Below are 144,179 nucleotides of genomic sequence, written 5' to 3'. Positions count from 1 at the left end.
TCAAAAACTGAAAAATTGGGCGTGCAAAATTATTCAGCCCCCTTAAGTTAATACTTTGTAGCGCCACCTTTTGCTGCGATTACAGCTTTAAGTCGCTTGGGGTATGTCTCTATCAGTTTTGCACATCGAGAGAATTACATTTTTTCCCATTCCTCCTTGCAAAACAGCTCGAGCTCAGTGAGGTTGGATGGAGAGCATTTGTGAACAGCAGTTTTCAGTTCTTTCCACAGATTCTCGATTGGATTCAGGTCTGGACTTTGACTTGGCCATTCTAACACCTGGATATGTTTATTTTTGAACCATTCCATTGTAGATTTTGCTTTATGTTTTGGATAATTGTCTTGTTGGAAGACAAATCTCTGTCCCAGTCTCAGGTCTTTTGCAGACTCCATCAGGTTTTCTTCCAGAATGGTCCTGTATTTGGCTCCATCCATCTTCCCATCAATTTTAACCATCTTCCCTGTCCCTGCTGAAGAAAAGCAGGCCCAAACCATGATGCTGCCACCACCATGTTTGACAGTGGGGATGGTGTGTTCAGCTGTGTTGCTTTTACGCCAAACATAACGTTTTGCATTGTTGCCAAAAAGTTCAATTTTGGTTTCATCTGACCAGAGCACCTTCTTCCACATGTTTGGTGTGTTTCCCAGGTGGCTTGTGGAAAACTTTAAACAACACTTTTTATGGATATCTTTAAGAAATGGCTTTCTTCTTGCCACTCTTCCATAAAGGCCAGATTTGTGCAATATACGACTGATTGTTGTCCTATGGACAGAGTCTCCCACCTCAGCCCATCTCTGCAGTTCATCCAGAGTGATCATGGGCCTCTTGGCTGCATCTCTGATCAGTCTTCTCCTTGTATGAGCTGAAAGTTTAGAGGGACGGCCAGGTCTTGGTAGATTTGCAGTGGTCTGATACTCCTTCCATTTCAATATTATCGCTTGCACAGTGCTCCTTGGGATGTTTAAAGCTTGGGAAATCTTTTTGTATCCAAATCCGGCTTTAAACTTCTTCACAACAGTATCTCGGACCTGCCTGGTGTGTTCCTTGTTCTTCATGATGCTCTCTGCGCTTTTAACGGAACTCTGAGACTATCACAGTGCAGGTGCATTTATACGGAGACTTGATTACACACAGGTGGATTGTATTTATCATCATTAGTCATTTAGGTCAACATTGGATCATTCAGAGATCCTCACTGAACTTCTGGAGAGCGTTTGCTGCACTGAAAGTAAAGGGGCTGAATAATTTTGCACGCCCAATTTTTCAGTTTTTTATTTGTTAAAAAAGTTTGAAATATCCAATAAATGTCGTTCCACTTCATGATTGTGTCCCACTTGTTGTTGATTCTTCACAAAAAAATACAGTTTTATATCTTTATGTTTGAAGCCTGAAATGTGGCAAAAGGTCGCAAAGTTCAAGGGGGCCGAATACTTTCGCAAGGCACTGTATTTTACCTCTTGGGGATGTCATTCGAAAACAAAATGTTAACTTTCACTGCTATGCGGATGACACACAGCTGTACATTTCAATGAAACATGGTGAAGCCCCAAAATTGCCCTCGCTAGAAGCATGTGTTTCAGACATAAGGAAGTGGATGGCTGCAAACTTTCTACTTTTAAACTCGGACAAAACAGAGATGCTTGTTCTAGGTCCCAAGAAACAAAGAGATCTTCTGTTGAATCTGACAATTAATCTTAATGGTTATACAGTCGTCTCAAATAAAACTGTGAAGGACCTCGGCGTTACTCTGGACCCTGATCTCTCTTTTGAAGAACATATCAAGACCATTTCAAGGACAGCTTTTTTCCATCTACGTAACATTGCAAAAATCAGAAACTTTCTGTCAAAAAATGATGCAGAAAAATGTATCCATGCTTTTGTCACTTCTAGGTTAGACTACTGCAATGCTCTACTTTCCGGCTACCCGGATAAAGCACTAAATAAACTTCAGTTAGTGCTAAATACGGCTGCTAGAATCCTGACTAGAACCCAAAAAATTTATCATATTACTCCAGTGCTGGCCTCCCTACACTGGCTTCCTGTCAAGGCAAGGGCTGATTTCAAGGTTTTACTGCTACCCTACAAAGCATTACATGGGCTTGCTCCTACCTATCTCTCTGATTTGGTCCTGCCGTACATACCTACACGTACACAAGACGCAGGCCTCCTAATTGTCCCTAGAATTTCTAAGCAAACAGCTGGAGGCAGGGTTTTCTCCTATAGAGCTCAATTTTTATGGAATGGTCTGCCTACCCATGTAAGAGACGCAAACTCGGTCTCAACCTTTAAGTCTTTACTGAAGACTCATCTCTTCAGTGGGTCATATGATTGAGTGTAGTCTGGCCCAGGAGTGGGAAGGTGAACAGAAAGGCTCTGGAGCAACAAACCGCCCTTGCTGTCTCTGCCTGGCCGGTTCCCCTCTTTCCACTGTGATTATCTGCGTCTAACCCTATTACAGGGGCTGAGTCACTGGCTTACTGGGGCTCTTTCAGACCGTCCCTGGGAGGGGTGCGTCACTTGAGTGGGTTGAGTCACTGATGTGATCTTCCTGTCTGGGTTGGCGCCCCCCCCCCCCCCCCCCCCCCCCTTGGGTTGTGCCGTGGCGGAGATCTTTGTGGGCTATACTCGGCCTTGTCTCAGGATGGTAAGTTGGTGGTTGAAGATATCCCTCTAGTGGTGTGGGGGCTGTGCTTTCGAAAAGTGGGTGGGATTATACCCTTCCTGTTTGGCCCTGTCCGGGGGTGTCCTCGGATGGGGCCACAGTGTCTCCTGACCCCTCCTGTCGTCTCAGCCTCCAGTATTTATGCTGCAGTAGTTTATGTGTCGGGGGGCTAGGGTCAGTTTGTTATATCTGGAGTACTTCTCCTGTCCTATTCGGTGTGCTGTGTGAATTTAAGTGTGCTCTCTCTAATTCTCTCTTTCTCTCTCGGAGGACCTGAGCCCTAGGACCATGCCTCAGGACTACCTGACATGATGACTCCTTGCTGTCCCCAGTCCACCTGGCCGTGCTGCTGCTCCAGTTTCAACTGTTCTGCCTTATTATTATTGGACCATGCTGATCATTTATGAACATTTGAACATCTTGGCCATGTTCTGTTATAATCTCCACCCGGCACAGCCAGAAGAGGACTGGCCACCCCACATAGCCTGGTTCCTCTCTAGGTTTCTTCCTAGGTTTTGGCCTTTCTAGGGAGTTTTTCCTAGCCACCGTGCTTCTACACCTGCACTGCTTGCTGTTTGGGGTTTTAGGCTGGGTTTCTGTACAGCACTTTGAGATATCAGCTGATGTATGAAGGGCTATATAAATAAATTTGATTTGATTTGATACTGACCAGACCCTACTCCCTAGCCCCTATTCTCTAGCCCCTACTCTCTAGCCCCTACTCCCTAGCTCCCTAGGCTCTACTCCCTACTCCTTAGCCTCTACTCACTAACCCCTACTCCCTAGCCTCTACTCTCTAGCCCCTACTCCCTAGCCTCTAATCCCTAGCCCCTACTCCCTAGCCTCTAATCCCTAGCCCCTACTATCTAGCCTCTACTCTCTAGCCCCTACTCCCTAGCCTCTACTCCCTAGCCCCTACTCTCTAGCCCCTACTCCCCAGACCCTACTACCCAGACCCTACTCCCTAGCCCCTACTCTCTAGCCCCTACTCCCCAGACCCTACTACCCAGACCCTACTCCCTAGCCCCTACTCTCTAGCCCCTACTCCCCAGACCCTACTCCCTAGCCCCTACTCTCTAGCCCCTACACCCCAGACCCTACTCCCTAGCCCCTACTCTCTAGCCCCTACTCCCCAGACCCTACTCCCTAGCCCCTACTCTCTAGCCCCTACTCCCCAGACCCTACTCTCTAGCCCCTGATCCCTAGAATCTAGCCTCTACTCCCTAGGATCTACTCCCTAGCTCCCTAGGCTCTACTCCCTACTCCTTAGCCTCTACTCACTAACCCCTACTCCCTAGCCTCTAATCCCTAGCCTCTACTCTCTAGCCCCTACTCCCTAGCCTCTAATCCCTAGCCCCTACTCCCTAGCCTCTAATCCCTAGCCCCTACTATCTAGCCTCTACTCTCTAGCCCCTACTCCCTAGCCTCTACTCCCTAGCCCCTACTCCATAGCCCCTACTCTCTAGCCCCTACTCCCTATAGTGGTGACTGATAATAGGGGTTAGGGGTCAATCCTCTCAGATCTACAGTAGTGACTGATAGTAGGAGTTAGAGTTCAATCCTCTCAGATCTACAGTAGTATGGGTTAGAGGTCACTCCTCTCAGAATCACACAGTTGAGACCATGGGAATGGTTGGCTTTAATGGACATGACAATCTAGGGTCAGGGGTGGGAGGGGTGGTTTTGAAGAAAATGTACAGTGGTAGAGGTATAGACAAGTATTGACAAGATAAAATGATAATATATTCTCAGATCTATAGAACTATACAGTGGTAGAGGAAGTATAGCCAAGATAATCTACTCTCTCTGTTTCATCAGCTAGTCAATACTCTCAGATCTATAGAACTATACAGTGTTAGAGGAAGTATAGACAAGATAATCTACTCTCTCTGTTTCATCAGCTAGTCAATACTCTCAGATCTATAGAACTATACAGTGGTAGAGGAAGTATAGACAAGATAATCTACTCTCTCTGTTTCACCACCTAGTCAATATTCTCAGATCTATAGAACTATACAGTGGTAGAGGAAGTATAGCCAAGATAATCTACTCTCTCTGTTTCTTCAGCTAGTCAATACTCTCAGATCTATAGAACTATACAGTGGTAGAGGAAGTATAGACAAGATAATCTACTCTCTCTGTTTCATCAGCTAGTCAATACTCTCAGATCTATAGAACTATACAGTGGTAGAGGAAGTATAGACACGATAATCTACTCTCTCTGTTTCATCAGCTAGTCAATACTCTCAGATCTATAGAACTATACAGTGATAGAGGAAGTATAGACACGATAATCTACTCTCTCTGTTTAATCAGCTAGTCAATACTCTCAGATCTATAGAAATATACAGTGGTAGAGGAAGTATAGACAAGATAATCTACTCTCTCTTCCTCTGTTTCATCACGTCGTCAGCAGGGCCTTCTGTGTGTTCTTCACAACGGGAAGGAGGAGGTCTATAAGTCTTTTACTGTAGATCACAGAGTCTCACTCAGCATCAAAACATGAGAGAACTGACACCACTCTGCTGGCAGCTCTGTAAGTACTCTTTCTCTTGCTGTGTGTGTGTGCATGGTTTAATATGGTTTAATATCTGTATGGTTTAATATCTGTATAGTTTAATATCTATATGGTTTAAAATCTGTATGGTTTAATATATGTATGGTTTAATATCTATGTTGTACAGCATAAAAACATTAAGCATGACATCCAGACGTGTCCTCCAACATAGCACAGTCAAATAGTATCTAACAAGCTGGAGAACAGAACCAAATGGGATCATAAGCAGCAGTTCAGAACTAAATGGGATCACAAGCTGCAATACAGAACTAAATGGGTTCACAACCTACAATACAGAACTAAATGGGATCACAAGGTAGAGTACAGAACTAAATGGGATCACAAGCTTCAATACAGAACTAAATGGGATCACAAGCTTCAATACAGAACTAAATGGGATCACAAGCTAGAGTACAGAACTAAATGGGATCACAAGCTGCAATACAGAACTAAATGGGTTCACAACCTACAATACAGAACTAAATGGGATCACAAGGTAGAGTACAGAACTAAATGGGATCACAAGCTTCAATACAGAACTAAATGGGATCACAAGGTAGAGTACAGAACTAAATGGGATCACAAGCTTCAATACAGAACTAAATGGGATCACAAGCTTCAATACAGAACTAAATGGGATCACAAGCTGCAATACATAACTAAATGTGATCACAAGCTAGAGTACAGAACTAAATGGGATCACAAGCTAGAGTACAGAACTAAATGGGATCACAAGCTAGAGTACAGAACTAAATGGGATCACAAGCTGCAATACAGAACTAAATGGGATCACAAGCTGCAATACAGAACTAACTGGGATCACAAGCTACAATACAGAACTAAATGGGTTCACAAGCTACAATACAGAACTAACTGGGTTCACAAGCTACAATACAGAACTAAATGGGATCACAAGCTGCAATACAGAACTAAATGGGATCACAAGCTGCAATACAGAACTAAATGGGATCACAAGCTACAGTACAAAACGAAATGGGATCACAAGCTAGAGTACAGAACTAAATGGGATCACAAGCTACAGTACAGAACTAAATGGGTTCACACGCTACAGTACAGAACTAAATGGGATCACACGCTACAGTACAGAACTAAATGGGATCACAACCTACAGTCATCACCTCCCAGTCTTAGAAACAACATGACAAATACAAAGAGTTCAGCTTCTAGAATTGTTATTTCTACCAGTGATCCCAGCAAGCATTTGTTCATAAGATGCTACCTCAAACAGTGATTATTCCCACTGTTTCAGAGTAGGAGTGACCCTTCCAGATTCTAATGATTATCTGGCTGCTGTAACCATACCAACAGTGATTCTATCCACTGTTTCAGAGTAGGAGTGACCCTTCCAGATTCTAAGGATTACTACAGCTGCTGTAACCATACCAACAGTGATTCTATCCATTGTTTCAGAGTAGGAGTGGTCCTTCCAGATTCTAAGGATGACTCTAGCTACTGTAACCATACCAACAGTGATTCTATCCACTGTTTCAGAGTAGGAGTGTCATGTTGTCTTGTCTCTGTCCTTTCCCTTCACCCTGTCTCCCTCTGCTGGTCGTTGTTATGTTACCTTTTCTCCCCCTCTTTTTCCCCAGCTGTGCCTTGTCTCCTCCTAATTACCCATTCACCCCGTTCCCCACCTGTTCCCTTTTTCCCTCTGATTAGGTCCCTATATCTCTCTCTGTTTCTGCTCCTGTCCTTGTCGGATTCTTGTTTGTTTGTTTGTGTTTCATGCCTGAGCCAGACTATCGTCATGTTTGCTGTAACCTTGTCCTGTCCTGTCGGAATCTGCCGGTCTATCTGAGCCTACCTATGTTTTGTTATTAAAGAAGCTCTGTTTAAGTTAGTTCGCTTTTGGGTCCTCATTCACTCACCATAACAGAAGAATCCGACCAAGAATGGACCCAGCGACTTCGGATCCTCTCCACTCAGCCGTCGAGATCCAGGGAGCGATGCTAGGCAGACACAAGCAGGAATTGTCTGCTGCTCGACATGCCGTTGAGACCCTGGCCACCCAAGTCTCCAACCTCACAGAACAGGTTCACCATCTCCGCCTCGATCCACCGGCCACTTCCAGGGCTTTCGAATCTCCGGAGCCCAGAATCAATAACCCGCCGTGTTACTCTGGGGAGCCCACTGAATGCCGCTCGTTCCTCACCCAGTGTGATATTGTGTTTTCTCTCCAGCCCAACACTTACTCCAGGAGCACTGCTCGTGTCGCCTACGTCATATCTCTCCTTATTGGACGGGCTCGTGAGTGGGGCACGGCAATCTGGGAGGCAAGGGCTGAGTGTACTAACCAGTATCAAGACTTTAAGGAGGAGATGATACGGGTTTTTGATCGATCTGTTTTTGGGGAGGAGGCTTCCAGGGCCCTGTCTTCCCTATGTCAAGGCAATCGATCCATAACAGACTACTCTATTGAGTTTCGCACTCTTGCTGTCTCCAGTGGCTGGAACGAGCCGGCCTTGCTCGCTCGTCTTCTGGAGGGTTTCCGCGCAGAGGTAAAGGATGAGATTCTCTCCCGGGAGGTTCCTTCCAGCGTGGATTCCTTGATTGAACTCGCTATTCGCATTGAGCGACGGGTTGATCTTCGTCACCGAGCTCGTGGAAAGGAGCTCGCGCTCTCCGTCGCCTCCCTCTCCGCATCACTACCATCTTCCTCTGCCGGCTCGGGTGCTGAGCCCATGCAGCTGGGAGGTATCCGCATCTCGACTGAGGAGAGGGAACGGAGAATCACCAACCGCCTCTGTCTCTATTGCGGTTCCGCTGGTCATTTTGTCACTTCATGTCCAGTAAAAGGCCAGAGCTCGTCAGTAAGCGGAAGGCTACTGGTGAGCGCTACTACTCCTGTCTCTCCTTCAAGATCCTGCACTACCTTGTCGGTCCATCTACGCTGGACCGGTTCGTCAGCTTCCTGCAGTGCCTTAATAGACTCTGGGGCGGAGGGCTGTTTTATGGACGAGACCTGGGCTCGGGAACATGACATTCCTCTCAGACAGTTAAAGGAGCCCACGGCCTTGTTCGCCCTGGATGGTAGTCCTCTCCCCAGGATTCAGCGTGAGACGCTACCTTTAACCCTCACTGTTTCTGGTAATCATAGTGAAACCATTTCTTTTTAAATTTTTCGTTCACCTTTTACACCTGTTGTTTTGGGCCATCCCTGGCTAGTTTGTCATAATCCTTCCATTAATTGGTCTAGTAATTCTATCCTCTCCTGGAACGTCTCTTGTCATGTGAAATGTTTAATGTCTGCTATCCCTCCTGTTTCCTCTGTCTCTTCTTCACAGGAGGAGCCTGGTGATTTGACAGGGGTGCCGGAGGAATATCACGATCTGCGCACGGTGTTCAGTCGGTCCAGGGCCACCTCTCTTCCTCCACACCGGTCGTATGATTGTAGTATTGATCTCCTTCCGGGAACCACCCCCCCCCGGGGTAGACTATACTCTCTGTCGGCTCCCGAACGTAAGGCTCTCGAAGATTATTTGTCTGTAGCTCTTGACGCCGGTACCATAGTCCCCTCCTCCTCTCCCGCCGGAGCGGGGTTTTTTTTTGTCAAGAAGAAGGACGGGTCTCTGCGCCCCTGCATAGATTATCGAGGGCTGAATGACATAACAGTGAAGAATCGTTATCCGCTTCCTCTTATGTCTTCAGCCTTCGAGATCCTGCAGGGAGCCAGGTTTTTCACTAAGTTGGACCTTCGTAACGCTTACCATCTCGTGCGCATCAGGGAGGGGGACGAGTGGAAGACGGCGTTTAACACTCCGTTAGGGCACTTTGAATACCGGGTTCTTCCTTTCGGCCTCGCTAACGCTCCAGCTGTCTTTCAGGCATTAGTCAATGATGTCCTGAGAGACATGCTGAACATCTTTGTTTTCGTTTACCTTGACGATATCCTGATTTTTTCACCGTCACTCCAGATTCATGTTCAGCACGTTCGACGTGTCCTCCAGCGCCTTTTAGAGAATTGTCTTTTTGTGAAGGCTGAGAAGTGCACTTTTCATGCCTCCTCCGTCACATTTCTCGGTTCTGTTATTTCCGCTGAAGGCATTAAGATGGATCCCGCTAAGGTCCAAGCTGTCATTGATTGGCCCGTCCCTAAGTCACGCGTCGAGCTGCAGCGCTTTCTCGGCTTCGCGAACTTCTATCGTCGTTTCATCCGTAATTTCGGTCAGGTGGCAGCTCCTCTCACAGCCCTTACTTCTGTCAAGACGTGCTTTAAGTGGTCCGTTTCCGCCCAGGGAGCTTTTGATCTCCTCAAGAATCGTTTTACATCCGCTCCTATCCTTGTTACACCTGACGTCTCTAGACAGTTCGTTGTCGAGGTTGACGCGTCAGAGGTGGGAGTGGGAGCCATCCTTTCTCAGCGCTCCCTCTCTGACGACAAGGTCCACCCATGCGCGTATTTTTCTCATCGCCTGTCGCCGTCGGAACGTAACTATGATGTGGGTAACCGCGAACTGCTCGCCATCCGGTTAGCCCTAGGCGAATGGCGACAGTGGTTGGAGGGGGCGACCGTTCCTTTTGTCGTTTGGACTGACCATAGGAACCTTGAGTACATCCGTTCTGCCAAACGACTTAATGCGCGTCAGGCGCGTTGGGCGCTGTTTTTCGCTCGTTTCGAGTTCGTGATTTCTTATCGTCCGGGCTCTAAGAACACCAAGCCTGATGCTTTGTCTCGTCTCTTCAGTTCTTCAGTAGCCTCCACTGACCCCGAGGGGATTCTCCCTGAGGGGCGTGTTGTCGGGTTGACTGTCTGGGGAATTGAGAGGCAGGTAAAGCAAGCACTCACTCAAACTCCGTCGCCGCGCGCTTGTCCTAGGAACCTTCTTTTCGTTCCCGTTCCTACTCGTCTGGCCGTTCTTCAGTGGGCTCACTCTGCCAAGTTAGCCGGCCACCCTGGCGTTCGGGGTACGCTTGCTTCCATTCGCCAGCGTTTCTGGTGGCCCACCCGGGAGCATGACACGCGTCGTTTCGTGGCTGCTTGTTCGGTCTGCGCGCAGACTAAGTCCGGTAACTCTCCTCCTGCCGGCCGTCTCAGGCCGCTTCCTATTCCCTCTCGACCGTGGTCTCACATCGCCTTAGATTTTGTCACCGGACTGCCTTCGTCAGCGGGGAAGACTGTTATTCTTACGGTTGTCGATAGGTTCTCTAAGGCGGCTCATTTCATTCCCCTTGCTAAGCTTCCTTCTGCTAAAGAGACGGCACAAATCATCATCGAGAATGTTTTCAGAATTCATGGCCTTCCGTCAGACGTCGTTTCGGACAGAGGTCCGCAATTCACGTCTCAATTTTGGAGGGAGTTTTGCCGTTTGATTGGGGCTTCCGTCAGTCTCTCTTCCGGCTTTCACCCCCAGTCTAACGGTCAAGCAGAACGGGCCAATCAGACTATTGGTCGCATCTTACGCAGTCTTTCTTTTCGCAACCCTGCGTCTTGGTCAGAACAGCTCCCCTGGGCAGAATACGCCCACAACTCGCTTCCTCCGTCTGCGACCGGGCTATCTCCTTTTCAGAGTAGCCTCGGGTACCAGCCTCCGTTGTTCTCATCTCAGTTCGCCGAGTCCAGCGTCCCCTCCGCTCAGGCTTTTGTCCAACGTTGCGAGCGCACCTGGAAGAGGGTCAGGTCTGCACTTTGCCGTTATAGGGCGCAGACTGTGAGAGCTGCTAATAAGCGTAGAACTAAGAGCCCTAGGTATTGTCGCGGTCAGAGAGTTTGGCTCTCCACTCAGAACCTTCCCCTTAAGACGGCTTCTCGCAAGTTGACCCCGCGGTTCATTGGTCCATTCCGTATCTCTCAGGTCATTAATCCTGTCGCAGTGCGACTTCTTCTTCCGCGATATCTTCGTCGCGTCCACCCTGTCTTCCATGTCTCCTGTGTTAAGCCCGTTCTTCGCGCCCCCGCTCGTCTTCCCCCCCCCCCCCCCATCCTTGTCGAGGGCGCACCTATCTACAGGGTCCGTAAGATCTTGGACATGCGTCCTCGGGGCCGTGGTCATCAGTACCTAGTTGACTGGGAGGGGTACGGTCCTGAGGAGAGGAGTTGGGTTCCCTCTCGGGACGTGCTGGACCGTGCGCTGATTGATGATTTCCTCCGTGGCCGCCAGGTTTCCTCCTCGAGTGCGCCAGGAGGCGCTCGGTGAGTGGGGGGGTACTGTCATGTTGTCTTGTCTCTGTCCTCTCCCTTCACCCTGTCTCCCTCTGCTGGTCGTTGTTATGTTACCTTTTCTCCCCCTCTTTTTCCCCAGCTGTGCCTTGTCTCCTCCTAATTACCCATTCACCCCGTTCCCCACCTGTTCCCTTTTTCCCTCTGATTAGGTCCCTATATCTCTCTCTGTTTCTGCTCCTGTCCTTGTCGGATTCTTGTTTGTTTGTTTGTGTTTCATGCCTGAGCCAGACTATCGTCATGTTTGCTGTAACCTTGTCCTGTCCTGTCGGAATCTGCCGGTCTATCTGAGCCTACCTATGTTTTGTTATTAAAGAAGCTCTGTTTAAGTTAGTTCGCTTTTGGGTCCTCATTCACTCACCATAACAAGGAGTGGTCCTTCCATATTCTAATGATTATCTAGCTGCTGTAACCATACCAACAGTGATTATATCCACTGTTTCAGAGTAGGAGTGACCCTTCCAGAAGGATTATCTAGCTTCTGTAACCAATCAATCAGCTGTCACAAAGTGCTGTACAGAAACCCAGCCTAAAATCCCAAACAGCAAGCAATGCAGGTGTAGAAGCACGGTGGCTAGGAAAAACTCACTAGAAAGGCCAGAACCTAGGAAGAAACTTAGAGAGACACCAGGCTATGAGGGGTGGTCAGTACTCTTCTGGCTGTGCCGGGTAGAGATTATAACAGAACATGGCCAAGATGTTCAAATGTTCATAGATGACCAGCAGGGTCAAATAATAATAATCACAGTGATTGTCGAGGGTGCAACAGGTCAGCACCTCAGGAGTAAATGTCAGTTGGCTTTTCATAGAGTATCTCTATCGTTGTCTCTAGAGAGTTGAAAGCGGCAGGTCTGGGACAGGTAGCACGTCCGGTGAGCATGTCAGGGTTCCATAGCCGCAGGCAGAACAGTTGAAACTGGAGCAGCAGCACGGCCAGGTGGACTGGGGCAGCAAGGAGTCATCAGTCCAGGTAGTTCTGAGGCATGGTCCTAGGGCTCAGGTCCTCCGAGAGAGAGAGAGAAAGAAAGAGAGAGAGAAAGAGAAAACGAGAGAATTAGAGAAAGCATACTTAAATTCACACAGGACACCGGATAAGACAAGAGAAATACTCCAGATATAACGGACTGACCCTAGCCCCCCGACACAAACTACTGCAGCATAAATACTGGAGGCTGAGACAGGAGGGGTCAGGAGACACTGTGGCCCCTGTCAGGTTCACCTAGGGGTCATGATAAGGGTTGTACCAAAATGTTTGTTGTATTAGAATAATTGATTATGCTTATGTAGTATTAATAGAAGGGGAGGGGTTATAACACCCCCCTTACATTTATAGGGTCCTAGGCTACAGATTAACAATATATATATATATATATTCATTATAGAGGTTTAGAATTATTCCACAGTTCTCTCTCTGCCTTTTATAAAAGACCCCTCTTAGAAATGTATGACTGAGACAGAACTCTGAGACAGAACTCTGAGACAGAACTCTGAGACAGAACTCTGAGACAGAACTCTGAGACAGAACTCTGAGACAGAACTCTGCAGGGGAGTGTCAGAGATAAGAGACTAGTCAGACATTCCACAATAAATCAAGTGGACGTTTACTGCTGAAGCCTAAGAATACACGGGATCTGTTGTATCTCTTGCAAGTTAGTATAGCTGTGAATGCATGGGCTTGGTCTGATGAGTAGCAGGAAATGACGTATGCCGTGACATCACAGGGGGTTGACAACAAGCATGATAAAAGCAATGTGGACTTTTCCTTTGATGCAGAACTTACTCAGAAACATGTGTGCTATGTTCCGGATTATTAATGCAATTACAGACAGAAGTTGACAAAGGTTTTTGAACGATTTCATTAAAGATATTGTCATAATGCTAATTTCACCAATGAGCCAATACTTGACAAGGACGAAAGGAACGAACCCTAACACCCCGTCAGACTGTTGGTAACCATACCAACAGTAATTCTATCCTCTGTTTCAGAGTAGGAGATTAGCAGTGGGGGCGTACAAAATCGTATCATCCGCATATACACTACATGGCCAAAAGTATGTGGACACCCCTTCAAATTACTGGATTTGTCTATTTCAGCCACACCTGTTGCTGACAGGCAGGTGCTGAAGAGCTCAGTGACTTTCAACTTGGCACCATCTTAGAATGCTACCTTTCCAGGAAGTCAGTTCGTCACATTTGTGCCCTGCTAAAGCTGCCTTGGTCAACTGTAAGTGCTGTTATTGTGAAATGGAAGCTTCTAGAAGCAATAATGGCTCAGCCGCAATGTGGTAGGCCACACAAGCTCACAGAACAGGACTGTGGACTTCTGAAACGCATAGAGTGTAAAAATCATCTGTCCTCGGTTGCAACACTCCACAAAGCAAGTCCTCGGTTGCAGCACTTCACAAAATAAGTCCTGCAGGCTCTAGTGTTATCTTATCTTGATTATTGTCCAGTTATATGGTCCAGTGCTGCAAGGAAAGACCTAGTTAAGCTTCAGCTGGCCCAGAACAGAGCGGCACGTCTTGCTCTTCACTGTAATCAGAGGGCTAATATAAATACTATACATGCCAGTCTCTCTTGGCTAAGAGTTGAGGAGAGACTGACTGCATCACTTCTTATTTTTATGAGAAACATTCATGTGGAGGGCGGGACTGAGACAGATAATGTCGGACTGAATGTAGTTATGTAGAGCACCAAGAAACAAACGTAACATTCAATATCAGTAAATTAGACCAAATATTAGCACTACACAATCTGGTAATAACCTTCAATCTGGATAATAACACAAAACAAATCATGAGACTAGAGAAATGTATCTACAAATATTACGAAAACAAGCAACACCCAAACATGACGGAGAGTAAGAACCGATTTCAAAACAAAAATGTGACTCTTCAACAGACTGTAACGCTCGCCGTGGGTGGAAGAAGAGGAGGACCAATGCGCAGCGTGATAAGTGTTCATATTCTTTAACTTTTGGATAAATAGCGTGCCCAATTTCAACTTCCTGCTACTCATGCCAAGAATATAAGATATGCATATTATTAGTAGATGTGGATAGAAAACACTCTGAAGTTTCTAAAACTGTTTGAATCAAGTCTGTGAGTATAACAGAACCTACATAGCAGGCCAAACTCAGAGGACTAACTGTTCAGATGTTTTTTCTTTGGCCTCTGTCTGTTCCCTGAGTTGTCATTGCCTAGGGATATTTCTTAGCGCTTCCACTGGATGTCACCAGTCTTTGGAATTTGGTTGAGGTTATTCATTTGTGTAACGAAGAAGAAGCACATCTAGGAACTACGTATCACTGTTGAGAGTTGCGCAAGACGTGAAGAAGAGCTTGGTTTGTTTTCTTCCTGTATTGAATACAGATTGCCCCGTCTACAATTTGATCGATTAATAACGTTTAAAAATACCTAAAGTTGTATTACAAAAGTAGTTTGAAATATTTTGGCAAACGTTGTTTATAATCAATCCTCAATGTGTTTTTCAAATATATATTCGATAATATATCAACCGGGACTGGTGGCTTCTTAGTAGGATAGAGAGAAACAATGGCCGCATTTGTCATTTACACACAAAACACTCTGAGAGACTTCAGCTGACCACTGACGCAATGTTGTCGTTCATGCTCATTTTTCAAAATAAAAGCCTGAAACTATGTATTGTGACACAAGAACACATTAGGGAAGCGATAGAAAAAGGAATCTGGTTGATAGCCCATTCACTGCTCAATAGGGATGCACAAATGTTCACAAATCTGATTGACCTTTAGCCATGTCTTCAAGCATTTTGTGAAAGTGTGATATGTGGTGCAGTTATGTGTGTCTGATGGCAGTGTATTCCAGACATGGGAAGCTCTCACAGAGAATGCAGATTTACTAAAGGTGCTTTTCCTTAGGGGAACTATACAGTCACCTCTCATGGCAGACCTTGTGGATCTGCTGCCATATGTCTGGGTTTTCTGTTTAACAAAAATATTGAGTGGAGGGGGAGCCAGGCCATTAAGGATCTTGAATACAAGACATGCGTCGGTGTATTGCACAACATTTTCCCAACTCAAGAGCTCATGCTTTCTAAGGATGTGACAATGATGATGGCTATTGGGCTTCCTATCAAGCACTTTGAGAGCCTGTTTGTAGACAGACTGAATAGGTTTTAATGTTGTACAGCAAGCTTGGGCCCAACTAGTCAAGCAGTATGTTAAGTGGGGGAGTATCATAGATTTGAAGTACAGTTTTGCTACCTCTGTAGTCAAACAATTTCGTATAAATCGGAAATTAGCTAGGTTGAATTTGGTTATCTGAATGACCTTTTTCATATGCTTTTTAAAAGAGAGGTTGGAATCAAGTATGATGCCAAGGTACTTAAAATCGGATACCACCTGGAGCTTCTCCCCTGACACATAGACATCTGGCTCAGTAGCATCTGTTGCCCTCTTTGTGAAGAACATGCAAACAGTTTTTTTCACATTGAGATGCAAACACGAGTCACTGAGCCACTTTGTAACCCGGACCATTACAGTAGTGAGCTCTTGTGCAGCTTGTTGTTTGCTCTTTGCATGCACATATATCACTGTATCATCTGCATACATTTGAACTTCAGACCCAGTACAGACAGAAGGCAGATCATTAATGTACAGGCTGAACAGGAGGGTCCCCAGTATTGACCCTTGGGGCACGCCCACATCATAGCTACGAGTGGGAGACAGCTCATTGCTCACTCTGACACACTGAGTTCTGCCTTCAAGGTATGATTTCATCCATCTCAAGGCATCAGGGGAAAAGTTGAACTTGGACAATTTTGTGATGAGAATCTCATGGTTAACAGTATCAAAAGCCTTCCTTAGGTCCAGAAACACAGCCCCAACAGCACCCCCTTTGTCCATCTTGGATTTTCCAGAAGAAAGCAGTTGGCCGTTTCTGTGGAGTGTTTCGCTCTGAAGCCAAACTGCATGGAGTGTAATGTCATGGGTTCAGTATTACCCTATGCTGGAGTTATGGCATCAATGGTTGCCCTTAAATTACTATTAAAGTTATCAACTAAATCACCACAAGAGGAAGACAGAATAGGTGGTGGAGTGTTTAGACACTCAATAAAATCTGTATTAACTTCAGAGGTCAGATAGTGTTTCCGGCGCCGACAGAGATGGCCGCCTCGCCTTTAACGTGTTATTTCTTACATTGGTAATCTTAGGTTTCATTACATACTGTCGGGAGAAACTCCTGAATATAAGAGCAACGTCAACTCACCATCATTACGACCAGGAATACAACTTTCCCGAAGCGGATCCTGGGTTTTCCCCACCACCCAGGACAGTGAATCGGATCCCAGCCGGCGAACCTACATAATGTTGCCGTAAAAGGGGCAAAGGAAGCGGTCTTCTGGTCAGGCTCCGGAGACAGGCACATCGCTCACCACTCCCTAGCATACTACTCGCCAATGTCCAGTCTCCTGACAACTAGGTTGATGAAATCGGAGCAAGGGTAGCATTCCAGAGATACATCAGAGACTGTAATGTTCTTTGCTCACTCGAGACACGCTATTGGAGTCGGTACAGCCAGTTGGTTTCTTCACCCATCGTGCCGACAGAAACAAGCATCTTTCTGGTAAGAAGATGCTAACCAGGACAAGGTGATCGGAAACATGACCGAATACAAACAGTGTAGCTATTCCCTCGGCAAGGCAATCAAACAAGCTAAGCGCCAGTATAGAGACAAAGTAGAATCGCAATTCAACGGCTCAGTACCTCGTGAGTAAAATATTTAAACGTGTTAACCCTCGACCCTGGGTCTCGATCACGCCCTGTGCAACTGGGTACGGGACTTCCTGACAGGCCGACCCCAGGTGGTGAGGGTAAGTCAAATCAAATCAAATCAAATTTATTTATATAGCCCTTCGTACATCAGCTGATATCTCAAAGTGCTGTACAGAAACCCAGCCTAAAACCCCAAACAGCAAGTAATGCAGGTGTAGAAGTACGGTGGCTAGGAAAAACTCCCTAGAAAGGCCAAAACCTAGGAAGAAACCTAGAGAGGAACCAGGCTATGTGGGGTGGCCAGTCCTCTTCTGGCTGTGCCGGGTGGAGATTATAACAGAACATGGCCAAGATGTTCAAATGTTCATAAATGACCAGCATGGTCCAATAATAATAAGGCAGAACAGTTGAAACTGGAGCAGCAGCACGGCCAGGCGGACTGGGGACAGCAAGGAGTCATCATGTCAGGTAGTCCTGAGGAATGGTCCTAGGGCTCAGGTCCTCCGAGAGAGAGAAAGAAAGAGAGAAAGAGAGAATTAGAGAGAGCACACTTAAATTCACACAGGACACCGAATAGGACAGGAGAAGTACTCCAGATATAACAAACTGACCCTAGCCCCCCGACACATAAACTACTGCAGCATAAATACTGGAGGCTGAGACAGGAGGGTTCAGGAGACACTGTGGCCCCATCCGAGGACACCCTCGGACAGGGCCAAACAGAAAGGAACAAACAGAAAGGATATAATCCCACCCACTTTGCAAAGCACAGCCCCCACACCACTAGAGGGATATCTTTAACCACCAACTTACCATCCTGAGACAAGGCTGAGTATAGCCCACAAAGATCTCCGCCACGGCACAACCCAAGGTGGGGGCGCCAACCCAGACCACATCAGTGACTCAACCCACACAGGTGACGCACCCCCCCAGGGACGGTATGAGAGAGCCCCAGTAAGCCAGTGACTCAGCCCCTGTAATAGGGTTAGAGGCAGAGAATTCAAGTGGAAAGAGGGGAACAGGCCAGGCAGAGACAGCAAGGGCGGTTCATTGCTCCAGAGCCTTTCCGTTCACCTTCCCACTCCTGGGCCAGACTACACTCAATCATATGGCCCACTGAAGAGATGAGTCTTCAGTAAAGACTTAAAGGTTGAGACCGAGTTTGCGTCTCTGACATAGGTAGGCAGACCGTTCCATTAAAATGGAGCTCTATAGGAGAAAGCCCTGCCTCCAGCTGTTTGCTTAGAAATTCTAGGGACAATTAGGAGACCTGTGTCTTGTGACCGTAGCATACGTGTAAGTATGTACGGCAGGACCAAATCAGAGAGATAGGTAGAAGCAAGTCCATGTAATGCTTTTTAGGTTAGCAGTAAAACCTTGAAATCAGCCCTTGCCTTGACAGGAAGCCAGTGTAGGGAGGCTAGCACTGGAGTAATATGATCACATTTTTGGGTTCTAGTCAGGATTCTAGCAGCTGTATTTAGCACTAACTGAAGTTTATTTAGTGCTTTATCCGGGTTGCCGGAAAGTAGAGCATTGCAGTAGTCTAACCTGGAAGTGACAAAAGCATGGATACATTTTTCTGCATCATTTTTGGACTGAAAGTTTCTGATTTTTGCAATGTTACGGAGATGGAAAAAAGCTGTCCTTGAAATGGTCTTGATATGTTCTCCAAAAGAGAGATCAGAGTAACGCCGAGGTCCTTCACAGTTTAATTTGAGACGACTGTATAACCATTAAGATTAATTGTCAGATTCAACAGAAGATCTCTTTGTTTCTTGGGACCTAGAACAAGCATCTCTGTTTTGTCCGAGTTTAAAAGTAGAAAGTTTGCAGCCATCCACTTCCTTATGTCTGAAACACATGTTTAAACAGTATAACATGATGCTCTGGTCTGGTGGCTGATATTTAAACAGTGTAACATTATGCTCTGGTCTGCTGGCTGACATTTAAACAGTATAACATTATACTCTGGTCTGGTGGCTTACATTTAAACAGTATTTCATGATGCTCTGGTCTGGTGGCTGACATTTAAACAGTATAACATGATGCTCTGGTCCGGTGGTTGGCATTTAAACAGTATAGCATGATGCTCTGGTCTAGTGGCTGACATATAAACAGTATAGCATGATGCTCTGGTCTAGTGGCTGACATTTAAATAGTATAGCATGATGCTCTGGTCTGGTGGCTGACATTTAAACAGTATAACATGATGCTCTGGTGGCTGACATTTAAACAGTATAACATGATGCTCTGGTCTGGTGGCTGACATTTAAACAGAATAACATGATGCTCTGGTCAGGTGGCTGACATTTAAACAGTATAACATGATGCTCTGGTCTGGTGGCTGACATTTAAACAGTATAACATGATGCACTGGTGGCTGACATTTAAACAGTATAACATGATGCTCAAAATACCCAACGTCGCCAAATGCTATGTCCTTACAACTGAGAGCATTAGTAATAGCTTTATGTTAACAACATCACCCATAGTTAACACCAATGTCCCTTTGTCACACACATATGTGACCCGTTTCAGGAAAGTAGGCGTACAACTGAAAGCATTAGTAAAAATGTCATGTACTGTCATGTTGTGTCTTGTCTCTGTCCTTTCCCTTCACCCTGTCTCCCTCTGCTGGTCGTTGTTAGGTTACCTTGTCTCCCCCTCTTTCCCCCAGCTGTGCCTTGTCTCCTCCTAACCACCTCGTCACCCCTTTTCCCACCTGTTCCCTTTTTCCCTCTGATTAGGTCCCTATATCTCTCTCTGTTTCTGCTCCTGTCCTTGTCGGATTCTTGTTTGTTGTGTTTCATGCCTGAACCAGACTATCGTCATGTTTGCTGTAACCTTGTCCTGTCCTGTCGGAATCTGCCGGTCTATCTGAGCCTACCTATGTTTGGTTATTAAAGAATCTCTGTTTAAGTTAATTCGCTTTTGGGTCCTCATTCACTCACCGTAACAGAAGAATCCGACCAAGAATGGACCCAGCGACTTCGGATCCTCTCCACTCAGCCGTCGAGATCCAGGGAGCGATGCTAGGCAGACACGAGCAGGAATTGTCTGCTGCTCGACATGCCGTTGAGACCCTGGCCACCCAAGTCTCCAACCTCACAGAACAGGTTCACCATCTCCGCCTCGATCCACCGGCCACTTCCAGGGCTTTCGAATCTCCGGAGCCCAGAATCAATAACCCGCCGTGTTACTCTGGGGAGCCCACTGAATGCCGCTCGTTCCTCACCCAGTGTGATATTGTGTTTTCTCTCCAGCCCAACACTTACTCCAGGAGCACTGCTCGTGTCGCCTACGTCATATCTCTCCTTATTGGACGGGCTCGTGAGTGGGGCACGGCAATCTGGGAGGCAAGGGCTGAGTGTACTAACCAGTATCAGGACTTTAAGGAGGAGATGATACGGGTTTTTGATCGATCTGTTTTTGGGGAGGAGGCTTCCAGGGCCCTGTCTTCCCTATGTCAAGGCAATCGATCCATAACAGACTACTCTATTGAGTTTCGCACTCTTGCTGCCTCCAGTGGCTGGAACGAGCCGGCTTTGCTCGCTCGTCTTCTGGAGGGTCTCCGCGCAGAGGTAAAGGATGAGATTCTCTCCCGGGAGGTTCCTTCCAGCGTGGATTCCTTGATTGAACTCGCTATTCGCATTGAGCGACGGGTTGATCTTCGTCACCGAGCTCGTGGAAAGGAGCTCGCGTTCTCCGTTGCCCCCCTCTCCGCATCACTACCATCTTCCTCTGCCGGCTCGGGAGCTGAGCCTATGCAGCTGGGAGGTATCCGCATCTCGACTAAGGAGAGGGAACGGAGAATCACCAACCGCCTCTGTCTCTATTGCGGTTCTGCTGGTCATTTTGTCACTTCATGTCCAGTAAAAGCCAGAGCTCATCAGTAAGCGGAGGGCTACTGGTGAGCGCTACTACTCCTGTCTCTCCTTCAAGATCCTGCACTACCTTGTCGGTCCATCTACGCTGGACCGGTTCGTCAGCTTCCTGCAGTGCCTTAATAGACTCTGGGGCGGAGGGCTGTTTTATGGACGAGACCTGGGCTCGGGAACATGACATTCCTCTCAGACAGTTAAGGGAGTCCACGGCCTTGTTCGCCCTGGATGGTAGTCCTCTCCCCAGGATTCAGCGTGAGACGCTACCTTTAACCCTCACTGTTTCTGGTAATCATAGCGAAACCATTTCTTTTTTGATTTTTCGTTCACCTTTTACACCTGTTGTTTTGGGCCATCCCTGGCTAGTTTGTCATAATCCTTCCATTAATTGGTCTAGTAATTCTATCCTCTCCTGGAACGTCTCTTGTCATGTGAAATGTTTAATGTCTGCTATCCCTCCTGTTTCCTCTGTCTCTTCTTCACAGGAGGAGCCTGGTGATTTGACAGGGGTGCCGGAGGAATATCACGATCTGCGCACTGTGTTCAGTCGGTCCAGGGCCACCTCTCTTCCTCCACACCGGTCGTATGATTGTAGTATTGATCTCCTTCCGGGAACCACTCCCCCCCGGGGTAGACTATACTCTCTGTCGGCTCCCGAACGTAAGGCTCTCGAGGATTATTTGTCTGTAGCTCTTGACGCCGGTACCATAGTCCCCTCCTCCTCTCCCGCCGGAGCGGGGGTTTTTTTTGTCAAGAAGAAGGACGGGTCTCTGCGCCCCTGCATAGATTATCGAGGGCTGAATGACATAACAGTTAAGAATCGTTATCCGCTTCCTCTTATGTCCTCAGCCTTCGAGATCCTGCAGGGAGCCAGGTTTTTCACTAAGTTGGACCTTCGTAACGCTTACCATCTCGTGCGCATCAGGGAGGGGGACGAGTGGAAGACGGCGTTTAACACTCCGTTAGGGCACTTTGAATACCGGGTTCTTCCTTTCGGCCTCGCTAACGCTCCAGCTGTCTTTCAGGCATTAGTCAATGATGTCCTGAGAGACATGCTGAACATCTTTGTTTTCGTTTACCTTGACGATATCCTGATTTTTTCACCGTCACTCCAGATTCATGTTCAGCACGTTCGACGTGTCCTCCAGCGCCTTTTAGAGAATTGTCTTTTTGTGAAGGCTGAGAAGTGCACTTTTCATGCCTCCTCCGTCACATTTCTCGGTTCTGTTATTTCCGCTGAAGGCATTAAGATGGATCCCGCTAAGGTCCAGGCTGTCATTGATTGGCCCGTCCCTAAGTCACGCGTCGAGCTGCAGCGCTTTCTCGGCTTCGCGAACTTCTATCGTCGTTTCATCCGTAATTTCGGTCAGGTGGCAGCTCCTCTCACAGCCCTTACTTCTGTCAAGACGTGCTTTAAGTGGTCCGTTTCCGCCCAGGGAGCTTTTGATCTCCTCAAGAATCGTTTTACATCCGCTCCTATCCTTGTTACACCTGACGTCTCTAGACAGTTCGTGGTCGAGGTTGACGCGTCAGAGGTGGGCGTGGGAGCCATTCTTTCTCAGCGCTCCCTCTCTGACGACAAGGTCCACCCTTGCGCGTATTTTTCTCATCGCCTGTCGCCGTCGGAACGTAATTATGATGTGGGAAACCGCGAACTGCTCGCCATCCGGTTAGCCCTAGGCGAATGGCGACAGTGGTTGGAGGGGGCGACCGTTCCTTTTGTCGTTTGGACTGACCATAGGAACCTTGAGTACATCCGTTCTGCCAAACGACTTAATGCGCGTCAGGCGCGTTGGGCGCTGTTTTTCGCTCGTTTCGAGTTCGTGATTTCTTATCGTCCGGGCTCTAAGAACACCAAGCCTGATGCTTTATCTCGTCTCTTCAGTTCTTCAGTAGCCTCCACTGACCCCGAGGGGATTCTCCCTGAGGGGCGTGTTGTCGGGTTGACTGTCTGGGGAATTGAGAGGCAGGTAAAGCAAGCGCTCACTCACACTCCGTCGCCGCGCGCTTGTCCTAGGAACCTTCTTTTCGTTCCCGTTCCTACTCGTCTGGCCGTTCTTCAGTGGGCTCACTCTGCCAAGTTAGCCGGCCACCCTGGCGTTCGGGGTACGCTTGCTTCCATTCGCCAGCGTTTTTGGTGGCCCACCCGGGAGCATGACACGCGTCGTTTCGTGGCTGCTTGTTCGGTCTGCGCGCAGACTAAGTCCGGTAACTCCCCTCCTGCCGGCCGTCTCAGGCCGCTTCCCATTCCCTCTCGACCGTGGTCTCACATCGCCTTAGATTTTGTCACCGGACTGCCTTCGTCAGCGGGGAAGACTGTTATTCTTACGGTTGTCGATAGGTTCTCTAAGGCGGCTCATTTCATTCCCCTTGCTAAGCTTCCTTCTGCTAAAGAGACGGCACAAATCATCATCGAGAATGTTTTCAGAATTCATGGCCTTCCGTCAGACGTCGTTTCGGACAGAGGTCCGCAATTCACGTCTCAATTTTGGAGGGAGTTTTGCCGTTTGATTGGGGCTTCCGTCAGTCTCTCTTCCGGCTTTCACCCCCAGTCTAACGGTCAAGCAGAACGGGCCAATCAGACTATTGGTCGCATCTTACGCAGTCTTTCTTTTCGCAACCCTGCGTCTTGGTCAGAACAGCTCCCCTGGGCAGAATACGCCCACAACTCGCTTCCTTCGTCTGCGACCGGGCTATCTCCTTTTCAGAGTAGCCTCGGGTACCAGCCTCCGCTGTTCTCATCTCAGTTCGCCGAGTCCAGCGTCCCCTCCGCTCAGGCTTTTGTCCAACGTTGCGAGCGCACCTGGAAGAGGGTCAGGTCTGCACTTTGCCGTTATAGGACGCAGACTGTGAGGGCTGCTAATAAGCGTAGAACTAAGAGTCCTAGATATTGTCGCTGTCAGAGAGTTTGGCTCTCCACTCAGAACCTTCCCCTTAAGACGGCTTCTCGCAAGTTGACCCCGCGGTTCATTGGTCCGTTCCGTATTTCTCGGGTCATTAATCCTGTCGCAGTTCGACTTCTTCTTCCGCGATACCTTCGTCGCGTCCACCCGGTCTTCCATGTCTCCTGCATCAAGCCCGTCCTTCGCGCCCCCGCTCGTCTCCCCCCCCCCCCCCCCCATCCTTGTCGAGGGCGCACCCATCTACAGGGTCCGTAGAATTTTGGACATGCGTCCTCGGGGCCGTGGTCACCAGTACCTCGTAGATTGGGAGGGGTACGGTCCTGAGAAGAGGAGTTGGGTTCCCTCTCGGGACGTGCTGGACCGTGCGCTGATCGAGGATTTCCTCCGTTGCCGTCAGGTTTCCTCCTCGAGTGCGCCAGGAGGCGCTCGGTGAGTGGGGGGGTACTGTCATGTACTGTCATGTTGTGTCTTGTCTCTGTCCTTTCCCTTCACCCTGTCTCCCTCTGCTGGTCGTTGTTAGGTTACCTTGTCTCCCCCTCTTTCCCCCAGCTGTGCCTTGTCTCCTCCTAACCACCTCGTCACCCCTTTTCCCACCTGTTCCCTTTTTCCCTCTGATTAGGTCCCTATATCTCTCTCTGTTTCTGCTCCTGTCCTTGTCGGATTCTTGTTTGTTGTGTTTCATGCCTGAACCAGACTATCGTCATGTTTGCTGTAACCTTGTCCTGTCCTGTCGGAATCTGCCGGTCTATCTGAGCCTACCTATGTTTGGTTATTAAAGAAGCTCTGTTTAAGTTAATTCGCTTTTGGGTCCTCATTCACTCACCGTAACAAAAAATAGAGGCTGCCCCCCCACACACAAATATATGGATACTTATCAGATCAGTAAATATGTTTGAGGTTGTAGCTGTATGTGAACAACATCATCCATTGTTAAAGACCTCTGTTCCTCAGTCACACATTGCACATATAATTTAGGTCATTTAACTCTTGTCCATAGCAACTTGCAGTAGTGAGTTGATACATTATTGTACTTTGTCCTGTACTGGTCCCCCGTGGGAACCAAACCCACAACCCTGCATTGCAAGGGCCATTCTCTACCAACTGAGCCACACTGGACACAGGCGAACACACAAACACACACAGACAGATTGGGTTGTATAAATGCATCTAACTACACATTAAACACTGAGACCTGTTGGGGTCTATAACTGTTCCTGTAGTGTTGGAGGTCTTCACTGTAGTAGACTGGATCAGCTCTTCTGTCCCTCACTCGTCTCTCTCTCCTCTCTCTTTACCTAGTGACCCTGTTCATCAGAACGTCATGGTGGATGGAAAAATATGCTCTCTTCAGCAGCGGTGAATAACCACAACCCTGTCAGTCCATCTCTTTACTTCTCCTTTCTCTTAAATTCTCTCTCCCTCCTTCCCTTTTCGTGACCAACACACTTATCTTTAGACTCTGCAGCCTTGACCGCCAATAAAACCAAATGCATGCTTTTCAACCGTTCGCTGCCTGCACCCGCACGTCCGACTAGCATCACCACCCTTGTCCACTGTGGGAATCAAACCCACAACCCTGCCGTTGCAAGTGCCAGGCTCTACCAAATGAGCCACACGGGAAATAGACACACACACACACACACAGACAGATAAACAAACATGCACACACAGACACAGCAACACATACACACACAGACATACACTGTACCATGACAGGTCTGGCCTAGTAGGTCAGGTCACAACAGAAATGATGGCATATTCCTGGATGAAATGTAATAACCGGTTATTCTTCCGGCACCGACAGAGATGGCCACCTCGCTTCGCGTTCCTAGGAAACTATGCAGTTTTTTGTTTTTTTACGTGTTATTTCTTACAGTATTACCCCAGGTCATCTTAGGTTTCATTACATACAGTCGAGAAGAACTACTGAATATAAGAGCAGCGTCAACTCACCATCAGTACGACCAAGATTATGACTTTCGCGAAGCGGATCCTGTGTTCTGCCTTTCACCCAGGACAACGGAATGGATACCAGCCGGCGACCCAAAAAAACGACTTCGTAAAAGAGGGAAACGAAGCGGTCTTCCGGTCAGACTCCGGAGACGGGCACATCGTGCACCACTCCCTAGTATACTTCTCGCCAATGTCCAGTCTCTTGACAACAAGGTTGATGAAATCCGAGCAAGGGTAGCATGTTGATGAAATCCGAGCAAGGGTAGCATTCCAGAGGGACATCAGAGACTGTAACGTTCTTTGCTTCACGGAAACATGGCTCACTGGAGAGACGCTATCGGAGTCGGTGCAGCCAGCTGGTTTCTCCACGCATCGCGCCGACAGAAACAAACATCTTTCTGGTAAGAAGAGGGGCGGGGGCGTATGCTTCATGGTTAACGGGACGTGGTGTGGCCACAAAAACATACAGGAACTCAAGTCCTTCTGTTCACCTGATTTAGAATTCCTCACAATCAAATGTCGACCGCATTATCTACCAAGGGAATTCTCTTCGATTATAATCACAGCCGTATATAATCCCCCCCAAGCAGACACATCGATGGCTCTGAACGAACTTTATTTGACTCTTTGCAAACTGGAATCCATTTATCCGGAGGCTGCATTCATTGTAGCTGGGGATTTTAACAAGGCTAATCTGAAAACAAGACTCCCTAAATTTTATCAGCATATCGATTGCGCAACCAGGGCTGGAAAAAGCTTGGATCACTGCTATTCTAACTTCCGCGATGCATATAAGGCCCTGCCCCGCCCTCCTTTCGGAAAAGCTGACCACGACTCCATTTTGTTGATCCCTGCCTACATACAGAAACTAAAACAAGAAGCTCCCGCGCTCAGGTCTGTTCAACGCTTGTCCGACCAATCTGATTCCACACTCCAAGACTGCTTCCATCACGTGGACTGGGATATGTTTCGTATTGCGTCAGACAACAACATTGACGAATACGCTGATTCGGGGAGCGAGTTCATTAGAACGTGCGCTGAAGATGTCGTTCCCATAGCAACGATTAAAACATTCCCAAACCAGAAACCGTGGATTGATGGCAGCATTTGGGTGAAACTGAAAGCCCGAACCACTGCTTTTAATCAGGGCAAGGTGTCCGGTAACATGACCGAATACAAACAGTGCAGCTATTCCCTCCGCAAGGCTATCAAACAAGCTAAGCGTCAGTACAGAGACAAAGTAGAATCTCAATTCAACGGCTCAGACACAAGAGGCATGTGGCAGGGTCTACAGTCAATCACCGATTACAAAAATAAAAAAGTGGCGCTGTACTGTCCTCAAAGCAAGCAAAGAAGTTGTTTAGTTAGTCTGGGAGCAAGACATCGGTGTCCGCGATGGGGCTGGTTTTCTTTTTGTAGTCCGTGATTGACTGTTGACCCTGCCACATATGTCTCGTTTCTGAACCGTTGAATTACGACTCTATTTTGTCTCTATACTGACTTGATTGCCTTGCGGAGGGAATAAGTACACTGTTTGTATTCGCTCATGTTTCCGGTCACCTTTCCATGATTAAAACAGTGGTTCGCGCTTTCAGTTTTGCGAGAATGCTGCCATCAATCCATGGTTTCTGGTTGGGGAAGGTTTTAATATTTACCGTGGGTACCACATCACTGATGCACTTGCCAATAAACTCGCTCACCGAATCAGCATATACATATACAATGTTGTTGTCTGAGTCTATCCGGAACATATCCCAGTCCACGTGATCGAAGCAATCTTGAAGCGTGGAATCAGATTGGTCGGAGCAGCTTTGAACAGCTTTGAACAGACCTGAGCGCGGGAACTTCCTGTTTTAGTCTCTGTCTATAGGCAGGGAACAACAAAATTTCCGAAAGGAGGGCGGGGGAGGGCCTTATATGCATCGCGTATACATCAATGTTGTTGTCTGAGGCTATCCGGAACATATCCCAGTCCACGTGATCGAAGCAATCTTGAAGCGTGGAATCAGATTGGTCGTACCAGCGTTGAACAGACCTGAGCACGGGCGTTTCCTGTTTTAGTTTCTGTCTATAGGCTGGGAGCAACAAAATTGAGTCGCAGTCAGATTTGCCGAAAGGAGGGAGGGCTTTGTATGCGTCCCGGAAGTTAGAGTATCAATGATCCAGAGTTTTATCAGCCCGGGTCTCGCATTCGATATGCTGATAAAATTTAGGGAGCCCTCCTTCCAGCGCTCCTCGCAGCCCTCCTCCCAGCCCTCCATCCAGCCCTCCTTCCAGTTGTCACTTCAGCCCTCCATCCAGCCCTCCTCCCAGCCCTCCTCCCAGCCCTCTTCCCAGTTGTCCCTCCAGCCCTCCTCCCAGCCCTCCATCCAGCCCTCCTTCCAGCCCTCCATCCAGCCCTCCTCACAGCCCTTCCAGCCCTCCTCCCAGCCCTCCTTCCAGCCCTCCTCCCAGCCCTCTTTCCAGCCCTCTTTCCAGCCCTCTTTCCAGCGCTCCTCCCAGCCCTCCATCCAGCCCTCCTTCCAGCCCTCCTTCCAGCCTTCCTCCCGGCCCTCTTTCCAGCCCTCCTCCCAGCCCTCCTTCCAGTTGTCCCTTCAGCCCTCCTTCCAACCCTCCATCCAGCCCTCCTTCCAGTTGTCCCTCCAGCCCTCCATCCAGCTGTCCTCCCAGCCCTCCTCCCAGCTCTCCATCCAGCCCTCCTTCTAGCCCTCCTTCCAGCCCTCCATCCAGCCCTCCATCCAGCCCTCCTTCCAGCCCTCCATCCAGCCCTCCCCAAGAGTAGGAGTGAGGTGACTGATAGCAAATCAAATGAAATCGTATTTGTCACATGCGCTTTTCAGAGGGTGAATGGGCAAGACAAAATATGTAAGTGCCTATGAACGGGGTTTGGTAATAGGTGCCAGGTGCACTGGTTTGTGTCAAGAACTGCAACTCTGCTGGGTTTTTCCACGCTCAACAGTTTCCCATGTGTATCAAGAATGGTTCACCACCCAAAGGACATCCAGCCAACTTGACACAACTGTGGGAAGCATTGGAGTCAACATGGGCCAGTATCCCTTTGGAACGCTTTCGACACCTTGTCGAGTTCATGCCCTGATGAATTGAGGCTGTTGAGTAGGATGTCAAATGATGACTGTGATGTAGAGTTAGTATCTTGTCAGGCCTCATCATTGTCCCCCTTCCTGAGAATATGGAGACACCAACAAAAGGTTGGTTGAACCTCACAAAGCAATACATCAGTCTATATTTTCTCATACTATTTGGACTTTTAGGGATTCTTTTAGGGATTCAGTCAGTCAAGGGTTTCATAAAATGTGTTTTATTTCAGCAGTTACTCTTTCATACATGGACTGTTCTCAAACCGACAGCCACACATAAAGTGCCTTGCGAAAGTAGTCAGCCCCCTTGAACTTTGCGACCTTTTGCCACATTTCAGGCTTCAAACATAAAGATATAAAACTGTATTTTTTTGTGAAGAATCAACAACAAGTGGGACACAATCATGAAGTGGAACGACATTTATTGGATATTTAAAACTTTTTTAACAAATCAAAAACTGAAAAATTGGGCGTGCAAAATTATTCAGCCCCCTTAAGTTAATACTTTGTAGCGCCACCTTTTGCTGCGATTACAGCTGTAAGTCGCTTGGGGTATGTCTCTATCAGTTTTGCACATCGAGAGACTGACATTTTTTCCCATTCCTCCTTGCAAAACAGCTCGAGCTCAGTGAGGTTGGATGGAGAGCATTTGTGAACAGCAGTTTTCAGTTCTTTCCACAGATTCTCGATTGGATTCAGGTCTGGACTTTGACTTGGCCATTCTAACACCTGGATATGTTTATTTTTGAACCATTCCATTGTAGATTTTGCTTTATGTTTTGGATCATTGTCTTGTTGGAAGACAAATCTCTGTCCCAGTCTCAGGTCTTTTGCAGACTCCATCAGGTTTTCTTCCAGAATGGTCCTGTATTTGGCTCCATCCATCTTCCCATCAATTTTAACCATCTTCCCTGTCCCTGCGGAAGAAAAGCAGGCCCAAACCATGATGCTGCCACCACCATGTTTGACAGTGGGTATGGTGTGTTCAGGGTGATGAGCTGTGTTGCTTTTACGCCAAACATAACGTTTTGCATTGTTGCCAAAAAGTTCAATTTTGGTTTCATCTGACCAGAGCACCTTCTTCCACATGTTTGGTGTGTCTCCCAGGTGGCTTGTGGCAAACTTTAAACAACACTTTTTATGGATATCTTTAAGAAATGGCTTTCTTCTTGCCACTCTTCCATAAAGGCCAGATTTGTGCAATATACGACTGATTGTTGTCCTATGGACAGAGTCTCCCACCTCAGCTGTAGATCTCTGCAGTTCATCCAGAGTGATCATGGGCCTCTTGGCTGCATCTCTGATCAGTCTTCTCCTTGTATGAGCTGAAAGTTTAGAGGGACGGCCAGGTCTTGGTAGATTTGCAGTGGTCTGATACTCCTTCCATTTCAATATTATCGCTTGCATAGTGCTCCTTGGGATGTTTAAAGCTTGGGAAATCTTTTTGTATCCAAATCCGGCTTTAAACTTCTTCACAACAGTATCTCGGACCTGCCTGGTGTGTTCCTTGTTCTTCATGATGCTCTCTGCGCTTTTAACGGACCTCTGAGACTATCACAGTGCAGGTGCATTTATACGGAGACTTGATTACACACAGGTGGATTGTATTTATCATCATTAGTCATTTAGGTCAACATTGGATCATTCAGAGATCCTCACTGAACTTCTGGAGAGAGTTTGCTGCACTGAACGTAAAGGGGCTGAATAATTTTGCACGCCCAATTTTTCAGTTTTTGATTTGTTAAAAAAGTTTGAAATATCCAATAAATGTCGTTCCACTTCATGATTGTGTCCCACTTGTTGTTGATTCTTCACAAAAAAATACAGTTTTATATCTTTATGTTTGAAGCCTGAAATGAGGCAAAAGGTCGCAAAGTTCAAGGGGGCCGAATACTTTCGCAAGGCACTGTATATTTGGACATACCTACTCATTCAAGGGTTTATCTTTATATATAATATTTTCTACATTGTAGAATAATAGTGAATACATCAAAACTATGAAATAACACATATGGAATATGTGTCAAAAAAATGTATAAACCAATCAAAATATATTTTATATTTGAGATTCTTCAAAGTAGCCACCTTGATGACAGCTTTGCACACTCTTGGCGTTCTCTCAACCAGCTTCATGAGGTAGTCACCTGGAATCAATCAGTTGTGCTGTGACAAGGTAGGGGTGGTATACAGAAGATAGCCCTATTTGGTAAAAGACCATGTCCATATTATGGCAAGAACAGCTCAAATATGCAAAGCGAAACGACAGTCCACCATTGAAGGTCAGTCAATCCAGACAATTAGTTTTTTGCTCTGATATGCACTGTCAACTATGGTACCTTATATAGACAGGTGTGTGCCTTTCCAATTCATGTCCAATCAATTGAATTTACCACAGGTGGACTCCAGTCAAGTTGTAGAAACATCTCAAGGATGATCAATGGAAACAGGATGCACCTGAGCTCAATGTCAAGTCCCATAGCAAAGGGTCGAAATACTTATTTAATAAGGTTTTTCTGTTTAGATTTTTTTTTTATAACAATGCAAAATGTCTAAAAACCTGTTTTTGCTTCGTCATTATGGGGTTGTGTGTAGATTGATGAGGGCAAAAAAGTAATTTAATACATTTTAGAATAAGGCTGTAAAGTTAAAAAAAATGAAAAAGTCAAGGGGTCTGAATACTTTCCAAACGCACTGTACCTTCCACAGAGTGACAGGTGTTCCTTGAGGGTGTGAAGAGGAACCATTTGGCCACAAGTTTGGCATTTCTCAAGGAGCCTGTCCTTAAAATGTCATTGCAAGAAAAGAAACAGCTATTTTTGTTTTATTTAACTTTGATTTAACTAGGCAAGTCAGTTAAGAACAAATTCTTATTTACAATGATGGCCTTCCAAAATGCAAAAGGCCAACTAATCATGTGCAGGATCTGTCATTCTCATTGAAAGAAATCCTATGAAGCTGTAAGTCTGTTCTATGTGTTATAGATCTGTCATTCTCATTGAAAGAAAGTCTATGAAGCTGTACAACTCTTCTATGTGTTATAGATCTGTCATTCTCATTGAAAGAAACTCTATGAAGCTGTAAGTCTGTTCTATGTGTTATAGATCTGTCATTCTGTAAATCTGTTCTATGTGCACTATTTCTGTTGTTCCCAGTTATTTAAGGTCTATTTAGTTTGAATTGAAATGATCCTTACCTCCTCGGAAACGGCTGTCATCACAACCGGAAGGTCAGCCTGGATGGGCCTTATGTAGGCAATGACCTGGTTAATGCCACAATCCTCCATAATGTACCTTACAGTGTTCCTGGTTGGAAGCATAGGCTGAAGGGCCAGAGACTGGGCTCTGGACACTGGCCAGGGGATTTCGAATCCTCCGTTATGAGCTAGGGAAAGGAAATAGGACTCAAGGGTGTCCTGAAAAATCACAGGCCCATCGTCCTCGAAAGTGACCCGTTTCTTCCACAGGCAAACACTGCCCAAGAGAGCCCTCTCCGCTGAGGTGGGCAGCTCTAGAGGACTTGAGGCAATAACAAAATGTGTGACTCCAGGTCTCATGCTTCCTCTTCCTCTGCGCTTTGGTCCCTAGAGGATTGAACCGGGTTGCATACGGCTGAAAAAGCCGTGTCAATTCTTGTTGAGTGGGGTACGTAAAGGTGTTAGAAAATTGTGAACACTCCTACTCGGGGCAGGTTAGGGATCACTCAGAGCAGGTGAGGGACACTCGGAGCAGGTGATATGAGAACACTAAGATAAGGTGACATGAGAACACTATGTGGAAGGACCACCAGAGGGCAGGCTGGGCTCACGGATAGTAGCCCAACGAGACATGGGAGACAAGGTAACCAGAGGCAAATAAGCACAGCTGACGGTACTAATGACCTACTCTCCTTCCCCTATAAGAGAGAGAATGGAACCAGCAGAGAGGGGGGGGGGGGGGGGGGGAGAGAAACTATCTCTGGAAGATGGCCACCGAGAGAGAGGAGCTATCCAGGAAGAACCACTAAGACGGTGACAATCCCGTGACTTTTTGTTGTAGTTTAAAGATAATCGTATTGTGTTCCTGTTTCATCTGGAGAAGAAGATGTATGTTTTTCCTTGGGAGATTTTCATTGATTATGATGGAGTGTTTGTGTTGACCCAATGCCTTCAATAGAGAACTGTGTTTAATCAAGAAAACCTACTCCTGACTCGTTTATTCAACCTTCCCGCTTTAGAGTGACGCCCAATTACTTGGTCCGCTCACAACTAAGATAAGGTGATATGAGAACACTCAGAGGTGATATGAGAACACGAAGAGCAGGTGACACGAGAACACTCAGAGGAGGTGATATGAGAACACTAAGAGAATGTGATATGAGAACACTAAGAGAATGTGATATGAGAACACTCAGAGCAGGTGATATGAGAACACTCAGAGAAGGTGATATGAGAACACTAAGAGAATGTGATATGAGAACACTAAGAGAATGTGATATGAGAACACTAAGAGCAGGTGACACGAGAACACTCAGAGGAGGTGATATGAGAACACTAAGAGAATGTGATATGAGAACACTAAGAGAATGTGATATGAGAACACTCAGAGGAGGTGATATGAGAACACTAAGAGAATGTGATATGAGAACACTAAGAGCAGGTGATATGAGAACACTAAGAGCAGGTGATATGAGAACACTCAGAGAAGGTGATATGAGAACACCCAGAGAAGGTGATATGAGAACACTCAGAGAAGGTGATATGAGAACACTCAGAGAAGGTGATATGAGAACACTCAGAGAAGGTGATATGAGAACACTCAGAGAAGGTGATATGAGAACACTCAGAGAAGGTGATATGAGAACACTCAGAGAAGGTGAGGGACACTCAAAGAAGGTGAAGGGTTAAAGTTGATTTTGGGGGTCTTCTAAAGACCCCTACCATTGATCATGTTGTTATTAATTTGCTTACGTGCCATTGTACTTATGCTCATTGTATAGCGGAATATTGAGGCCTCTCTGTGTCTAGCACTCGGCCAAAACCCGCAGCCCTGCATCTGTGAGAAAAGGTGAGAAAAGGGACTGAGGGTGACAGCGAGACACAGAGACAGCGTCTGTTTTTCTCTGAAATAAGGGCAGATTTGCATACCGCTGAGACAGGTTCTCAGAAACCTTGTGTTAAGAATAACTTGTTCTTTTAGCTGTACATGCCGGGTTAGACATAGGAGATCACATTATAAGGTGTAATCTTGGGTATATAACATCCTATAAGATCCTGTCTTTCTTTTGTTCGGGGCAGAACTTAGAGAGACATAAGTTGTATGTTGATCTTTGACTCCTGTCGACGGCTGTATTTTATTTAAAATAACTTAATCATATATATGTGCATTATAATTAAAATATCTTAATAATTTATACGTGCATATGTGATATGAGAACACTCATTGAAGGTACAATAGAACATTCAGAACAGGTGATATGAGAATGCTCGGAGCAGGTGAGGGAACACTCAAAGCACTCCCGGTCAAGGTAGGTGAGGGTGTTCCCTGCAGTGTAGACAACACCTCTGCAGGCCTGCAGATCAGATCATGTTTCCTGATTAGCCAGCTGCCATAGAGAGACAAACATCAAGCATCATTCAATACAACAATCAGGAAGATGGCCAGGGTTTGAAGTCATTCAAGTGTTTCCTGATTAGCCAGCTGCTATAGAGAGACAAACATCAAGCATCATTCAATACAACAATCAGGAAGATGGCCAGGGTTTGAAGTCGTTCAAGTGTTTCCTGATCAGCCAGCTGCTATAGTTCCACTTTCTTTCATGATCATTGGGGCAAAATGATAACTTGACGTAACATTTTAGCAATTACCCATGTGGAACAATAATTAGGCCTAATTCATTTCATTAGATAGGACAAAATGCAATTTCAGATGTATGTGCTCAACTTTCTAAACTCTTAAATTGTGTGGTTTCACCCTCACTATAGTATGTCACAATCTCTGTATGTGTCTTCAATCATATGGATAACTGGAAGACTGAAGTCTTTCTAGGTGTTGCCACAATTACAAAATTGTAATTGTGTGTAGTCAACTTGGAAAAATAGTCAAATATGAATTAAGGTATTAACGGTACTGTTTCCAGCTACTATTCAGCACCTAAAGATAATTTGAGAAAAAATGAAAAATATAAACTATTTGTTAGAATGAATAACACTGATTCTATGATTATATTTTGTGTTAAAAGGATCCGCCCCTTTTTTTCCATTTTCTCCAAATCTAACTGCCTGTAGCTCAGGACCTGAAGCAAGGATATGCATATTCTTCTTACTATTTGAAAGGAAACACTTTGAAGTTTGTGAAAATGTGAAATTAATGTTGGAGAATATAAAAGATAATACGAAGAAAATGTTTTATTTTTTATTTTTATTGTTCTGTCTCTCTGGGCTGTGAGGTTCAGGGGAACTCTCTCTCTCTCTCTCTCTCTCTCTCTCTCTCTCTCCTCCAGCCTCTCTCTCTCCTCCAGCCTCTCTCTCTCCTCCAGCCTCTCTGAGTGTCAGTCCTGACAGAGCTCAGTTCTTTGAATTTGAGTCTGTCTCTCTGAGCTGTGAGGTTCAGGGGAACTCTGCTGGATGGAGAGTGGTGAGGAACGCAGAGAGAGGGAACCATACAGAGTGTAATACTGACTGGGGAAAACCACAAGGGTCTTCATGCATCGTGTCACTGATACCATCAGACAGTGGAGAGTACTGGTGTGAGTCTGGGTCTGGAGAACACAGCAATGCTGTCAACATCACAGTACATGGTATGTCCACAAACACCATCTACTAACATTATAGTGTTTAGTGGTTCATCTGGTTTCAGACCTGATGTTATGTTTATATATGATGTTTATATATTATATACAGCTGGAGCTGTGATCCTGGAGAGACCTGTTTATATATGATGTTTATATATTATATACAGCTGGAGCTGTGATCCTGGAGAGACCTGTTTATATATTATATACAGCTGGAGCTGTGATCCTGGAGAGACCTGTTTATATATTATATACAGCTGGAGCTGTGATCCTGGAGAGACCTGTTTATATATGATGTTTATACATTATATACAGCTGGAGGTGTGATCCTGGAGAGTCCTGTTTATATATTATATATAGATGGAGCTGTGATCCTGGAGAGACCTGTTTATATATGATGTTTATATATTATATACAGCTGGAGCTGTGATCCTGGAGAGACCTGTTTATATATGATGTTTATATATTATATACAGATGGAGCTGTGATCCTGGAGAGCCCTGCCCTTCCTGTGACTGAGGGAGATTATGTGACTCTGCGCTGCAGATATCAGGGAACTCCCTCTGACCTCACAGCTGATTTCTACAAAGATGGATCCCTCATCAGGGCTGAGTCTTCAGGAGAGATGACCATCCCTGCAGTATCCAAGTCAGATGAAGGACTCTACAAGTGTACCAACTCTGAAGGAGAATCACCAGAGAGCTGGATGACAGTGACAGGTGAGAATATGACAGCCCCTAGCCGTGGTATATTGGCCATATACCACACCCCCTTAGATGGTTACTTGGTAGTTACATGTATTTACAATGTATTTGCTGTAACTAACCATGAACATATCAAATCAAATTGTAGTAGTCAGATACAACAGGTGTTGACCCTTCAGTGAAATGCTGACTTACGAGTCCCTAACCAACAATGCATTTTCAAAAAATATGGATAAGAATAAGAGATAAAAGTAACAAGTAACTAAAGAGCAGAAGTAAAAAAATTAACAATATATACATGGGGGTGCCGGTACAGAGTCAATGTGCGGAGGCACTGGTTAGTTGAGGTAGTATGTACGTGTAGGTAGAGTTGTTAAAGAGTTATTAAAGAGACTATGCAGAGTCTGGGGGGGGGGGGGTGAGATGCAAATAGTCTGGGTCGCCATCTGATTGGATGTTCAGGAATCTTACGGCTTGGGGGGTAGAAGCTGTTTAGAAGCCTCTTGGACCTAGACTTGGCGCTCCGGTACCACTTGCCATGCGGTGGGGTCTCCTTACCTCCTGGTGGGGTCTCCCTACATACTGGTGGGGTCTCCTTACCTACTGGTGGGGTCTCCCTACCTACTGGTGGGGTCTCCTTACCTCCTGGTGGGGTCTCCCTACATACTGGTGGGGTCTCCTTACCTACTGGTGGGGTCTCCCTACCTACTGGTGGGGTCTCCTTACCTACTGGTGGGCTCTCCTTACCTACTGGTGGGGTCTCCCTACCTACTGGTGTGTAGTCTACTGGTGGGGTCTCCTTACCTACTGGTGGGGTCTCCTTACCTAGTGGTGGGGTCTCCCTACCTACTGGTGGGCTCTCCCTACCTACTGGTGTGTAGTCTACTGGTGGGGTCTCCTTACCTAGTGGTGGGGTCTCCTCACCTAGTGGTGGGGTCTCCTTACCTAGTGGTGGGGTCTCCTTACCTACTGGTGGGGTCTCCCTACCTACTGGTGGGGTCTCCCTACCTACTGGTGGGGTCTGCCTACCTACTGGTGGGGTCTCCCTACCCATAAATGTGCTCATAAAACAGGTCTCATTCTTTCTCCAGATGCAGGTCCAGCTCCCATTCCATCTCCAGCAGTCCCAGTGTTGTCCATGTCTCTACTCAGGCTGCTGTGTAGTCTACTGGTGGGGTCTCCCTACCTGCTGGTGACCATCATACTACTGGTGAAAGGCTGCAGGAGCAGGACTCAAGGTGAGAACCTGAGTTTATACAGGATCGCCTCATTCCAACAGAATACCTGATGTAAATCAGAATTATATCACAAGGACTGAAAATACTGCAGTTGTAAAGTGTTGATAACTGTATCTCTGATTGAACCATGTTGTAAAGTGTTGATAACTGTATCTCTGATTGAACCATGTTGTAAAGTGTTGATAACTGTAGCTCTGATTGAACCATGTTGTAAAGTGTTGATAACTGTATCTCTGAACCATGTTGTAAAGTGTTGATAACTGTAGCTCTGATTGAACCATGTTGTAGAGTGTTGATAACTGTAGCTCTGATTGAACCATGTTGTAAAGTGTTGATAACTGTAGCTCTGATTGAACCATGTTGTAGAGTGTTGATAACTGTATCTCTGATTGAACCATGTTGTAAAGTGTTGATAACTGTAGCTCTGATTGAACCATGTTTAAAGTGTTGATAACTGTATCTCTGATTGAACCATGTTTAAAGTGTTGATAACTGTCTGTTTAGGTGAAACCAGGGTACCCAGGAAGACCCACCAAGACCAATTAGGTGAGTTTCTACCTTACAACACAACAGCTGCAGGGTCACACTATGGTATTCTGAACACAGTGTGTACTATATTGTATTACCTCTTAGTAGAAGTAGAAACTAGGATGGATTAACTACCACAATATGGTATTCTGAACACAGTGTGTACTATATTATGTTACCTCTTAGTAGAAGTAGAAAGTAGGATGGATTAGAGTCAACTACCACAATATGGTATTCTGAACACAGTGTGTACTATATTATGTTACCTCTTAGTAGAAGTAGAAAGTAGGATGGATTAGAGTCAACTACCACAATATGGTATTCTGAACACAGTGTGTACTATATTATGTTACCTCTTAGTAGAAGTAGAAAGTAGGATGGATTAGAGTCAACTACCACAATATGTCACTGACATGAATAGATGCATTTAGGAGTAAATAGCCTGGGTATTGAAAAGGAGTAAATAGCCTGGGTATTGAAAAGGAGTAAATAGCCTGGGTATTGAAAAGGAGTAAATAGCCTGGGTATTGAAAAGAAGTACATAGCCTGGGTATTGATGAAGAGTAAATATCCCAGGTAGTGATTGGGAATAAATATCCCTGGTACTGTCACGTTCTGACCTTTATTTCCTTTGTTTTGTATTTATTTAGTATGGTCAGGGTGTGAGTTGGGGTGGGCAGTCTATGTTTGTTTTTCTATGTTTTGGGGCTTTTCTATGTTTCGGCCTAGTATGGTTCTCAATCAGAGGCAGGTGTCATTAGTTGTCTCTGATTTGAGAATCATACTTAGGTAGCCTGGGTTGCACTGTTTGTTTGTGGGTGATTGTCTATGTCAGTGGCCTGTGTTCAGCACAGGTCTATTTTGTAGCTTCACGGTCGTTATTTGTTTATTGTTTTGTATGCAGTGTCAGTACTGTCTTTATTAAAGATTTACCATGGACACTTACCACGCCGCATATTGGTCCTCTGATCCTTTTCGCCTCTCCTCTTCAGATGAAGAGGAGGACGACCGTGACAGGTATTGATGAGGAGTAAATAGCCCTGGTATTGATAATGAGTAAATAGCCTGGGAATTGATGAGAAGCAAATAGCCCTGGTATTGATAATGAGTAAATAGCCCTGGTATTGATAATGAGTAAATAGCCCTGGTATTGATGAAGAGTAAATAGCCCTGGTATTGATGAAGAGTAAATAGCCCTGGTATTAATGAAGAGTAAATAGCCCTGGTATTAATGATGAGTAAATAGCCCTGGTATTGATATGGGAGTGCTTTACATAAGGAATAAATAGCCCAGGTATTGATATGGGAGAGCTGGACATAAGGAGTAATTAGCCCTGGTATTGATATGGGGGTGATTTACATGAGGAGTAAATTGCCTTGGTATTGATAAGGAGTATATAGCCCTGGTATTGATAAGGAGTAAATAGTCTTGCTATTGATATGGGAGTGCTTGACATAAGGAGTATATAGTCCTGGTATTGATAAGGAGTAAATTGCCCTGGTATTGATAAGCAGTAAATAGCCCTGGTATTGATAAGCAGTAAATAGCCCTGGTATTGATAAGCAGTAAATTGCCCTGGTATTGATAAGCAGTAAATAGCCCTGGTATTGATAAGCAGTAAATAGCCCTGGTATTGATAAGCAGTAAATAGCCCTGGTATTGATAAGCAGTAAATAGCCCTGGTATTGATAAGCAGTAAATTGCCCTGGTATTGATAAGCAGTAAATAGCCCTGGTATTGATAAGCAGTAAATAGCCCTGGTATTGATTTGGGAGTGCTTTACATAAGGAGTAAATTGCCCAGGTATTGATATGGGAGAGCAAGACATAAGAACTAAATAGCCCTTGTTAAGAAATGGGAGAGCTTTACATGAGGAGTAAATAGCCCTGGTATTGATAACTAGTAAAAAGCCCTGGTATTGATAACGAGTAAATAGACCTGGTATTGATAACTAGTAAATAGCCCTGATATTGATAAGGGAGAGCTGGACATAAGGAGTTAATAGCCATGGGGAGTGAGGAGTAAATGGCCCAGGTATTGACGAGAAGCAAATAGCCCCGTTACTGATAAGAAGTAAGTAGCCCAGGTATTGATATTGGAGAGCTGGATATATGGAGTAAATATCTCAGGTATTGCTAAGTAGTAAAAAGCCCTGGTGTTGATAACGAGTAAATAGCCCTGGTATTTATCTGGAGTAAATAGCCCTGGTATTGATAATGAGTAAATAGCCGTGGTATTGATATGGGAGAGCTGGACATAAGTAGTTAATAGCCCTGGTATTGATGAGGAGTAAATAGCCCTGGTATTTATAATGAGTAAATAGCCCTGGTATTAATAACGAGTAAAAAAAACCTGGTATTGATAACGAGTAAATAGCCCTGGTATTGATAACGGGTAAATAGCCCTGGTATTGATATGGGAGAGCTGGAATTAAGTAGTTAATAGCCCTGGTATTGATGAGGAGTAATTAGCCCAGGTATTTATCAGGAGTAAATAGCCTAGGTATTTATCAGGAGTAAATAGCCCAGGTATTTATCAGGAGTAAATAGCCCAGGTATTTATCAGGAGTAAATAGCCCAGGTATTTATCAGGAGTAAATAGCCCAGGTATTTATCAGGAGTAAATAGCCCAGGTATTTATCAGGAGTAAATAGCCCAGGTATTTATCAGGAGTAAATAGCCTAGGTATTTATCAGGAGTAAATAGCCCAGGTATTTATCAGGAGTAAATAGCCCAGGTATTTATCAGGAGTAAATAGCCCAGGTATTTATCAGGAGTAAATAGCCCAGGTATTGATATGGGAGAGCTGGACATAAGGAGTTAATAGCCCTTGTATTGATGAGGAGTAAATATACCTGGTATTAATAAGGAGTTAATAGACCTGCTATTGATGAGAAGCAAATAGCCCATGTACTGATAAGAAGTAAATAGCCCAGGTATTGATAAGCAGTAAATAGCCCAGGTATTGATAAGCAGTAAATAGCCCTGGTATTGATAAGCAGTAAATTGCCCTGGTTTTGATAAGCAGTAAATTGCCCTGGTATTGATAAGCAGTAAATAGCCCTGGTATTGATAAGCAGTAAATAGCCCTGGTATTGATGAGCAGTAAATAGCCCTGGTATTGATAAGGGAGAGCTGGACATAATAGCCCTGGTATTGATGAGAAGCAAATAGCCCATGTACTGATAAGAAGTAAATAGCCCAGGTATTGATAAGCAGTAAATTGCCCTGGTATTGATAAGCAGTAAATAGCCCTGGTATTGATAATTAGTAAATAGCCCTGGTATTGATAATTAGTAAATAGCCCTGGTATTGATAAGCAGTAAATTGCCCTGGTATTGATAAGCAGTAAATTGCCCTGGTATTGATAAGCAGTAAATAGCCCTGGTATTGATAAGCAGTAAATAGCCCTGGTATTGATAAGCAGTAAATAGCCCTGGTATTGATAAGCAGTAAATAGCCCTGGTATTGATAAGGGAGAACTGGACATAAGCAAGAGCCCCATTGGAAGTAATTTGATAGGATTCTAAGTAGCACAGTATTGACTAGTAAATCATCTGATATGATTTACATTTCTTAGTGGTTCTGTATTGGATAAGTAAATACATGGCCACACTGATGAACTACTTCTGTGTTGAACAGGTGATCGTGTTGAAGAAGAGTGAGGCTGAGATCACCTGATCACCATAACAACCATCAGAATGGAACTCATGGAATTCTAATATAGAACTGTGAGTCACAATGCTGTATGTTGTTACATTGTAGCTCCACCTGCTGGAACAATAGTGGCATTTGATCAAATGTGATCTATTAACTGATACATGTATTATTCTGATTGGAATGTGTTTTAATATCATGTGTGTTGTATTATTCATTCAGCAGCTGTCCTTTAACATCAGTCATATACTGGTCATATACTGTATAGCATTATGGTTGATACATTGTAAATGCCTTCACTTTTCATGTCTATACAGATCAACTGAGAGGTGTTGTGGTTCAGGCATTATTGTTACAGGTTCAGTATAATGTTATACCGTTACATGTTACAGAGTTAGAAAACATACAGGAGAGGAGAATTCAATTGTTACAATTATTTACTATATTTTCCCATTTTGGTCTCATTATTTTATTTTGTTTAAACATAACTAATGTAGGCCTTTTGTTTTATTGTGTTTTGTGCAAACCCATTATTTTTCAATGAATCATCCTGGTAAGATATTGCTTTTGTCTTTGTATCATATATAATTAAATTAATTATTTTCCTCAATCATGTAGCCTGTTTTTTAATCTGTTCTGAATGACATCACAACCACTTTTAATTTCACTCACTTCCCTTTATCTTCTGAATGCTCCATTCCAGGTTCCCCTACAGCCCCCAGAGCCTTGAGTATCTACTAAATGCTCCATTCCAGGTTCCCTCTACAGCCCCCAGGGCCGTGAGTATCTTCTAAAGAGGGTAGTAAGTTTGAAGATCCTCGGCATACACATCACTGAATTGAATTGGTCCACCTACACAGACAGCGTGGTGAAGAAGGCGCAGCAGTGCCTCTTCAACCTCAGGAGGCTGAAGAAATTTGGCTTGTCACCAAAAGCACTCACAAACTTTTACAGATGCACAATCGAGAGCATCCTGGCAGGCTGTATCACCGCCTGGTACGGCAACTGCTCCGCCCACAACCGTAAGGCTTTCCAGAGGGTAGTGAGGTCTGCACAACGCATCACCGGGGGCAAACTACCTGCCCTCCAGGACACCTACACCACCCGATGTCACAGGAAGGCCAAAAAGATCATCAAGGACAACAACTACCCGAGCCACTGCCTGTTCACCCCGCTACCATCCAGAAGGCGAGGTCAGTAGAGGTGCATCAAAGCTGGGACCGAGAGACTGAAAAACAGCTTCTATCTCAAGGCCATCAGACTGTTAAACAGCCACCACTAACATTGAGTGAAAAAATGTATCACTAGCCACATTAAACAATGCCACTTCATATAATGTTTATATACCCTACATTACTCATCTCATATGTGTATATACTGTCCTCGATACCATCTACTGCATCTTGCCTATGCCGTTCTGTACCATCACTCATTCATATATTTTTGTGTACATATTCTTACATTCCTGTGTGCAAAGCTGTCATCAAGGCAAAGGGTGGCTACTTTGAAGAATCTGAAATCTAAAATATATTTTGATTCATGATTCCATTTGTGTTATTTCATAGTTTTTATTTCTCCACTATTATTCTACAATGTAGAAAATAGTAAGAATAAAGAAAAACCCTTGAATGGGTAGATGTGTCCAAGAATTTCTGTTAGCGAAAAACAGAGCCCCAATGACGTGTCGCCACTGTTGTCACGATTCACATTTGTTCTAGGACATTTGGCATGAAGTTTAATGTCCATATCAGAACACTAGATGGAGCTAGATATCGCGAGATGACATGAAGTTAATGTCCATATCAGAACACTAGATGGAGCTAGATATCGCGAGATGATATGCAACTAGAAGTACTGTAAGTGAAAGTGAAAGTAAAGTGTGAAACTCCACCGCCCTTTTTCCTCCGTTATTTCTGGAACAGACGCAGTGTTACATTCTGTTCGTTGACAAATTAGCCTTTCAACTGTTTTGGTTTATTTTTCTAAACTCCTAATAGTTTTATTGACCAGTTACAAACAGCTTTACCTTGGAGTCAGACTTGTTTTGTTCGTGAAATGAAGACCTTTCCGACCTCGGCGGTCTGGTGTTTTGGGATTCTGTTCATCAGTGTATCATTGATAACGACAGGTAGGACACAACATTATTCCTTCATTATTTAGCCTGTAGGCTATTTTATTATCTGAACATAATATTAACAAGAAAGAAACGGGGAGAATTCAAGTGCAAGATCAAAACCGAGTGCAGGAATTGTAGATGTCTTTTCGTCTGATCAGACAGGACAGTTTGGGTGTGGTGGTGGTGCTGTAGGGTAGAAACACTGTTTTCACGATACTTCGATACAACAGTGACTTTTTCCTAGCATGTTAGGAGAATTTACGATGTAGGTTAGGAGAATTAGTTAAGTTTAGGTAAAGTGTTAGCGAAAATGCTCTCCTAACTTGTTACGAAAATCGTAGCTGTATCGACGTGATGATACATAAAGTAGAGGATGTTAAATTGTTGGGCTGAAGGAAGTGTAGCCATGTTTATGACTAGAAAGAGGAGACAGATTCAGGTATATTCGACGGATATCTGTCTATAGTTTTCCTTACTCCACCAACAGCAGTTAGGGACCGTCAACATAGTGACAAATCACATTTTTCTAATTTCAATAGCTTCCATTACTCCTAAAAATGTCAAACCTGGTTCTAGCTAACCCGATGGCAGAGGCACACAATGCAAACACTTTTTGTCGATTTACATATCACAATTTGTTTAATTATTTAAATGTTTGAATTTCAATAGGTCCTTGGTCATGTGACCTACTGACCTCAAACAAGGTTCAGATTGTCTACTGACTACCCTTATATATTGCACACCCTTTAGTTTGTCCATTTTAATCTCACACGATTTTACACATACATTGAAATTTCAATAGCTCCTTGGTCATGTGACCTACTGACTTCAAACAAGGGCAAGCAAATGATTGAAAGGGGTGATTATGGGCCTCCTGGGGGGCACACTGCATCGCAGTGCTAGCTGTGCCACCAGAGATTCTGGGTTTGAGCCCAGGCTCTGTCACAGCTGGCCGTGACCGCGAGGCTCATGGGGCGGTGCACAATTGGGCCAGTGTCGTCCACTTTAGGGAGGGTTTGGCCGGCAGGGATATCTCGCCCGTGCGACTCCTGTGTTTCCTCTGACACATTGTGTCAAGAAGCAGTGCGGTTGGGTTGTGTTTCGGAGGACGCACGGCTCTCGACTTTCACCTCTCCCGGGAGTTGCTGCCGTGAGACAAGACTGTAACCTCCAATGGGACATCATGAAATTGGGGAGGAAAAAAAGGGGTAAAGAAAAAAAAGAAAGGGGTGATTATTTTCTGTTGTTCCGACACCCGGTTGATACTACGATTTTTAGTTCTCAAGCCTATAAATATTGTGCACTTGATGTTGATTGGGTGTAAAACAAATCAGCTAAAGGTTAGCACTCTGCAAGACAGAAAAGCCTCTGATGCCACCGGGCGTGACTCAGGGTTGGGGGCAGCACTCAGGCTGTGGAGGGTTGGGGACTTAGTCTCTGAGCGGATAAAAGCGGGCGGGTCACCAGGTGCACAAGGAGGCCTCCATCAGGCGCCCACTAAGGGCACATTGTTTGAGGTCAGTAGGTCACATGAACAAGGAGCTATTGAAATTAAAATGTAAAAAAAAAAGTTTGTAATTTGTTTTACGCTCCCTAACTAATTCAACCATGAGTACAAAATGCTGCTCACATTTCCACATGTTTATTAGCTTTGCAAAGTGAATGTCCAAATCGTGAAAATAAGACCTGTGCAATGTTGTGTGCAATTTTTCCAACAGCATGACACTTATTTTGGAGTCTGTGGCTCAAGTGGTTTAAAAGCGCGAATATCCATCGAAAATCCAACCTGAAACTGATTTTTACCTTGGCGCGTTTTACGATTTGCCTTGAAGAGAGACAAATAATTCAGATGGTAAAACGTCTTCTCTTTGGTCATAAATATGGCTGAAGCTAAGGATGAGTAGACTCACCAGGTTGAAATAATACAGGTTAGATTTGGGAACAAGGGTTATGGTAAGGTTAAGTATCATTTAGTGAGTGTTAAGATCATGGTAATGACTATAGAGGTAGAGGATTCATCTTTATATCAGTACCATTATAGATTAGGGTAATGACTATAGAGGTAGAGGATTCATCTTCATATCAGTACCATTATAGATTAGGGCAATGTCTATAGAGATAGGTCTTAAACCCTATCAACTCCCGAGATGAGGCTGGTGTGACCGAGTGAAATGGCTGGCTAGTTAGCGTGCGCTAATAGCGTTTCAAACTTCACTCGCTCTGAGCCTTGGGATGAGGGGTGTGGGACAATGTACTCTCTGGGATGAGGGGTGTGGGACAATGTACTCTCTGGGATGAGGGGTGTGGGACAATGTACTCTCTGGGATGAGGGGTGTGGGACAATGTACTCTCTGGGATGAGGGGTGTGGGACAATGTACTGTCTCTGATGAGGGGTCTGGGACAATGTACTGAGTGGGACAATGTACTGTCTGGGAAGGGGTCTGGGACAATGTACTGTCTGGGATGAGTGGTCTGAGACAATGTACTGTCTCTGATGAGGGGTCTGGGACAATGTACTGTCTCTGAGGGGTCTGGGACAATGTACTGTGTGGGACAATGTACTGTCTGGGATGAGGGGTGTGGGACAATGCACTGTCTGGGACAATGTACTCTGGGATGAGGGGTGTGGGACAATGTACTGTCTCTGATGAGGGGTCTGGGACAATGTACTGAGTGGGACAATGTACTGTCTGGGAAGGGGTCTGGGACAATGTACTGTCTGGGATGAGTGGTCTGGGACAATGTACTGTCTCTGATGAGGGGTCTGGGACAATGTACTGTGTGGGACAATGTACTGTCTCTGAGGGGTCTAGGACAATGTACTGTGTGGGACAATGTACTGTCTGGGATGAGGGGTGTGGGACAATGCACTGTCTGGGACAATGTACTCTGGGATGAGGGGTGTGGGACAATGTACTCTCTGGGATGAGGGGTGTGGGACAATGTACTCTCTGGGATGAGGGGCGTGGGACAATGTACTCTCTGGGATGAGGGGCGTGGGACAATGTACTCTCTGGGATGAGGGGTGTGGGACAATGTACTCTCTGGGATGAGGGGTGTGGGACAATGTACTCTCTGGGATGAGGGGTGTGGGACAATGTACTCTCTGGGATGAGGGGTGTGGGACAATGTACTCTCTGGGATGAGGGGTGTGGGACAATGTACTCTCTGGGATGAGGGGTCTGGGACAATGCACTGTCTGGGATGAGGGGTGTGTGTAGGTCTGGGATGAGGGGTCTGGGACAACGCACTGTCTGGGATGAGGGGTCTGGGACAATGCACTGTCAGGGATGAGGGGTCTGGGACAATGCATTGTCTGGGATGAGGGGTGTGTGTAGGTCTGGGATGAGGAGTCTGGGACAATGCACTGTCTGGGATGAGTGGTCTGGGACAATGTACTGTCTCTGAGGGGTGTGGGACAATGTACTCTCTGGGATGAGGGGTGTGGGACATTGTACTGTCTCTGAGGGGTGTGGGACAATGTACTCTCTGGGATGAGGGGTGTGGGACAATGTACTCTCTGGGATGAGGGGTCTGGGACAATGCACTGTCTGGGATGAGGGGTGTGGGACAATGCACTGTCTGGGATGAGGGGTGTGGGACAATGCACTGTCTCTGAGGGCTGAACATATTGCGGAATGGTAGACGGTGTCCAAGGGTTTTTAAACTGCATGCAACCTGGATTCACCTGGTCAGTCTGTGATGAAAAGAGCAGGTGTTCATAATGTTTTGTTAACTCGGTGTATAGTTGCTAATGACAGCCTGCAGTACCCTGTTTAGCCTTCAACTTCAGGTACTTAATAAGAGGGGGCAGCACTGAGCTAGCCTGCAATGTCACTTCCTTGAGTAGTTCAAACTGTCTACATAAATCTCCCACATGAGACGCCATCTTAACTGACTTCAGTTGGCTTCAATTCACATAGGAATTAATGTCATGAGACGCCATCTTAAATGACTATATTTAGCTTTAATGCTATTGAGTCTTCACATAGGAATGAATGGTGTCATGTGATTAAGGTCTTTGTCCATTGATATGGCCAGAATCCATGGAGCAACAGGAAGTTAGTTACCAGTTGTCTTTGACTGTGTGTCCTTTGTTTTTCTCCAGGGTCGTCTGAGGTTCAGGTTGTTGGTTCGGCTGACCGAGTCGTTGCCTTAGCTGGTGATGACATCATTCTACCATGTTCCCTGAAACCCAGTGTCAGTGCTGAGGACATGACAGTGCAGTGGACCAGATTGAACCTGAAAACAGAAAAGGTCCACCTTTACCTTGACGGTCGAAACTCCTATGTGGACCAGTTTCCATCCTACAGGGGAAGGACATCAATGTTTCATGAAAAACTGAAGAACGGCAACGTCTCCTTAAAGCTGACCAGAGTTACTCTCTCTGATGCTGGAGGCTACAGGTGCTTCATTCCAACACTGATGAAGGACACCACCGTTCAACTCTTTGTTGGTGAGTCATGAATACTGGAGATGTGATCAGAGGTTGTATTAGTAAATCTGGCTAAATGATTGGCTGCTAAAATATCAACATGTCTTCCTCCCTCATCATTCCTTCCTCTGTTATAGATCATGTATTCAGCTGGTCTTCCTCCCTCATCATGTATTCAGCTGGTCTTCCTCCCTTATCATTCCGTCCTCTGTTATAGATCATGTATTCAGCTGATCTTCCTCCCTCATCATGTATTCAGCTGGTCTTCCTCCCTCATCATGTATTCAGCTGGTCTTCCTCCCTCATCATTCCTTCCTCTGTTATAGATCATGTATTCAGCTGGTCTTCCTCCCTCATCATGTATTCAGCTGGTCTTCCTCCCTCATCATGTATTCAGCTGGTCTTCCTCCCTCATCATTCCTTCCTCTGTTATAGATCATGTATTCAGCTGGTCTTCCTCCCTCATCATGTATTCAGCTGGTCTTCCTCCCTCATCATGTATTCAGCTGGTCTTCCTCCCTCATCATGTATTCAGCTGGTCTTCATCCCTCATCATTCCTTCCTCTCTTATAGATCATGTATTCAGCTGGTCTTCCTCCCTCATCATGTATTCAGCTGGTCTTCCTCCCTCATCATTCCTTCCTCTCTTATAGATCATGTATTCAGCTGGTCTTCCTCCCTCATCATGTATTCAGCTGGTCTTCCTCCCTCATCATGTATTCAGCTAGTCTTCCTCCCTCATCATGTATTCAGCTAGTCTTCCTCCCTCATCATGTATTCAGCTGGTCTTCCTCCCTCATCATGTATTCAGCTGGTCTTCCTCCCTCATCATGTATTCAGCTGGTCTTCCTCCCTCATCATGTATTCAGCTGGTCTTCCTCCCTCATCATGTATTCAGCTGGTCTTCCTCCCTCATCATTCCTTCCTCTGTTATAGATCATGTATTCAGCTGGTCTTCCTCCCTCATCATGTATTCAGCTGGTCTTCCTCCCTCATCATGTATTCAGCTGGTCTTCCTCCCTCATCATGTATTCAGCTGGTCTTCCTCCCTCATCATGTATTCAGCTGGTCTTCCTCCCTCATCATGTATTCAGCTGGTATTCCTCCCTCATCATTCCTTCCTCTGTTATACATCATGTATTCAGCTGGTCTTCCTCCCTCATCATGTATTCAGCTGGTCTTCCTCCCTCATCATGTATTCAGCTGGTCTTCCTCCCTCATCATGTATTCAGCTGGTCTTCCTCCCTCATCATGTATTCAGCTGGTCTTCCTCCCTTATCATTCCGTCCTCTGTTATAGATCATGTATTCAGCTGATCTTCCTCCCTCATCATGTATTCAGCTGGTCTTCCTCCCTCATCATGTATTCAGCTGGTCTTCCTCCCTCATCATTCCTTCCTCTGTTATAGATCATGTATTCAGCTGGTCTTCCTCCCTCATCATGTATTCAGCTGGTCTTCCTCCCTCATCATGTATTCAGCTGGTCTTCCTCCCTCATCATTCCTTCCTCTGTTATAGATCATGTATTCAGCTGGTCTTCCTCCCTCATCATGTATTCAGCTGGTCTTCCTCCCTCATCATGTATTCAGCTGGTCTTCCTCCCTCATCATGTATTCAGCTGGTCTTCATCCCTCATCATTCCTTCCTCTCTTATAGATCATGTATTCAGCTGGTCTTCCTCCCTCATCATGTATTCAGCTGGTCTTCCTCCCTCATCATTCCTTCCTCTCTTATAGATCATGTATTCAGCTGGTCTTCCTCCCTCATCATGTATTCAGCTGGTCTTCCTCCCTCATCATGTATTCAGCTAGTCTTCCTCCCTCATCATGTATTCAGCTAGTCTTCCTCCCTCATCATGTATTCAGCTGGTCTTCCTCCCTCATCATGTATTCAGCTGGTCTTCCTCCCTCATCATGTATTCAGCTGGTCTTCCTCCCTCATCATGTATTCAGCTGGTCTTCCTCCCTCATCATGTATTCAGCTGGTCTTCCTCCCTCATCATTCCTTCCTCTGTTATAGATCATGTATTCAGCTGGTCTTCCTCCCTCATCATGTATTCAGCTGGTCTTCCTCCCTCATCATGTATTCAGCTGGTCTTCCTCCCTCATCATGTATTCAGCTGGTCTTCCTCCCTCATCATGTATTCAGCTGGTCTTCCTCCCTCATCATGTATTCAGCTGGTATTCCTCCCTCATCATTCCTTCCTCTGTTATACATCATGTATTCAGCTGGTCTTCCTCCCTCATCATGTATTCAGCTGGTCTTCCTCCCTCATCATGTATTCAGCTGGTCTTCCTCCCTCATCATGTATTCAGCTGGTCTTCCTCCCTCATCAGTCCTTCCTCTGTTATAGATCATGTATTCAGCTGGTCTTCCTCCCTCATCATGTATTCAGCTGGTCTTCCTCCCTCATCATGTATTCAGCTGGTCTTCCTCCCTCATCATTCCTTCCTCTGTTATAGATCATGTATTCAGCTGGTCTTCCTCCCTCATCATGTATTCAGCTGGTCTTCCTCCCTCATCATGTATTCAGCTGGTCTTCCTCCCTCATCATTCCTTCCTCTGTTAGAGATCATGTATTCGGCTGGTCTTCCTCCCTCATCATGTATTCAGCTGCTCAGCACACAGCCTTTACAACACACTCCTCACACATCCAAACCTCCCACACTGTCACACTGTCTGTGTCCCAATATTCCTACTACCTACTGTTGACTCACAGTAGTTACTATGTACTGAAAGTGATACATGCTGTAGAGAATGTTTTGTATAGTCAACAGCATTGTGCTGCTTTGCTCATTGATTTGTCCAAGGCTTTTGGCACAGTGAATTATTGATGTCATTCAAGTAAAGCTGTTGCTGGTTTAATGATTATCTCAGTGTTACATCACAATGTATTCAGGTTGATGACATGGTAATGTTGGAGTGCTGCAGGGTTCTGTTAATACTGGAGTGCTGCAGGGTTCTGTTAATACTCTGTTGTATCTCAGCCAGTGATCTCTGTTTTATCTGTAGGTGCTGTATCTCAGCCAGTGATCTCTATTGATGGAACTAAAGACTGGGGGGTGGTCCTGAAGTGTGAGTCTGGAGGCTGGTTTCCTGAACCTGAGATGGAGTGGCTGGACAGTTCTGGAACCATCCTCCCTGCTGATGGACCTCCAGAGAGACACAGAGACTCAGAGGGCCGCTACACTGTGAGACGACATGTCACCGTGGACAAGACTGACACCAACAGGTTCACCTGTAGAGTTCAACAGCCGGAGATCAACCACCTGAAGGAGACAGAGATTAATGTCTCAGGTGAGGTCTTCATTGGTTAACCCAAATACCTGAGACCTCTAGTTAGTTAGACAAGTTAGTGGAGGACGGTTTCCTAGGGGATGACCTTATTGGTCTGTTCAGTAGTATGTATAAATGATGCTTTACTTCCTGTACAGTATATATGTAGTGTTGTAATGGTTTGACATGGCTTCTCTGTTTCAGATGACGTGTTTCCTAAATCACAAGTAGGGTTGATTGTTGGTCTATCAATACTATTAGCTGTTGTAGTTCTCACAGCTTCAGCTGGTGTCTACAAGTGGAGAAAACATACAGGTGAGTTTAACCTTGATGTCTGACTGGTCCTTGATCTCTCATCATTAAGAGTCAGAGATATATTTTATTTTTATTTCACCTTTATTTAACCAGGTAGGCCAGTTGAGAACAAGTTCTCATTTGCAACTGCGACCTGGCCAAGACAAAGCAAAGCAGTTCGACACACAACAACACAGAGTTACACATGTAAACAAACATACATAAAGAAGAAGTTGAACATCTATATAGTGTGTGCAAATGAGGTAAGATTAGGGAGTTAAGGCAATAAATAGGCCATGGTGGCGAAGTAATTACAATATAGCAATTAAACACTGGAATGGTTGAAGATGAATGTGCAAATAGAGATACTGGGGTGCCCAGGAGCAAGATAAATAAATACAGGGGGATGAGGTAGATTGGCTGCTTACAGATGGGCTGTACGAGCTCAGAAGATAGATGGGGGGGCAATCAATTCACATATGGTGTCGAGGGCACAGCTGGGGGCCCTCGAGGGTGGTCTATAGCAGGCGGCAACAGTGAGAGACTTGCTTCTGGAAAGGTGCATTTTTAGAAGTAAGAAGCTCAAATTGTTTGGGTACAGACTTGGATAGTAGGACAGAACTTTCTATCTTTGCAGTAGATTGCAACACCGCCCCCTTTGGCAGTTCTATCTTGTCGGAAGATGTTAAAGTTAGGGATGGAGACGACAGATTTGTACCTTGTCAGCTCGGGGATTTGAACTTGCAACCTTTCGGTTACTAGTCCAACGCTCTAACCACTAGGCTACCCTGTCGCTTTTATGGTCATAGAAGTAAACAAACGAGAAGGGGGAGTGGAACTAGGCACTGTAGGACCTGGTTTAACCTCCACATCACCAGAGGAGGAGTAGGATAAGGGTACGGCTAAAGGCTATTCAAACTGGCCGTCTAGCACGTTCGGAACAGAGAGTAAAAGGAGCAGGTTTCTGGGCACGATAGCATAGATTCAAGGCATAGTGTACAGACAAAGGTATGGTAGGATGAGAGTACATTGGAGGTAAACCTAGGCATTGAGTAATGATATGAGAGAGAAATTCTCTAGAGACGTTTAAACCAGGTGATGTCATCGCATATGTAGGAGGTGGGACAACATGGTTGGTTAAGACATATTGAGTTAGAGGCTCTACAGTGAAAAAGACAGTAATCACTAACCAGGACAGTAATGGACGAGGCATATTGATATTAGAGAGAGGCATGCGTAGCCAAGTGAACATATGGGTCCAGTGAGTGGTTGGGCTGGCTGGGGACACGGCGATTCAGACAGTTAGCAGGCCAGGGCAAGCTAGAAGTTAGCAGAAGGGCCTTTGGAAGATGTCGCGATGGAGGCAAGTCTGTTTTTGCCTCTTCGTGTGGTGACGTCGATAGTCGTGTCGTGGATTAGTAGGGTTCCAAGTAGCTCTAGGTAGCTAGCAGGCCGCTGTTAGCTGAATGGGCCTTCAGCGGAAGTCATGCCTGAGGAATCCTCGGGCAGATTATGTCGGTATTCCAGTCATAGAGGATCGGCAGGGTTCCGTGCCACGTACCGTGACGTAGAAGGGGTCCGGATATTGTAGCAGGAGTATACTTCGGTGGTAGCACATGAGCCCTGGCCGGGCTAGCTTCAGGCGAATTGGTGCTTGCCAGGAGTGGTCATCCAGGATTGCTGTTAGCTAGTTGCGAAGATCCAGGTGAAAATGTCCATAGTTTGCGATAGGAATCCGGGGATATGGAGAGAGAGAGAGGTCAGTTATGCTCTGGTTAAAGTCACGTTCGAACTGGCGAGAGCTTTCCGAGCTAAAGGTTAGCTGAAGACCGCTGGCAGTGGTTTGCTAACTGATAGCTGGTAGTTAGCTGGCTAGCTTCAGTTGAGGGATTCCGGATCCAAAGTAAATATAAATACTTTAGGGAAAAAAGCAGATCCACACTACATTGGGTGAGGCGGGTTGCAGGAGAGTATTTAGATGTTGAGGTTTAGGAAAATATTTTAAAAAGATATGCGAAGAAAAATATATATATACAAGGGACATGACAGCACAAAGACATCTGACTGCTAAGCCATCTTGGATCTAGTGGATGTGTATGTGACATAAATATTAAACATACTGAATATTATTGAAGGTTTAAACCTGATGTCTGACTGGTCCTTGAGGTCTAGAAATGACTCATACAATACTGATGGGTCAACTGTTAATCACAGACCTCGTGGTTTATTACTAGAATACTGATGGGTCAACTGTTAATCACAGACCTCATGGTTTATTACTATAATACTGATGGGTCAACTGTTAATCACAGACCTCGTGGTTTATTACTATAATACTGATGGGTCAACTGTTAATCACAGACCTCGTGGTTTATTACTAGAATACTGATGGGTCAACTGTTAATCACAGACCTCGTGGTTTATTACTATAATACTGATGGGTCAACTGTTAATCACAGACCTCGTGGTTTATCACTATAATACTGATGGGTCAACTGTTAATCACAGACCTTGTGGTTTATTACTATAATACTGATGGGTCAACTGTTAATCACAGACCTCATGGTTTATTACTATAATACTGATGGGTCAACTGTTAATCACAGACCTCGTGGTTTATTACTATAATACTGATGGGTCAACTGTTAATCACAGACCTCATGGTTTAATACTATAATACTGATGGGTCAACTGTTAATCACAGACCTCATGGTTTATTACTATAATACTGATGGGTCAACTGTTAATCACAGACCTCATGGTTTATTACTATAATACTGATGGGTCAACTGTTAATCACAGACCTCATGGTTTATTACTATAATACTGATGGGTCAACTGTTAATCACAGACCTCATGGTTTATTACTATAATACTGATGGGTCAACTGTTAATCACAGACCTCGTGGTTTATTACTAGAATACTGATGGGTCAACTGTTAATCACAGACCTCGTGGTTTATTACTAGAATACTGATGGGTCAACTGTTAATCACAGACCTCATGGTTTATTACTATAATACTGATGGGTCAACTGTTAATCACAGACCTCATTGTTTTTATACGTTTGTTTTCTTTTGTCTACAGAAAAGAATCAAACGATATCTGAAAAAAGTAAGTGGACTGTTGTCTTGTTATTATTACTATAATACTGTTGAGGGGTGGCCAGTCCTCTACTGACTGTACTGGGTAGAGAGGAACCAGGCTCTGAGGGGTGACCAGTCCTCTACTGGCTGTACTGGGTAGAGAGGAACCAGGCTCTGAGGGGTGACCAGTCCTCTACTGGCTGTACTGGGTAGAGAGGAACCAGGCTCTGAGGGGTGACCAGTCCTCTACTGGCTGTACTGGGTAGAGAGGAACCAGGGTCTGAGGGGTGACCAGTCCTCTACTGGCTGTACTGGGTAGAGAGGAACCAGGCTCTGAGGGGTGACCAGTCCTCTACTGGCTGTACTGGGTAGAGAGGAACCAGGCTCTGAGGGGTGACCAGTCCTCTACTGACTGTACTGGGTAGACCAGAGGAACCAGGCTCTGAGGGGTGACCAGTCCTCTACTGGCTGTACTGGGTAGAGAGGAACCAGGCTCTGAGGGGTGACCAGTCCTCTACTGGCTGTACTGGGTAGAGAGGAACCAGGCTCTGAGGAGGAACCAGCAGGGTTAGATAATAACATGATGATTTTCATGTCTCCTAACTGACTATCTCTTTTTTTATTTCTTACAGTCAGATATTTTTTCCGGTAAGTTCCTGTCTGTCTGTCTTTCTTTCTGTCTACCTGTCTGTCTGTGTCTGTCTGGTTTCAACATAAATTCATATATCCCCCCCCCCCCCCCCCCCCCCCAGAGGAAGGTGAAGATGAAGACCAGCTGGGTAAGTGTTGTCTCTGTTTACTATATTCATGTAATTTTCAACATTATCAAAGGAAAGAGAGGAAATTACCCATAATACATCATGTTTTATCTACTGTCTACAGAGGAGGTCAGAATAGAGAGGATGTAGTCTGTCTTCATATTCTAGTACCCATAATACATCATGTTTTATCTTCTGTCTACAGAGGTCAGAATAGAAAGGATGTAGTCTGTCTTCATGTTCTACTACCCATAATACATCATGTTTTATATTCTATGTCCTCTGTCTACAGGGGCCAGAAGTGAGATGGGTGAGTTGTGTGTGAAAGTCCGTCTCCAACTTCATATTCTAGTAATAATAGTCACGTTCCTACATTCTGAATCATCCTTTAAATATTTAGAGGGTTGAAGAGATGGAGGGAAGTCTGCTCCTGAGATGGAGATTAAGTTTTAGCTTCAACCTGTCAGCTTCTATCGTAGCTTCAACCTGTCAGCTTCTATCGTAGCTTCAACCTGTCAGCTTCTATCGTAGCTTCAACCTGTCAGCTTCTATTGTAGCTTCAACCTGTCAGCTTCTATTGTAGCTTCAACCTGTCAGCTTCTGTTGTAGCTTCAACCTGTCAGCTTCTGTTGTAGCTTCAACCTGTCAGCTTCTGTTGTAGCTTCAACCTGTCAGCTTCTGTTGTAGCTTCAACCTGTCAGCTTCTGTTGTAGCTTCAACCTGTCAGCATCTGTTGTAGCTTCAACCTGTCAGCTTCTGTTGTAGCTTCAACCTGTCAGCTTCTGTTGTAGCTTCAACCTGTCAGCTTCTGTTGTAGCTTCAACCTGTCATCTTCTATTGTAGCTTCAACCTGGCATCTTCAACCTGGCAGCTTCAACCTGTCAGCTTCAACCTGTCAGCTTCAACCTGTCATCTTCAACCTGTCAGCTTCAACCTGTCAGCTTCTATTGTAGCTTCAACCTATCAGCTTCTATTGTAGCTGCAACTTGTCCGCTTCTATTGTAGCTTCAACCTGTCCGCTTCTATTGTAGCTTCAACCTGTCAGCTTCTATTGTAGCTTCAACCTGTCAGCTTCTATTGTAGCTTCAACCTGTCAGCTTCTGTTGTAGTTTCAACCTGTCAGCTTCTATTGTAGCTTCAACCTGTCAGCTTCTATTGTAGCTTCAACCTGTCAGCTTCTATTGTAGCTTCAACCTGTCAGCTTCTGTTGTAGTTTCAACCTGTCAGCTTCTATTGTAGCTTCAACCTGTCAGCTTCTATTGTAGCTTCAACCTGTCAGCTTCTGTTTTGTGTTGTATTTGCTATGAATTCCTGAATCTTTAGGGTTGTCAATAATTTAGACCTCTACCCTTTTTGAGAAAATAAATATTACTTACAACAAAATATTTTAATCAGATCAAGAGCTCAGTATTTGAATGATGTATTTATACAGTAATTATTATCTTTATCAAGGGTGTCTATAATTACAGACCTCACTGTATATTATATATTGATGTATTTAATACAGTCATTATTATCTTTATCAAGGGTGTCTATAATTCCAGACCCCACTGTATATTATATATTGATGTATTTATACAGTCATTATGATCTTTATCAGGGGTGTCTATAATTCCAGACCCACTGTATATTATATATTGATGTATTTAATACAGTCATTATGATCTTTATCAGGGGTGTCTATAATTCCAGACCCCACTGTATATTATATATTGATGTATTTATACAGTCATTATTATCTTTATCAAGGGTGTCTATAATTCCAGACCCCACTGTATATTATATATTGATGTATTTATACAGTCATTATTATCTTTATCAGGGGTGTCTATAATTCCAGACCCCACTGTATATTATATATTGATGTATTTATACAGTCATTATTATCTTTATCAGGGGTGTCTATAATTCCAGACCCCACTGTATATTATATATTGATGTATTTATACAGTCATTATTATCTTTATCAGGGGTGTCTATAATTCCAGACCCACTGTATATTATATATTGATGTATTTTATACAGTCATTATTATCTTTATCAAGGGTGTCTATAATTCCAGACCCACTATGTTATATATTGATCATGTATATACAGTTGAATGGTATTTTCCATGTATTGATGATTTCTTGTTTTACTAAACTAGGACATCATTGTGTCAGAACGTAACTCCAGTGTAATATTTTAACATTATTGAATGTTACTAGGTAGTGTCACTGTTTCCTTGGTAACCTGTGGTAGAGACATTGTAGGTAGTGTCACTGTTTCCTTGGTGACCTGTGGTAGAGACATTATAGGTAGTGTTACTGTTTCCTTGGTGACCTGTGGTAGAGACATTGTAGGTCGTGTTACTGTTTCCTTGGTGACCTGTGGTAGAGACATTATAGGTAGTGTTACTGTTTCCTTGGTGACCTGTGGTAGAGACATTATAGGTAGTGTTACTGTTTCCTTGGTGACCTGTGGTAGAGACATTATAGGTAGTGTTACTGTTTCCTTGGTGACCTATGGTAGAGACATTATAGGTAGTGGTAGAGACATTATAGGTAGTGTTACTGTTTCCTTGGTGACCTGTGGTAGAGACATTGTAGGTAGTGTCACTGTTTCCTTGGTGACCTGTGGTAGAGACATTATAGGTAGTGTTACTGTTTCCTTGGTGACCTGTGGTAGAGACATTGTAGGTTGTGTTACTGTTTCCTTGGTGACCTGTGGTAGAGACATTATAGGTAGTGGTAGAGACATTATAGGTAGTGTTACTGTTTCCTTTGTGACCTGTGGTAGAGACATTGTAGGTAGTGTCACTGTTTCCTTGGTGACCTGTGGTAGAGACATTATAGGTAGTGTTACTGTTTCCTTGGTGACCTGTGGTAGAGACATTGTAGGTTGTGTTACTGTTTCCTTGGTGACCTGTGGTAGAGACATTATAGGTAGTGGTAGAGACATTATAGGTAGTGTTACTGTTTCCTTGGTGACCTGTGGTAGAGACATTATAGGTAGTGTTACTGTTTCCTTGGTGACCTGTGGTAGAGACATTGTCCTCCAGGTATCAGGTTTTGTTCTTAGACTCACTGGCGTTCAACGAACAGGTTACTATCTACACTGTGTTGATCTACTGTAGGTCTCCTTGATAATGGAGACAGGTCATCAGTCTGTTTATATAGAGCTATAGAGACAGTAACCTGTTTGTTGAACTGTCTACACTGTGTTGAACTACTGTAGGTCTCCTTGATAATGGGTTCCAACATATCATCGGCAGAACAAGAACAGTTCAGTATTGTTGAAGTTAACAGAACATCTTATTGAACATGTGACTAGTGGCCCTGTCATTAACCGGTCTTGTTATGATGTCATCATTATTGAACATGTGACTGGTGGGAACAAAGTGTCTCTGTCATTCTGACTGAACACTTCAAGCTGTTCAGGGACAATGGAGACGTCTCTTCCTCATCAGGACACTTATTAGTAGTGTCATTGGGGAGGATATTCCTTCTGTTTCTATCAGCTACGGAGACAATCATCAGGAGACAGGTCATCAGTCTCTTATATAGAGTTATGGAGACAGGTCATTAGTCTGTTATATAGAGCTATGGAGACATGTCATCAGTCTGTTATATAGAGCTATGGAGACAGGTCATCAGTCTGTTATATAGAGCTATGGAGACAGGTCATCAGTCTGTTATAGAGAGCTATGGAGACAGGTCATCAGTCTGTTATATAGAGTTATGGAGACAGGTCATTAGTCTGTTATATAGAGCTATGGAGACAGGTCATCAGTCTGTTATATAGAGCTATGGAGACAGGTCATCAGTCTGTTATATAGAGCTATGGAGAGATTGGTCAACAGGTTCAGGGGATTGATGATGATTGGTCAACAGGTTCAGTGGATTGATGCTGATTGGTCAACAGGTTCAGTGGATTGATGATGATTGGTCAACAGGTTCAGTGGATTGATGCTGATTGGTCAACAGGTTCAGTGTATTAATGATGATTGGTCAACAGGTTCAGTGGATTGATGATGATTGGTCAACAGGTTCAGTGGATTGATGATGATTGGTCAACAGGTTCAGTGGATTGATGCTGATTGGTCAACAGGTTCAGGGGATTGATGATGATTGGTCAACAGGTTCAGTGGATTGATGCTGATTGGTCAACAGGTTCAGTGGCTTGATGCTGATTGGTCAACAGGTTCAGGGGATTGATGATGATTGGTCAACAGGTTCAGTGGATTGATGCTGATTGGTCAACAGGTTCAGTGTATTAATGATGATTGGTCAACAGGTTCAGTGGATTGATGCTGATTGGTCAACAGGTGCAGTGGATTGATGCTGATTGGTCAACAGGTTCAGTGGATTGATGCTGATTGGTCAACAGGTTCAGTGGATTGATGCATGTTGAATGTATTACTATTGGATAACTGACTGGTTTTAAATCAACAGGGTCTAAAATAACCCGTCAGTATGTACAGTTACAAGCAGAAGGCCTTGATGTATTTAATCCACTAATAATGACCATGTTCATTTAAGGTAAAAACATCTCTACATTTAGTATGTTGATCATCAACAAGGTTTATTTGAGCTATGGTCAGCGCCATTTTAAATTGCCATAGTAACGACTGACGGCTGGAATCAGCAAAGTGTCTGGTGTTGAGTTTTCACCCAGAGAGTCGAAGATAGAGGGTGATGGCTCCTCTACACTAGATAGAGGGTGATGGCTCCTCTACACTAGATAGAGGGTGATGGCTCCTCTACACTAGATAGAGGGTGATGGCTCCTCTACACTAGATAGAGGGTGATGGCTCCTCTACACTAGATAGAGGGTGATGGCTCCTCTACACTAGATAGAGGGTGATGGCTCCTCTACACTAGATAGAGGGTGATGGCTCCTCTACACTAGATAGAGGGTGATGGCTCCTCTACACTAGATAGAGGGTGATGGCTCCTCTACACTAGATAGAGGGTGATGGCTCCTCTACACTAGATAGAGGGTGATGGCTCCTCTACACTAGATAGAGGGTGATGCCTCCTCGACACTAGATAGAGGGTGATGGCTCCTCTACACTAGATAGAGGGTGATGGCTCCTCTACACTAGATAGAGGGTGATGGCTCCTCTACACTAGATAGAGGGTGATGCCTGTCAGGATGGGACCTTGCATTGAGAGCTGTTTGTCCAGCTGAACGTCTCGCCATTTGTCGAAGGTAAATATTGTCAAGCAGTTTTAGAATCCTGACGTTATTATCGATCGATAAATATATCATGTATATCAATACATATCGATTGCATCTATTAGTAGATCAGATCAATAACAAATAGCATTGTAACACAATGTTCCATAGGCTACACTAGAAAACATTCTTTATGGGATTAATTCACATGAAATGTGTATTGATGACATCTTTGAGGTTACTGATGGTTATAGTATTTACATATTCATTAGTGATGCTATGATGCTGTCCTTCATAATGGTTACTGATGCTACTGTTATTTACATATTCATTAGTGATGCTGTCCTTCATAATGGTTACTGATGCTACTGTTATTTACATATTCATTAGTGATGCTGTCCTTCATAATGGTTACTGATGCTACTGTTATTTACATATTCATTAGTGATGCTGTCCTTCATAATGGTTACTGATGCTACTGTTATTTACATATTCATTAGTGATGCTATCCTTCATAATGGTTACTGATGCTACTGTTATTTACATATTTATTAGTGATGCTGTCCTTCATAATGGTTACTGATGCTACTGTTATTTACATATTCATTAGTGATGCTGTCCTTCATAATGGTTACTGATGCTACTGTTATTTACATATTCATTAGTGATGCTATCCTTCATAATGGTTACTGATGGTTATAGTATATACATATTCATTAGTGATGCTGTCCTTCATAATGGTTACTGATGCTACTGTTATTTACATATTCATTAGTGATGCTATCCTTCATAATGGTTACTGATGCTACTGTTATTTACATATTCATTAGTGATGCTGTCCTTCATAATGGTTACTGATGCTACTGTTATTTACATATTCATTAGTGATGCTGTCCTTCATAATGGTTACTGATGCAACTGTTATTTACATATTCATTAGTGATGCTGTCCTTCATAATGGTTACTGATGCTACTGTTATTTACATATTCATTAGTGATGCTGTCCTTCATAATGGTTACTGATGCTACTGTTATTTACATATTCATTAGTGATGCTATCCTTCATAATGGTTACTGATGCTACTGTGATTTACATATTCATTAGTGATGCTGTCCTTCATAATGGTTACTGATGCTACTGTTATTTACATATTCATTAGTGATGCTATCCTTCATAATGGTTACTGATGCTACTGTTATTTACATATTCATTAGTGATGCTGTCCTTCATAATGGTTACTGATGCTACTGTTATTTACATATTCATTAGTGATGCTGTCCTTCATAATGGTTACTGATGCAACTGTTATTTACATATTCATTAGTGATGCTGTCCTTCATAATGGTTACTGATGCTACTGTTATTTACATATTCATTAGTGATGCTGTCCTTCATAATGGTTACTGATGCTACTGTTATTTACATATTCATTAGTGATGCTATCCTTCATAATGGTTACTGATGCTACTGTGATTTACATATTCATTAGTGATGCTATCCTTCATAATGCTATCCTCTACTAACACAGAGGACCAGGGGTCCACCCTGCTAACACAGAGGACCAGGGATCCACCCTGCTAACACAGAGGACCAGGGATCCACCCTGCTAACAGAGGACCAGGGATCCACCCTGCTAACACAGAGGACCAGGGGTCCACCCTGCTAACACAGAGGACCAGGGGTCCACCCTGCTAACACAGAGGACCAGGGGTCCACCCTGCTAACACAGAGGACCAGGGGTCCACCCTGCTAACACAGATGACCAGGGGTCCACCCTGCTAACACAGAGGACCAGGGGTCCACCCTGCTAACACAGAGGACCAGGGGTCCACCCTGCTAACACAGAGGACCAGGGGTCCACCCTGCTAACACAGAGGCATGTGTGAAGGCTACCTGTGTCCTCCATAACTTCATGAGGATAGACACATGGACCAGGAGGGGACCAGCAGCTCGCCGCCACGAGGAAAGGTCTGCTGCTCTACAGGATGTTGCCAGGATGGGGGCCAACAGCGTTGCCCGGGAGACCATCTGTGCGCGGGACACCTTCCTCTCCTACTCCCTGGCAACACCTCATAGACTACACTATGCACAAACAAAGGCTCTTTTAAGAGCCACCAACATTGTAATAAAACTGTTTTTTTTTAACCATTCTACTTCAGTGAGGGTGCTGTTCAGGTGTTTGTGGGTGTGTTTCTGTGTTCTGGTAAGGGGGATGGATGTCTGCACAAAACCCAAACAGGCTATTTTAAGAGGGTCAGGTGTATTACTGTGAGCTGTACACCTTTCACCTCCAAAGAAAAGGCAAGAGGAGCAACCATGGAGAATAGTAAGACACTACATTATTATGGATATAGTGTGTGTGTGCATGTTCAGGTTAGGGTGATGTCTGCACAACACCAAAACAGGCTCTTTTATAGACCGGCACAGAAAAGACCCGGTTAGTTTTTCACCGGTTGGTTTGTATTTCTGAATATCCCTTATGCTCGTTCTGGTCTAACGTTCTAAACACGCTTCCTACCGGTGTGGTGATTTCCGGTCAGTCTAGTTGTTATCGACGATATAACGCTACTACCACGATGTCACAGTTTTTACTAGGTGTCTTCAGGACTCTAATTAATATTAATGATGTAAATCGAATTGTTAAAATCAGCCTCCGAGATTCCAGCTAGCGAGAATGGAAAGGGGTTGAAGATGTATACAGGAAGCTACTGTCACGTCCGTCGTTTGAATGACGAGACCAAGGCGCATAGACTTCCACATGTTTATCTAAATGAAACTCACCAACCAAAACAATAAACGACAACCGACCGTGAAGCTACATGCCGAAAACTGCTGTTCACAAATGCTCTCCATCCAACCTCGCTGAGCTCGAGCTGTTTTGCAAGGAGGAATGGGAAAAAATGTCAGTCTCTCCATGTTTAGTGCATAGAGGCAGACCGTCTATCTGCTTGGTCTCTAGGCTAGTTGTCCACGGATAATATTTAATGAAGGTGAAAGCAAAATATTTTCACGACTTCTTTTTTTGAATAGGCAGTGTGAATTAATGTTCATCATTGTTGCTTATCAGGAATATGATGTGCCGAGGACCATGGCAATAGAGGTGTGGTTATAAGGCCTTGTGGGTAATGGGTATCGGGGTTCAAAGGCCACATATAGACTGTTGAATGGCTATTTCTAGAAGCATCAATATCGATGTAACAATGTTAAAATAAGCATTTCTATACATACACTTGTTTTTCTGCCATGAACCTTTATACACCCCTAGGAAACCTTTGTAAGAGCTCAACTCGGGTCATAGAGTCCCCCCAAAATATATTTTTGTTGTTTTTTGTGGCTCAGTCTTATGGCTTGGCACAAATTATCCTATGCATGAATTAAACATAATTCTGCAATCCCCCTGGTGGCCATGGGGTGCTCAGTAGCACCACCAACAGTTGGCTTTTCCCCCAAACGTTGATGATTTTTATAAAATCAAGAATATATTAACATATCCAAACGTTATTTGACATGAAGGTTTAGTAAGGGGTCCTTATTAAATCAAAAGAACACATGTCACATTTAAATAGATATGACGAAAAACACCTTTCAAAAAGTGCACTACTTCAGACATTGAATTGGCATGTGCTGATGCAGTACAGCGTGATGTATGTCCTAATGAATGTACACATCATTCTACACATCAATTAGAATGATAATAGCGAAAATATTGATTTTTAAAAAACGGTTAGGGTTAGTAAAAAAAAACTACAAAATGGCGTCACATTTGTAGTTCACAACTTTTCCGGTTTCTGTAACAAGATTTTATCTGTTACATCAATTATTTAATAGAATCCGACAATATTTACGACATTCAAATGAAAGTAATATTGCGCAAGAATAATTTATGAATAGTTTAAAAAATGTGAAAAATGTCATCAGAAACGTAGTCTATTACGTTACGGGCATTGCGACGCACATAACCAAAACAAGCCGACTGAACGACCAAACCGACGACGTGTCCGAACAATACAGATATATATATATATACGTGCATGTTCACAATTCTCCCACTATGTCAGACCTGCCTGCATAACTTTCATTTATTTCATCTAATTTTAGTAATAATACGGTGTTGCTAATAGTATCGATAAGAGTATGTCACTTGCAACCGGCTTGTTCAGGATGGGACAACCCCCATTTCAATAGGAACATTTCCACGTTTGTAGCTTAACACACAAGGGCTATGCATTATTCTTCCCAGAAGATGTCATGGGTCATAATTGGGTCAGAATAATAAAATACAATAATCACTTAAATCATTCTGTGTCCAGACTTTTGATGATTCATTGCGAGTGCCTGTAGATTCTAGGCAACATTTTTCAACTAACCGGTTTCATCTGCAGCTGATGGGAGTCAGTTCTTGTACAAGTAAAGTAGCCCTCTGGAAAACTACTTGAGAGTCTAGAAGTAACGGGTCAAAGTATTCAGTACTAGTTCAGCATGTGTACATCTCATTCATACATAAGGAATCGTTGACTTAAAATAGGGTGACCAGACGTCCCAGTTTTCCGTGGCCTGTCCCCGGCTGGAGATGTCCCCGTTTTTAATTGTGCGTTAAAAACTGCAAAGTGAAATAATATTTTACGTGGCAAGAAAGACCGGGCATCAGAGTCAACCGGTTGACTTCTCAATCTTGTTGTGCTTGTTTTGTCCAGCAGACGGGGCCGCTCGCGACAGCAGCTTCATTCACTCTTCTTCTTCTACTAACTACTTGCTCGCGCCAGTTTTAGATGAAACTGCTGTGGAAAACTCGGCCGGAAGTGTCAAGTGAATCCATAACATCACCACAAACATCTTTTCAAGCCAGGTAAGTTACACTCGTTTGAGATACTAGCTAATGATGTTCTTTCACAACTTATTTTATAGTTAAATGGTCTGCGTTATATGGTTTTAAATAGGTTATGCTAGCTAATATTAGCTATGTCGACTAAGTTATCTAGCTCGGTTAGCCAGCTGCTGTCATGGTAACGAGGTTAAAACACGTTCACATGTAAACATTCAGTGGACGGACTATTTTGAAAATAAGATTATATTAAATGAATGCACAATTAATTATGAGAATATTTATTTGTATGTTACAATTGTAATGGTTTGGCATTATAAGTAGTGTGAAAATATATTTAGACATTTTCATGGATAACATTAGCATAATGTTTTCTGCTAGAGAGTGGAGAGGAGGAAGACTGGATAGGAAGAAGAGTGAGATATAGGAGGAAAAGTTCAGATATGATTACAGAGCCTGACAATTTATTATTCCAAACAATGTTTTTGAGATAAAATACAAAATGAGACAAGCAATGGGAATCTGTTAACCAAAGTATTTTATCTAATAGTGTTCTATTTATTAATAAAGAATGGAGGAGGACAAATTAAGGGAGTAAAAAGAGTGAAGAGTGAAACAAAGTCGTGGCATTCTCTGCCAACAACACAAATACCAACTTTGGAGGACTGAATAGGCTGGGGAGGGTCAATGTCCATACCAACCTTGGAGGACTGAATAGGCTGGGGAGGGTCAATGTCCATACCAACCTTGGAGGACTGAATAGGCTGGGGAGGGTCAATGTCCATACCAACCTTGGAGGACTGAATAGGCTGGGGAGGGTCAATGTCCATACCAACCTTGGAGGACTGAATAGGCTGGGGAGGGTCAATGTCCATACCAACCTTGGAGGACTGAATAGGCTGGGGAGGGTCAATGTCCATACCAACCTTGGAGGACTGAATAGGCTGGGGAGGGTCAATGTCCATACCAACCTTGGAGGACTGAATAGGCTGGGGAGGGTCAATGTCCATACCAACCTTGGAGGACTGAATAGGCTGGGGAGGGTCAATGTCCATACCAACCTTGGAGTACTGAATAGGCTGGGGAGGGTCAATGTCCATACCAACCTTGGAGGACTGAATAGGCTGGGGAGGGTCAATGTCCATACCAACCTTGGAGGACTGAATAGGCTGGGGAGGGTCAATGTCCATACCAACCTTGGAGGACTGAATAGGCTGGGGAGGGTCAATGTCCATACCAACCTTGGAGGACTGAATAGGCTGGGGAGGGTCAATGTCCATACCAACCTTGGAGGACTGAATAGGCTGGGGAGGGTCAATGTCCATACCAACCTTGGAGGACTGAATAGGCTGGGGAGGGTCAATGTCCATACCAACCTTGGAGGACTGAATAGGCTGGGGAGGGTCAATGTCCATACCAACCTTGGAGGACTGAATAGGCTGGGGAGGGTCAATGTCCATACCAACCTTGGAGGACTGAATAGGCTGGGGAGGGTCAATGTCCATACCAACCTTGGAGGACTGAATAGGCTGGGGAGGGTCAATGTCCATACCAACCTTGGAGGACTGAATAGGCTGGGGAGGGTCAATGTCCATACCAACCTTGGAGGACTGAATAGGCTGGGGAGGGTCAATGTCCATACCAACCTTGGAGGACTGAATAGGCTGGGGAGGGTCAATGTCCATACCAACCTTGGAGGACTGAATAGGCTGGGGAGGGTCAATGTCCATACCAACCTTGGAGGACTGAATAGGCTGGGGAGGGTCAATGTCCATACCAACCTTGGAGGACTGAATAGGCTGGGGAGGGTCAATGTCCATACCAACCTTGGAGGACTGAATAGGCTGGGGAGGGTCAATGTCCATACCAACCTTGGAGGACTGAATAGGCTGGGGAGGGTCAATGTCCATACCAACCTTGGAGGACTGAATAGGCTGGGGAGGGTCAATGTCCATACCAACCTTGGAGGACTGAATAGGCTGGGGAGGGTCAATGTCCATACCAACCTTGGAGGACTGAATAGGCTGGGGAGGGTCAATGTCCATACCAACCTTGGAGGACTGAATAGGCTGGGGAGGGTCAATGTCCATACCAACCTTGGAGGACTGAATAGGCTGGGGAGGGTCAATGTCCATACCAACCTTGGAGGACTGAATAGGCTGGGGAGGGTCAATGTCCATACCAACCTTGGAGGACTGAATAGGCTGGGGAGGGTCAATGTCCATACCAACCTTGGAGGACTGAATAGGCTGGGGAGGGTCAATGTCCATACCAACCTTGGAGGACTGAATAGGCTGGGGAGGGTCAATGTCCATACCAACCTTGGAGGACTGAATAGGCTGGGGAGGGTCAATGTCCATACCAACCTTGGAGGACTGAATAGGCTGGGGAGGGTCAATGTCCATACCAACCTTGGAGGACTGAATAGGCTGGGGAGGGTCAATGTCCATACCAACCTTGGAGGACTGAATAGGCTGGGGAGGGTCAATGTCCATACCAACCTTGGAGGACTGAATAGGCTGGGGAGGGTCAATGTCCATACCAACCTTGGAGGACTGAATAGGCTGGGGAGGGTCAATGTCCATACCAACCTTGGAGGACTGAATAGGCTGGGGAGGGTCAATGTCCATACCAACCTTGGAGGACTGAATAGGCTGGGGAGGGTCAATGTCCATACCAACCTTGGAGGACTGAATAGGCTGGGGAGGGTCAATGTCCATACCAACCTTGGAGGACTGAATAGGCTGGGGAGGGTCAATGTCCATACCAACCTTGGAGGACTGAATAGGCTGGGGAGGGTCAATGTCCATACCAACCTTGGAGGACTGAATAGGCTGGGGAGGGTCAATGTCCATACCAACCTTGGAGGACTGAATAGGCTGGGGAGGGTCAATGTCCATACCAACCTTGGAGGACTGAATAGGCTGGGGAGGGTCAATGTCCATACCAACCTTGGAGGACTGAATAGGCTGGGGAGGGTCAATGTCCATACCAACCTTGGAGGACTGAATAGGCTGGGGAGGGTCAATGTCCATACCAACCTTGGAGGACTGAATAGGCTGGGGAGGGTCAATGTCCATACCAACCTTGGAGGACTGAATAGGCTGGGGAGGGTCAATGTCCATACCAACCTTGGAGGACTGAATAGGCTGGGGAGGGTCAATGTCCATACCAACCTTGGAGGACTGAATAGGCTGGGGAGGGTCAATGTCCATACCAACCTTGGAGGACTGAATAGGCTGGGGAGGGTCAATGTCCATACCAACCTTGGAGGACTGAATAGGCTGGGGAGGGTCAATGTCCATACCAACCTTGGAGGACTGAATAGGCTGGGGAGGGTCAATGTCCATACCAACCTTGGAGGACTGAATAGGCTGGGGAGGGTCAATGTCCATACCAACCTTGGAGGACTGAATAGGCTGGGGAGGGTCAATGTCCATACCAACCTTGGAGGACTGAATAGGCTGGGGAGGGTCAATGTCCATACCAACCTTGGAGGACTGAATAGGCTGGGGAGGGTCAATGTCCATACCAACCTTGGAGGACTGAATAGGCTGGGGAGGGTCAATGTCCATACCAAAGTTAAAAATGCTCTGCAGCGGGAGGTGATTGGCTTAGGTTGTCCTGCCCACATGTTTCATAACACGCCCAGAACAGCTTTGGATATGATTCCCCTTGATGTTGAGTACCTGCTCACAAAGATATTTTCATATTTTCACCGTCAGAGTAGAAAAGACTGAAGAGCTTTTGTGAGTTTGTTGGACTTCTGAGAGAGCTAGTTTGTGGTACTTCTGAGAGAGCTAGTTTGTTGGACTTCTGAGAGAGCTAGTTTGTTGGACTTCTGAGAGAGCTAGTTTGTTGGACTTCTGAGAGAGCTAGTTTGTAGGATTTCTGAGAGAGCTAGTATGTTGGACTTCTGAGAGAGCTAGTTTGTGGTACTTCTGAGAGAGCTAGTTTGTGGGACTTCTGAGAGAGCTAGTATGTTGGACTTCTGAGAGAGCTAGTTTGTGGGACTTCTGAGAGAGCTAGAGGGAAATGGTGCAATGTCTAGAGAGCTTTCTCAAAACCTCCCAATCGTTCTTCACTGCGGCTGTGAACTACTTGCAGGCATTGGGAAAGCACACAGATAATCTAAAATATGTACTTTGTCTCCTTTTAAAAAGGCAACCTCAGCGTGAAGAGATCCAGAAGGCAGCAGCCACACTGCAGGAAAAATGCCCCCATGTGACCATCAATGAGGATGCATTGTTTGACGAGGTTACTGGCCTGCAAGAGTTCCTAAAGGGGGGATCGCTTGAAGAATGGAAAACATTGGAGACACAGCTTAGTCAGAGATGGAGTTACCCACTTCAAAGAGAACCACATCCCACACACTAACCTGGCTAGATTAGCGTCTGTTGTCTTGTGTTTACCTGGAAGTAATAGACCCATCGAGAGAGTGTTCTCCCAAATGAATGATATATGGACAGCAGCAAGAAATAGGTTCACTGTTCTTGCCATCAAGGCCATGCTTATTGTAAAGACAAACTTCAACCTCCCCTGCCAGGAGTTCATGGAGAAGCTGGCCAAAGACAGAGCAATCCTGAAGAAGATACATTGTTCTGAGAAATATACAGATTAGGTTGGAATAAGTGGTAACTACATAATCTCATCACCGTCTTATTTCTTCATTATGTTGTTAAGTATTTCACATAGACTATTGTCTGTTTTTTAAAGGTCACATGTTCTCTTCTGCTCTTATTCTACCCAGACTAGCAGGACCACTGATTGGCTGTTCAGATCAGTTCTACCCAGACTAGCAGGACCACTGATTGGCTGTTCAGATCAGTTCTACCCAGACTAGCAGGACCACTGATTGGCTGTTCAGATCAGTTCTACCCAGACTAGCAGGACCACTGAATGGCTGTTCAGATCAGTTCTACCCAGACTAGCAGGACCACTGATTGGCTGTTCAGATCAGTTCTACCCAGACTAGCAGGACCACTGAATGTCTGTTCAGATCAGTTCTACCCAGACTAGCAGGACCACTGAATGTCTGTTCAGATCAGTTCTACCCAGACTAGCAGGACCACTGAATGGCTGTTCAGATCAGTTCTACCCAGACTAGCAGGACCACTGATTGGCTGTTCAGATCAGTTCTGTCTTGTCTATAGTGGTTCTGTAATATAGTTGTTTTCTCACAGTGGGTCTGTTAGAATAAATACATGAACCCGGAATTATCCCCCTTTATTTCATAGATAATAACAGTGGATATTGTAATGACATATTGATATTATATATAACAGTGGATATTTTAATGATATATTGATATTATATATAATTGATAATAACAGTGGATATTGTAATGATATATTGACCTCCGAACTGGAAATGTCCCCGGTTTTAATTTCAGAAATCTGGTCACCTTAACTTTAAATCCCATGACTAATGTACTGATGTAGCTCCATGGGAGGAGTGAAACCCGCAGACACTCGGCTCACCGTGGAATGAGTTTGACACATGCTAGTGAATGTTTACATTTACTTTGTTTACAAACATTGGAGTAGAACAAAAACATCTATTTTGGGATCTGATGGGGTACGGCAGTTGAACTATACTCATGAGGCATTTATAAATGATATTCTTCAAGCATCCATAAGTGGATGTATCAACTGCAGATTGGTCATTTAAAGGGATCGGACCTGGTCATGTGACCTGGTCATGTGATCGGGCAAAAGCAGTAACAGACGAGCGCCCTTCTCAAATCTGTACCACATGATCACATTGTCAACAAGGAAGAAACATAAACCTTTATTTTCCATAAAATGTTAAAACTATTTTTCCTTAGGAAGGTAGATAAAGCACATCTACAAAACAAATGGAATCACTTTCCACCCAATGCAAACTGCACCCACCCAAACGAACACCGTCAGTCTGGGACAGATTCCTCGTCATCAGAGCTGTAGTGGATGCTGTCATCTAGGTCCTCTTCCAGGAGGTCATCTATGAAGTTATCTTCTAGGAGGGAGGTGTCTTGGCCCATAGCTTTGCTGTATATCAGTTTGACAGAGTCCTGGTGTCTTCTGAGGCTGCTGACTCTCCTCTGAAGCATGGAGAAGAGACCTCTGCTCCCAGCTTCCGACTGATTAAATTGTCAGCCTAACACCAACAATCGTAATGTGTCGGGTAAATACAATGAAGTATTCCTTAAATACAATATCAATTACAGGGTGCCAACATAAAATGTACATATCAATGAACGTTCCCTACTTTGCCTGCTTAGGTTAAGTGTCACATGTGAAGCAAGGTCTTGCACATTCTCCGATTCCCTCTTTAGGCTTTCCCAGTGCTACTGGACTTCCTTTAGGACAATTAACTCTTCCTCCTTCAGCCGTCTCAGGAGCATCACCCGGTCAAAGGGTATTGTCTTTGTGAGTAGGTCAGCTGTAAATTCATAATAATGCAATGTGGATTTGTAACTTTAATGGCAGTGCGGTCTGTGTTTGAGCAACTGAACAAACACAGATAACAAAACAGAAACATAGTTATTGTGACACACAAACATACTACTTACTTTGTCCGTGCAGCTCCCGAGGCCACTCAGCTCCCGAGGCCACTCAGCTCCCGAGGCCGTGCAGCTCCCGAGGCCACTCAGCTCCCGAGGCCACTCAGCTCCCGAGGCCACTCAGCTCCCGAGGCCACTCAGCTCCCGAGGCCACTCAGCTCCCGAGGCCACTCAGCTCCCAAGGACACTCAGCTCCCAAGGCCATACAGCTCCCGAGACCGTGCAGCTCCCCAGGGGTCATTGGAGTACACCCTCTAAGGGGTAGCGCTCAGGGTCATTGGAGTACACCCTCTCAGGGTCATTGGAGTACACCCTCTAAGGGTTAGCTCTCAGGGTCATTGGAGTACACCCTCTCAGGGTCATTGGAGTACGCCCTCTAAGGGTTAGAGCTCAGGGTCATTAGACTACCCAAGCCTCTCCACTGCGTCAAGGTGACAGTCCAGGAGAGTTACATTCAGGATTATTTATTTTATGTATTCATTTACCTGTATTAGCCCATTGCTGAACTTCCGTTGTCCAGTTGTACAGAGTCTCATCTCCTTCACCCAAATCACTCTTAAACTTTTCGAGAGTCTGGGTCTCCTCCTTGATTTTTGCTGTTGTCTGAGTTTTATGACAAAAACAAAAACAGAATAATTAATTGTTTTAAAATAAATTAAATGCATAGATATAATACTTATAAAATAAATGTATTGATCCTCACAATACACCTTCAAATATCTTCTGGACAAAACTCTGTTCCCCCCCTACGGCTTGGATGGTTAACATGTCTGTTCCCCCCCTACGGCTTGGATGGTTAACATGTCTGATCCCCCCCTACGGCCTGGATGCTAGAACAGCCAAATAGAACTCCTTATTCCAGATAAGTACTAACATAGCTGAATAGAACTCCTTATTCCAGATAAGTACTAACATAGCTGAATATAACTCCTTATTCCAGATAAGTATGAACATAGCTGAATAGAACTCCTTATTCCAGATAAGTATAAACAGCTGAATAGAACAAACAAATTGTTTTCCTCCTTTGGACATTTGCTTGGAACAGATTGCAGCCCTCGACAAGAAGCTGTTCCACTTCCTCCCCCAGAGTTGTGCCAGCTCCTTCCTGATCCCGTCCTCCCCACTTAATCTTAATTTACATTAAAAAACAGACTTAATATTGTAATTCTGTGAATAACAAACATCTAAATGGGAAGCCTGGTAAAGAACTGAAGCTGGAAATTCTCTTTGACCAGTTTAATAAAGAACAACTTACCTGGCATTTCAAACGATGTGCCTTCGCATGCATGACGGAAAGCAGTGGCTTCATGTCTAGAAGAGTGGTGAGCTCTGGACAATGAAGGGCAACTTTGGTCAGGTGTGGCCAGAATGTGCAGATCACATCCGTACACATGAATTGTGTGTTCCTGCTGCAAGAACAGAGTTGTACGCAAATATCTCCCCAGCATCATTTTGAGGGGTGGGTATAATTTGAGGAACGTAAATATCTCTCCAGCATCATGTTGAGGGGTGGGTATAATTTGAGGAAGGTAAATATCTCTCCAGCATCATGTTGAGGGGTGGGTATAATTTGAGGAACGTAAATATCTCTCCAGCATCATGTTGAGGGGTGGGTATAATTTGAGGAACGTAAATATCTCTCCAGCATCATCTTGATGGATGGGTATAATTTGAGGAACGTAAATATCTCTCCAGCATCATGTTGAGGGGTGGGTATAATTTGAGGAACGTAAATATCTCTCCAGCATCATGTTGAGGGGTGGGTATAATTTGAGGAACGTAAATATCTCTCCAGCATCATGTTGATGGATGGGTATAATTTGAGGAACGTAAATATCTCTCCAGCATCATGTTGAGGGGTGGGTATAATTTGAGGAACGTAAATATCTCTCCAGCATCATGTTGAGGGGTGGGTATAATTTGAGGAACGTAAATATCTCTCCAGCATCATGTTGAGGGGTGGGTTTAAGTTGAGGAACGTTCCAACAGGAATCCAGTCTCCAAATTGACTCTGTACCGGTACCCCCTGTATATAGCCTCCACATTGACTCTGTACCGGTACCCCCTGTATATAGCCTCCACATTGACTCTGTACCGGTACCCCCTGTAAATAGTCTCCACATTGACTCTGTACCGGTACCCCCTGTATATAGCCTCCACATTGACTCTGTACCGTAATACCCTGTATATAGCCTCCACATTGACTCTGTACAGGTACCCCATGTATATAGCCTCCACATTGACTCTGTACAGGTACCCCCTGTATATAGCCTCCACATTGACTCTGTACCTGTACCCCCTGTATATAGCCTCCACATTGACTCTGTACCGGTACCCCCTGTATATAGCCTCCACATTGACTCTGTACCGGTACCCCCTGTAAATAGTCTCCACATTGACTCTGTACCGGTACCCCCTGTATATAGCCTCCACATTGACTCTGTACCGTAATACCCTGTATATAGCCTCCACATTGACTCTGTACAGGTACCCCATGTATATAGCCTCCACATTGACTCTGTACAGGTACCCCCTGTATATAGCCTCCACATTGACTCTGTACCTGTACCCCCTGTATATAGCCTCCACATTGACTCTGTACCGGTACCCCCTGTATATAGCCTCCACATTGACTCTGTACAGGTACCCCATGTATGTAGCCTCCACATTGACTCTGTACCGTAATACCCTGTATATAGCCTCCACATTGACTCTGTACCGTAATACCCTGTATATAGCCTTCACACTAACTCTGTACCATACTACCCCTGTATATAGCCTCCACATTGACTCTGTACCGTAATAACCTGTATATAGCCTCCACATTGACTCTGTACCGTAATAACCTGTATATAGCCTCCACATTGACTTTGTACCGTAACACCCTGTATATAGCCTCCACATTGACTCTGTACCGGTATCCCCTGTATATAGCCTCCACATTGACTTTGTACCGTAACACCCTGTATATAGCCTCCACATTGACTCTGTACCGGTACCCCGTGTATATAGCCTCCACATTGACTGTACCGTAATAACCTGTATATAGCCTCCACATTGTCTCTGTACTGGTACCCCCTGTATATAGCCTCCACATTGACTCTGTACCGTAATAACCTGTATATAGCCTCCACATTGACTCTGTACCGGTACCCCCTGTATATAGCCTCCACATTGACTCTGTACCGTAATAACCTGTATATAGCCTCCACATTGACTCTGTACCGGTACCCCCTGTATATAGCCTCCACATTGACTCTGTACCGGTACCCCCTGTAAATAGTCTCCACATTGACTCTGTACCGGTACCCCCTGTATATAGCCTCCACATTGACTCTGTACCGTAATACCCTGTATATAGCCTCCACATTGACTCTGTACAGGTACCCCATGTATATAGCCTCCACATTGACTCTGTACAGGTACCCCCTGTATATAGCCTCCACATTGACTCTGTACCTGTACCCCCTGTATATAGCCTCCACATTGACTCTGTACCGGTACCCCCTGTATATAGCCTCCACATTGACTCTGTACAGGTACCCCATGTATGTAGCCTCCACATTGACTCTGTACCGTAATACCCTGTATATAGCCTCCACATTGACTCTGTACCGTAATACCCTGTATATAGCCTTCACACTAACTCTGTACCATACTACCCCTGTATATAGCCTCCACATTGACTCTGTACCGTAATAACCTGTATATAGCCTCCACATTGACTCTGTACCGTAATAACCTGTATATAGCCTCCACATTGACTTTGTACCGTAACACCCTGTATATAGCCTCCACATTGACTCTGTACCGGTATCCCCTGTATATAGCCTCCACATTGACTTTGTACCGTAACACCCTGTATATAGCCTCCACATTGACTCTGTACCGGTACCCCGTGTATATAGCCTCCACATTGACTGTACCGTAATAACCTGTATATAGCCTCCACATTGTCTCTGTACTGGTACCCCCTGTATATAGCCTCCACATTGACTCTGTACCGTAATAACCTGTATATAGCCTCCACATTGACTCTGTACCGGTACCCCCTGTATATAGCCTCCACATTGACTCTGTACCGTAATAACCTGTATATAGCCTCCACATTGACTCTGTACCGTAATAACCTGTATATAGCCTCCACATTGACTTTGTACCGTAATAACCTGTATATAGCCTCCACATTGACTCTGTACTGGTACCCCCTGTATATAGCCTCCACATTGACTTTGTACCGTAATAACCTGTATATAGCCTCCACATTGACTCTGTACTGGTACCCCCTGTATATAGCCTCCACATTGACTCTGTACCGTAATAACCTATATATAGCCTCCACATTGACTCTGTACCGTAATACCCTGTATATAGCCTCCACATTGACTTTGTACCGTAATACCCTGTATATAGCCTCCACATTGACTCTGTACCGTAATAACCTGTATATAGCCTCCACATTGACTTTGTACCGTAATACCCTGTATATAGTCTTTTATTTCTTATTATTTTTAGTAATTTATTTAAATGCAGTGAGGTCTCCACCTGTTGGTTAAGGGCTGGTCAATCAGCATTTCACTGTGAGGTCTCCACCTGTTGGTTAAGGGCTGGTCAGTCAGCATTTCACTGTGAGGTCTACACCTGTTGGTTAAGGGCTGGTCAGTCAGCATTTCACTGTGAGGTCTACACCTGTTGGTTAAGGGCTGGTCAGTCAGCATTTCCCTGTGAGGTCTACACCTGTTGGTTAAGGGATGACAACACTACATAAAGAGAGACCTAAGACAACAACATAGCAAGGCAGCATCACATTACAACACAGCATGGTAGCAACACAACATGACAACATCTCTGATAAAAATTAGTGTATTTTCTGCCATATTGCTCACACCAGCTAGACTAGAACTGACAGGGAAAGTCACATTTTAATGATCAACGTTCATGGGAAAATTTCACATCGTAAGTTGTTACTAATTTAAATATGCTCTACAGCCTACTTGTTGTCACATTTATTTCACCATTCCTATTTGTGCACATATCTGTTTTTAGGACATTTGACAAAGTTAATGTCCGTATCAGGGCTCCCTATTAGTCACTATTGTTCCAATATGATGTTCCAATATGTCCCGAGAGGCGCAGCGGTCTAAGGCAGTGCTTGAGGCGTCACTACAGACACAGCCTGGAATCAAACCAGGGTATCACAGCCTGCCGTGATTGGGAGTCCCATAGGGCTGCCTACAATTGGCGTCGTCCGGGTTTGGCCGGAGTAGGTCATCTTAATTGTTATTAACTGACTTGCCTAGTTGAAATAAAGGTTACATTAAAAAAAAAATCTGAACAGAAGACGGAGATGGATATCGCGAGATGACATGAAGTTAATGTCCATATCAGAACACTAGATGGAGCTAGATATCGCGAGATGATATTCAACTAGAAGTACTTCATGTGAAAGTAAAGTGTGAAACTCCACCACCCTTTTTCTCCGTTATTTCTGGAACAGACGCAGTGTTACATTATGTTCGTTGCCAAATTAGTCTTTCAACTGTTTTGGTTTATTTTTCTAAACTCCTAATAGTTTTATTCACCAGTTACAAACAGCTTTACCTTGGAGTCAGACTGGTTTTGTTCGTGAAATGAAGACCTTTCCGACCTCTGCGGTCTGGTGTTTTGGGATTCTGTTCATCAGTGTTTCATTGATAACGACAGGTAGGACACAACATTATTCCTTCATTATTTAGACTGTAGGCTATTTTATTATCTGAACATAATATTAACAAGAAAGAAACGGGGAGAATTCAAGTGCAAGATCAAAACCGAGTGCAGGAATTGTAGATGTCTTTTCGTCTAATCAGACAGGACAGTTTGGGTGTGGTGCTGTAGGGTGGTGGTGCTGTAGGGTAGAAACACTGTTTTCACGATACTTCGATACAACAGTGACTTTTTCGAAGCAGGTTAGGAGAATTTACGATGTAGGTTAGGAGAATTAGTTAAGTTTAGGTAAAGTGTTCGTTACGAAAATCGTAACTTTATATCGAAGTGGCTCATGAAGTAGAGGGTGTTAAATTGTTATACTAAAGGAAGTGTAGCCATGTTTATGACTAAAAAGAGGAGACGTTTTACACCGAAGATGGAGAGAACACATTACACCGGTTTTAACGTCTCTGTACCGGTTGCCAACAGAAGTAAAGACGGATTCAGGTTGGATATTCGCCTGTAGTTTTCCTTCCTCCACCAACAGCAGTTAGGGACCGTCAACATAGTGACAAATCACATTTTTCTAATTTCAACAGCTCTTTAACCATTACTCCTAAAACTTTCAATACTGGTTCTAGCTAACGCGATGGCATAGACACACAATGTAAACACTTTTTGTCGATTTACATATCGCACATTTAAGTTATTTACATTTTTGAATTTCAATAGTTCCTTGTTTGTGACCTACTGACTTCAAACAAGGTTCAGAATGTCCACTCAGTGGGCCTACACATTGCACACCCTTTAGTTTGTCCATTTTCATCTACACAATTTCACATTTTCAATGTTTTTCAAAGTTTCTAAATTCAATAGCACCTTGGTAATGTGACCTACTGACCTCAAACAAGGTTCAGAATGTCTACTGACTACCCTTCTATATTGCACACCCTATATTGCCACCCAGGAGGCCCATAATCACCCCTTTCAATCATTTGCTTGCCCTTGTTTGAAGTCAGTAGGTCACATGACCAAGGAGCTATTGAAATTTCAAAGTATGTCAAAAGTGTGTAAAATCATGTGAGATGAAAATCTGCATCGCAGTGCTAGCTGTGCCACCAGAGATTCTGGGTTCGAGCCCAGGCTCTGTCGCAGCCGGCCGTGACCGCGAGGCTCATTGGGCGGTGCACAATTGGGCCAGTGTCGTCCATGTTAGGATTTTGTCCAATGGGACAAATGAAATTGGGGAGAAAAAAAGGGGTAAAAAAAAAAGAAAAAAGAAAGGGGTTATTATTTTCTGTTGTTGTTCGGACACCCGGTTGATACTACGATTTTTGGTTCTCAAACCTATAAATATTGTGCACTTGATGGTGTAAAAACCAGTTAAAGTCCACTAAAGGTTAGCAGTCTGTAAGACAGAAAAGCCTCTGATGCCACCGGGCGTGACTCAGGGGTTGGGGGCAGCAGGCTGTGGAGGGTTGGGGACTTAGTCTCTGAGCGGATAAAAGCGGGCGGGTTACCAGGTGCACAAGGAGGCCTCCATCAGGCGCCCACTAAGGGCACATTGTTTGAGGTCAGTAGGTCACATGAACAAGGAGCTATTGAAATTAAAATGTAAAAAAAAAAGTTTGTAATTTGTTTTAGGCTCCCTAACTAATTCAACCATGAATACAAAATGCTGCTCACATTTCCACGTTTATTAGCTTTGCAAAGTGAATGTCCAAATCGTGAAAATAAGACCTGTGCAATGTTGTGTGCAATTTTTCCAACAGCATGACACTTATTTTGGAGTCTGTGGCTCAAGTGGTTTAAAAGCGCGAATATCCATCGAAAATCCAACCTGAAACTGATTTTTACCTTGGTGCGTTTTACGATTTGCCTTGAAGAGAGACAAATAATTCAGATGGCAAAATGTTTTCTCTTTGGTCATAAATATGGCTGAATCTAAGGAAGAGTTGACTCACCAGGTTGAAATAATGAAGGTTAGATTTGGGAACAAAGGGTTATGTTATGGTTAATTATAATTTAGTGAGTGTATAGATTAGGGTAATGACTATAGAGATAGGTCTTTATACCAGTATCATTATAGATTAGGGTAATGACTATAGAGGTAGAGGATTCATCTTCATATCAGTACCATTATAGATTAGGGTATTGACTATAGAGATACGTCTTTATACCAGTACCATTATAGATTAGGGTAATGACTATAGAGGTAGAGGATTCATCTTCATATCAGTACCATTATAGATTAGGGTAATGACTATAGAGATAGGTCTTTATATCAGTACCATTATAGATTAGGGTAATGACCAGAGAGATAGGTCTTTATATCAGTACCATTATAGATTAGGGTAATGCCTATAGAGATAGGTCTTTATATCAGTACCATTATAGATGAGGGTAATGACTATAGAGGTAGGTCTTGATATCAGTACCATTATAGATTAGGGTAATGACTATAGAGATAGGTCTTTATATCAGTACCATTATAGATTAGGGTAATGCCTATAGAGATAGGTCTTTATATCAGTACCATTATAGATTAGGGTAATGACTATAGAGGTAGGTCTTTATATCAGTACCATTATAGATTAGGGTAATGACTATAGAGGTAGGTCTTTATATCAGTACCATTATAGATTAGGGTAATGACTATAGAGGTAGGTCTTTATATAAGTACCATTATAGATAGGTCTTTATATCAGTACCATTATAGATTAGGGTAATGACTATAGAGATAGGTCTTTATATCAGTACCATTATAGATTAGGGTAATGACTATAGAGATAGGTCTTTATATCAGTACCATTATAGATTAGGGTAATGACTACAGAGATAGGTCTTTATATCAGTACCATTATAGATTAGGGTAATGACTATAGAGATAGGTCTTTATATCAGTACCATTATAGATTAGGGTAATGACTACAGAGATAGGTCTTTATACATGTGGTGCTGTAGGGTGGTGGTGCTGTAGGGTGGTGGTGCTGTAGGGTGGTGGTGCTGTAGGGTGGTGGTGCTGTAGGGTGGTGGTGCTGTAGGGTGGTGGTGCTGTAGGGTGGTGGTGCTGTAGGGTGGTGGTGCTGTAGGGTGGTGGTGCTGTAGGGTGGTGGTGCTGTAGGGTGGTGGTGCTGTAGGGTGGTGGTGCTGTAGGGTGGTGGTGCTGTAGGGTGGTGGTGTCCGTGAGAGAACAACACTGTTTTCACGATACTTCGATACAACAGTGACTTTTTCGTAGCATGTTAAGAGAATTTACGATGTAGGTGAGGAGAATTAGTTAAGTTTAGGTAAAGTGTTAGCGAAAATGCTCTCCTAACTTGTTACGAAAATCGTAGCTGTATTGACGTGGCGCACAAAGTAGAGGGTGTTAAATTGTTGGGCTGAAGGAAGTGTAGCCATGTTTATGACTAAAAAGAGGAGACGTTTTACACCGAAGATGGAGAGAACACATTACACCGGTTTTAACGTCTCTGTACCGGTTGCCAACAGAAGTAAAGACGGATTCAGGTTGGATATTCGCCTGTAGTTTTCCTTCCTCCACCAACAGCAGTTAGGGACCGTCAACATAGTGACAAATCACATTTTTCTAATTTCAATAGTTAAAGGACACCAGAGGACAAAAATCAGTTAACCACCTAACTGAGGAACTCAATTTAACCTTGCGCAATACTCTAGATGCAGTTGCACCCCTAAAAACTAAAAACATTTCTCATAAGAAACTAGCTCCCTGGTACACAGAAAATACCCGAGCTCTGAAGCAAGCTTCCAGAAAATTGGAACGGATATGGCGCCACACCAAACTGGAAGTCTTCCGACTAGCTTGGAAAGACAGTACCGTGCAGTACCGAAGAGCCCTTACTGCTGCTCGATCATCCTATTTTTCTAGCTTAATTGAGGAAAATAAGAACAATCCGAAATTCCTTTTTGATACTGTCGCAAAGCTAACTAAAAAGCAGCATTCCCCAAGAGAGGATGGCTTTCACTTCAGCAGTGATAAATTCATGAACTTCTTGGAGGAAAAGATCATGATTATTAGAAAGCAAATGACGGACTCCTCTTTAAATCTGCGTATTCCTTCAAAGCTCAGTTGTCCTGAGTATGCACAACTCTGCCAGGACCTAGGATCAAGAGAGACGCTCAAGTGTTTTAGTACTATATCTCTTGACACAATGATGAAAATAATCATGGCCTCTAAACCTTCAAGCTGCATACTGGACCCTATTCCAACTAAACTACTGAAAGAGCTGCTTCCTGTGCTTGGCCCTCCTATGTTGAACACAATAAACGGCTCCCTATCCACCGGATGTGTACCAAACTCACTAAAAGTGGCAGTAATAAAGCCTCTCTTGAAAAAGCCAAACCTTGACCCAGTAAATATAAAAAACTATCGGCCTATATCGAATCTTCCATTCCGCTCAAATTTTTTAGAAAAGGCTGTTGCGAAGCAACTCACTGCCTTCTTGAAGACAAACAATGTATACGAAATGCTTCAGTCTGGTTTTAGACCCCATCATAGCACTGAGATGATATGATACAGCACACTAACTGGCTCTTTCTGGGTCTGAGACAATGTACTGTCTGGGATGAGGGGTCTGGGACAATGTACTGTCTGGGATGAGGTGTCTGAGGCAATTGCTGTCTGGGAGGAGAGGTGTGGGACAATGTGCTGTCTGGGAGGAGAGGTGTGGGACAATGTGCTGTCTGGGAGGAGAGGTGTGGGACAATGTGCTGTCTGGGATGAGGGGTCTGGGACAATGTGCTGTCTGGGATGAGGTGTCTGAGGCAATTGCTGTCTGGGATGAGGAGTCTGGGACAATGTACTGTCTGGTATGAGGGGTCTGGGATGAGGTGTCTGGGATGAGGAGTCTGGGACAATGTACTGTCTGGGATGAGGTGTCTGGGATGAGGAGTCTGGGACAATGTACTCTCTGGGATGAGGAGTCTGGGATGAGGAGTCTGGGATGAGGAGTCTGGGACAATGTACTGTCTGGGATGAGGAGTCTGGGACAATGTACTGTCTGGTATGAGGGGTCTGGGATGAGGAGTCTGGGATGAGGAGTCTGGGACAATGTACTGTCTGGGATGAGGGGTCTGGGACAATGTGCTGTCTGGGATGAGGAGTCTGGGACAATGTACTGTCTGGTATGAGGGGTCTGGTATGAGGGCTCTGGGATGAGGGGTCTGGGATGAGGAGTCTGGGATGAGGAGTCTGGGACAATGTACTGTTTGGGATGAGGAGTCTGGGATGAGGAGTCTGGGATTAGGAGTCTGGGATGAGGGGGCTAGGATGAGGAGTCTGGGATGAGGAGTCTGGGATTAGGAGTCTGGGATGAGGGGTCTGGGATTAGGAGTCTGGGATGAGGGGTCTAGGATGAGGAGTCTGGGATGAGGAGTCTGGGATGAGGAATAATACAGGATAATAAAACAAACACAAAAATAAATGTTATAAAAACAATCACATTCAACTTCATTCCTCAATCAATCATCTAACTGGCATCGGCACATCTTATCTGTTATCCTGAGAATGGGGGGTTGGTAATTTATGATTATTTTCTTAATGAATGAAGTTACATATCGAGGGAGTTTCTGTCATATTGATTTGTAAATAAATAAGAGAATGCATCTCTCTTCTTTCAGACAGAGAGGTCCATCCCACATTAAGTACAGACTACAGTGATGAGTCCTAACATTGTCCCCTGTGATAAAACATATTGGTAGACAGTGGCCAAGGGTTTTTAAACAGAGGTTGCAACAATAAGGGATCATATCTTTCACCTGGATTCACCTGGTCCGTCTGTCATGGAAAGAGCAGGTGTTCATAATGTTTTGTATACTCAGTGTATAGTTGCTGACAGCCTGCAGTACCCCGGTTGGCCTTCCACTTGAGTTCCTTAATGAGAGGGGGGCAGCACTGAGCTAGCCTGCATGTTATGTCTAATGGCAGCCTGCAGTACCCCTGTTGGCCTTCCACTTGAGTTACTTAATGAGAGGGGGCAGCACTGAGCTAGCCTGCAACGTCACTTCCTGGAGTAGCTCAAACTGTCTACATAAATCTCCCACATGAGACGCCATCTTAACCGCCTTCATTTGGCTTCAATGCTGTTGAGTCTTCACATAGGAATGAATGGTGTTGTGATTGGTGGCTTTGTTCATTCATATGGCCAAAGTCCAGTTATCTCTGACTGTGTCGTTTGTTTTTCTCCAGGGTCGTCTGAGGTTCAGGTTGTTGGATCTGCTGACCGAGTCGTTGCCTTAGCTGGTGATGACATCATTCTACCATGTTCCCTGAAACCCAGTGCCAGTGCTGAGGACATGACAGTGCAGTGGACAAGATTGAACCTGAAAGCAGAAAATGTCCACCTTTACAATGAAAGTCGAGACTCCTATGTGGACCAGTTTCCATCCTACAAGGGAAGGACATCAATGTTTCATGAAGAACTGAAGAACGGCAACGTCTCCTTAAAGCTGACCAACGTTACTCTCTCTGATGCTGGAAGCTACAGGTGCTTCATTCCAACACTGACCAGCCAGGTGAAGAACACCACTGTTCAACTCTTTGTTGGTGAGTCATGAATACTGGAGATGTGATCAGAGGTTATATTGGTAAATCTGGCTAAATGATTGGCTGCTAAAATATCAACATGTCTTCCTCCCTCATCATTCCTTCCTCTGTTATAGATCATGTATTCAGCTGGTCTTCCTCCCTCATCATTCCTTCCTCTGTTATAGATCATGTATTCAGCTGGTCTTCCTCCCTCATCATGTATTCAGCTGGTCTTCCTCCCTCATCATGTATTCAGCTGGTCTTCCTCCCTCATCATGTATTCAGCTGGTCTTCCTCCCTCATCATGTATTCAGCTGGTCTTCCTCCCTCATCATGTATTCAGCTGGTCTTCCTCCCTCATCAGTCCTTCCTCTGTTATAGATCATGTATTCAGCTGGTCTTCCTCCCTCATCATTCCTTCCTCTGTTAGAGATCATGTATTCAGCTGGTCTTTGTTAAGGTAATTTTTGTCAATAATGACTAATTATGTATACATTTCAATCAGGACTGACTAATCAGAATACTATTATGTTACTGTATATGTATGAATTTTCTTTTTAATCCTAGTACTGAATATAATGTGTGTAAATATAATCAAGAATTAGAACAATGACTGCCTGTTCCTTGGTAGAAATGAATGAACTATATCGCCAGACTGGGTAGAATGCTAATCTACACTGGCTGACCTTGGCTCTAGGTGAGGAGGGAAGGCTTGAGAGCTATAGAGCCTTTCCACCAGTGTCAAGAAGAGATGTCAGCGTTTTCTAAATGTTCCGTCATTTTCAGTTTATAACCTGTGGTAAAATGTGGAAGGAGCAGTACTCTCGTGAATAAAAGCTGCTGTTTGACTTTAAGACTGGGCTCTGTCCATTTTTATAAAATAAGGGTCATACAAATGCTTATGAATTGACAGAGTGTTTAATTTTAATTGGGTGTTAAAACATAGAGGAATATAATTCCTGCAACAATTGGTCCTTCGAACCGGGATCTAAATATCCGTCCCTGCCATCTGGAGGTCCGCCGAAAAAATCGTGCACAAGCGTGTCTGGTCCCGTCATTTAAGACCTGGCCTCTGAATTGAGGGAAAAGACCAGGCCGATGTACACCCCAGACCGACAGGGACGGTGACTAGATCCAACGAACAGTGCTTTTCCCAGTCGGTGTCAAGGTCAGTAGCCGTTATTCTCAAATTTGGGAGGAATTATTTAGGATATTTTTGATTGAATGTTCTAAAGGAGTTTGGATTTAATCAATGATAGGTGCTTGAACATTCTGAACAAATACAATGGGTTTCTACTTTGTGTTTTAACCAAAATCGATAGGAAGGAAACAGGTCTGAAATTGACCTGTGGTAAGGTGCACTACCATAAATAAACTAGAGCTTAATACATCCTGGTTTTGCAAGCCGGAAGGTTATTAAGGAGAGATATAGTACGTATTGTGTGATAGGACGGTCGTTCTGTACAAATAGGATAGCCATGAATTCAAAAGACAAACCTAAATAAAGTTTTAACCTGAGTAGTCTTATCTGTATATGGGAAGTAGTCTGACTATGAAGAAGTAGCAGATAGATATATTAAAACAGGTGAGGATAAATTAGGCTTGGTGAGAAGGCAGGGTAATTCTAGGCAAACAGAAAAATTGAACCTGTACAATGCTGAAAGAAATTAATATCTAAAGAAGAGGAGAGGGAAACTTAGTCTAGAGTAGTGAGATATGAGATATTAACGTTGAAAGTCCCAAGGAGAATATCCTACGGGTGAAATGTAATGTCTGATCAAAAGTCATCTATAGATGAGGTTTCCAGGAAGGAGAAATACATACTGATTATCATTAAAGAGACACACACATAGTCAGACAGAAAAGCAACTAAGTAACGGCAGATTCATAGAAATACACGCACATAGGTCAAATTAAATATAGAAAGGCATAGATAAGTGATTAAATACCATAGCTACTAGTAACGGTAAGGATTAATCATGGGTGGCAAATCCTCCAAGGAGGTCCCGGAATGGACGGGAGATTACCGTTATATGGAGCAGAAAGACCGAAGGAATATTGATTTCTGTTTAAAATGGGAAAAAAGGTATGGTTTTGATGGGCATCTAGATGTTGAAAAGTTAGAAGTTCTTATAAAACAGATGCATAAGGAATGTGGCTGGGATGGAGGGCAACGAACCCACTGTTCGGGTCTATCGACCCTGGACACAGAGGGACATAGAACAGGCAGTAGAAGGAATCCCACACCCTAAAACAGGAATGGCAGGGTTTGAGAGAGATCTAAACGGACTAGTGTCCAGTTTCAGCCTAAACACAGGGGAGGGGGAAAGAGCAGTTAGAACCATAGTGGGAAAGGATTGGTTTGCTGTGCGCGGAGCCTGGGTGCCAACGGGGAATGATGGGGACATTATACAGTGGAGCCCGGGACCTGGGTGCCAACGGGGAATGATGGGGACATTATACAGTGGAGCCCGGGACCTGGGTGCCAACGGGGAATAATGGGTACATTATACAGTGGAGCCCGGGACCTGGGTGCCAACGGGGAATGATGGGGACATTAAACAGTGGAGCGCGGGACTTGGGGAGCCATTTAGAGCAAAAATGACAGAACTCTGCGCTAACCTAACTGAACATTACCACCGACACGCCGACTTCTCTAAGGTAACTGAATGTAGACAGGGAGAAAATGAGACAGTCAGTCAGTACCTAGAACGTTTAAAATATGTATTTAATGCCAACAGTGGTACGCCAGAACCAGCCCCCGGGGGGGGGTCAAAATACCCCTTATCATCAGCAACTAAAAATAGCCTTATTAACTGGAATGCGCGTTGAAAACAGTAGGGAGGTGAAAAATAACTTAGTGGGGTGGGGGTTGGCAACTCTCGCAGAGGTAAAAAGAACTTAGTGGGGTGGGGGTTGGCAACTCTCGCAGAGGTAAAAATAACTTAGTGGGGTGGGGGTTGGCAACTCTCGCAGAGGTAAAAAGAACTTAGTGGGGTGGGGGTTGGCAACTCTCGCAGAGGTAAAAATAACTTAGTGGGGTGGGGGTTGGCAACTCTCACAGAGGTAAAAAGATATGCGGTCCACCACGAACAGACAGAAGGAAAAAAGAGAATAGGAAAGATGAGTTTTTAATGGCAGTACTAGAAGATAAAGCAACGGGAGGTAAGAACAGAGAGAGCAGGACGGGAGGTAAGAACAGAGAGAGCAGGACGGGAGGTAAGAACAGAGAGAGCAGAACGGGAGGTAACAACAGAGAGAGCAGGACGGGAGGTAAGAACAGAGAGAGCAGGACGGGAGGTAAGAACAGAGAGAGCAGAACGGGAGGTAACAACAGAGAGAGCAGGACGGGAGGTAAGAACAGAGAGAGCAGGACGGGAGGTAAGAACAGAGAGAGCAGGACGGGAGGTAAGAACAGAGAGAGCAGGACGGGAGGTAAGAACAGAGAGAGCAGGACGGGAGGTAAGAACAGAGAGAGCAGGACGGGAGGTAAGAACAGAGAGAGCAGGACGGGAGGTAAGAACAGAGAGAGCAGGACGGGAGGTAAGAACAGAGAGAGCAGGACGGGAGGTAAGAACAGAGAGAGCAGGACGGGAGGTAAGAACAGAGAGAGCAGGACGGGAGGTAAGAACAGAGAGAGCAGGACGGGAGGTAAGAACAGAGAGAGCAGGACGGGAGGTAAGAACAGAGAGAGCAGGACGGGGGCAGATAGAAAGGGAAGGTCAGGTAAAGGGGGAAAAGGGGAGCTAAAATGTTATAATTATAATCAAAACGGACATTTCGCCAGGGAATGCGAGGCTCCATGTGGATATTGTAAAAAAAAAAGGACATCAGAGCTGCTATTGTAAACAAAAACCACAGAGACAGGGGGGCAAAAAGGAAAAGGGAGAGAGACGCCCAAAAACCTGACTCAGATAGCGACGAGGACAAATCCTGACTAGAGACTGATACTGCTAAAATAGTCAGGAAAGAAGTAGTGGACTGGTACGACGAAAAGGACGGCGACTGTAGTAATGGCACTTCAGACCTTAACAATTTAGACGAGATTGACGCAGAGACTGAGGTATTTGAATTGGCAACAGTAGACCTTGCACTTGCTCAGGAAGATAAACCTTTCATGACACTTGCAGTTATGGGAAAGAGAATTACATTTCTGTGTGATACGGGGGCATGCAGGACAGCCATATGCAGTGAGGATGCGCCACAAGGGATTCATCCCTCAGGGGATAAGATAATTGTTCGTTCTGCATCTGGCCACCATTGTGTAGAGACTCTCGACTCCCATCACTCTCAGACATGAAATGACTGAGGGGGAGACGACGGTCCCAGTACTCATATCAAAGTTGTGTCCTGTGAATCTTTTGGGGAGAGACGTCATGAAACTCTTGAATATTACCATAACACCTACAGACAGAGGTATGAAAGCCCAGGTTGTTAAGAATAACATGGTAATCTGTGGGGAAGGAGATCCGCATTATTGGTATAGTCAAGATCTATTGAGGGGAGGTTTAACAGACATACCCAAAGCATTGATGGAACTAACAGATTATGTAATATCAGGACCCACTAAAATGTCTCCAGATGACTTGCACTGTACACTGTGGACAGACACCCTGGCCCCGACCTGGTATATGAGAGGGCACTTCTGAGAACCACTGAGCGAACCATTGGTCTGAAATGGCTTTACTATGATTCAACTCATGCAGCTGTGGAACTGCCTACTCATATCCAGGCCCTGTACAGAGAAAAATGGAGCCCCCATGTGGCCCTAGCTAAAGAAGGATATGGGATATTGGGCGACAAAGTGGCCCTAGGTAAAGAACCCACTGGGCAGTGGAAGGATATGGGATATTGGGTGACAAAGTGGCCCTAGCTAAAGAACCCTCTGTGCAGTGGAAGGATATGGGATATTAGGTGACAGTGGCCCTAGCTAAAGAACCCTCTGGGCAGTGGAAGGATATGGGATATTGGGTGACAAAGTGGCCCTAGCTAAAGAACCCTCTGGGCAGTGGAAGGATATGGGATATTGGGCGACAAAGTGGCCCTAGCTAAAGAACCCTCTGGGCAGTGGAAGGATATGGGATATTGGGCGACAAAGTGGCCCTAGCTAAAGAACCCTCTGGGCAGTGGAAGGATATGGGATATTGGGTGACAAAGTGGCCCTAGCTAAAGAACCCTCTGGGCAGTGGAAGGATATGGGATATTGGGTGACAAAGTGGCCCTAGCTAAAGAACCCTCTGGGCAGTGGAAGGATATGGGATATTGGGTGACAAAGTGGCCCTAGCTAAAGAACCCTCTGGGCAGTGGAAGGATATGGGATATTGGGTGACAAAGTGGCCCTAGCTAAAGAACCCTCTGGGCAGTGGAAGGATATGGGATATTGGGCGACAAAGTGGCCCTAGCTAAAGAACCCTCTGGGCAGTGGAAGGATATGGGATATTGGGTGACAAAGGGGAAAAGTCTAACAGACTGGGTAACGGGAGGGATATGGACAGCGTTAGCATTGAGGCACATGCTAAGGGCATGGATAGCATTAGCATTGAGGCACATACTAAGGGCATGGACAGCGTTAGCATTGAGGCACATACCCCTGGCATGGATAGCATTAGCATTGAGGCACATACTAAGGGCATGGATAGCGTCAGTATTGGGAATAGACGGGCAGATGAGGAAGCGAAGAGAGCGGGGGGGAAACCACACTCACACAGACTCACACTTAAAGGAGGAAGTTTATATCAACACCGAAATACTGAGGGGAAGTCAGCTTGGAGCCCCCATTAAGGACGTTATTAGATGGGTCAAAATGGGAGCCGTAGATAGAGGAGGTATCTGGCACAAAGGGAATCTACAATTTGACCAAAGTCACTGTTTAAATATGCTGCTATATTGTTACATGGGCAAAGCCATGTATCAACAGGGGGTGTGGTAGGGTTATTTAAACAACACTTTGTAGCATATGGAATAACTAACTATTTTTAAAACTTTTGCTCACGGTGCACTATATGCGCACAAAGTAACCACCAAGGTAAAGTGAGGGCACCATCCGGCGGCTAAGTATCCATTCCAACAATTGGAAATTGAATTATTATTATTATTGAATTAACTAAAAGTGAAAATAAGAAATGGTGTTTAACAATTATTGACAAATATACTAAATGGATAGAGGCGTTTCCTACATCTTCAGCAGACGCAGAAACAGTGGCTAGAGCATTATGTCAAGAGATTATCCCGCGATTTGGACTGCCAGAAACTATTTATAGCGACAATGGTTCCCATTTTTCTAATCAAGTAATTGATAATATAGGTCAGAAATTGAATATAAATATGAAGAAACATTGTTCTTATCACCCCCAGAGCGCTGGCCTTATCGAGCGCATGAATCAATCGGTAAAAGGTCGATTAAGGAAAACACACCCAAGCACCGGAATGAACTGGGTAAAATGCCTGCCCATAGTGTTAATGACTATTAGAATAACCCCTGATAGGGAGGGGCTATCTCCATTTGAGAAGGTTTTTGGTAGACCCTATAGAATGCCCCAATTAGGACGATTGGAGGAAGCAGATATAGAAATAGAAAGCAGTATGGTGGAACACATGAGGAGGTTGTTCGTATGTCAAAAGTTTTATGCCCAACAGGAGAACTACAGAAGGAGGTGGCACACGAGATTCAACCAGGAGACTGGGTCTGGAGAGAAGAAACTGGAAGCAGCCACGGTGGGAGGGGCCATTCCAAGTACTCCTGGTGACTGCCTTCGCGGTGAGATTAGCCGAAAGAGCTACCTGGGTGCATATCACACATTGTAAGAGGGTAAGACACCCTGACACTGTCGAACAATCACAGGAGTAGGAGAGGAACCGTGACCCATATGGAACGGGGGTCAAACTCCTTCTGAAGATTCCCTATACCCGACCTTTCCCCAGCTGGGAGCGTTCATAGAAGTGAAGTGATGGCTTGGCCTCTGGCTGTTGATATGTTCTCGGGGAGAGGGTGGGGCTTCACATGTGCGCTGACCGTCCTGAGCTGTTTTATTGTGGGGGCCATATTCCTGATCCACCATGACCCCCCCGGAGAATGCCAAAGAGAGTAACTTGACTCATGTGCTAGATGAGGGAACTTTGATGTTACCAAAGCATCTCAAAAGGTCACTGAAACAAAACAGTAAGGAAGTGAGAGTGGAATTGGGTAAGGATATCTCAGTCGAATTCTATGTAGACCAAATGGGGTCATTCACTCCTTGGTGGTCAAGGACCATGGGTCTCTATGGGAAGTATTTGTGTAAATCACAGTGTAATTCATGGAGCCAGGTCATAGCTCACACTGAAAGGGATGGCTACGTAAACCCATACACCCAATTTGGGACCAGATGGAGTATAGTAAGGGTTGGTGTTTTGGACTGTGTTCCCGAGCAGAGGAAGTATTGTACAAAGGTGCGAATTAACATTAAAGCGGTCAAGACCCAGGATCTCTGGTTATGGTATGTAGGCTTCGACCAGTTTTCAACTGATACTATGGTACCGTTCCAGGTGGCAGAGGTTAGAGTTGATAAGGAGAATGTGATCGGCCGGAGTTCAACCAATCTCTCTAACACAACGGATATTCCTAGTGTAATCATCCAGGGTAAAGGACCAGTACGAATAGTTCAGACCAAAGACCTTAAAGAAGTTATAGAGGTGGAGACTGGGTTTGGGGATTCCAATTTATGGTTGGAATGGATTCAATATACGGACAGATCAGTAGCTAAAGAAGAATGTTATGCCTGTGCCACAGCTAAACCTCAGTTGACAACTATCCCTTTTCCACTTAACAGAGTTAATTCCCCTAAGGGAATGGCCTGTATGGTAAAGCTGTTCATGAAAGCAGGAATGCCAGATAATGACAGTTGTATTGATTTGCACTATTTATATCCCCAGGTTCCCCTTAAATCAAGACTTCCTCCCTTTACAGTGACAAGAGGAGAATATTACTGTTTGGCCCGGTACAGTACACATGGGAAAAATGTGGGGGAAGTTAGTACCTGCAATAGGACAGAGAATATTACCACTGACGGGACCATGTCTGATTTGACAGGCTGGTTGAACTCTGGGGATTTCAATAAGGTAAAGTGGGCCAGGGCTGACATCTGGAGGTTGTGTGGGGGAATGATGTTATGGCCAGTATTACCGGCAGATTGGACAGGATTATGTGCCCTTGTACATTTGGGAATGCCTTTCACACTCATTCAACACCAAGACATGAAGTTAGCCAAACGGGAGAAAAGAGGTACTCCATCTGGGTCTTTTGATGACAGAGTATATATTGATAACATTGGGGTTCCACGGGAGGTGCCAGATGAGTTCAAAGCAAGAAATCCGATCCTAGCAGGATTAGAGTCAAGCATTTTCTGGTGGTCTACTCTCAATAAGAACGTGGACTGGATTAATTATATTTATTATAATCAACAGCGCTTTATCAATTATATCAGAGATGCTATTAAAAGTTTGGCAGAACAGACTGAAGCAACCAGCCTAATGGCTTGGCAGAATAGAATTGCATTAGATATGTTATTGGCTGAAAAGGGAGGAGTATGCGTGACCTTCGGGAACATGTGTTGTACTTTCATCCCAAATAACACAGCTCCGGACAGATCAGTGACCAAAGCCTCAGCTGGTTTGACCACCCTGGCTCACGGTTTGGCAGAAAACTCTGGGGTGGATATCTCTTTGACTAACTGGTTTGATAGTATGTTTGGAAAATGGAAAAATGTTATGATCACTGTGTTATGGGCTACATTAACCTGTGTGACTGTTTTAGTTTTATGTGGCTGTTGTCTAATTTCCTGTGTACGAGACCTTATTTCCAGGACTCTGGAGAAATCGATGACACAACAGATGGTGAGGTACGGGCCGATTCCAGGTTCTGACCCGTAGAGTGCTGAATACTGAACAAGTGGACAAATCTGGATCCTTCATTTGCGGGGAATTTATATTTGATTTAGGGAGGTTAGGTTGTATCTTGTTTCAATACTGTTTTTTTATGAAGATTGTAACGAAAATCCTGATAAGAAGAGTTATGATTCTGATGTAGGCCTAAGAAACAGTCAGTGCGAATGCAAGTAGTGGGTTATGTTTAGGTGATGTTTTGATGACAAGAAATATCTCTAATAAAAATAGAAATAGGCTTTTTAATATTACAATATAACTACATGTGTGATTGGATGTATAATATTTAATCAAATGGTGGATATGTTAAGGGGATTTTTATCAATAATGACTAATTATGTATACATTTCAATCAGGACTGACTAATCAGAATACTATTATGTTACTGTATATGTACTAATCAGAATACTATTATGTTACTGTATATGTACTAATCAGAATACTATTATGTTACTGTATATGTACTAATCAGAATACTATTATGTTACTGTATATGAACTAATCAGAATACTATTATGTTACTGTATATGTACTAATCATAATCATATTATGTTACTGTATATGTACTAATCAGAATACTATTATGTTACTGTATATGTACTAATCAGAATACTATTATGTTACTGTATATGCACTAATCAGAATACTATTATGTTACTGTATATGTACTAATCAGAATACTATTATGTTACTGTATATGCACTAATCAGAATACTATTATGTTACTGTATATGTACTAATCAGAATACTATTATGTTACTGTATATGTACTAATCAGAATACTATTATGTTACTGTATATGTACTAATCAGAATACTATTATGTTACTGTATATGCACTAAGAATACTATTATGTTACTGTATATGCACTAATCAGAATACTATTATGTTACTGTATATGCACTAATCAGAATACTATTATGTTACTGTATATGTACTAATCAGAATACTATTATGTTACTGTATATGTACTAATCAGAATACTATTATGTTACTGTATATGTACTAATCAGAATACTATTATGTTACTGTATATGCACTAATCAGAATACTATTATGTTACTGTATATGTACTAATCAGAATACTATTATGTTACTGTATATGCACTAATCAGAATACTATTATGTTACTGTATATGCACTAATCAGAATACTATTATGTTACTGTATATGTACTAATCAGAATACTATTATGTTACTGTATATGCACTAATCAGAATACTATTATGTTACTGTATATGTACTAATCAGAATACTATTATGTTACTGTATATGTACTAATCAGAATACTATTATGTTACTGTATATGTACTAATCAGAATACTATTATGTTACTGTATATGTACTAATCAGAATACTATTATGTTACTGTATATGTACTAATCAGAATACTATTATGTTACTGTATATGTACTAATCAGAATACTATTATGTTACTGTATATGTATGAATTTTATTTTTAATCCTAGTACTGAATATAATGTGTGTAAATATATTCAAGAATTAGAACTATGACTGTCTGTTCCTTGGTAGAAATGAATGAACTATATCGCCAGACTGCCTAGAATGCTAATCTACACTGGCTGACCTTGGCTCTAGGCGAGGAGGGAAGGCTTGAGAACTATAGAGCCTTTCTACCAGTGTCAAGAAGAGACGGAACATTTATAATCAAGAATTAGAACAATGACTGTCTGTTCCTTGGTAGAAATGAATGAACTATATCGCCAGACTGGCTAGAATGCTAATCTACACTGGCTGACCTTGGCTCTAGGTGAGGAGGGAAGGCTTGAGAACTATAGAGCCTTTCTACCAGTGTCAAGAAGAGACGGAACATTTATAATCAAGAATTAGAACAATGACTGTCTGTTCCTTGGTAGAAATGAATGAACTATATCACCAGACTGGCTAGAATGCTAATCTACACTTGCTGACCTTGGCTCTAGGTGAGGAGGGAAGGCTTGAGAGCTATAGAGCCTTTCCACCAGTGTCAAGAAGAGATGTCAGCGTTTTCTAAATGTTCTGTCATTTTCAGTTTATAACCTGTGGTAAAATGTGGAAGGAGCAGTATTATCGTGAATAAAAGCTGCTGTTTGACTTTAAGACTGGGCTCTGTCCATTTTTATAAAATAAGGGTCATACAAATCCTTATGAATTGACAGAGTGTTTAATTTTAATTGGGTGTTAAAACATAGAGGAATTTAATTACTGCAACAGTCTTCCTCCCTCATCATGTATTCAGCTGGTCTTCCTCCCTCATCATTCCTTCCTCTGTTATAGATCATGTATTCAGCTGGTCTTCCTCCCTCATCATTCCTTCCTCTGTTATAGATCATGTATTCAGCTGGTCTTCCTCCCTCATCATGTATTCAGCTGGTCTTCCTCCCTCATCATTCCTTCCTCTGTTATAGATCATGTATTCTGCTGGTCTGTCACACTGTCTGTGTCCCAATATTCCTTCTACCTACTGTTGACTCACTGGTTGTGTCCCAATATTCCTTCTACCTACTGTTGACTCACTGGTTGTGTCCCAATATTCCTACTGTTGACTCACTGGTTGTGTCCCAATATTCCTACTGTTGACTCACTGTCCGTGTCCCAATATTCCTACTACCTACTGTTGACTCACAGTAGTTACTATGTACTGATAGTAATACATACTATAGAGAATGTATTGTATAGTCAACAGCATTGTGCTGCTTTGCTAATTGATTTGTCCAAGGCTTTTGACACAGTGAATTATTGATGTCATTCAAGTAAAGCTGTTATGGTTTAATGATTATCTCAGTGTTACATCACAATGTATTCAGGTTGATGACATGGTAATGCTGGAGTGCTGCAGGGTTCTGTTAATACTGGAGTGCTGCAGGGTTCTGTTAATACTGGAGTGTTGCAGGGTTCTGTTAATACTGGAGTGCTGTAGGTTCTGTTAATACTGGAGTGCTGTAGGTTCTGTTAATACTGGAGTGCTGTAGGTTCTGTTAATACTGGAGTGCTGTAGGTTCTGTTAATCCTGGAGTGCTGTAGGTTCTGTTAATACTGGAGTGCTGCAGGGTTCTGTTAATACTGGAGTGCTGCAGGGTTCTGTTAATACTGGAGTGCTGCAGGGTTCTGTTAATACTGGAGTGCTGCAGGGTTCTGTTAATACTGGAGTGCTGCAGGGTTCTGTTAATACTGGAGTGCTGCAGGGTTCTGTTAATACTGGAGTGTTGCAGGGTTCTGTTAATACTGGAGTGCTGCAGGGTTCTGTTAATACTGGAGTGTTGCAGGGTTCTGTTAATACTGGAGTGCTGCAGGGTTCTGTTAATACTGGAGTGTTGCAGGGTTCTGTTAATACTGGAGTGTTGCAGGGTTCTGTTAATACTGGAGTGCTGCAGGGTTCTGTTAATACTGGAGTGTTGCAGGGTTCTGTTAATACTGGAGTGCTGCAGGGTTCTGTTAATACTGGAGTGCTGCAGGGTTCTGTTAATACTGGAGTGTTGCAGGGTTCTGTTAATACTGGAGTGCTGCAGGGTTCTGTTAATACTGGAGTGTTGCAGGGTTCTGTTAATACTGGAGTGCTGCAGGGTTCTGTTAATACTGGAGTGCTGCAGTGTTCTGTTAATACTGGAGTGCGGCACGGTTCTGTTATTACTGGAGTGCTGCAGGGTTCTGTTAATACTGGAGTGCTGCAGGGTTCTGTTAATACTGGAGTGCTGCAGGGTTCTGTTAATACTGGAGTGCTGCAGGGTTCTGTTAATTATGGTGTGCTGCAGGGTTCTGTTAATACTGGTGTGCTGCAGGGTTCTGTTAATTATGGAGTGCTGCAGGGTTCTGTTAATACTGGAGTGCTGCAGGGTTCTGTTAATACTGGAGTGCTGCAGGGTTCTGTTAATACTGGAGTGCGGCACGGTTCTGTTAATACTGGAGTGCTGCAGGGTTCTGTTAATACTGGAGTGCTGCAGGGTTCTGTTAATATTGGGGTGCTGCAGGGTTCTGTTAATACTGGAGTACTGCAGGGTTCTGTTCATGACTTCTGACCATCTTTCTGTTAATATTGGAGCGCTGCAGGGTTCTGTTAATACTGCAGTGCTGCAGGGTTCTGTTAATACTGGAGTGCTGCAGGGTTCTGTTAATATTGGAGTGCTGCAGGGTTCTGTTAATACTGGAGTACTGCAGGGTTCTGCTCATGACTTCTGACCATCTTTCTGTTAATATTGAGGTGCTGCAGGGTTCTGTTAATATTGGAGTGCTGCAGGGTTCTGTTAATACTGGGGTGCTGCAGGGTTATGTTAATATTGTTGGGGTGCTGCAGGGTTCTGTTAATATTGGAGTGTTGCAGGGTTCTGTTAATATTGGAGTGCTGCAGGGTTCTGTTAATGTTTAATGTTGTTGATTAGGTATTTCTCAAATAGCAGGAAGTGTTTAATGTTGTTGACTAGGTATTTCTCAAATAGCAGGAAGTGTTTAATGTTGTTGATTAGGTATTTCTCAAATAGCAGGAAGTGTTTAATGTTGTTGACTAGGTATTTCTCAAATAGCAGGAAGTGTTTAATGTTGTTGATTAGGTATGTCTCAGATAGCAGGAAGTGTTTAATGTTGTTGATTAGGTATTTCTCAAATAGCAGGAAGTGTTTAATGATGTTGACTAGGCATTTCTTAAATAGCAGGAAGTGTTTAGTGTTGTTGACTAGGCAATTCCCATATATTCCCGTTAATTCCCACGGAAAGTTTCCACCTCTGAATATTCCCCAAAATGTGCAACCCTACATGGATGTAGTACTGTAGATATGTGGTAGTGGTGGACTAGGGGCCTGAGGGCACACAGTGGGTTGTGAAATCTGTGAATGTATTGTAATGGTTTAAAATTGTGTCAACTGCCTTAATGTTGTTGGACCCCAGGAAGAGTAGCTGCTGCCTTGGCAGGAACTAATGGGGACCCATGATAAACCCCAGGAAGAGTAGCTGCTGCCTTTGCAGGAACTAATGGGGACCCATAATAAACCCCAGGAAGAGTAGCTGCTGCCTTGGCAGGAACTAATGGGGATCCATAATAAACCCCAGGAAGAGTAGCTGCTGCCTTGGCAGGAACTAATGGGGATCCATAATAAACCACAGGAAGAGTAGCTGCTGCCTTGGCAGGAACTAATGGGGATCCATAATAAATACAAATGCAAACTACAAATCTTGTATCTGTGTAGGTGCTGTATCTCAGCCAGTGATCTCTGTTTTATCTTGTATCTGTATCTCAGCCAGTGATCTCTGTTTTATATTGTATCTGTAGGTGCTGTATCCCAGCCAGTGATCTCTGTTTTATCTTGTATCTGTAGGTGCTGTATCTCAGCCAGTGATCTCTGTTTTATCTTGTATCTGTATCTCAGCCAGTGATCTCTGTTTTATATTGTATCTGTAGGTGCTGTATCCCAGCCAGTGATCTCTGTTTTATCTTGTATCTGTAGGTGCTGTATCTCAGCCAGTGATCTCTGTTTTATCTTGTATCTGTATCTCAGCCAGTGATCTCTGTTTTATATTGTATCTGTAGGTGCTGTATCTCAGCCAGTGATCTCTGGTTTATCTTGTATCTGTGTAGGTGCTGTATCTCAGCCAGTGATCTCTGGTTTATCTTGTATCTGTAGGTGTTGTATCTCAGCCAGTGATCTCTGTTTTATATTGTATCTGTAGGTGCTGTATCTCAGCCAGTGATCTCTGTTGTATCTTGTATCTGTGTAGGTGCTGTATCTCAGCCAGTGATCTCTGTTTTATCTTGTATCTGTAGGTGCTGTATCTCAGCCAGTGATCTCTGTTTTATCTTGTATCTGTGTAGGTGCTGTATCTCAGCCAGTGATCTCTGTTTTATCTTGTATCTCAGCCAGTGATCTCTGTTTTATCTTGTATCTGTAGGTTCTGTATCTCAGCCAGTGATCTCTGTTTTATCTTGTATCTGTGTAGGTGCTGTATCTCAGCCAGTGATCTCTGTTTTATCTTGTATCTCAGCCAGTGATCTCTGTTTTATCTTGTATCTGTAGGTGCTGTATCTCAGCCAGTGATCTCTGTTGTATCTTGTATCTGTGTAGGTGCTGTATCTCAGCCAGTGATCTCTGTTTTATCTTGTATCTGTGTAGGTGCTGTTTCTCAGTCAGTGATCTCTGTTTTATCTTGTATCTGTAGGTGCTGTATCTCAGCCAGTGATCTCTGTTGTATCTTGTATCTGTAGGTGCTGTATCTCAGCCAGTGATCTCTGTTTTATCTTGTATCTGTATCTCAGCCAGTGATCTCTGTTTTATCTTGTATCTGTAGGTGCTGTATCTCAACCAGTGATCTCTGTTTTATCTTGTATCTGTAGGTGCTGTATCTCAGCCAGTGATCTCTGTTTTATCTTGTATCTGTGTAGGTGCTGTATCTCAGCCAGTGATCTCTGTTTTATCTTGTATCTGTGTAGGTGTTGTATCTCAGCCAGTGATCTCTGTTTTATCTTGTATCTGTGTAGGTGCTGTATCTCAGCCAGTGATCTCTGTTTTATCTTGTAACTGTGTAGGTGCTGAATCCCAGCCAGTGATCTCTGTTTTATCTTGTATCTGTATCTCAGCCAGTGATCTCTGTTTTATCTTGTATCTGTAGGTGCTGTATCTCAGCCAGTGATCTCTGTTTTATCTTGTATCTGTAGGTGCTGTATCTCAGCCAGTGATCTCTGTTTTATCTTGTATCTGTGTAGGTGCTGTATCTCAGCCAGTGATCTCTATTGTTGGAACTAAAGACTGGGGGGTGGTCCTGAAGTGTGAGTCTGGAGGCAGGTTTCCTGAACCTGAGATTGAGTTTCTGGACAGTTCTGGAACCATCCTACCTGCTGATGGACCTCCAGAGAGACACAGGGACTCAGAGGGCCGCTACACTGTGAGACGACATGTCACCGTGAACCAGACTGACACCAACAGGTTCACCTGTAGAGTTCAACAGCCGGAGATCAACCACCTGAAGGAGACAGAGATTCATGTCCCAGGTGAGGTCTTCATTGGTTAACCCAAATACCTGAAACCCCTAGTTAGTTAGACTAGTTAGGAGGACGGTTTCCTAGGGTGTGACCTTATTGGTCTGTTCAGTAGTATGTATAAATGATGCTTTACTTCCTGTACAGTATATATGTAGTGTTGTAATGGTTTGACATGACTTCTCTGTTTCAGATGACGTGTTTCCTAAATCACAAGTGGCGTTGATTGTTGGTCCAATAGCAGCAGCTGTTGTCGTTTTTCTTGCAGCTTGTGTCTACATGTGTTGGAGAAAACATACAGGTGAGTTTAACCTTGACCTCTGACTGGTCCTTGACCTCTGACTGGTCCTTGATCTCTGACTGGTCCTTGACCTCTGACTGGTCCTTGATCTCTGACTGGTCCTTGATCTCTGACTGGTCCTTGACCTCTAGGAATGACCCATATACTGTCCATTAGACTCTATTCATTTATACCAGGTTACCTTCAGACCAGTCCTGTATTAGGTCAGGATATAACTAGGATTGACCCATATACTGTCCATTAGACTCTATTCATTTATACCAGGTTACCTTCAGACCAGTCCTGTATTAGATCAGGATATAACTAGGAATGACCCATATACTGTCCATTAGACTCTATTCATTTATACCAGGTTACCTTCAGACCAGTCCTGTATTAGATCAGGATATAACTAGGAATGACCCATATACTGTCCATTAGACTCTATTCATTTATACCAGGTTACCTTCAGACCAGTTCTGTATTAGATCAGGATATAACTAGGAATGACCCATATACTGTCCATTAGACTCTATTAATTTATACCAGTTTACCTTCAGACCAGTCCTGTATTAGATCAGGATATAACTAGGAATGACCCATATACTGTCCATTAGACTCTATTCATGTATACCAGGTTACCTTCAGACCAGTCTGTATTAGATCAGGATATAACTAGGATTGACCCATATACTGTCCATTAGACTCTATTCATTTATACCAGGTTACCTTCAGACCAGTCCTGTATTAGTTCAGGATATAACTAGGATTGACCCATATACTGTCCATTAGACTCTATTCATTTATACCAGGTTACCTTCAGACCAGTCCTGTATTAGATCAGGATATAACTAGGAATGACCCATATACTGTCCATTAGACTCTATTCATTTATACCAGGTTACCTTCAGACCAGTCCTGTATTAGATCAGGATATAACTAGGAATGACCCATATACTGTCCATTAGACTCTATTCATTTATATCAGGTTACCTTCAGACCAGTCCTGTATTAGATCAGGATATAACTAGGAATGACCCATATACTGTCCATTAGACTCTATTCATTTATACCAGGTTACCTTCAGACCAGTCCTGTATTAGATCAGGATATGACTAGGAATGACCCATATACTGTCCATTAGACTCTATTCATTTATATCAGGTTACCTTCAGACCAGTCCTGTATTAGATCAGGATATAACTAGGAATGACCCATATACTGTCCATTAGACTCTATTCATTTATACCAGGTTACCGTCAGACCAGTCCTGTATTAGATCAGGATATAACTAGGAATGACCCATATACTGTCCATTAGACTCTATTCATTTATACCAGGTTACCTTCAGACCAGTCCTGTATTAGATCAGGATATGACTAGGAATGACCCATATACTGTCCATTAGACTCTATTTATTTATACCAGGTTACCTTCAGACCAGTCCTGTATTAGATCAGGATATAACTAGGAATGACCCATATACTGTCCATTAGACTCTATTCATTTATACCAGGTTACCTTCAGACCAGTCCTCTATTAGATCAGGATCTAACTAGGAATGACCCATATACTGTCCATTAGACTCTATTCATTTATACCAGGTTACCTTCAGACCAGTCCTGTATTAGATCAGGATATAACTAGGAATGACCCATATACTGTCCATTAGACTCTATTCATTTATATCAGGTTACCTTCAGACCAGTCCTGTATTATATCAGGATATAACTAGGAATTACCTATATACTGTCCATTAGACTCTATTCATTTATACCAGGTTACCTTCAGACCAGTCCTGTATTAGATCAGGATATGACTAGGAATGACCCATATACTGTCCATTAGACTCTATTCATTTATACCAGGTTACCTTCAGACCAGTCCTGTATTAGATCAGGATATAACTAGGAATGACCCATATACTGTCCATTAGACTCTATTTATTTATACCAGGTTACCTTCAGACCAGTCCTGTATTAGATCAGGATATAACTAGGAATGACCCATATACTGTCCATTAGACTCTATTCATTTATACCAGGTTACCTTCTATAACACTGATGGGTCAACTGTTTCTCACAGACCTCATGGTTTTAATGGTTATACTGTATATTAATTTGTGTTTTAAAAGACTGTGTTTAAGCTTTTTAATGATTATTTTTGTATTTTATACATTTGTTTTGTCTACAGAGTGTAGAGAACTACTGGAAGAACAAGGTAAGTTGTTGTCTTGTTGGTTTCACATATAGAGATTATGATTATTACTAGAATACTGATGGGTCAACTGTTAATCACAGACCTCATGGTTTATTACTATAATACTGAGAGGAACCAGGCTCTGAGGGGTGACCAGTCCTCTACTGTCTGTATTGGGTAGACCAGAGGAACCAGGCTCTGAGGGGTGACCAGTCCTCTACTGGCTGTACTGGGTAGACCAGAGGAACCAGGCTCTGAGGGGTGACCAGTCCTCTACTGGCTGTACTGGGTAGACCAGAGGAACCAGGCTCTGAGGGGTGACCAGTCCTCTACTGGCTGTACTGAGTAGACCAGAGGAACCAGGCTCTGAGGGGTGACCAGTCCTCTACTGGCTGTACTGGGGTGAGGAGCCAGGCTCTGAGGGGTGACCAGTCCTCTACTGGCTGTACTGGGTAGACCAGGGGAACCAGGCTCTGAGGGGTGACCAGTCCTCTACTGGCTGTTCTGGATAAACCAGAGGAACCAGGCTCTGAGGGGTGACCAGTCCTCTACTGGCTGTACTGGGGTGAGGAGCCAGGCTCTGAGGGGTGACCAGTCCTCTACTGGCTGTACTGGGTAGACCAGAGGAACCAAGCTCTGAGGGGTGGCCAGTCCTCAACTGGCTGTACTGGGTAGAGAGGTTCCAGGCTCCGAGGGGTGGCCAGTCCTCTACTGGCTGTATACCTTATATATATATATCTCAGCAAAAAAAATACAAAACATCATCACTGTCAACTGTGTTTATATCCAGTAATCTTAACATGTGTAAGTATTTGTATGAACATAACAAGATTCAACAACTGAGACATAAACTGAACAAGTTCCACAGACATGTGGCTAACAGAATAATGTGTCCCTGAACAAAGGGGGGGTTCAAAATCAAAAGTAACAGTCAGTATCTGGTGTGGCCACCAGTTGCATTAAACTTTTGCGACTAGCAATCCCGAATCCGGGAGCGGAATCATAGCCTCAAACGAATTAGCATAACGGAGCGGACAGAAACGTTTCATGAAAATCGCAAATAAATAATAAATTTATTCAAACACAAGCTTAGCCTTTTGTTAATCACACTGTCATCTCAGATTTTCAAAATATGCGTTACAGCCAACGCTAGACAAGCATTTGTGTAAGTTTATCATGGCATAATGCTATGCTAGGCTCTGCTGGCAGCAGGCAACATTTTCACGAAAATAAAAAAAGCAACCAAATTAAATAATTTACCTTTGAAGAACTTCGGATGCTTTCACTCAGTTAGATAGAAAATTTTCCTTTTTTCCAAAAATATTAGTTTTGTAGGCGAAACAGCTTCCGTTTGTTCATAATATAATATCGACAGAAACACGGCAAACGTTGTTTAGGATCCATCCTCAAGGTGTTTTTAACATATGTATTCGATAATATATCCGTCGAGGCAATTGGTTTCTCATAAGAAGCGATTGGAAAAATGGCTACCTCAGTATTTTACGCAAGATTTTCTGCGAGAGACACCATGTGACCACTTGCTATCTATGGTCCCTTACGGCTATTCTTCAATGGAAATGCGTAAAAAGACGTCACAATGCTGTAGACACCTTGGGGAATACGTGGAAAACGTAAGCTCATTCGTAGCTCATTCACAGCCATATAAGGAGTCATTGGCATGAGGCGGTTTCAAAAAATGCGGCACTTCCTGGTTGGATTTTTATCTGGGTTTTGCCTGTAACATCAGTTCTGTGGCACTCACAGACAATATCTTTGCAGTTTTGGAAACGTCAGAGTGTTTTCTTTCCAAAGCTGTCAATTATATGCATAGTCGAGCATCTTTTCTTGACAAAATATCTTGTTTAAAAGGGAATGTTTTTCATCCAAAAATTAAAATATCGCCCCCTAGTCGCAAGAAGTTTGTACTGCAGTGCATCTCCTCCTCATGGACTGTACCAGTTCTTGCTGTGAGATGTTACCCCACTCTTCACCAAGGCACCCGCCGTGGGTTTGTGCTCATAGGCGACATTGTTGCAGGTGATGTCTGGTAAGGACCTGCCTACAGGCCTACAAGCCCTCAGTCCAGCCTCTCTGTCTATTGCGGACAGTCTGAGCACTGATGGAGGGATTGTGCGTTCCTGGTGTAACTTGGGCAGTTGTTGTTGCCATCCTGTACCTGTCCCACAGGTGTGATGTTTGGATGTACCGATCCTGTGCTGGTGTTGTTACACGTGGTCTGCCACTGCGAGGACAATCAGCTGTCCGTCCTGTATCCCTGTAGTGCTGTCTTAGGCGTCTCACAGTACGGACATTGCAATTTATTGCCCTGGCCAAATCTGCAGTCCTCATGCCTTCTTGCAACATGTCTAAGGCACGTTCACGCAGATGAGCAGGGACCCCGGGCATCTTTATTTTGGTGTTTTTCAGAATCAGTAGAAAGGTCTCTTTGGTGTCCTAAGTTTTCATAACTGTGACCTTAATTGCCTACTGTCTGTAAGCTGTTAGTGTCTTACCGACCGTTCCTCAGGTGCATATTCATTAATTGTTTATGGTTCATTGAACAATGCATGAGAAACAGTGTTTAAACCCTTTACAATGAAGATCTGTGTTAGGTATGAACAGGTATGGGTTAGGGATGAACAGGTATGGGTTAGGGATGAGCAGGTATGGGTTAGGGGTGAACAGGTATGGGTTAGGGAGGGATGAACAGGTATGGGTTAGGCGTGAACAGGTATGGGTTAGGGAGGGGTGAACAGGTATGGGTTAGGGAGGGATGAACAGGTATGGGTTAGGGAGGGATGAACAGGTATGGGTTAGGGATGAACAGGTATGGGTTAGGGAGGGATGCACAGGTATTGGTTATGGAGGGATGAACAAGTATGGGTTAGGGAGGGATGAACAGGTATGGGTTAGGGAGGGATGAACAGGTATGGGTTAGGGAGGGATGAACAGGTATGGGTTACGGAGGGATGAACAGGTATGGTTTAGGGAGGGATAAACAGGTGTGGGTTAGGGAGGGATGAACAGGTATGGGTTAGGGAGGGATGAACAGGTATGGGTTAGGGAGGGATGAACAGGTATGGGTTAGGGAGGGATGAACAGGTATGGGTTAGAGAGGGATGAACAGGTATGGGTTAGGGATGAACAGGTATGGGTTAGGGTGGGATGAACAGGTATGGGTTAGGGGTTAACAGGTATGGGTTAGGGAGGGATGAATAGGTATGGGTTAGGGAGGGATGAACAGGTATGGGTTAGGGAGGGATGAACAGGTATGGGTTAGGGAGTGATGAACCGGTATGGGTTAGGGGTGAACAGGTATGGGTTAGGGAGGGATGAACAGGTATGGGTTAGGGATGAACAGGTATGGGTTAGGGGTGAACAGGTATGGGTTAGGGATCGATGAACAGGTATGGGGTAGGGAGGGATGAACAGGTATTGGTTTAGGGAGGGATGAACAGGTATGGGTTAGGGGTGAACAGGTATGGGTTAGGGAGGGATGAACAGGTATGGGTTAGGGATGAACAGGTATGGGTTAGGGATGAACAGGTATGGGTTAGGGTGGGATGAACAGGTATGGGTTAGGGGTTAACAGGTATGGGTTAGGGAGGGATGAACAGGTATGGGTTAGGGAGGGATGAACAGGTATGGGTTATGGAGGGATGAACAGGTATGGGTTAGGGAGGGATTAACAGGTATGGGTTAGGGAGGGATGAACAGGTATGGGTTAGGGAGGGATGAACCGGTATGGGTTAGGGGTGAACTGGTATGGGTTAGGGAGGGATGAACAGGTATGGGTTAGGCGTGAACAGGTATGGGTTAGGGAGGGGTGAACAGGTATGGGTTAGGGAGGGATGAACAGGTATGGGTTAGGGATGAACAGGTATGGGTTAGGGAGGGATGAACAGGTATGGGTTAGGGAGGGATGAACAGGTATGGGTTAGAGAGGGATGAACAGGTATGGGTTAGGGATGAACAGGTATGGGTTAGGGTGGGATGAACAGGTATGGGTTAGGGGTTAACAGGTATGGGTTAGGGAGGGATGTACAGGTATGGGTTAGGGAGGGATGAACAGGTATGGGTTAGGGAGGGATGAACCGGTATGGGTTAGGGGTGAACAGGTATGGGTTAGGGAGGGATGAACAGGTATGGGTTAGGGAGGGATGAACAGGTATGGGTTAGGGAGGGATGAACCGGTATGGGTTAGGGGTGAACAGGTATGGGTTAGGGAGGGATGAACAGGTATGGGTTAGGGATGAACAGGTATGGGTTAGGGAGGGATGAACAGGTATGGGTTAGGGGTTAACAGGTATGGGTTAGGGAGGGATGTACAGGTATGGGTTAGAGAGGGATGAACAGGTATGGGTTAGGGAGGGATGAACAGGTTTGGGTTAGGGAGGGATGAACAGGTATGGGTTATGGAGGGATGAAAAGGTATGGGTTAGGGAGGGATGAACAGGTATGGGTTAGAGAGGGATGAACAGGTATGGGTTAGGCGTGAACAGGTATGGGTTAGGGAGGGGTGAACAGGTATGGGTTAGGGAGGGATGAACAGGTATGGGTTATCGAGGGATGAACAGGTATGGGTTAGGGATGAACAGGTATGGGTTAGGGAGGGATGCACAGGTATTGGTTAGGGAGGAATGAACAAGTATGGGTTAGGGAGGGATGAACAGGTATGGGTTAGGGAGGGATGAACATGTATGGGTTAGGGAGGGATGAACAGGTATGGGTTAGGGAGGGATGAACAGGTATGGGTTAGAGAGGGGTGAACAGGTATGGGTTAGAGAGGGATGAACAGGTGTAGGTTAGGGATGAACAGGTATGGGTTAGGGATGAACAGGTATGGGTTAGGGGTGAACAGGTATGGGTTAGGGAGGGATGAACAGGTATGGGTTAGGGATGAACAGGTATGGGTTAGGGGTGAACAGGTATGGGTTACGGAGGGATGAACAGGTATGGGTTAGGGAGGGATGAACAGGTATGCGTTAGGGAGGGATGAACAGGTATGGGTTAGGGAGGGATGAACAGGTATGGGTTAGGGAGGGATGAACAGGTATGGGTTAGGGAGGGATGAACAGGTATGGGTTAGGGAGGGATGAACAGGTATGGGTTAGGGAGGGATGAACAGGTATGTGTTAGGGAGGGATGAACAGGTATGGGTTAGGGAGGGATGAACAGGTATGGGTTAGGGAGGGATGAACAGGTATGGGTTAGGGAGGGATGAACAGGTATGGGTTAGGGAGGGATGAACAGGTATGGGTTAGGGGTGAACAGGTATGGGTTAGGGAGGGATGAACAGGTGTGGGTTAGGGAGGGATGAACAGGTATAGGTTAGGGGTGGACAGGTATGGGTTAGGGATGAACAGATATGGGTTAGGGATGAACATACATGTCCCAAATCCCTGTGATTCGCATTAACATGACTAGTAATGTCCTCTTGTTCTACAGTATATAACTCTACATCTAACCTGACTAGTAATGTTCTCTACATCTAATCTGACTAGTAATGTCCTCTTGTTCTACAGTATATAACTCTACATCTAACCTGACTAGTAATGTCCTCTACATCTAACCTGACTAGTAATGTCCTCTTGTTCTACAGTATATAACTCTACATCTGACCTGACTAGTAATGTCCTCTACATCTAACCTGACTAGTAATGTCCTCTACATCTAACCTGACTAGTAATGTCCTCTTGTTCTACAGTATATAACTCTACATCTAACCTGACTAGTAATGTCCTCTTGTTCTACAGTATATAACTCTACATCTAACCTGACTAGTAATGTCCTCTACATCTAACCTGACTACTAATGTCCTCTTGTTCTACAGTATATAACTCTACATCTAACCTGACTAGTAATGTCCTCTACATCTAACCTGACTAGTAATGTCCTCTACATCTAACCTGACTAGTAATGTCCTCTTGTTCTACAGTATATAACTCTACATCTAACCTGACTAGTAATGTCCTCTACATCTAACCTGACTAGTAATGTCCTCTTGTTCTACAGTATATAACTCTACATCTAACCTGACTAGTAATGTCCTCTTGTTCTACAGTATATAACTCTACAGCTAACCTGACTAGTAATGTCCTCTACATCTAACCTGACTAGTAATGTCCTCTTGTTCTACAGTATATAACTCTACATCTAACCTGACTAGTAATGTCCTCTACATCTAACCTGACTAGTAATGTCCTCTACATCTAACCTGACTAGTAATGTCCTCTTGTTCTACAGTATATAACTCTACAGCTAACCTGACTAGTAATGTCCTCTACATCTAACCTGACTAGTAATGTCCTCTTGTTCTACAGTATATAACTCTACATCTAACCTGACTAGTAATGTCCTCTACATCTAACCTGACTAGTAATGTCCTCTTGTTCTACAGTATATAACTCTACATCTAACCTGACTAGTAATGTCCTCTACATCTAACCTGACTAGTAATGTCCTCTTGTTCTACAGTATATAACTCTACATCTAACCTGACTAGTAATGTCCTCTACATCTAACCTGACTAGTAATGTCCTCTTGTTCTACAGTATATAACTCTACATCTAACCTGACTAGTAATGTCCTCTACATCTAACCTGACTAGTAATGTCCTCTACATCTAACCTGACTAGTAATGTCCTCTAGTTCTACAGTATATAACTCTACATCTAACCTGACTAGTAATGTCCTCTACATCTAACCTGACTAGTAATGTCCTCTACATCTAACCTGACTAGTAATGTCCTCTTGTTCTAAAATATATAACTCTACATCTAACCTGACTAGTAATGTCCTCTTGTTCTACAGTATATAACTCTACATCTGACCTGACTAGTAATGTCCTCTACATCTAACCTGACTAGTAATGTCCTCTACATCTAACCTGACTAGTAATGTCCTCTTGTTCTACAGTATATAACTCTACATCTAACCTGACTAGTAATGTCCTCTTGTTCTACAGTATATAACTCTACATCTAACCTGACTAGTAATGTCCTCTACATCTAACCTGACTACTAATGTCCTCTTGTTCTACAGTATATAACTCTACATCTAACCTGACTAGTAATGTCCTCTACATCTAACCTGACTAGTAATGTCCTCTACATCTAACCTGACTAGTAATGTCCTCTTGTTCTACAGTATATAACTCTACATCTAACCTGACTAGTAATGTCCTCTACATCTAACCTGACTAGTAATATCCTCTTGTTCTACAGTATATAACTCTACATCTAACCTGACTAGTAATGTCCTCTTGTTCTACAGTATATAACTCTACAGCTAACCTGACTAGTAATGTCCTCTACATCTAACCTGACTAGTAATGTCCTCTTGTTCTACAGTATATAACTCTACATCTAACCTGACTAGTAATGTCCTCTTGTTCTACAGTATATAACTCTACATCTAACCTGACTAGTAATGTCCTCTACATCTAACCTGACTAGTAATGTCCTCTACATCTAACCTGACTAGTAATGTCCTCTTGTTCTACAGTATATAACTCTACAGCTAACCTGACTAGTAATGTCCTCTACATCTAACCTGACTAGTAATGTCCTCTTGTTCTACAGTATATAACTCTACATCTAACCTGACTAGTAATGTCCTCTACATCTAACCTGACTAGTAATGTCCTCTTGTTCTACAGTATATAACTCTACATCTAACCTGACTAGTAATGTCCTCTACATCTAACCTGACTAGTAATGTCCTCTTGTTCTACAGTATATAACTCTACATCTAACCTGACTAGTAATGTCCTCTACATCTAACCTGACTAGTAATGTCCTCTTGTTCTACAGTATATAACTCTACATCTAACCTGACTAGTAATGTCCTCTACATCTAACCTGACTAGTAATGTCCTCTACATCTAACCTGACTAGTAATGTCCTCTAGTTCTACAGTATATAACTCTACATCTAACCTGACTAGTAATGTCCTCTACATCTAACCTGACTAGTAATGTCCTCTACATCTAACCTGACTAGTAATGTCCTCTTGTTCTAAAATATATAACTCTACATCTAACCTGACTAGTAATGTCCTCTTGTTCTACAGTATATAACTCTACATCTAACCTGACTAGTAATGTCCTCTACATCTAACCTGACTAGTAATGTCCTCTTGTTCTACAGTATATAACTCTACATCTAACCTGACTAGTAATGTCCTCTTGTTCTACAGTATATAACTCTACATCTAACCTGACTAGTAATGTCCTCTACATCTAACCTGACTAGTAATGTCCTCTAGTTCTACAGTATATAACTCTACATCTAACCTGACTAGTAATGTCCTCTTGTTCTACAGTATATAACTCTACATCTAACCTGTCTAGTAATGTCCTCTACATCTAACCTGACTAGTAATGTCCTCTACATCTAACCTGACTAGTAATGTCCTCTAGTTCTACAGTATATAACTCTACATCTAACCTGACTAGTAATGTCCTCTAGTTCTACAGTATATAACTCTACATCTAACCTGACTAGTAATGTCCTCTTCTTCTACAGTATATAACTCTACATCTAACCTGACTAGTAATGTCCTCTTGTTCTACAGTATATAACTCTACATCTCTTTTCAGGTGCCATATTTGTGGACGACCATAAGGATCAAGTCATTCAGAGGGTTACCAAGGTGATGCCCATCATGTATGAGCTGTTCTATGAGTTGTACTGTAACACCAGGATCAACCAGATGACCAGACAGGACCAGATGAGACAGTTGTACAAGGCCCTAGAAGAAGCAGAAGACACAAGAAGGGTGAAATCAGACTTTTACAGGATTCTACTGGATCTGGAACCTGACATTGTCAAAGACCTGGGTAAGAATCTCTCTACCTTTGGTTACATATCACTGGAATATAAACCTTATCTAGTCTATCACCTGGGTAAGAACCTCTCTACCTCTGTTTACATATCATGGAATATAAACCTTATCTAGTCTATCACCTGGGTAAGAACCTCTCTACCTCTGGTTACATATCACTGAAATATAAACCTTATCTAGTCTATCACCTGGGTAAGAACCACTCTACCTCTGGTTACATATCACTGGAATATAAACCTTATCTAGTCTATCACCTGGATAAGAACCTCTCTACCTCTGGTTACATATCACTGGAATATAAACCTTATCTAGTCTATCACCTGGGTAAGAACCTCTCTAACTCTGGTTACATATCACTGGAATATAAACCTTATCTAGTCTATCACCTGGGTAAGAACCTCTCTACCTCTGGTTACATATCACTGGAATATAAACCTTATCTAGTCTATCACCTGGGTAAGAACCTCTCTACCTCTGGTTACATATCACTGGAATATAAACCTTATCTAGTCTATCACCTGGGTAAGAACCTCTCTACCTCTGGTTACATATCACTGGAATATAAACCTCATCTAGTCTATCACCTGGGTAAGAACCTCTCTACCTCTGGTTACATATCACTGGAATATAAACCTTATCTAGTCTATCACCTGGGTAAGAACCTCTACTGGGTAGACCAGAGGAACCAGGCTCTGAGGGGTGACCAGTCCTCTACTGGCTGTACTGGGTAGAGAGGAATCAGGCTCTGAGGTACCAGCAGGGTCTGATAATAACATGATGGTTCTGTTCTGTTTTTTAGGACCAGATTCAAATGAGACGGAATTCCTTGACCTTTGTAAGTGTGTGTCTGTGTTCCTGTCTGTCTGTCTATGTACCCGTCTGTCTCTCTCCGTGTTCCTGTCTGTCTGTTCCTGTATGTCTCTCTGTGTTCCTGTCTGTCTGTGTTCCTGTCTGTCTGTCTATGTTCCTGTTTGTCTGTCTTTGTCCCTGTCAGTCTATGTCTGTCTGTCTGTCTATGTCCCTGTCTATGTCCCTGTCTATGTCCCTGTCTATGTCCCTGTCTATGTCCCTGTCTGTCTGTCTGTCAGTCTGTCTATGTTCCTGTCTGTCTGTCTATGTTCCTGTCTGTCTGTCTATGTTCCTGTCTGTCTGTCTGTCTGTCTGTCTGTCTGTCTGTCTGTCTGTCTGTCTGTCTGTCTATGTCCCTGTCTGTCTGTCTGTCTGTCTGTCTGTCTGTCTGTCTGTCTGTCTGTCTGTCTGTCTGTCTGTCTGTCTGTCTGTCTGTCTGTCTATGTCCCTGTCTGTCTATGTCCCTGTCTGTCTGTCTCTCTGTCTATGTTCCTGTCTCTCTGTCTATGTTTCTGTCTGTCTTTCTATGTTCCTGTCGTTCTATGTTCCTGTCTGTCTATGTTCCTGTCTGTCTGTGTTCCTGTCTGTCTGTCTGTGTTCCTGTCTGTCTGTCTGTGTTCCTGTCTGTCTGTCTGTCTATGTTCCTGTCTGTCTGTCTGTCTGTCTGTCTGTCTGTCTGTCTGTGTCCCTGTCTGTATGTCAGTCTGTCTATGTTCCTGTCTCTCTGTCTATGTTTATGTCTGTCTTTCTATGTTCCTGTCTGTCTATGTTCCTGTCTGTCTGTGTTCCTGTCTGTCTGTGTTCCTGTCTGTCTGTCTGTCTTTCTATGTTCCTGTCTGTCTATGTTCCTGTCTGTCTGTGTTCCTGTCTGTCTGTGTTCCTGTCTGTCTATGTTCCTGTCTGTCTGTCTATGTTCTGTCCTGCTTGTTCAGCTCGATAACATCCACATCTGCTTTCCGTTAAATTATAATGGTGACAAGACCCTTGCTTTGACCTAAAGATAATATACGTCCCTCTATCCTATATGCTTTGACCCTGTAATTAACTCCATGTGTTCCTTTGTATGTGTGTCTTTTATCTCGGATCAGCAGACTGTGTGTCTCCTCTAGTTTTAGTGTGTCCAGCTGTCCTGGTGCTGTGTCGCCTTCTCTTCATGTGGTTGTCTAATATCAGCAGACTATGTGTCTACAGTTTTAGTGTTTGTCAGTGTCTGTCTGTCTGTCTGTCTGTCTGTCTGTCTGTCTGTCTGTCTGTCTGTCTGTCTGTCTGTCTCTGTCTGTCTGTCTCTGTCTGTCTGTGTTCCTGTCTGTCTGTGTTCCTGTCTGTCTGTGTTCCTGTCTGTCTGTGTTTCTGTCTGTGTTTCTGTCTGTGTTTCTGTCTGTCTGTCTGTCTGTCTGTCTGTCTGTCTGTCTGTCTGTCTGTCTGTCTGTCTGTCTGTCTGTCTGTCTGTCTGTGTTCCTGTCTGTCTGTCTGTGTTCCTGTCTGTCTGTCTGTGTTCCTATCTGTCTGTCTGTCTGTGTTCCTGTCTGTGTTCCTGTCTGTGTTTCTGTCTGTCTGTCTGTCTGTCTGTCTGTCTGTCTGTCTGTCTGTCTGTCTGTCTTTCTGTGTTCCTGTCTGTCTATGTTCCTGTCTTTCTGTCTATGTATCTTTCTGTGTTCCTGTCTGTCTGTTTTGGTGGCAAGATGAGTGAATATGTTCCCCTCCCCCCAGGTCGACTCAATAAAAACCTGTGTGTACTGCTGGGTAAGTGTCTCTGTGTTTACTACAAAAACAGTAAGTAAGTAGTGTTATCCACATGATCAACATCATCAAAGGAATTAGTCATAATATATCATGTTTTATCTTCTGTCTACAGAGGAGCTCAGAATAGAGAGGATGTAGTCTGTCTTCATGTTCTAGTACCCATAATACATCATGTTTTATCTACTGTCTACAGAGGAGGTCAGAATAGAGAGGATGTAGTCTGTCTTCATGTTCTAGTACCCATAATACATCATGTTTTATCTACTGTCTACAGAGGAGGTCAGAATAGAGAGGATGTAGTCTGTCTTCATGTTCTAGTACCCATAATACATCATGTTTTATCTACTGTCTACAGAGGAGGTCAGAATAGAGAGGATGTAGTCTGTCTTCATGTTCTATTACCCATAATGCATCATGTTTTATCTACTGTCTACAGAGGAGGTCAGAATAGAGAGGATGTAGTCTGTCTTCATGTTCTATTACCCATAATACATCATGTTTTATCTACTGTCTACAGAGGAGGTCAGAATAGAGAGGATGTAGTCTGTCTTCATGTTCTAGTACCCATAATACATCATGTTTTATCTACTGTCTACAGAGGAGGTCAGAATAGAGAGGATGTAGTCTGTCTTCATGTTCTAGTACCCATAATGCATCATGTTTTATCTTCTGTCTACAGAGGAGGTCAGAATAGAGAGGATGTAGTCTGTCTTCATGTTCTAGTACCCATAATACATAATGTTTTATCTTCTGTCTACAGACAAGGTCACAAGAGAGAGGGGTGAGTTGCACAACTGCATGTATTTCATTGATTTAAGTGAAAACACACATCTGATGTTTTTATCTTCTCTCTCTTTTGTCTACAGAGAAGGTTAGAAAACAGAGGGGTGAGTTGTGTGTCTTTCTCCAACTTCATGTTCTAGTACCCATAATACACATCTGATGTTTTTATCTTCTCCGTCTACAGATGATGCCTTAAGAGAGGTCAGAATAGAGAGGGGTGAGTTGCACAACTGATTCATTGATTTAAGTGAAGACACTTTCCTTAAAAAACGTATACACTGATTAACTAGACTATATATATTACACTGATTAACTATACTATATATTAACTACACTATATATTACACTGGTTAACTACACTATATATTACACTGATTAACTACACTATATATTACACTGGTTAACTACACTATATATTACACTGACTAACTACACTATATATTACACTGGTTAACTACACTATATATTACACTGGTTAACTACACTATATATTACACTGACTAACTACACTATATATTACACTGGTTAACTACACTATATATTACACTGATTAACTACACTATATATTACACTGGTTAACTACACTATATATTACACTGATTAACTACACTATATATTACACTGGTTAACTACACTATATATTACACTGACTAACTACACTATATATTACACTGATTAACTACACTATATATTACACTGATTAACTACACTATATATTACACTGGTTAACTACACTATATATTACACTGATTAACTACACTATATATTACACTGGTTAACTACACTATATATTACACTGATTAACTATACTATATATTAACTACACTATATATTACACTGACTAACTACACTATATATTACACTGATTAACTACACTATATATTACACTGATTAACTACACTATATATTACAATGATTAACTACACTATATATTACACTGATTAACTACACTATATATTACACTGATTAACTACACTATACATTACACTGATTAACTACACTATATATTACACTGGTTAACTACACTATATATTACACTGATTAACTACACTATATATTACACTGGTTAACTACACTATATATTACATTGGTTAACTACACTATATATTACACTGATTAACTACACTATATATTACACTATATATTACACTGGTTAACTACACTATATATTACACTGATTAACTACACTATATATTACACTGGTTAACTACACTATATTACACTATATATTACACTGACCTACTACACTATATATTACACTGATTAACTACACTATATATTACACTGATTAACTACACTATATATTACACTGGTTAACTACACTATATAATACACTGGTTAACTACACTATATATTACACTGATTAACTACACTATATATTACACTGATTAACTACACTATATATTACACTGGTTAACTACACTATATAATACACTGATTAACTACACTATATATTACACTGATTAACTACACTATATATTACACTGGTTAACTACACTATATAATACACTGGTTAACTACACTATATATTACACTGATTAACTACACTATATATTACACTGATTAACTACACTATATATTACACTATATATTACACTGGTTAACTACACTATATATTACACTGATTAACTACACTATATATTACACTGGTTAACTACACTATATAATAACTGCACTATATATTACACTGATTAACTACACTATATAATAACTACACTATATATTACACTGATTAACTACACTATATATTATACTATATATTACACTGGTTAACTACTGTTACGGTTTTCTTCCGTCGAAGGAGAGGCGAACCAAAATGCAGCGTGGTTATTTAGATTCATGTTTAATGAATAAGAACACGAACAGTACAAAAACAATAAACGTAACGCGGAACAATCACCCACGAAACAAAGAATATGGCTGCCTAAATATGGTTCCCAATCAGAGACAACGATAAACACCTGCCTCTGATTGAGAACCAATTCAGACAGCCATAGACTTTGCTAGAGAACCCCACTAAGCCACAATCAAAATACCTACAAAAAAACCAAGACAAAACACACCACATAAATAAACCCATGTCACACCCTGGCCTGACCAAAATAATAAAGAAAACACAAAATACTAAGACCAGGGCGTGACAACTACACTATATATTAACTACACTATATATTACACTGATTAACTACACTATATATTACACTGATTAACTACACTATATATTACACTGATTAACTACACTATATATTACACTGGTTAACTACACTATATATTACAATGATTAACTACACTATATATTACACAGGTTAACTACACTATATATTACACTGATTAACTACACTATATATTACACTGATTAACTACACTATATATTACACTGGTTAACTACACTATATATTACACTGATTAACTACACTATATATTACACTGATTAACTACACTATATATTACACTGGTTAACTACACTATATATTACACTGGTTAACTACACTATATATTACACTGGTTAACTACACTATATATTACACTATATATTACACTGATTAACTACACTATATATTACACTGATTAACTACACTATATATTACACTGATTAACTACACTATATATTACAATGATTAACTACACTATATATTACACAGGTTAACTACACTATATATTACACTGATTAACTACACTATATATTACACTGGTTAACTATACTATATATTACACTGGTTAACTACACTATATATTAACTACACTATATATTAACTACACTATATATTAACTACACTATATATTACACTGGTTAACTACACTATATAATAACTGCACTATATATTATACTGATTAACTACACTATATATTACACTGATTAACTACACTATATATTACACTGATTAACTACACTATATATTACACTGATTAACTACACTATATATTACACTGATTAACTACACTATATATTACACTATATATTACACTGGTTAACTACACTATATAATAACTACACTATATATTACACTGGTACACTACACTATATATTACACTGATTAACTACACTATATATTACACTGATTAACTACACTATATATTACACTGATTAACTACACTATATATTACACTGGTTAACTACACTATATATTACAATGATTAACTACACTATATATTACACAGGTTAACTACACTATATATTACACTGATTAACTACACTATATATTACACTGGTTAACTATACTATATATTACACTGGTTAACTACACTATATATTAACTACACTATATATTAACTACACTATATATTACACTGGTTAACTACACTATATAATAACTGCACTATATATTATACTGATTAACTACACTATATATTACACTGGTTAACTACACTATATATTACACTGATTAACTACACTATATATTACACTGATTAACTACACTATATATTACACTATATATTACACTGGTTAACTACACTATATAATAACTGCACTATATATTACACTGGTTAACTACACTATATATTACACTGATTAACTACACTATATATTACAATGGTTAACTACACTATATATTAACTACAGTATATATTACACTGGTTAACTACACTATATATTACACTGGTTAACTACACTATATATTAACTACACTATATATTAACTACACTATATATTACACTGGTTAACTACACTATATAATAACTGCACTATATATTACACTGATTAACTACACTATATATTACACTGATTAACTACACTATATATTACACTGATTAACTACACTATATATTACACTGGTTAACTACACTATATATTACACTGATTAACTACACTATACATTACACGGATTAACTACACTATATATTACACTGATTAACTACACGATATATTACACTGATTAACTACACTATATATTACACTGGTTAACTACACTATATATTACACTGATTAACTACACTATACATTACACGGATTAACTACACTATATATTACACTGATTAACTACACGATATATTAAACTGGTTAACAACACTGGTTAACTACACTATATACACTGCTCAAAAAAATAAAGGGAACACTTAAACAACACAATGTAACTCCAAGTCAATCATACTTCATACGTCAATCATCAAACTGTCCACTTAGGAAGCACCACTGATTGATAATCAATTTCACATGCTGTTGTGCAAATGGAATAGACAACAGGTGGAAATTATAGGCAATTAACAAGACACCCCCAATAAAGGAGTGGTTCTGCAGGTGGGGACCACAGACCACTTCTCAGTTCCTATGCTTCCTGGCTGATGTTTTGTTCACTTTTGAATGCTGGCGGTGCTTTCACTCTAGTGGTAGGATGAGACGGAGTCTTCAACCCACACAATTGGCTCAGGTAGTGCAGCTCATCCAGGATGGCACATCAATGCGAGCTGTGGCAAGAAGGTTTGCTGTGTCTGTCAGCGTAGTGTCCAGAGCATGGAGGCGCTACCAGGAGACAGGCCAGTACATCAGGAGACGTGGAGGAGGCCGTAGGAGGGCAACAACCCAGCAGCAGGACCGCTACCTCCGCCTTTGTGCAAGGAGGAGCAGGAGGAGCACTGCCAAAGCCCTGCAAAATGACCTCCAGCAGGCCACATGTGCATGTGTCTGCTCAAACGGTCAGAAACAGACTCCATGAGGGTGGTATGAGGGCCCGACGTCCACAGGTGTGGGTTGTGCTTACAGCCCAACACCGTGCAGGACGTTTGGCATTTGCCAGAGAACACCAAGATTTGCAAATTCGCCACTGGCGCCCTGTGCTCTTCACAGATGAAAGCAGGATCACACTGAGCACGTGACAGACGTGACAGAGTCTGGAGACGCCGTGGAGAACGTTCTGCTGCCTGCAACATCCTCCAGCATGACCGGTTTGGCGTTGGGTCAGTCATGGTGTGGGGTGGCATTTCTTTGGGGGGCCGCACAGGCCTCCATGTGCTCGCCAGAGGTAGCCTGACTGCCATTAGGTACCGAGATGAGATCATCAGACCCCTTGTGAGACCATATGCTGGTGCGGTTGGCCCTGGGTTCCTCCTAATGCAAGACAATGCTAGACCTCATGTGGTTGGAGTGTGTCAGCAGTTCCTGCAAGAGGAAGGCATTGATGCTATGGACTGGCCCGCCCGTTCCCCAGACCTGAATCCAATTGAGCACATCTGAGACATCATGTCTCGCTCCATCCACCAACAGTTGCACCACAGACTGTCCAGGAGTTGGCGGATGCTTTAGTCCAGGTCTGGGAGGAGATCCCTCAGGAGACCATCCACTACCTCATCAGGAGCATGCCCAGGCATTGTAGGGAGGTCACACAGGCACGTGGAGGCCACACACACTACTGAGCCTCATTTTGACTTGTTTTAAGGACATTACATCAAAGTTGGATCAGCTTGTAGTGTGGTTTTCCACTTTAATTTTGAGTGTGACTCCAAATCCAGACTCTATATAGTTATAGTATCTCTATGGTTATAGTCTCTCTATAGTTATAGTCTCTCTATAGTAACTCAGCTCTATAGTTATAGTCTCTCTATAGTAACCCAGCTCTATAGTTATAGTCTCTCTATAGTTATAGTCTCTCTATAGTAAACCAGCTCTATAGTTATAGTCTCTCTATAGAAACTCAGCTCTATAGTTATAGTCTCTCTATAGTTATAGTCTCTCTATAGTAACTCAGCTCTATAGTTATCATATAACAGTCCATAGCATATCATGGGTTGATACATTTGATTTCCATTGATAATTTTTGTGTGATTTTGTTGTCAGCACTTTCAACTATGTAAAGAAAAAAGTATTTAATAAGAATATTTCATTCATTCAGATCTAGGATGTCTTAATTTTTTTGAGCAGTGTATATAGTGCCAACTGATCAAGAACTTGACTGGCCTGCACCCCATCGAACACCTTTGGGATGAATTGGAACACGAGATCGGTATGGAAGAACTGAGCCCTGACCTCAGGCCTAATCGCCCAGCATCAATCGATCAATCTAAAACCCCAAACAGCAAGCAATGCAGATGTAGAAGCACGGTGGCTAGGAAAAACTCCCTAGAAAGGCAGGAACCTATGATAAAACCTAGAGAGGAACCAGGCTATGAGGGGTGGCCAGTCCTCTACTGGCTGGACTGGGTAGACCAGAGGAACCAGGCTCTGAGGGGTGACCAGTCCTCTACTGGCTGTACTGGGTAGACCAGAGGAACCAGGCTCTGAGGGGTGACCAGTCCTCTACTGGCTGTATTGGGTAGACCAGAGGAACCAGGCTCTGAGGGGTGACCAGTCCTCTACTGGCTGTACTGGGTAGACCAGAGGAACCAGGCTCTGAGGGGTGACCAGTCCTCTACTGGCTGTACTGGGTAGACCAGAGGAACCAGGCTCTGAGGGGTGATCAGTCCTCTTCTGGCTATACTGGGTAGAGAGGAACCAGGCTCTGAGGGGTGACCAGTCCTCTTCTGGCTGTACTGGATGGAGATTATAACAGAACATGGCCAAGATGCTCAAATGTTCATAGATGACCAGCAGGGTCAAATAATAATAATCACAGTGGTTGTCGAGGGTGCAACAGGTCAGCTGGCTTTTCATGGCTTTTCATAGCCGATCATTCAGAGTATCTCTACCGCTCCTGCTGTCTCTAGAGAGTTGAAACCAGCAGGTCTGGGACAGGTAGTTTAACTTTCCACCTTCTCCACTACTGTCCCGTCGATGTGGATAGCGGGGTGCACCCTCTGCTGTTACCTGAAGTCCACGATCACCTCCTTTGTTTTGTTGACGTTGAGTGTGAGGTTATTTTCCTGACACCACACTCCAAGTGCCCTCATCTTCTCCCTGTAGGCCGTCTCGTCGTTGTTGGTAATCAAGCCTACCACTGTAGTGTCGTCTGCAAACTTGAAGATTGAGTTGGAAGCAAATTGTAGGTCTAGGTGATACAATCCTTGACTAGTCTCTCAAAGCACTTCATGATGAAGTGCTACGCGGCGATAGTAATTTAGCTCAGTTACCTTAGCTTTCTTGGGAACAGGAACAATGGTGGCCCTCTCTGCGCATGCTCTGAGGGCGCGGCTGGGGATGCCGTCTGGGCCTGCAGCCTTGCGAGGGTTAACACGTTGAAATGTTTGACTCACATTGGCCGCGGTGAAGGAGAGTCCGCATGTTTTGGTAGCGGGCCGTGTCAGTGGCACTGTATTGTTCTCAAAACGAGCAAAGATGTTGTTTTAATTTGTCTGGGAGCAAGACGCCGGCCGGCTTTCTTTTTGTAATCCGTGATTGACCGTAGACCCTGCCACATACCTCATGTCTGAGCCGTTGAATTGCGACTCAAATTTGTCTCTATACGAGAGAGAGAGAGAGAGAGAGAGAGAGAGAGAGAGAGAGAGAGAGAGAGAGAGAGAGAGAGAGAGAGAGAGAGAGAGAGAGAGAGAGAGAGAGAGAGAGAGAGAGAGAGAGAGAGAGAGAGAGAGAGAGAGAGAGAGAGAGAGAGAGAGAGAGAGAGAGAGAGAGAGAGAGAGAGAGAGAGAGAGAGAGAGAGAGAGAGAGAGAGAGAGAGAGAGAGAGAGAGAGAGAGAGAGAGAGAGAGAGAGAGAGAGAGAGAGAGAGAGAGAGAGAGAGAGAGAGAGAGAGAGAGAGAGAGAGAGAGAGAGAGAGAGAGAGCTAATGCTCTTGTGGCAGAATGGAAGCAAGTCCCCACAGCAATGTTCCAACATCTAGTGGAAAGCCCTCCCAGAAGAGTGGAGGCTGATTTTGGAATGAGAAGCTGTCCACATACTTTTGGTCATGTAGTGTATCTACCTACTGTTAGATAATAGCAGGTGTCCACATACTTTTGGTCATGTAGTGTACATATCTCATCATTCAATGATTATTTAATTATCACTATCTCACTATCTTTGTTTTATTTTTACACCAGATGGACTCAAAGAAGAACTGAGTAAGTTGTTTGTCTGTCTGCATTGTCATGTTAAGGTTTACTCACCAACATGTGTGTTCTGACTATCTGTTCTTGTCCTCAGGGAAGGCTAAAGAGAACATCCAATCCCTCTCCACCTCTCCAGGAGGTCAACGGGAAACACAGAATCCTTCCCAAAGTAATCGCAGTCTTTATGATTCTAATGTTTCCTACAATTACTGGTCAGGTTATTATATCTATCTTTCTCTCTCTCTGTCTGGTCAGTTTATTCTGATGTTGTTCCTTTCTATCTTTAATAGAGTCTGAGAGGATTGAAGGGATGGAGTCTTTACCTGGTTCAGGGAGGAAGTCTGCTCCTGAGAAGGAGATGGAGTCTTTACCTGGTTCAGGGAGGAAGTCTGCTCCTGAGATGGAGATGGAGTCTTTACCTGGTTCAGGGAGGAAGTCTGCTCCTGAGATGGAGATGGAGTCTTTACCTGGTTCAGGGAGGAAGTCTGCTCCTGAGATGGAGATGGAGTCTTTACCTGGTTCAGGGAGGAAGTCTGTTCCTGAGAAGGAGATGGAGTCTTTACCTGGTTCAGGGAGGAAGTCTGTTCCTGAGAAGGAGATGGAGTCTTTACCTGGTTCAGGGAGGAAGTCTGCTCCTGAGAAGGAGATGGAGTCTTTACCTGGTTCAGGGAGGAAATCTGCTCCTGGTTCAGGGAGGAAGTCTGTTCCTGAGAAGGAGATGGAGTCTTTACCTGGTTCAGGGAGGAAATCTGCTCCTGAGAAGGAGATGGAGTCTTTACCTGGTTCAGGGAGGAAGTCTGCTCCTGGTTCAGGGAGGAAGTCTGTTCCTGAGAAGGAGATGGAGTCTTTACCTGGTTCAGGGAGGAAATCTGCTCCTGGTTCAGGGAGGAAGTCTGCTCCTGAGATGGAGATGGAGTCTTTACCTGGTCCAGGGAGGAAGTCTGCTCCTGGTTCAGGGAGGAAGTCTGCTCCTGGTTCAGGGAGGAAGTCTTCTCCTGGTTCAGGGAGGAAGTCTGCTCCTGAGATGGAGATGGAGTCTTTACCTGGTTCAGGGAGGAAGTCTGCTCTTGGTTCAGGGAGGAAGTCTTTACCTGGTTCAGGGTCTTTACCTGAGAAGAAGCCTTTACTGGGTCCTCGACCACAGAATGATAATCTGTAACTACAGATAGAGAGACTATAACTATAGAGCTGAGTTACTATAGAGAGACTATAACTATAGAGCTAAGTTACTATTGAGAGACTATAACTATAGAGCTAAGTTACTATTGAGAGACTATAACTATAGAGCTGAGTTACTATAGAGAGACTATAACTATAGAGCTGAGTTACTATAGAGAGACTATAACTATAGAGCTGAGTTACTGTAGAGAGACTATAACTTTCTATAGAGACCTAACCCACCTAACAAAGCTGAGTTTCTGAGTATATAACTGAGTGAAATGAATCTTGGTAAGACAAAGTCATCTGATAAAGGTGTTAGTCAGTTCTCTATAATCCACTTTCAGTAGTTACTTCTTTACTTGTTGAAGTTTTACTACCCATGTCTGTTATGGGTTTATATCCATTTCCTGGTTATTCTATATATGTTTTCCCCATAAACAATGTCTTTCTGATCCCCCTCAGGAACTGAGTTGAATTGAATGGAATGATGGACTAATGTCTCCTGTTACAGACTCTCTTATGTCCAGTACCTGATCATCAGGTATATCCAACCAGACCACAGGACTAATGTCTCCTGTTACAGACTCTCTTATGTCCAGTACCTGATCATCAGGTATATCAACCAGACCACAGGACTAATGTCTCCTGTTACAGACTCTCTTATGTCCAGTACCTGATCATCAGCTATATCAACCAGACCACAGGACTAATGTCTCCTGTTACAGACTCTCTTATGTCCAGTACCTGATCATCAGGTATATCAACCAGACCACAGGACTAATGTCTCCTGTTACAGACTCTCTTATGTCCAGTACCTTATAATCAGGTATATCAACCAGACCACAGGACTAATGTCTCCTGTTAGAATCTGTTACAGACTCTCTTATGTCCAGTACCTGATCATCAGGTATATCAACCAGACCACAGGACTAATGTCTCCTGTTACAGACTCTCTTATGTCCAGTACCTGATCATCAGCTATATCAACCAGACCACAGGACTAATGTCTCCTGTTACAGACTCTCTTATGTCCAGTACCTGATCATCAGCTATATCAACCAGACCACAGGACTAATGTCTCCTGTTAGAATCTGTTACAGACTCTCTTATGTCCAGTACCTGATCATCAGGTATATCAACCAGACCACAGGACTAATGTCTCCTGTTACAGACTCTCTTATGTCCAGTACCTGATCATCAGGTATATCAACCAGACCACAGGACTAATGTCTCCTGTTACAGACTCTCTTATGTCCAGTACCTGATCATCAGCTATATCAACCAGACCACAGGACTAATGTCTCCTGTTACAGACTCTCTTATGTCCAGTACCTGATCATCAGGTATATCAACCAGACCACAGGACTAATGTCTCCTGTTACAGACTCTCTTATGTCCAGTACCTGATCATCAGCTATATCAACCAGACCACAGGACTAATGTCTCCTGTTACAGACTCTCTTATGTCCAGTACCTGATCATCAGGCATATCAACCAGACCACAGGACTAATGTCTCCTGTTAGAATCTGTTATAGACTCTCTTATGTCCAGTACCTGATCATCAGGCATATCAACCAGACCACAGGACTAATGTCTCCTGTTAGAATCTGTTATAGACTCTCTTATGTCCAGTACCTGATCATCAGGTATATCAACCAGACCACAGGACTAATGTCTCCTGTTACAGACTCTCTTATGTCCAGTACCTGATCATCAGCTATATCAACCAGACCACAGGACTAATGTCTCCTGTTACAGACTCTCTTATGTCCAGTACCTGATCATCAGGTATATCAACAAGACCACAGGACTAATGTCTCCTGTTACAGACTCTCTTATGTCCAGTACCTGATCATCAGGTATATCAACCAGACCACAGGACTAATGTCTCCTGTTACAGACTCTCTTATGTCCAGTACCTGATCATCAGGTATATCAACCAGACCACAGGACTGATGTCTCCTGTTACAGACTCTCTTATGTCCAGTACCTGATCATCAGGTATATCAACCAGACCACAGGACTAATGTCTCCTGTTACAGACTCTCTTATGTCCAGTACCTGATAATCAGGTATATCAACCAGACCACAGGACTAATGTCTCCTGTTACAGACTCTCTTATGTCCAGTACCTGATAATCAGGTATATCAACCAGACCACCGGACTAATGTCTGTCAGCTTCTATTGTAGCTTCAACCTGTCCGCTTCTATTGTAGCTTCAACCTGTCAGCTTCTATCGTAGCTTCAACCTGTCAGCTTCTATTGTAGCTTCAACCTGTCAGCTTCTATTGTAGCTTCAACCTGTCAGCTTCTGTTGTAGCTTCAACCTGTCAGCTTCTATTGTAGCTTCAACCTGTCAGCTTCTATTGTAGCTTCAACCTGTCAGCTTCTATTGTAGCTTCAACCTGTCAGCTTCTATTGTAGCTTCAACCTGTCAGCTACTATTGTAGCTTCAACCTGTCAGCTTCTATTGTAGCTTCAACCTGTCAGCTTCTGTTGTAGCTTCAACCTGTCAGCTTCTATTGTAGCTTCAACCTGTCAGCTTCTGTTGTAGCTTCAACCTGTCAGCTTCAACCTGTCAGCTTCTATTGTAGCTTCACCCTGTCAGCTTCTATTGTAGCTTCACCCTGTCAGCTTCTATTGTAGCTTCACTCTGTCAGCTTCTATTGTAGCTTCACCCTGTCAGCTTCTGTTTTAAATCTTCAGGAGTTTGGTGTTGTATTTACTATGAATTCCTGAATCTTTAGGGTTGTCAATAATTTAGACCTCTACCCTTTTTGAGAAAATAAATATTTTAATCAGATCAAGAGCTCAGTATTTTAATTATGTATTTATACAGTCATTATTATCTTTATCAAGGGTGTCTATAATTCCAGACCCCACTGTATTTGATGTTTTTATACAGTCATTATTATCTTTATCAAGGGTGTCTATAATTCCAGACCCCACTGTATATTATATATTGATGTATTTATACAGTCATTATTATCTTTATCAAGGGTGTCTATAATTCCAGACCCCACTGTATATTATATATTGATGTATTTATACAGTCATTATTATCTTTATCAAGGGTGTCTATAATTCCAGACCCACTGTATATTATATATTGATGTATTTATACAGTCATTATTATCTTTATCAAGGGTGTCTATAATTCCAGACCCCACTGTATATTATATATTGATGTATTTATACAGTCATTATTATCTTTATCAAGGGTGTCTATAATTCCAGACCCCACTGTATATTATATATTGATGTATTTATACAGTCATTATTATCTTTATCAAGGGTGTCTATAATTCCAGACCCACTGTATATTATATATTGATGTATTTAATACAGTCATTATTATCTTTATCAAGGGTGTCTATAATTCCAGACCCCACTGTATATTATATATTGATGTATTTATACAGTCATTATTATCTTTATCAAGGGTGTCTATAATTCCAGACCCCACTGTATATTATATATTGATGTATTTTATACAGTCATTATTATCTTTATCAAGGGTGTCTATAATTCCAGACCCCACTGTATATTATATATTGATGTATTTATACAGTCATTATTATCTTTATCAAGGGTGTCTATAATTCCAGACCCCACTGTATATTATATATTGATGTATTTTATACAGTCATTATTATCTTTATCAGGGGTGTCTATAATTCCAGACCCCACTGTATATTATATATTGATGTATTTATACAGTCATTATTATCTTTATCAGGGGTGTCTATAATTCCAGACCCCACTGTATATTATATATTGATGTATTTATACAGTCATTATTATCTTTATCAGGGGTGTCTATAATTCCAGACCCACTGTATATTATATATTGATGTATTTTATACAGTCATTATTATCTTTATCAAGGGTGTCTATAATTCCAGACCCACTGTATATTATATATTGATCATGTATATACAGTTGAATGGTATTTTCCATGTATTGATGATTTCTTGTTTTACTAAACTAGGACATCATTGTGTCAGAACGTAACTCCAGTGTAATATTTTAACATTATTGAATGTTACTAGGTAGTGTCACTGTTTCCTTGGTAACCTGTGGTAGAGACATTGTAGGTAGTGTCACTGTTTCCTTGGTGACCTGTGGTAGAGACATTATAGGTAGTGTTACTGTTTCCTTGGTGACCTGTGGTAGAGACATTGTAGGTCGTGTTACTGTTTCCTTGGTGACCTGTGGTAGAGACATTATAGGTAGTGTTACTGTTTCCTTGGTGACCTGTGGTAGAGACATTATAGGTAGTGTTACTGTTTCCTTGGTGACCTGTGGTAGAGACATTATAGGTAGTGTTACTGTTTCCTTGGTGACCTATGGTAGAGACATTATAGGTAGTGGTAGAGACATTATAGGTAGTGTTACTGTTTCCTTGGTGACCTGTGGTAGAGACATTGTAGGTAGTGTCACTGTTTCCTTGGTGACCTGTGGTAGAGACATTATAGGTAGTGTTACTGTTTCCTTGGTGACCTGTGGTAGAGACATTGTAGGTTGTGTTACTGTTTCCTTGGTGACCTGTGGTAGAGACATTATAGGTAGTGGTAGAGACATTATAGGTAGTGTTACTGTTTCCTTTGTGACCTGTGGTAGAGACATTGTAGGTAGTGTCACTGTTTCCTTGGTGACCTGTGGTAGAGACATTATAGGTAGTGTTACTGTTTCCTTGGTGACCTGTGGTAGAGACATTGTAGGTTGTGTTACTGTTTCCTTGGTGACCTGTGGTAGAGACATTATAGGTAGTGGTAGAGACATTATAGGTAGTGTTACTGTTTCCTTGGTGACCTGTGGTAGAGACATTATAGGTAGTGTTACTGTTTCCTTGGTGACCTGTGGTAGAGACATTGTCCTCCAGGTATCAGGTTTTGTTCTTAGACTCACTGGCGTTCAACGAACAGGTTACTATCTACACTGTGTTGATCTACTGTAGGTCTCCTTGATAATGGAGACAGGTCATCAGTCTGTTTATATAGAGCTATAGAGACAGTAACCTGTTTGTTGAACTGTCTACACTGTGTTGAACTACTGTAGGTCTCCTTGATAATGGGTTCCAACATATCATCGGCAGAACAAGAACAGTTCAGTATTGTTGAAGTTAACAGAACATCTTATTGAACATGTGACTAGTGGCCCTGTCATTAACCGGTCTTGTTATGATGTCATCATTATTGAACATGTGACTGGTGGGAACAAAGTGTCTCTGTCATTCTGACTGAACACTTCAAGCTGTTCAGGGACAATGGAGACGTCTCTTCCTCATCAGGACACTTATTAGTAGTGTCATTGGGGAGGATATTCCTTCTGTTTCTATCAGCTACGGAGACAATCATCAGGAGACAGGTCATCAGTCTCTTATATAGAGTTATGGAGACAGGTCATTAGTCTGTTATATAGAGCTATGGAGACATGTCATCAGTCTGTTATATAGAGCTATGGAGACAGGTCATCAGTCTGTTATATAGAGCTATGGAGACAGGTCATCAGTCTGTTATAGAGAGCTATGGAGACAGGTCATCAGTCTGTTATATAGAGTTATGGAGACAGGTCATTAGTCTGTTATATAGAGCTATGGAGACAGGTCATCAGTCTGTTATATAGAGCTATGGAGACAGGTCATCAGTCTGTTATATAGAGCTATGGAGAGATTGGTCAACAGGTTCAGGGGATTGATGATGATTGGTCAACAGGTTCAGTGGATTGATGCTGATTGGTCAACAGGTTCAGTGGATTGATGATGATTGGTCAACAGGTTCAGTGGATTGATGCTGATTGGTCAACAGGTTCAGTGTATTAATGATGATTGGTCAACAGGTTCAGTGGATTGATGATGATTGGTCAACAGGTTCAGTGGATTGATGATGATTGGTCAACAGGTTCAGTGGATTGATGCTGATTGGTCAACAGGTTCAGGGGATTGATGATGATTGGTCAACAGGTTCAGTGGATTGATGCTGATTGGTCAACAGGTTCAGTGGCTTGATGCTGATTGGTCAACAGGTTCAGGGGATTGATGATGATTGGTCAACAGGTTCAGTGGATTGATGCTGATTGGTCAACAGGTTCAGTGTATTAATGATGATTGGTCAACAGGTTCAGTGGATTGATGCTGATTGGTCAACAGGTGCAGTGGATTGATGCTGATTGGTCAACAGGTTCAGTGGATTGATGCTGATTGGTCAACAGGTTCAGTGGATTGATGCATGTTGAATGTATTACTATTGGATAACTGACTGGTTTTAAATCAACAGGGTCTAAAATAACCCGTCAGTATGTACAGTTACAAGCAGAAGGCCTTGATGTATTTAATCCACTAATAATGACCATGTTCATTTAAGGTAAAAACATCTCTACATTTAGTATGTTGATCATCAACAAGGTTTATTTGAGCTATGGTCAGCGCCATTTTAAATTGCCATAGTAACGACTGACGGCTGGAATCAGCAAAGTGTCTGGTGTTGAGTTTTCACCCAGAGAGTCGAAGATAGAGGGTGATGGCTCCTCTACACTAGATAGAGGGTGATGGCTCCTCTACACTAGATAGAGGGTGATGGCTCCTCTACACTAGATAGAGGGTGATGGCTCCTCTACACTAGATAGAGGGTGATGGCTCCTCTACACTAGATAGAGGGTGATGGCTCCTCTACACTAGATAGAGGGTGATGGCTCCTCTACACTAGATAGAGGGTGATGGCTCCTCTACACTAGATAGAGGGTGATGGCTCCTCTACACTAGATAGAGGGTGATGGCTCCTCTACACTAGATAGAGGGTGATGGCTCCTCTACACTAGATAGAGGGTGATGGCTCCTCTACACTAGATAGAGGGTGATGCCTCCTCGACACTAGATAGAGGGTGATGGCTCCTCTACACTAGATAGAGGGTGATGGCTCCTCTACACTAGATAGAGGGTGATGGCTCCTCTACACTAGATAGAGGGTGATGCCTGTCAGGATGGGACCTTGCATTGAGAGCTGTTTGTCCAGCTGAACGTCTCGCCATTTGTCGAAGGTAAATATTGTCAAGCAGTTTTAGAATCCTGACGTTATTATCGATCGATAAATATATCATGTATATCAATACATATCGATTGCATCTATTAGTAGATCAGATCAATAACAAATAGCATTGTAACACAATGTTCCATAGGCTACACTAGAAAACATTCTTTATGGGATTAATTCACATGAAATGTGTATTGATGACATCTTTGAGGTTACTGATGGTTATAGTATTTACATATTCATTAGTGATGCTATGATGCTGTCCTTCATAATGGTTACTGATGCTACTGTTATTTACATATTCATTAGTGATGCTGTCCTTCATAATGGTTACTGATGCTACTGTTATTTACATATTCATTAGTGATGCTGTCCTTCATAATGGTTACTGATGCTACTGTTATTTACATATTCATTAGTGATGCTGTCCTTCATAATGGTTACTGATGCTACTGTTATTTACATATTCATTAGTGATGCTATCCTTCATAATGGTTACTGATGCTACTGTTATTTACATATTTATTAGTGATGCTGTCCTTCATAATGGTTACTGATGCTACTGTTATTTACATATTCATTAGTGATGCTGTCCTTCATAATGGTTACTGATGCTACTGTTATTTACATATTCATTAGTGATGCTATCCTTCATAATGGTTACTGATGGTTATAGTATATACATATTCATTAGTGATGCTGTCCTTCATAATGGTTACTGATGCTACTGTTATTTACATATTCATTAGTGATGCTATCCTTCATAATGGTTACTGATGCTACTGTTATTTACATATTCATTAGTGATGCTGTCCTTCATAATGGTTACTGATGCTACTGTTATTTACATATTCATTAGTGATGCTGTCCTTCATAATGGTTACTGATGCAACTGTTATTTACATATTCATTAGTGATGCTGTCCTTCATAATGGTTACTGATGCTACTGTTATTTACATATTCATTAGTGATGCTGTCCTTCATAATGGTTACTGATGCTACTGTTATTTACATATTCATTAGTGATGCTATCCTTCATAATGGTTACTGATGCTACTGTGATTTACATATTCATTAGTGATGCTGTCCTTCATAATGGTTACTGATGCTACTGTTATTTACATATTCATTAGTGATGCTATCCTTCATAATGGTTACTGATGCTACTGTTATTTACATATTCATTAGTGATGCTGTCCTTCATAATGGTTACTGATGCTACTGTTATTTACATATTCATTAGTGATGCTGTCCTTCATAATGGTTACTGATGCAACTGTTATTTACATATTCATTAGTGATGCTGTCCTTCATAATGGTTACTGATGCTACTGTTATTTACATATTCATTAGTGATGCTGTCCTTCATAATGGTTACTGATGCTACTGTTATTTACATATTCATTAGTGATGCTATCCTTCATAATGGTTACTGATGCTACTGTGATTTACATATTCATTAGTGATGCTATCCTTCATAATGCTATCCTCTACTAACACAGAGGACCAGGGGTCCACCCTGCTAACACAGAGGACCAGGGATCCACCCTGCTAACACAGAGGACCAGGGATCCACCCTGCTAACAGAGGACCAGGGATCCACCCTGCTAACACAGAGGACCAGGGGTCCACCCTGCTAACACAGAGGACCAGGGGTCCACCCTGCTAACACAGAGGACCAGGGGTCCACCCTGCTAACACAGAGGACCAGGGGTCCACCCTGCTAACACAGATGACCAGGGGTCCACCCTGCTAACACAGAGGACCAGGGGTCCACCCTGCTAACACAGAGGACCAGGGGTCCACCCTGCTAACACAGAGGACCAGGGGTCCACCCTGCTAACACAGAGGCATGTGTGAAGGCTACCTGTGTCCTCCATAACTTCATGAGGATAGACACATGGACCAGGAGGGGACCAGCAGCTCGCCGCCACGAGGAAAGGTCTGCTGCTCTACAGGATGTTGCCAGGATGGGGGCCAACAGCGTTGCCCGGGAGACCATCTGTGCGCGGGACACCTTCCTCTCCTACTCCCTGGCAACACCTCATAGACTACACTATGCACAAACAAAGGCTCTTTTAAGAGCCACCAACATTGTAATAAAACTGTTTTTTTTTAACCATTCTACTTCAGTGAGGGTGCTGTTCAGGTGTTTGTGGGTGTGTTTCTGTGTTCTGGTAAGGGGGATGGATGTCTGCACAAAACCCAAACAGGCTATTTTAAGAGGGTCAGGTGTATTACTGTGAGCTGTACACCTTTCACCTCCAAAGAAAAGGCAAGAGGAGCAACCATGGAGAATAGTAAGACACTACATTATTATGGATATAGTGTGTGTGTGCATGTTCAGGTTAGGGTGATGTCTGCACAACACCAAAACAGGCTCTTTTATAGACCGGCACAGAAAAGACCCGGTTAGTTTTTCACCGGTTGGTTTGTATTTCTGAATATCCCTTATGCTCGTTCTGGTCTAACGTTCTAAACACGCTTCCTACCGGTGTGGTGATTTCCGGTCAGTCTAGTTGTTATCGACGATATAACGCTACTACCACGATGTCACAGTTTTTACTAGGTGTCTTCAGGACTCTAATTAATATTAATGATGTAAATCGAATTGTTAAAATCAGCCTCCGAGATTCCAGCTAGCGAGAATGGAAAGGGGTTGAAGATGTATACAGGAAGCTACTGTCACGTCCGTCGTTTGAATGACGAGACCAAGGCGCATAGACTTCCACATGTTTATCTAAATGAAACTCACCAACCAAAACAATAAACGACAACCGACCGTGAAGCTACATGCCGAAAACTGCTGTTCACAAATGCTCTCCATCCAACCTCGCTGAGCTCGAGCTGTTTTGCAAGGAGGAATGGGAAAAAATGTCAGTCTCTCCATGTTTAGTGCATAGAGGCAGACCGTCTATCTGCTTGGTCTCTAGGCTAGTTGTCCACGGATAATATTTAATGAAGGTGAAAGCAAAATATTTTCACGACTTCTTTTTTTGAATAGGCAGTGTGAATTAATGTTCATCATTGTTGCTTATCAGGAATATGATGTGCCGAGGACCATGGCAATAGAGGTGTGGTTATAAGGCCTTGTGGGTAATGGGTATCGGGGTTCAAAGGCCACATATAGACTGTTGAATGGCTATTTCTAGAAGCATCAATATCGATGTAACAATGTTAAAATAAGCATTTCTATACATACACTTGTTTTTCTGCCATGAACCTTTATACACCCCTAGGAAACCTTTGTAAGAGCTCAACTCGGGTCATAGAGTCCCCCCAAAATATATTTTTGTTGTTTTTTGTGGCTCAGTCTTATGGCTTGGCACAAATTATCCTATGCATGAATTAAACATAATTCTGCAATCCCCCTGGTGGCCATGGGGTGCTCAGTAGCACCACCAACAGTTGGCTTTTCCCCCAAACGTTGATGATTTTTATAAAATCAAGAATATATTAACATATCCAAACGTTATTTGACATGAAGGTTTAGTAAGGGGTCCTTATTAAATCAAAAGAACACATGTCACATTTAAATAGATATGACGAAAAACACCTTTCAAAAAGTGCACTACTTCAGACATTGAATTGGCATGTGCTGATGCAGTACAGCGTGATGTATGTCCTAATGAATGTACACATCATTCTACACATCAATTAGAATGATAATAGCGAAAATATTGATTTTTAAAAAACGGTTAGGGTTAGTAAAAAAAAACTACAAAATGGCGTCACATTTGTAGTTCACAACTTTTCCGGTTTCTGTAACAAGATTTTATCTGTTACATCAATTATTTAATAGAATCCGACAATATTTACGACATTCAAATGAAAGTAATATTGCGCAAGAATAATTTATGAATAGTTTAAAAAATGTGAAAAATGTCATCAGAAACGTAGTCTATTACGTTACGGGCATTGCGACGCACATAACCAAAACAAGCCGACTGAACGACCAAACCGACGACGTGTCCGAACAATACAGATATATATATATATACGTGCATGTTCACAATTCTCCCACTATGTCAGACCTGCCTGCATAACTTTCATTTATTTCATCTAATTTTAGTAATAATACGGTGTTGCTAATAGTATCGATAAGAGTATGTCACTTGCAACCGGCTTGTTCAGGATGGGACAACCCCCATTTCAATAGGAACATTTCCACGTTTGTAGCTTAACACACAAGGGCTATGCATTATTCTTCCCAGAAGATGTCATGGGTCATAATTGGGTCAGAATAATAAAATACAATAATCACTTAAATCATTCTGTGTCCAGACTTTTGATGATTCATTGCGAGTGCCTGTAGATTCTAGGCAACATTTTTCAACTAACCGGTTTCATCTGCAGCTGATGGGAGTCAGTTCTTGTACAAGTAAAGTAGCCCTCTGGAAAACTACTTGAGAGTCTAGAAGTAACGGGTCAAAGTATTCAGTACTAGTTCAGCATGTGTACATCTCATTCATACATAAGGAATCGTTGACTTAAAATAGGGTGACCAGACGTCCCAGTTTTCCGTGGCCTGTCCCCGGCTGGAGATGTCCCCGTTTTTAATTGTGCGTTAAAAACTGCAAAGTGAAATAATATTTTACGTGGCAAGAAAGACCGGGCATCAGAGTCAACCGGTTGACTTCTCAATCTTGTTGTGCTTGTTTTGTCCAGCAGACGGGGCCGCTCGCGACAGCAGCTTCATTCACTCTTCTTCTTCTACTAACTACTTGCTCGCGCCAGTTTTAGATGAAACTGCTGTGGAAAACTCGGCCGGAAGTGTCAAGTGAATCCATAACATCACCACAAACATCTTTTCAAGCCAGGTAAGTTACACTCGTTTGAGATACTAGCTAATGATGTTCTTTCACAACTTATTTTATAGTTAAATGGTCTGCGTTATATGGTTTTAAATAGGTTATGCTAGCTAATATTAGCTATGTCGACTAAGTTATCTAGCTCGGTTAGCCAGCTGCTGTCATGGTAACGAGGTTAAAACACGTTCACATGTAAACATTCAGTGGACGGACTATTTTGAAAATAAGATTATATTAAATGAATGCACAATTAATTATGAGAATATTTATTTGTATGTTACAATTGTAATGGTTTGGCATTATAAGTAGTGTGAAAATATATTTAGACATTTTCATGGATAACATTAGCATAATGTTTTCTGCTAGAGAGTGGAGAGGAGGAAGACTGGATAGGAAGAAGAGTGAGATATAGGAGGAAAAGTTCAGATATGATTACAGAGCCTGACAATTTATTATTCCAAACAATGTTTTTGAGATAAAATACAAAATGAGACAAGCAATGGGAATCTGTTAACCAAAGTATTTTATCTAATAGTGTTCTATTTATTAATAAAGAATGGAGGAGGACAAATTAAGGGAGTAAAAAGAGTGAAGAGTGAAACAAAGTCGTGGCATTCTCTGCCAACAACACAAATACCAACTTTGGAGGACTGAATAGGCTGGGGAGGGTCAATGTCCATACCAACCTTGGAGGACTGAATAGGCTGGGGAGGGTCAATGTCCATACCAACCTTGGAGGACTGAATAGGCTGGGGAGGGTCAATGTCCATACCAACCTTGGAGGACTGAATAGGCTGGGGAGGGTCAATGTCCATACCAACCTTGGAGGACTGAATAGGCTGGGGAGGGTCAATGTCCATACCAACCTTGGAGGACTGAATAGGCTGGGGAGGGTCAATGTCCATACCAACCTTGGAGGACTGAATAGGCTGGGGAGGGTCAATGTCCATACCAACCTTGGAGGACTGAATAGGCTGGGGAGGGTCAATGTCCATACCAACCTTGGAGGACTGAATAGGCTGGGGAGGGTCAATGTCCATACCAACCTTGGAGTACTGAATAGGCTGGGGAGGGTCAATGTCCATACCAACCTTGGAGGACTGAATAGGCTGGGGAGGGTCAATGTCCATACCAACCTTGGAGGACTGAATAGGCTGGGGAGGGTCAATGTCCATACCAACCTTGGAGGACTGAATAGGCTGGGGAGGGTCAATGTCCATACCAACCTTGGAGGACTGAATAGGCTGGGGAGGGTCAATGTCCATACCAACCTTGGAGGACTGAATAGGCTGGGGAGGGTCAATGTCCATACCAACCTTGGAGGACTGAATAGGCTGGGGAGGGTCAATGTCCATACCAACCTTGGAGGACTGAATAGGCTGGGGAGGGTCAATGTCCATACCAACCTTGGAGGACTGAATAGGCTGGGGAGGGTCAATGTCCATACCAACCTTGGAGGACTGAATAGGCTGGGGAGGGTCAATGTCCATACCAACCTTGGAGGACTGAATAGGCTGGGGAGGGTCAATGTCCATACCAACCTTGGAGGACTGAATAGGCTGGGGAGGGTCAATGTCCATACCAACCTTGGAGGACTGAATAGGCTGGGGAGGGTCAATGTCCATACCAACCTTGGAGGACTGAATAGGCTGGGGAGGGTCAATGTCCATACCAACCTTGGAGGACTGAATAGGCTGGGGAGGGTCAATGTCCATACCAACCTTGGAGGACTGAATAGGCTGGGGAGGGTCAATGTCCATACCAACCTTGGAGGACTGAATAGGCTGGGGAGGGTCAATGTCCATACCAACCTTGGAGGACTGAATAGGCTGGGGAGGGTCAATGTCCATACCAACCTTGGAGGACTGAATAGGCTGGGGAGGGTCAATGTCCATACCAACCTTGGAGGACTGAATAGGCTGGGGAGGGTCAATGTCCATACCAACCTTGGAGGACTGAATAGGCTGGGGAGGGTCAATGTCCATACCAACCTTGGAGGACTGAATAGGCTGGGGAGGGTCAATGTCCATACCAACCTTGGAGGACTGAATAGGCTGGGGAGGGTCAATGTCCATACCAACCTTGGAGGACTGAATAGGCTGGGGAGGGTCAATGTCCATACCAACCTTGGAGGACTGAATAGGCTGGGGAGGGTCAATGTCCATACCAACCTTGGAGGACTGAATAGGCTGGGGAGGGTCAATGTCCATACCAACCTTGGAGGACTGAATAGGCTGGGGAGGGTCAATGTCCATACCAACCTTGGAGGACTGAATAGGCTGGGGAGGGTCAATGTCCATACCAACCTTGGAGGACTGAATAGGCTGTGGAGGGTCAATGTCCATACCAACCTTGGAGGACTGAATAGGCTGGGGAGGGTCAATGTCCATACCAACCTTGGAGGACTGAATAGGCTGGGGAGGGTCAATGTCCATACCAACCTTGGAGGACTGAATAGGCTGGGGAGGGTCAATGTCCATACCAACCTTGGAGGACTGAATAGGCTGGGGAGGGTCAATGTCCATACCAACCTTGGAGGACTGAATAGGCTGGGGAGGGTCAATGTCCATACCAACCTTGGAGGACTGAATAGGCTGGGGAGGGTCAATGTCCATACCAACCTTGGAGGACTGAATAGGCTGGGGAGGGTCAATGTCCATACCAACCTTGGAGGACTGAATAGGCTGGGGAGGGTCAATGTCCATACCAACCTTGGAGGACTGAATAGGCTGGGGAGGGTCAATGTCCATACCAACCTTGGAGGACTGAATAGGCTGGGGAGGGTCAATGTCCATACCAACCTTGGAGGACTGAATAGGCTGGGGAGGGTCAATGTCCATACCAACCTTGGAGGACTGAATAGGCTGGGGAGGGTCAATGTCCATACCAACCTTGGAGGACTGAATAGGCTGGGGAGGGTCAATGTCCATACCAACCTTGGAGGACTGAATAGGCTGGGGAGGGTCAATGTCCATACCAACCTTGGAGGACTGAATAGGCTGGGGAGGGTCAATGTCCATACCAACCTTGGAGGACTGAATAGGCTGGGGAGGGTCAATGTCCATACCAACCTTGGAGGACTGAATAGGCTGGGGAGGGTCAATGTCCATACCAACCTTGGAGGACTGAATAGGCTGGGGAGGGTCAATGTCCATACCAACCTTGGAGGACTGAATAGGCTGGGGAGGGTCAATGTCCATACCAACCTTGGAGGACTGAATAGGCTGGGGAGGGTCAATGTCCATACCAACCTTGGAGGACTGAATAGGCTGGGGAGGGTCAATGTCCATACCAACCTTGGAGGACTGAATAGGCTGGGGAGGGTCAATGTCCATACCAACCTTGGAGGACTGAATAGGCTGGGGAGGGTCAATGTCCATACCAACCTTGGAGGACTGAATAGGCTGGGGAGGGTCAATGTCCATACCAACCTTGGAGGACTGAATAGGCTGGGGAGGGTCAATGTCCATACCAACCTTGGAGGACTGAATAGGCTGGGGAGGGTCAATGTCCATACCAACCTTGGAGGACTGAATAGGCTGGGGAGGGTCAATGTCCATACCAAAGTTAAAAATGCTCTGCAGCGGGAGGTGATTGGCTTAGGTTGTCCTGCCCACATGTTTCATAACACGCCCAGAACAGCTTTGGATATGATTCCCCTTGATGTTGAGTACCTGCTCACAAAGATATTTTCATATTTTCACCGTCAGAGTAGAAAAGACTGAAGAGCTTTTGTGAGTTTGTTGGACTTCTGAGAGAGCTAGTTTGTGGTACTTCTGAGAGAGCTAGTTTGTTGGACTTCTGAGAGAGCTAGTTTGTTGGACTTCTGAGAGAGCTAGTTTGTTGGACTTCTGAGAGAGCTAGTTTGTAGGATTTCTGAGAGAGCTAGTATGTTGGACTTCTGAGAGAGCTAGTTTGTGGTACTTCTGAGAGAGCTAGTTTGTGGGACTTCTGAGAGAGCTAGTATGTTGGACTTCTGAGAGAGCTAGTTTGTGGGACTTCTGAGAGAGCTAGAGGGAAATGGTGCAATGTCTAGAGAGCTTTCTCAAAACCTCCCAATCGTTCTTCACTGCGGCTGTGAACTACTTGCAGGCATTGGGAAAGCACACAGATAATCTAAAATATGTACTTTGTCTCCTTTTAAAAAGGCAACCTCAGCGTGAAGAGATCCAGAAGGCAGCAGCCACACTGCAGGAAAAATGCCCCCATGTGACCATCAATGAGGATGCATTGTTTGACGAGGTTACTGGCCTGCAAGAGTTCCTAAAGGGGGGATCGCTTGAAGAATGGAAAACATTGGAGACACAGCTTAGTCAGAGATGGAGTTACCCACTTCAAAGAGAACCACATCCCACACACTAACCTGGCTAGATTAGCGTCTGTTGTCTTGTGTTTACCTGGAAGTAATAGACCCATCGAGAGAGTGTTCTCCCAAATGAATGATATATGGACAGCAGCAAGAAATAGGTTCACTGTTCTTGCCATCAAGGCCATGCTTATTGTAAAGACAAACTTCAACCTCCCCTGCCAGGAGTTCATGGAGAAGCTGGCCAAAGACAGAGCAATCCTGAAGAAGATACATTGTTCTGAGAAATATACAGATTAGGTTGGAATAAGTGGTAACTACATAATCTCATCACCGTCTTATTTCTTCATTATGTTGTTAAGTATTTCACATAGACTATTGTCTGTTTTTTAAAGGTCACATGTTCTCTTCTGCTCTTATTCTACCCAGACTAGCAGGACCACTGATTGGCTGTTCAGATCAGTTCTACCCAGACTAGCAGGACCACTGATTGGCTGTTCAGATCAGTTCTACCCAGACTAGCAGGACCACTGATTGGCTGTTCAGATCAGTTCTACCCAGACTAGCAGGACCACTGAATGGCTGTTCAGATCAGTTCTACCCAGACTAGCAGGACCACTGATTGGCTGTTCAGATCAGTTCTACCCAGACTAGCAGGACCACTGAATGTCTGTTCAGATCAGTTCTACCCAGACTAGCAGGACCACTGAATGTCTGTTCAGATCAGTTCTACCCAGACTAGCAGGACCACTGAATGGCTGTTCAGATCAGTTCTACCCAGACTAGCAGGACCACTGATTGGCTGTTCAGATCAGTTCTGTCTTGTCTATAGTGGTTCTGTAATATAGTTGTTTTCTCACAGTGGGTCTGTTAGAATAAATACATGAACCCGGAATTATCCCCCTTTATTTCATAGATAATAACAGTGGATATTGTAATGACATATTGATATTATATATAACAGTGGATATTTTAATGATATATTGATATTATATATAATTGATAATAACAGTGGATATTGTAATGATATATTGACCTCCGAACTGGAAATGTCCCCGGTTTTAATTTCAGAAATCTGGTCACCTTAACTTTAAATCCCATGACTAATGTACTGATGTAGCTCCATGGGAGGAGTGAAACCCGCAGACACTCGGCTCACCGTGGAATGAGTTTGACACATGCTAGTGAATGTTTACATTTACTTTGTTTACAAACATTGGAGTAGAACAAAAACATCTATTTTGGGATCTGATGGGGTACGGCAGTTGAACTATACTCATGAGGCATTTATAAATGATATTCTTCAAGCATCCATAAGTGGATGTATCAACTGCAGATTGGTCATTTAAAGGGATCGGACCTGGTCATGTGACCTGGTCATGTGATCGGGCAAAAGCAGTAACAGACGAGCGCCCTTCTCAAATCTGTACCACATGATCACATTGTCAACAAGGAAGAAACATAAACCTTTATTTTCCATAAAATGTTAAAACTATTTTTCCTTAGGAAGGTAGATAAAGCACATCTACAAAACAAATGGAATCACTTTCCACCCAATGCAAACTGCACCCACCCAAACGAACACCGTCAGTCTGGGACAGATTCCTCGTCATCAGAGCTGTAGTGGATGCTGTCATCTAGGTCCTCTTCCAGGAGGTCATCTATGAAGTTATCTTCTAGGAGGGAGGTGTCTTGGCCCATAGCTTTGCTGTATATCAGTTTGACAGAGTCCTGGTGTCTTCTGAGGCTGCTGACTCTCCTCTGAAGCATGGAGAAGAGACCTCTGCTCCCAGCTTCCGACTGATTAAATTGTCAGCCTAACACCAACAATCGTAATGTGTCGGGTAAATACAATGAAGTATTCCTTAAATACAATATCAATTACAGGGTGCCAACATAAAATGTACATATCAATGAACGTTCCCTACTTTGCCTGCTTAGGTTAAGTGTCACATGTGAAGCAAGGTCTTGCACATTCTCCGATTCCCTCTTTAGGCTTTCCCAGTGCTACTGGACTTCCTTTAGGACAATTAACTCTTCCTCCTTCAGCCGTCTCAGGAGCATCACCCGGTCAAAGGGTATTGTCTTTGTGAGTAGGTCAGCTGTAAATTCATAATAATGCAATGTGGATTTGTAACTTTAATGGCAGTGCGGTCTGTGTTTGAGCAACTGAACAAACACAGATAACAAAACAGAAACATAGTTATTGTGACACACAAACATACTACTTACTTTGTCCGTGCAGCTCCCGAGGCCACTCAGCTCCCGAGGCCACTCAGCTCCCGAGGCCGTGCAGCTCCCGAGGCCACTCAGCTCCCGAGGCCACTCAGCTCCCGAGGCCACTCAGCTCCCGAGGCCACTCAGCTCCCGAGGCCACTCAGCTCCCGAGGCCACTCAGCTCCCAAGGACACTCAGCTCCCAAGGCCATACAGCTCCCGAGACCGTGCAGCTCCCCAGGGGTCATTGGAGTACACCCTCTAAGGGGTAGCGCTCAGGGTCATTGGAGTACACCCTCTCAGGGTCATTGGAGTACACCCTCTAAGGGTTAGCTCTCAGGGTCATTGGAGTACACCCTCTCAGGGTCATTGGAGTACGCCCTCTAAGGGTTAGAGCTCAGGGTCATTAGACTACCCAAGCCTCTCCACTGCGTCAAGGTGACAGTCCAGGAGAGTTACATTCAGGATTATTTATTTTATGTATTCATTTACCTGTATTAGCCCATTGCTGAACTTCCGTTGTCCAGTTGTACAGAGTCTCATCTCCTTCACCCAAATCACTCTTAAACTTTTCGAGAGTCTGGGTCTCCTCCTTGATTTTTGCTGTTGTCTGAGTTTTATGACAAAAACAAAAACAGAATAATTAATTGTTTTAAAATAAATTAAATGCATAGATATAATACTTATAAAATAAATGTATTGATCCTCACAATACACCTTCAAATATCTTCTGGACAAAACTCTGTTCCCCCCCTACGGCTTGGATGGTTAACATGTCTGTTCCCCCCCTACGGCTTGGATGGTTAACATGTCTGATCCCCCCCTACGGCCTGGATGCTAGAACAGCCAAATAGAACTCCTTATTCCAGATAAGTACTAACATAGCTGAATAGAACTCCTTATTCCAGATAAGTACTAACATAGCTGAATATAACTCCTTATTCCAGATAAGTATGAACATAGCTGAATAGAACTCCTTATTCCAGATAAGTATAAACAGCTGAATAGAACAAACAAATTGTTTTCCTCCTTTGGACATTTGCTTGGAACAGATTGCAGCCCTCGACAAGAAGCTGTTCCACTTCCTCCCCCAGAGTTGTGCCAGCTCCTTCCTGATCCCGTCCTCCCCACTTAATCTTAATTTACATTAAAAAACAGACTTAATATTGTAATTCTGTGAATAACAAACATCTAAATGGGAAGCCTGGTAAAGAACTGAAGCTGGAAATTCTCTTTGACCAGTTTAATAAAGAACAACTTACCTGGCATTTCAAACGATGTGCCTTCGCATGCATGACGGAAAGCAGTGGCTTCATGTCTAGAAGAGTGGTGAGCTCTGGACAATGAAGGGCAACTTTGGTCAGGTGTGGCCAGAATGTGCAGATCACATCCGTACACATGAATTGTGTGTTCCTGCTGCAAGAACAGAGTTGTACGCAAATATCTCCCCAGCATCATTTTGAGGGGTGGGTATAATTTGAGGAACGTAAATATCTCTCCAGCATCATGTTGAGGGGTGGGTATAATTTGAGGAAGGTA

General features: G+C 43.5%; 3 protein-coding genes across 11 annotated transcripts; all 3 read left to right on the top strand.

Annotated features, from left to right (window-relative positions):
• Positions 1-34,453: 34,453 nt before the first annotated feature.
• On the top strand, positions 34,454-43,219 carry LOC110510452 (low affinity immunoglobulin gamma Fc region receptor II-b). Its single transcript, XM_090185649.1, has 6 exons — positions 34,454-34,466; positions 35,492-35,770; positions 36,241-36,483; positions 37,560-37,706; positions 38,211-38,252; positions 41,877-43,219. The coding sequence occupies exons 1-6, from the start codon at positions 34,454-34,456 to the stop codon at positions 41,897-41,899; spliced, it is 747 nt and encodes a 248-aa protein (XP_090041775.1). The 3' UTR covers positions 41,900-43,219.
• Positions 43,220-43,718: 499 nt separating this feature from the next.
• Positions 43,719-63,162, top strand: LOC110510451 (butyrophilin subfamily 1 member A1). 5 transcript variants are annotated; one of them, XM_090183258.1, is made up of 9 exons: positions 43,719-44,019; positions 48,117-48,464; positions 51,455-51,739; positions 51,923-52,033; positions 55,100-55,126; positions 55,731-55,746; positions 55,853-55,877; positions 56,149-56,166; positions 56,700-63,162. In XM_090183258.1, the coding sequence occupies exons 1-9, from the start codon at positions 43,947-43,949 to the stop codon at positions 56,859-56,861; spliced, it is 1,065 nt and encodes a 354-aa protein (XP_090039384.1). In that variant the 5' UTR covers positions 43,719-43,946; the 3' UTR covers positions 56,862-63,162. The 5 variants fall into 5 exon arrangements, 4 of the variants coding, with proteins under 4 accessions (XP_090039384.1, XP_090039385.1, XP_036842926.1 ...); XM_090183259.1 differs by lacking the exon at positions 55,100-55,126 and having other exon boundaries at positions 43,733-44,019; XM_036987031.2 differs by lacking the exon at positions 55,100-55,126 and having other exon boundaries at positions 43,733-44,019; positions 55,851-55,877; positions 62,546-63,162.
• A 14,626-nt stretch (positions 63,163-77,788) lies between these two features.
• Positions 77,789-133,434, top strand: LOC118965953 (uncharacterized). 5 transcript variants are annotated; one of them, XR_016482991.1, is made up of 16 exons: positions 77,789-78,086; positions 84,280-84,636; positions 100,226-100,510; positions 100,692-100,799; positions 102,972-102,998; positions 111,580-111,819; positions 112,624-112,659; positions 114,384-114,416; positions 115,177-115,197; positions 115,283-115,303; positions 115,384-115,416; positions 123,104-123,124; positions 123,207-123,281; positions 123,403-129,645; positions 129,782-129,815; positions 129,918-133,434. XR_016482991.1 is itself a non-coding variant. In XM_090183249.1 (14 exons), the coding sequence occupies exons 1-14, from the start codon at positions 78,014-78,016 to the stop codon at positions 124,269-124,271; spliced, it is 2,199 nt and encodes a 732-aa protein (XP_090039375.1). In that variant the 5' UTR covers positions 77,789-78,013; the 3' UTR covers positions 124,272-133,434. The 5 variants fall into 5 exon arrangements, 1 of the variants encoding a protein (XP_090039375.1); XR_016482989.1 differs by having other exon boundaries at positions 123,403-124,814; positions 124,887-133,434; XR_016482990.1 differs by having other exon boundaries at positions 129,782-133,434.
• Positions 133,435-144,179: the final 10,745 nt, after the last annotated feature.

Source organism: Oncorhynchus mykiss, chromosome 9 (assembly GCF_057628025.1).
Source record: "Oncorhynchus mykiss isolate SJ-2025 chromosome 9, ASM5762802v1, whole genome shotgun sequence".
Classification (NCBI taxonomy): domain Eukaryota; kingdom Metazoa; phylum Chordata; class Actinopteri; order Salmoniformes; family Salmonidae; genus Oncorhynchus; species Oncorhynchus mykiss.
Note: the sequence above shows the minus strand (reverse complement) of the source record. Positions and strands in the feature narration are given on the sequence as shown.

Bases quoted from the DNA above. Each gene is read 5' to 3' on its own strand.
- LOC110510452 (XM_090185649.1), top strand. The intron at 36,484-37,559 runs GTGAGAATATGA...TTCTTTCTCCAG, and splicing joins GAGCTGGATGACAGTGACAG to ATGCAGGTCCAGCTCCCATT. The intron at 38,253-41,876 runs GTGAGTTTCTAC...TGTGTTGAACAG, and splicing joins GACCCACCAAGACCAATTAG to GTGATCGTGTTGAAGAAGAG.
- LOC110510451 (XM_090183258.1), top strand. From the start codon at position 43,947: ATGAAGACCTTTCCGACCTCGGCGGTCTGGTGTTTTGGGATTCTGTTC. The intron at 44,020-48,116 runs GTAGGACACAAC...GTTTTTCTCCAG, and splicing joins TGTATCATTGATAACGACAG to GGTCGTCTGAGGTTCAGGTT. The intron at 48,465-51,454 runs GTGAGTCATGAA...TTTTATCTGTAG, and splicing joins CACCGTTCAACTCTTTGTTG to GTGCTGTATCTCAGCCAGTG.
- LOC118965953 (XM_090183249.1), top strand. From the start codon at position 78,014: ATGAAGACCTTTCCGACCTCTGCGGTCTGGTGTTTTGGGATTCTGTTC. The intron at 84,637-100,225 runs GTGAGTCATGAA...GTATCTGTGTAG, and splicing joins CACTGTTCAACTCTTTGTTG to GTGCTGTATCTCAGCCAGTG. The intron at 115,304-115,383 runs GTGAGTTGTGTG...CTCCGTCTACAG, and splicing joins GAAGGTTAGAAAACAGAGGG to ATGATGCCTTAAGAGAGGTC.